General features: G+C 41.1%; 10 protein-coding genes and 3 long non-coding RNA genes across 21 annotated transcripts; 7 read left to right on the plus strand and 6 right to left on the minus strand.

Moving 5' to 3' along the window:
* Positions 1-3,708: 3,708 nt before the first annotated feature.
* On the minus strand, positions 3,709-11,706 carry LOC309693900 (interferon-induced protein with tetratricopeptide repeats 1-like). 2 transcript variants are annotated; one of them, XM_082513530.1, is made up of 10 exons: positions 11,593-11,706; positions 9,838-10,014; positions 9,013-9,202; positions 8,748-8,939; positions 8,345-8,572; positions 6,676-6,817; positions 6,480-6,603; positions 6,254-6,398; positions 4,812-4,859; positions 3,709-4,392 (listed from the first exon to the last, which is right to left on the minus strand). In XM_082513530.1, exons 1-10 carry the CDS (start codon positions 11,595-11,597, stop codon positions 4,180-4,182), a joined length of 1,464 nt encoding a protein of 487 aa, XP_082369656.1. In that variant the 5' UTR covers positions 11,598-11,706; the 3' UTR covers positions 3,709-4,179. The 2 variants fall into 2 exon arrangements, with proteins under 2 accessions (XP_082369656.1, XP_082369655.1); XM_082513529.1 differs by having other exon boundaries at positions 3,713-4,392; positions 6,480-6,606.
* Positions 11,707-12,017: 311 nt separating this feature from the next.
* On the plus strand, positions 12,018-22,279 carry LOC309693912 (interferon-induced protein with tetratricopeptide repeats 1-like). Its single transcript, XM_082513552.1, has 10 exons — positions 12,018-12,132; positions 16,982-17,158; positions 18,155-18,344; positions 18,426-18,617; positions 18,775-19,002; positions 19,690-19,831; positions 19,911-20,037; positions 20,125-20,266; positions 20,930-20,977; positions 21,630-22,279. Exons 1-10 carry the CDS (start codon positions 12,128-12,130, stop codon positions 21,825-21,827), a joined length of 1,449 nt encoding a protein of 482 aa, XP_082369678.1. The 5' UTR covers positions 12,018-12,127; the 3' UTR covers positions 21,828-22,279.
* Positions 22,280-27,779: 5,500 nt separating this feature from the next.
* Positions 27,780-30,946, plus strand: LOC309696601. The gene is made up of 2 exons (XR_014273552.1): positions 27,780-29,014; positions 30,788-30,946. It is a non-coding gene; the product is annotated as an uncharacterized lncRNA (long non-coding RNA).
* Positions 30,947-35,499: 4,553 nt separating this feature from the next.
* LOC309698709 (uncharacterized protein) lies at positions 35,500-39,261 on the minus strand (the record flags this gene model as incomplete). The annotated part of the gene is made up of 2 exons (XM_082521341.1): positions 38,879-39,261; positions 35,500-38,751 (listed from the first exon to the last, which is right to left on the minus strand). Exon 2 carries the CDS (start codon positions 37,711-37,713, stop codon positions 35,500-35,502), a length of 2,214 nt encoding a protein of 737 aa, XP_082377467.1. The 5' UTR covers positions 37,714-38,751; positions 38,879-39,261.
* Positions 39,262-56,559: 17,298 nt separating this feature from the next.
* LOC309695409 (coxsackievirus and adenovirus receptor homolog) lies at positions 56,560-62,788 on the minus strand. Its single transcript, XM_082516039.1, has 3 exons — positions 62,683-62,788; positions 58,487-58,846; positions 56,560-58,083 (listed from the first exon to the last, which is right to left on the minus strand). The coding sequence occupies exons 1-3, from the start codon at positions 62,732-62,734 to the stop codon at positions 57,872-57,874; spliced, it is 624 nt and encodes a 207-aa protein (XP_082372165.1). The 5' UTR covers positions 62,735-62,788; the 3' UTR covers positions 56,560-57,871.
* Positions 62,789-63,224: 436 nt separating this feature from the next.
* Positions 63,225-65,263, plus strand: LOC309695179 (uncharacterized protein). Its single transcript, XM_082515680.1, has 4 exons — positions 63,225-63,769; positions 63,911-64,162; positions 64,731-64,820; positions 64,993-65,263. The coding sequence occupies exons 1-4, from the start codon at positions 63,640-63,642 to the stop codon at positions 65,250-65,252; spliced, it is 732 nt and encodes a 243-aa protein (XP_082371806.1). The 5' UTR covers positions 63,225-63,639; the 3' UTR covers positions 65,253-65,263.
* Positions 65,264-66,075: 812 nt separating this feature from the next.
* Positions 66,076-69,163, minus strand: LOC309694147 (uncharacterized protein; the record flags this gene model as incomplete). The annotated part of the gene is made up of 2 exons (XM_082513954.1): positions 68,634-69,163; positions 66,076-66,973 (listed from the first exon to the last, which is right to left on the minus strand). Exons 1-2 carry the CDS (start codon positions 68,993-68,995, stop codon positions 66,076-66,078), a joined length of 1,260 nt encoding a protein of 419 aa, XP_082370080.1. The 5' UTR covers positions 68,996-69,163.
* A 201-nt stretch (positions 69,164-69,364) lies between these two features.
* Positions 69,365-73,212, plus strand: LOC309696624. The gene is made up of 5 exons (XR_014273563.1): positions 69,365-69,530; positions 70,067-70,235; positions 70,452-70,553; positions 70,713-73,038; positions 73,117-73,212. It is a non-coding gene; the product is annotated as an uncharacterized lncRNA (long non-coding RNA).
* A 12,165-nt stretch (positions 73,213-85,377) lies between these two features.
* Positions 85,378-89,531, plus strand: LOC309694896 (low affinity immunoglobulin gamma Fc region receptor III-like). The gene is made up of 7 exons (XM_082515137.1): positions 85,378-85,499; positions 85,602-85,742; positions 86,781-86,816; positions 87,364-87,627; positions 87,707-87,952; positions 88,028-88,207; positions 88,289-89,531. The coding sequence occupies exons 2-7, from the start codon at positions 85,712-85,714 to the stop codon at positions 88,396-88,398; spliced, it is 867 nt and encodes a 288-aa protein (XP_082371263.1). The 5' UTR covers positions 85,378-85,499; positions 85,602-85,711; the 3' UTR covers positions 88,399-89,531.
* A 2,287-nt stretch (positions 89,532-91,818) lies between these two features.
* Positions 91,819-128,037, plus strand: LOC309695013 (Fc receptor-like protein 1). Of its 4 annotated transcripts, none has more exons than XM_082515375.1 (7): positions 119,561-119,861; positions 120,352-122,683; positions 122,902-122,937; positions 123,249-123,512; positions 123,592-123,837; positions 123,912-124,052; positions 127,618-128,037. In XM_082515375.1, exons 2-7 carry the CDS (start codon positions 122,653-122,655, stop codon positions 127,659-127,661), a joined length of 762 nt encoding a protein of 253 aa, XP_082371501.1. In that variant the 5' UTR covers positions 119,561-119,861; positions 120,352-122,652; the 3' UTR covers positions 127,662-128,037. The 4 variants fall into 4 exon arrangements, with proteins under 4 accessions (XP_082371499.1, XP_082371501.1, XP_082371498.1 ...); XM_082515372.1 differs by lacking the exon at positions 127,618-128,037 and adding an exon at positions 124,137-124,759; XM_082515374.1 differs by lacking the exon at positions 127,618-128,037 and adding an exon at positions 124,164-124,759.
* On the minus strand, positions 102,824-105,837 carry LOC309696825. The gene is made up of 3 exons (XR_014273669.1): positions 105,794-105,837; positions 104,599-104,940; positions 102,824-103,119 (listed from the first exon to the last, which is right to left on the minus strand). It is a non-coding gene; the product is annotated as an uncharacterized lncRNA (long non-coding RNA).
* On the plus strand, positions 112,354-118,616 carry LOC309695038 (low affinity immunoglobulin gamma Fc region receptor III-like). Of its 2 annotated transcripts, none has more exons than XM_082515403.1 (6): positions 112,354-112,433; positions 112,644-112,679; positions 112,992-113,255; positions 113,335-113,580; positions 113,656-113,796; positions 117,312-118,616. In XM_082515403.1, exons 1-6 carry the CDS (start codon positions 112,403-112,405, stop codon positions 117,395-117,397), a joined length of 804 nt encoding a protein of 267 aa, XP_082371529.1. In that variant the 5' UTR covers positions 112,354-112,402; the 3' UTR covers positions 117,398-118,616. The 2 variants fall into 2 exon arrangements, with proteins under 2 accessions (XP_082371529.1, XP_082371528.1); XM_082515402.1 differs by lacking the exon at positions 117,312-118,616 and adding an exon at positions 113,881-115,098.
* Positions 128,038-130,913: 2,876 nt separating the features above from the next.
* Positions 130,914-138,752, minus strand: LOC309694159 (class I histocompatibility antigen, F10 alpha chain-like). 4 transcript variants are annotated; one of them, XM_082513983.1, is made up of 8 exons: positions 138,596-138,752; positions 136,818-137,093; positions 136,154-136,444; positions 134,146-134,430; positions 133,604-133,735; positions 133,052-133,081; positions 132,347-132,454; positions 130,914-131,746 (listed from the first exon to the last, which is right to left on the minus strand). In XM_082513983.1, exons 1-8 carry the CDS (start codon positions 138,648-138,650, stop codon positions 131,703-131,705), a joined length of 1,221 nt encoding a protein of 406 aa, XP_082370109.1. In that variant the 5' UTR covers positions 138,651-138,752; the 3' UTR covers positions 130,914-131,702. The 4 variants fall into 4 exon arrangements, with proteins under 4 accessions (XP_082370109.1, XP_082370110.1, XP_082370111.1 ...); XM_082513984.1 differs by having other exon boundaries at positions 132,307-132,454; XM_082513985.1 differs by lacking the exon at positions 132,347-132,454.
* Positions 138,753-141,612: the final 2,860 nt, after the last annotated feature.

A 141,612-nucleotide genomic window follows, 5' to 3' on the forward strand; every position in this document is an offset into this window, starting at 1 on the left:
TGCTCGAGTTAGTATAGTTCAATGATAACTAGGTAAATAACCACAATGACATCATCTTCTCAAAATGTTAGTTTGTCCTGTTTATAAGAAACGTCTCCTAGTGTTTAAATCTGACCTTGGACTTCCAGCTTTTTCGTTTGTTATGAGCTCACTTGTTTATTTATTTTTTCTTTTGTGAACTGAAAAAAAAAAGTGAATCAATTCTGATAAATTGCTACAGAGTAGGTGGAGCCCAACCCTCCCTCATTTCTTGTAAAACGAAACTAACTTTCTCCATTTTCGTCCTTTCGTTATCAACTTATGTGTGACTTTCTTTCTTTTTGTCTTTGTAAATAATTGTATTTAAGGTAGGAACATTAAATCAGGCTGTTGTTGGTCCTGTTTGTGACGGCTATGCTGATTTATATTGGATGATGAACTGTGACATGGTAAGCAATAAATGCTTGAGCTCATAAGATCAGTATGGCTGGACTTTCCCCATACAACAACTTTCATTCACAACAATAACATCGCGTCAGCCCATCAAACACCTCACTGACTTCAAACCCAGGCTTAGCCTCTACATAACAGCTTTACTTTATTTTTCTCTCTTAGAGCCTTTTTCAGAATGACTTATAATAACTCCTGCATCCCAAATATGAATTAATAATACTACAAATTCAGTGATTCAGCAAGAGATGCCTGAACATTCAAACATTGTAAATAAATAAACCTTCATGACACTGCTGCATCACACCTGCTTATGAAGCATATGAAGTGGATCAGAGTACAGTTGTTCATGGGCTTGTTTGTTTTCTCGTATTACGAGGTTTCCTCCGTGATTTATGACTTATTAAAGCATTTTAACCTTTGATACTGTTTCACCTGATTTCAATGTTGAACCTGAAATAAATAAATAAATACATGAAAATTTGCGCGTAGGAACCATACCTAGTATGGTTTAATTGTTTAATTATGCAGTTAGACATTTTTCTGAGAACAATAATTGTCGGCAGTGCGTCTAAATAAACACAGCATCATGCTGAAACCTCCGCGCTGGTTCAGCTGCTTGTTATCACCAACTTTGTTTAAAATGTTATCAGCCAAATAATGTAGTTTTGTAATGACTGAGAATAAAACACAAACACCAACACAAATGCAGCATTTTTTTCATTCAGAAACAAAGTGACAGCAGTTTGAATGTGAGTCTGTTTGCACGGCAGCTGTGTTATTAGGAAGACTGGATTTCCATATCTTATCCATTAACTAAATGAAACTTTTCCTTTGTAGAGGCAATAGAGAAGTGAATGAACTCAACAAGGGCAGTAATTGTCCTGTATATGTTCTAGTTGTTCCAACATAAACTGAGCAACAGTGTAGAAGGGAAACTCCCAGCAGGATGTGAATGAAAGCAGACACTGCATTAGAGCACATGTGTGTAGCGCAGCGATTATTTGAATTATTTGAATTTCACCTAAACACTCCCACAGTAACAGCTTGCCCGGCTTCAGCTCCTGCTGTATATTAATCTAGAAACATTGCATGGCGGGGGTATGGACTGATTTTACCCATGTGTGGCTGATGCCATCACACCCATCCTCATGCACTCATATGCAGTTACACTTGCCCAACATGGAGACAAACAGAAATAAACACTGTACACACACTAACACTCCCAAAACATACTCTATACCCCCAGGCCAGGAACCATCACCCCCAGAGGGGCAATCTGCCCCAGACCCAGGAGATGGTGCCCTTTGCCCTGCGATGGAGACAAGCAGGTTTCCCCCAGTCCCGCAGTAGCAGAGAGGCCCAGCATCCCAGACCTCGACCAGACGGCCAACTCCTTCTCCCAGCCCCCCACCCCCAATGGCGAGCAGAGAACCTATACCCTATACCTCCCTCCGCCCACTCATATGTGGTGTTGCTGCATGCTGTTCGGAGCGCATTTAGAACCCAGGATGGGGCATGGTGCTTTCTGCCAGAGCGCAGCGGGTTCAGCACCTGAGAACCCTTAATGTCCACTCAGGGACACAATCTTAATGCTGCTTGAGCAGAAACCATTGCTGTGGCCTGGCACTGACACTAACATGTCCACACGTTGCTAACTTTTGTGTTCTTTAGTTTTCACAGTGTCTGAAGAGTGACACAGAGAGAGTGAATACAAGTACGAGTATGATGTGTAGCCATTGTTTTGTTAGTATAGCCTGTATAATGACATCAGCACAGAAAAACAAAAAGAGAAAGAGGAGCATTGTGTAGAGTTACTTTACAGCTGTGAGTGAAAAGTAAAAGTCTCAGTAATTTTGTGTTTATTTGAATGTCGTTCTTGCTTGTGTTGTATATGGATTCCTGTTTGTGTACAATAACACAATAACGATGTGTTGCAGGTTTCTCTGTGTTTTTATGCCTAATATCTTTACTTACTAGTAAAGATCCCTTACTCCATTTATCTTTATGACTGTGTGTCACTGTACACACTCTGTCCTCTACATTATAATCAATCGTCCTTGTAGACTGAGATAAGAGCAGTGGCACATGTAGTAGAGTAGAAAGTGAGGATAAAGGATGTGCTGCCACCTCCTGGCTGCAGTTGAAAGGTGGACATTTTATTCTCTTATTCTCATAAATTAATCATCATTAATTATGTTCTACAGAAAAAAAACATGTTTAGAATAAAAAAAGAAAGTGTTGTCTATAAATTTCTTCACTTAAACTTTAATTTGAGTTCTCCTAACTTTCTTTTTATCATAAAGGTTAGTTTTCTTATGTGCATCCTCTTGAACTTTGACAGTAAATTATCAGCAGCTGTTTTTACCCTCTGATGTCTCCAGTCCTAAACCTGTGATGTCGTTCTTGTTTTTTAAATACAATTCTCTTAAAAACTGTGCAACACTTGACAATGTTTCTCCAAGATATATAACCAAAAATACAAAATTACACATGCATTATCTTTTACTGCATATAGAGATGATGGCAAGCACAAGTGAAGTGAGGCACTGTTCCTGTTGGTCAGTAAACAGTCAGCAGCTGCATTATATGGAGTTCACCTTGATTCTCTTCATAACACGTTAAGTCTTCTTAAAGAGGAAATTCTTTGTTTGCTGTAACAGAACCACAAATGTTTCACTCCATATTTAATTTCTTCCATTTTATTGTCTTTCCTGTCTTATCTGTGTTTCCACATTCCACTGAAAGTGGCTAACCTCTGAAAGTGAGGGAGTCATTCAACACTTTTCCTCCGGATAAAAACCAGGCACGGATAAAAGTTTGGCAGTCAGCACTTTGAATGGAAATCTGTGCCAACTACAAATTTATCCAGATGATACATGGACACAGCAACAGGGTCAAAGTGGTTCAGCTCAAACTGAAGAGCAGAAAAACAACAAAGTCTGAAGTAGAAATGTTGAAGTTCAACCCGCCCCTAACAGCACGCTCAATGAGCACCAGCTGATCATGTTTTAGCTAGCATGAACTTTATTTTAAATTATTTAAATCTAACATCAGTTATAAGGTTCATACAGACAACTCACTGTCTGTTATACTGACATGTTTTCAATTAAATCTGTAGCTCAAAATTACAGTAGAATCCACAACTTTACAGCTCCACACATCATCCAAAACTCCCCAGAAATGTTTTGTTCTGTGATCATATAAACACATCAAAGTTGCCCCATGTGAAAATACAGATTGCTGCCATTTTTAATCAGTAGGAGGAAAACTGTGTGAGAGAGTATGGAAGTACTCATGTTACTGTTTAATATGCATAAACACTGTTACACTAAGTATTTCTACATCATTACTTCCAAAGTCTTGCATTTATTGAAGTGAGAAATCATCAGAAATTATGTCAAGTAAACTTAAAATGTCTCTACTTCTTTCTCACTTTAAGGGAAAATATCTTAAAACAAGAGCAACTGAGCAAGAATTTTATTAAAGGACCAAGACAAAGCATTTACACCACACACGATCACATTCACAAGTGCATCATCTCAGTGCCTTGGTGATATCGATTAACCTAATATGCAATTAAATAACTCATTTTAGGATTTAAAAGCTAAGAGATAAAATACATGTTGTAAAAGATTAATTGCATCCTGCTCTCTCTGAGTGTCTCTCTCTCAAAACAAGATCACAAATACTTTTTGGCTCCTTGTAAGATTGTAAGTTAGTTATAGCCAGTTTTTGCAGTGATCCTGATTAATCAGAGGATGATCCCTGCAGCTCCAGGCGCAGCTCGCACAGAGCAGACAGGTACTCTTCATTGTCCTTGTCACAGTTCAGAGCTTTCTCATAAAAAAAAGCAGCTCTCTTCCTGTCGCCCTCAGCTCTGGCCACCTGACCCAGCAGAGCGAGAGCTTCACCATCACCCCGATTCTTTGCCAGATGCCTGTCAGCGATCTGCTTCAGTTTCTGCGGGAAAAAAATAGAGGAACAATGAAATATTAATTTATGTTCCAAAGAAGTAGATTCTGTTCATCTGGACGTAAAGTTTTCAGTGGGAGAAAACATTACAGTCATTATGCTTTAATTTAAAAAAAAACAATGTTTTACAATTTTACAACATTTTTTAGAAATGACAGGTGCACCATCCAAAGTGGGACTGATGCCACATCTCCTCACATGACCTAGTGACAGACAGAACAGCTGACAGTCACCAGTAGTTTTCAAAAATGAAGTTGAAAACAGTCCTCAGGTGCACAAGTAGGTGGTATTGAACAAATCATTTAAATCAAGCGAGCTTTGATATGAGGTTTTGCTCACACCGCACGAGTTAGTAACAACACCGAGTTTATATAACACGTAACCTTTGTTATGTCTCTAGTGCTCACCTTAGCACACTGTCTCCACTCATATTTTTTCAGTGGTATCAGCAGCCCCTGCAGAGAGAAAACAGCAGAAGACTATGGTGAAGATAAACCCATCCATACTAAGGTCATGTGGTAGATCTGAGCGGTAACATGTTTCACATTACTGCCCCGACACCTCCACCCTCCAAACAAGGCCTGTTAGTTTTTCTTCTTTCATTGTTCTTCTTGGGTTGAAACTAGAGATGATGATGGCACGATACCTCTTGTTTTAAGTCCGATACCGATATAAATTTGAAAATCTGCTGAAACCGATATGAATCCGATATTGTCTATTTTAAAATCAATAAAATTGTTTTGTTTTTTTAATATTTGCTACATTTTGTATAAGTTCATACTCATGTTTAAAAAGCCAAAACACTAAAGCTATTATATTGTATTTGGATGCAAAAAACACTGCACCCAAAATACTTCAGTTCAGCAATACTGATCTTTTTACTTAAACTTTTAGCAGAACTTTAAAGTATTTAAAGTAATATTGAAAAGTAATTTAAATGCAATTTTATGTAGATTTCAACTACTCTTTGGTTCTGAAAAAAAAAGAAGCGCAATATCAGCACAAAATAATTCAACAACTTAAAAAAATAAAACAGGTTGTAGAATGGACCCTTTTGTACTTAAAGCTGAACATACATAGACATCCAGAGTGGAAAGCAGTGCAAATCAATGCAAACACGGCTTCATGACACTGATCTTCTATCAAGATGGATGTCAGTGTGAGCTGTTTCTGTCACATTTACCTGAGATTGAATTTTGTGCAATTTCTATACAAAACTTAACACGTATGAAAAAAGTGTTTTCATTGTTTTGTTGTTGTTGTTTTTCTTTCGAACCACAGAACTGTTTAGCCTGCAACACAGTTCTTTTCAAACTAAAACTCGAGTCTATCCATTGTACAGTCAGACTTAGCAATGACAGATGTCCCAGCTTCATATATCGGTTGTTAAGCTTAACGTGGGAATGCTTTACAAACATTCAGAGATGAACTTAGACTCTTGCTTTATTTTTCTGGGATAGTTTGCTTGGAGATGAAATGCTGGTTTGTCAGCACGTAACGAGGCTCCAAATGCTTTCAGTGTGAAGTGACTCCAGACCGCCGACAGGTCTTGTACACAACAGTCACTCTATCACGTGACGCAAACTGCTCCAACATGATAAGGGGACCACCTGGGTTACACCATGTCACAAGTTTTGTGAGGTGCTTTTGTAATATTTGATGGATCGGGCTACATTTTTAATTTCTACCCAATATCCGGCCCAGTAATTTAGGTCAGCATCAGCATCGCACTGATACCAATACTGTATTTTAGATCCGTCCATCCATAGTTGAACCATGGAACATTAAGAGGCAGCTGCATGTCTAACACTGTACATGCAGCTGACATGTCTGGCACCTAGAAACTTACCTCTTTATAGTGAGCGATGGCTTGAGCCTCATTTTTTGTGTGATAATGATGAAAGTCACCGTAGTACTGATGGATAATCAGACAAACCCTTTTCTCCTTCAACTCTGGTAACTTCTCCAAGCAGTGCTTGAAAGTCTCCTCAGCCCTGAGAAACAACGAGATGTTTAGGAATTTACACCCAGAGGAAATAAAGGAGGAAATCGTGCAGCTTTGTTTAGACAAGCACCTGCTCAAATCCCCTTCCTCTGCGTACAACAGTGCCAGTTCAGCCAACACCCGGACAAAGGATGGTTTCATCTCCACAGCTTCTTCAAGGTGACTAATACAGCAACGCCTCCACTTACCCTCCTCTTCTGTGGAGCATTAAAGGATGATTTGAGTTGTGTTGATTAAAGGATAACATGTTGTATATTTCTGTGTACCTGTGTTGCTGAAGGGCCCGCGGCGCTGTTCAGCAATTTTCTTCTGCTTGTAGCACAGAGCCAGCTGGTAGGTGAAGGAAGGTAATTGATCGCGCCTTCTCAGGCCTCGCTTAAACACAACAATAGCCTCATCCAGTCGATTCTGGAACAGATTTAAAAACACCAGTCAAATACAAATATATAAGGAGAGAGGCTAAGCCTACGCTTGAAGTCACTGAGGTGTTTGTTGGTGGGGTGATGTGATGTCACTGGTATAAATGAACTTGTTAAACTTGCTACAGTCCAATAACTCCATCTTGTCCTTTAGAATCTTTGTTCCAAAGCCATACTTGTCCCAAAATTTCATCTTGAAAATTGATGACTATGTCAAGGTTAAAAACTTGGGCGTGTGGTTCGACATGGTGCTCTCCTTCGAGTCCCATGTAAAAGAGACAACAAAGACTGCCTTTTATCATTTAAGGAACATACCCAAATTCAGACAACATTTATCAAGCAACACTGCAGAGGTCCGTCTCCAAGCATTTGTGTCTTCACGTATCGATTATTGTAACGCTCTCCTTTCTGGGCTACCAAAGAAAGGTTTTAGAGGTTTACAGATGGTGCAAAATGCAGCTCGGGTCCTCTACCAGAGGCCTGGGAGCTTGAGGGTCCTGCGCAGTATCTTAGCTGTTCCCAGGACTGCGCTCTTCTGGACAGAGATCTCCGATGTTGTTCCCAGGATCTGCTGGAGCCACTCGCCTAGCTTGGGAGTCACCGCACCTAGTGCTCCGATTACCACGGGGACCACCGTTACCTTCACCCTCCACATCCTCTCGAGCTCTTCTCTGAGCCCTTGGTATTTCTCCAGCTTCTCGTGTTCCTTCTTCCTGATATTGCTGTCATTCGGAACCGCTACATCGATCACTACGGCCGTCTTCTTCTGTTTGTCTACCACCACTATGTCCGGTTGGTTAGCCACCACCATTTTGTCCGTCTGTATCTGGAAGTCCCACAGGATCTTAGCTCGGTCATTCTCCACCACCCTAAGGGATGTCTCCCATTTGATATCAGGACTTCAAGGGCATATTCAGCACAGATGTTCCTGTACACTATGCCGGCCACTTGGTTATGGCGTTCCATGTATGCCTTGCCTGCTAGCATCTTGCACCCTGCTGTTATGTGCTGGATTGTCTCTGGAGCATCTTTACAAAGCCTGCACCTGGGGTCTTGCCTGGTGTGATAGACCCCAGCTCACTAAAACCCTTTAAATTTGGGGCAAATTTTCTTGTGTGATTAAATGTGATTAATCAAGATTAATTAAGCACAAAACCTCTTATTAGTTAGATTAATTTTTTTAATTGAGTCCCACTCTGCCCGTCAGACTACTCAAAATGGAAAGCAGTGCTCTACCTGCACTGTGTATAGTGTAGTAGAGCACTGCTGGCTTCGACTGAGGATATTGTTGGGTGGTGGAAGTAATACTTTGAGGAGCTCCTTAATCCAACTGACACACCTTCAGTACAGGAAACAGAGTCTGGGGACGAAGGGAACAATTTGTCCATCACCGGGCGTGAGGTTATTGAGGCAGTAAATAATAAGGGCCTCAATAAGGCAGTTATTGAGGCCCTTACTGGGCCCAAGACCCAGTGAGCAGAAGTAAGAATTAATAAGACCAAAGTTGCAGACTTACCTGATTGAGTAAGTAATTTCCTGAGTGGCGAATGACATGAGGGTTATCAGGATCATTTTCTAGTGCTTTCTTCACCAGATCATCAGCCTCTTCGTATTTCTTATAGGCCACCAGCTTCACGGCCAGCATGCACTGCAGAGCAGCGTTATTTGGGTTGATCTCCAATGCAAAGCGAAGCTGTTTGGTGGCTTTGGATTCCTCCCCGTCCTGTTTATTTTCTGCAAACCACTGCAGATGAGAATCTGGTTAGTCTACAGTTTATTTCACTTGAATAAAAAAATTAGTCATTGAAACTTCTAAAAATCATACTGACGCTGAAGCAACCGATGCCACTGAAGGAGCCTTTAGTTTATCATTTGGTGCTGTCTATCCAAATACTCTTCATTCTTATCATAAAACTGACCTGTTCTCTGCAAAAGAGGGCGATGGCGTAGCCGGCGTTCCACTCGGTGTCATGAGGCTGTACCTCAAGTGCTTTATGAAAACAGTCGATGGCTTTTGATATAGAAGACCTCGACACCTTGAAATAGGTCCAGGCTTGTTCTCCGTAGACCTCTGGAAGGAAACTTCCTGATGAACCAGTGGGATACTTCACCTGCAGAGGGAGAAGGAAGCGTCAGAGGTTCAACAGCAGTGATCATCATGTTTGATCTGATTGGTTTACATACCAGTATGTCCTCGACTCTCTGACAGTAGCTTTGTGACTGTGCAAAGTCTCCATCGTGATATTTCAGCCAGGCCATGTCTCCATACGTCACAATCAGCCGCTTCTCACTCTCATCACCGTATCTCTCCCTGATGGTCTCCTCTGATTGGTTTAAAAGTGACAGCGCTTCCTCTCGTTGATCCTTAAGATGCCTGAGGACCAACAGGTCATCAACAGCTGTTCTACAACTGGTGTTTAACTACGAGGCATTTACAACACCTGACAAGAAACTTACTTGAGACTAACACTTGTTGATGATTCATTTAGGTTTTTATCTGAGGTTCATGACTCCAGGGTTAGATAATTACTGCATTTCCACCAGAAAAACAAGAGTCAAAACAAGCTTCAGGAAACAGATTTATATCAAGATTCTTAAAGAATCAGAAACTTCAGTCCAATACTCCAATAATGTTTCTCTTCATATTACATGTTTGTATTAAGGTTGAAATAATGAGGTAAACTTAAAGCAAGCTGACGTTTTTCTTCTAGCTGTAGCTTTGCTATGCTGGTAGGTAACATTAGCAGAAGAAACACAGCTCAGGGTTGGATCTGATCCTGAAAACAAAACTATCTCTCTATCATTCAAATATAGATCCTGCTGTTTCCTTTGACGGTCAAATTTCTCTTTGGTCAGACGGACTTCAGTGAGAAAAACTGTCTTTCTTCTGGCTAATGTTAGTTCTTCTCTTTTTCTAGCAGAGTCCCAGAAATAAAAGCGTTGAGATTTGAATGAGCAGAATAAATCCACTTTAGCTTTTCCTTCATCAGACAGCTACAGAAACTGTACCTGAAATAAGCCAAGAGGCTGTAGGTGCAACTCTCTCCCTCATGCTGACGCTGATGAAAATCTATGTCGATCTGTAGTCGAGTGCTCAGGGTTTCCAGGTCCACGTCCAGGTCCAGATCCCAGGTGAAGTGACACTGCAACTGCTGCAGCCTGCTGGGCAGAGCGCTGCTATCTTCACTGTAAGAGAGTCACAAAGAAAACGCTGTGAGGAGCATCAGAGGGAGAGCATCAAACCAGGACTGGCTGAACCGAGGCTCACTCAGTGCTCTGACACACCTGAGGATCCTGTTTGTACGACCAGCACATGTCAGCTCACCCAGACCTCCCAGCTCCTCTCATTGAGAAAATTCACTTTGTGTGATCAACCAATCAGTGAAATCAGTGATGTGAAGCAGACCTGTGGTTTGAATCTCACACTGAGGAACAAGAAGAAACCTTAGATGTGGAGTGAGACACAAACACAGAGTTTGTGTTAGGGGACAGCTATTGTTGTGATACACAGGTTTGTACTTGTGGAATATTTTTGATATTGTTCTGTAAAATATTTTTGGATATGAGACCACACAATTTGTTCTCGTTTAACTCATTTGAGCACATTCCAGTGTTAAGATGTCTAGTTAGTGATGTTAGATGCATCAGTTGCCCGTGTTTTTCCAGTTACCAGTGTTCATGGTCTGGAATTAATATTGTTGAAGAGGTGAGCACTGAAGAAGGTAAACAGGAACATGGACTTGTGTGTACATGCTAGGTAGTTGTGAGCAAACAGGGCTTAAGTGTGTGGATTTTGGGAAGTTTAGGCTGGTAGTAGAATGAATGAAGTGCATTCCAAGCAGCACTAAGTGTGCAGCACTCTGTGCACTCCTCAGTGCAGTGCCATGCATTGCTCTCCAGGACCTGAGACTGTTTGCTTGACACTGTTCAGCCACTGTACAGAGACTCTATGCATGATCATGAAACAACAAATAAAAGGTCGACTGCACAAGAACTGAAGGGTCAGAGTCCTGAGGTTAAAGTGCAACCTGTGACAAGTAACAAGGGAGTCACCTCAAGATGATCCATCATCAACCTTTTTATTCATGTCTGAGTTTGAGAAGATAACGATGGGCGTCTCTAACTCGTCATTGTACTTTTGAACAACAATAAAATTCTGATTCATGTGTGAATTTACTGGATAGTTAAATATGCTCAATAATGATCAGAACATTATCTTTAAACACATATAATGTGAATGTCTGTGTGTGTGTGTGTGTGTGTGTGTGTGTGTGTGTGTGTGTGTGATAACAGACCATATTATTGTGGCTGTAAAAACAGTGATGTCATATCCAGTATCCGTTAATCAAACATTAACATTTCAAGAATATGAAACCAACGAGCAGCTCATTATAAAAACATATTTTTGTTTTTCTCGTTTAAATATTTATTATTACTCATTAATAAGACAAAAGTATTTCTTATTTGATTTATCAATTAAATAACTGATAGAATATTTGACTAATAAAATAATTGATTACTGCAGCACCAGTTATTATTTTCACATACAAGGTTTATAATTTGTTAATGTCCACTTTCTCCTCTTCCTCTGATATCAGTCCCCTGTTACATGCACAGGTGGACAGACTGTGTTACTTTGTATCTCTCTGCGTGCACCTGAGCGCCAGGTAAGCTAAACTACTGCTGCATTTAACGTCCATCAGGTGATAAATGTGTAATGTGTGATAAATGATCGATTATTGATCAGAGGTTTGGCAAACTGACCTCATGTTGGAGCAAACAGAGACCTCCTCCTCTTTAGACACAGCAAAGTGTTGACTGAACACGAAGAGTTCGTGGACCGATCTGTGAAGCTCTCACCTTTGTCACACAAACCACACACACTTCTCGTGGTGCCTTCAGGGCCTCGCTGAAAACAGGTAAAAGGCTGACGGCTCAGATCGCTCATCCTCTCCTCTCCTGTCCTCTCGAGAACTTAATGGCCATAAATAGAAACTATGTTAGGAGACGGAAGGCGCATATTTTAGAAAGGAGGAAAGCTTTCCGACGAGAAGGCTGGGCTTTCTGTTTTATATGAGAGGTACATGAAGGCACCACGAGGGGACGTTAGGTTTCGTTTCTGCATCTCAGCTGAGAGCGTCTCCAAAGATCACTGATCAGCCATTGATCTGTAAATGATTGATCTGAGGTCAGCGTTTCTCACTGAACGACCACTCAGTGACCGATCAGTCGGCGCATAATCGTTTCTTCATCTTCATCGGTGTGTACTTTGAGGAAGAGGAGGACTGTTTCCTGTAACATGACGTGAGTTCGCATTAGCTTCACAGCTGATTTCCGACTTTCGAAAACTACCCTAAATACTACAAATATTAGTACTACTACTACTAGGCGAGGTGGTAGAAGTACTAGTTGTGTTGTTTTTGTATGTATACCGAGCTTCTTATTAACTGCACGCACACACTGATCTCTGTTCCGCTTCCACTTTATTTCTTATTCTTTTTGCTTGCCCTCAAGCTTCTTGCTCGCCAGTGAATTACACACATTGCAGCGACACAGTGCCATCTAGTGGCTGATACAAACATAGGTCAACATGCTACATCTCCCTTCTTAAAAAAAAAAAACACAACTCAGGCTTGTAAAATTTCTAAGGCAACTGAAATTACAGGAATAACATCCTGAGCACATCCATTGATAACATAGCATTCGACTCAATACTGGCTATATCACAAACATAATAAACAGATGCATTTAGTGACATCATTGGAACAACAAACATATAAACAGCCTTTTTTTTTTTCTAGGGCAGCGATCCGCCTGCACCCTTTACAATATTACAGGTCCAAGACCTGTCTTGGTTTGGTAACACGCCCATAACGAGTCGTGTATCCAGGTGTTGTAATGTCTTTATCAGGGGGCTCCACAGGCGGGGGCTGAGATACCACAGGGCTGTCATCGCTGATGCCTGTTGGTTGAATGAACTCCTCACCTCCTACGCTGTCCCTGCTTCTGCGGAGGTGTCGGCGGTTACGCCGGTAAACTTGTCCTGTATCTGTGGTTATGTTGTAGCTTCTGGATGTGTCGGCACAACTTGTGACCACAGCTGGTTTCCAGGAACCGTCTTTTTGCCGGAACCGGACCGGTGTGCCAGGATATAGTTGAGGCAGAGGTCGGGCGGCTCTGTTGAAATAAGTCTGCTGGCGCTGCTGGCAGACTTCTCTCCTTTCACGCACTGTTTGCTGGCAAACTACTTGGGGTTCCAGCTGTTTTGGTGTTGCAGGGAGGATGGAGCGAAGTCTCCGGCTCATGAGTAGTTGTGCAGGCGACTTTAAGTTGTCCACGGGGGTGTTCCGGTATTCTAATAGGCTCAAGTAGGGATCCTTATGTTCCGCTTTGGCCTTGTCCAGAAGTTTCTTTGCTGTCTGGACTGTTTTCTCGGCTAGACCGTTGCTCTGTGGGTAATGGGGACTAGTAGTGGTGTGGGTGAAACTCCATGACTTTGCAAACTGTTGAAACTTACTGGAAGCATAGCACGGACCGTTATCACTAATCACCGACTCTGGAATACCATGTCTAGCCATGGCTGACTTTAGTTTGTGGATCACTGCTTCTGCAGTGCAGCTGCGCAGTCTTTCCAACTCGAAGAATCTACTGTAGTAATCTACCATGATGATGTAGTCTTCCGAGTTCCAAGTGAACAGATCGGTGGCTATGACCTGCCACGGTCGTTCTGGTATTGCATGTGACAACAGGGGTTCCTTGGGGTTAGCAGCTTGTCTCTCCTGGCATGTGCTGCAGGCTCCGACGGCTTGCTCAATCTGCTTTCCCATGCCTGGCCAAAACAGAAGGTCTCTGGCTCTGTTTTTGCTCTTTTCTATGCCCATATGGCTGGAATGAATCCGATCTATCATGTCCTTTCTGAGCCTTTTTGGGATGATCATTTTCTCTCCTTTAAACATGATCCCGTCTATCAGTGAGATCTCATCCCTGTGGTTCCAAAACTCCTGGATGTCAGGCGGGCATTGAGACCTTTTATCTGGCCATCCACTCAATGTGGTCCTTCTCAGGGTGTTGAGCTGAGGATCCTGGGCTGTTTCGTTTCTTATCTCTGAGAGTCTCTGGTCACTGACAGGCATGTTGCTGAGGACTGAGTGGATCTGCGCATCCATCCCGTCACATAGTGATTTGTCGTGAAACTCTATGGATTTCCGGGAGAGCGTGTCGGCTACCGGGATGTCTTTCCCTGGCTTGTGGATGATGCTGATGTCGTACTTTTGCAGCTGTATTATCATCCTCTGTAGCCGTGGTGGTGCTGATGCTAGTGTTTTTTTGAGTATGGACTCAAGTGGCTTGTGGTCCGACTCAATGGTCACATGTCGACCGTACATGTACTCGTGGAACCGCTTGCAACCAAAGAGAACAGCATACAGCTCTTTTTCTATTTGGGCATAGTTCTGCTCAGTGCTGTTAAGTGACTTGGATGCGTAGGCAACTGGCTTGCCGTCCTGCAGCATCACAGCACCGAGGCCACTTTCGGATGCATCGACCTGGAGTCGTAGCGCTTTCTTGGGGTCGAAGAAGGAGAGAACTGGGCCTGGTTCTTTAGTGATCAGCTCCTTCATTCGTTGAAAGGCTCTGTCATGGTTCTTGTCCCATACAAACTCACTGTCCTGCTTTAACAGCTGGCGGAGCGGAGCATTTATCTCTGACAGGTGTGGGGCAAATCTTGCTAGATAATTAACCATCCCCAGCACTGTTTCCAATTCCGCCCTGTTCTGTGGGGGCGCCATGTCTTGGACTGCTTTTACTTTTTGTGGATCTGGTTTCAGCCCTTCGTGTGACAATGTGTGACCGAAGTAACTGACCTCTTTGACGCAGATGGTGCACTTGTCAGGGTTCAGTTTTACACCTCTCTCTCTGCTGCGCTGCAGCATGGCCCTCAGGTTGTCGTCATGCTCCTGTTTGGTTTCTCCGAAGACCAATACGTCGTCCACAATGGCTGCCACGCCCCTCAGGCCCTCGTAGGTCTCGTCCACGCGTCGCTGGAACTCATCCTGAGCTGAGATTATGCCGAATGGCAACCTGAGGAAGCGGTACCTGCCAAACACAGTATTAAATGTGGTTAACAGAGATGATTCGTGGCTTAGCTTAATGGCCCAGTAGCCTGATCTGGCGTCCAAAACACTGAAATACTTGGCCCCAGCAAGTTTTGTGGTGACATCCTCTAAGGTGGGTAGAGGGTAATGGGGTCTTTGTATAGCCTTGTTGAGGGGTCTGGGGTCCAGACATACTCTGAGTCTGCCCGTCTTGGGTTTTTCCACGACAACAAGTGCATTCACCCAGTCCGTAGGATCTGTGACCTTGCATATGATTTGGTTCCTTTCCATGTTGTCGAGCTCGTCTTTGAGTCGGGCTCGCAGAGCGATGGGAATCCGACGAGGTGGGCTGACTGTGGGTGCAACGTCTGGATTTACATGGAAACTGCATTCACCAGGAAATTCTCCTATCCCTTTGAATACGTCTGCATATTCGTCTAGTATTGCCTGTGAACTGTTGGTTGTCTTGCCTCTTTCCTCCGTCACTGCCATCACAATCCTTACCAGGTTAAGGTCACGGCAAGCTTTCATTGCTAATACAGGTGGGGCGCTTGTGTTAACAACATGGAATTCCAACGTGCAGGTCTTGTCTTTGTGTTTGCATTTTAACTGGCATTTCCCTTCCACGCTGAGTGAGTGTCCCCCATAATCTGTGAGCTTGTGTGTGACAGGCTTCAGTGTCACGTGTGGGAAGAGTGTCTGGAACATGTTAGCTGGAATTGTGTTTGCTTGCGCCCCAGTGTCAACTTTAAACCTCACTGTCTGTGGGGGGGAACCAAGCTGCATGTCTGCATATGCTTGCTCATCATTTCTTCCTTCATTTTCTATGGTGATGCTATCAATGTAGAAACAGTCTTGGTCCTCATCTGTATCCATAGTTGACATTTCTATGTTCTCTCTCACAGTGTGTACTGATTTGAGGTGGGCTTTTGTCTGCGAAGGGAGTCTTGACCTGCATGCTCTCGCAAAATGGTTCATTTTCTTGCATTTTGCACATTGCTTCCCTTTTGCTGGGCAGGTGTCTTTATTACTGTGTTGTCCGGCACAATAGCTGCACGTTTTTAGTGTTGCATTAGCGTGTTCTTTTGGTCTCACGCTTCTTGTTTGATATTCTTGTCTGTGCGATTTCCTGCCGATGGCGTGCACAGTTTCTTGGCCCCTGGAGTGACCCATAGTTTTTAGCTGTTGCTTTGCTAGCTCGTGTGATCGTGCTATATCTATAGCTTTCTCTAGCGTGAGCTCTGCGCCTTGGCTGAGTAGCTTTTCTCGGACGTGTGGCGAGTTAGTGGCAAATACAATGCGATCCCTGACCATTTCATCTGTATTTGGGTACCCACAGTCTTTAGCAAGTAGTTTCAGTTCCGTAATAAACTGTTCAAATGTCTCATTTTCACCCTGCATCTTTTCATGAAACTTATATCGGGCGTAGATTGGGTTAGCTTTCGGTATGATGTAATCAGTGTACTTATCGTAGTACGTCTGAAGCTTTCGGGAGTCGTCTGCGGTGAGCGTCCACGTGTTGTAGACGTCCCGTCCTTTCTCACCGACCCATAGAAGGTAGCTGCATTTGTCTGCCTCCTCCTTCCCCCGAAGAGGACCAGCGAACATTAGCTCGGCGTGCTGCTTGAAACGCCGCCATGCCTCGGGCAGGTTGCTGGAGTCCCAATCCATACGCGGTGTGGGAACGCCGTAAGCCTCCATGTCTGCGCTGTCCGACGGCGAGGGATTGCGTAGAATCCGCTACTCTGACACCATGTGTTGTTTTTGTATGTATACCGAGCTTCTTATTAACTGCACGCACACACTGATCTCTGTTCCGCTTCCACTTTATTTCTTATTCTTTTTGCTTGCCCTCAAGCTTCTTGCTCGCCAGTGAATTACACACATTGCAGCGACACAGTGCCATCTAGTGGCTGATACAAACATAGGTCAACATGCTACACTAGTGTTAAAAATACTCCAGTAAAAGCTGAAGTACAGATTAAAGTAAAAACAAACAAAGTGCAGTCTCTGACATGCAAAGGTAACTTAGTTTGTTTTTCTTTGTGATCCTCTTAAAGTGAAGGTAGCAGCGCTCTGCTCAGGAGGCTGCAGCAGCTGCAGTGTCACTTCACCTGGGATCTGAAGAAGGACGTGGACCTGAAGAACCTCAGCACTCGACTACAGGACCACATAAAACTGCAGCTCGGCCAGCGCGGGGCAGTGGCTCGATCATACAGCTTCTTGGCTTATGTCAGGTACAGTTTCCACAGCAGTGGGAAAAATTACTTTTGGGTAATTTAACTAATTTAACTACTGGCGAGATGCAACTGCCAGCAACATAGCAACAGGCTGATCTTGTCGGTGGGTAGGTAGGTAGGTAGGTAGGTAGGTAGATAGATAGATAGATAGATAGATAGATAGATAGATAGATAGATAGATAGATAGATAGAGTGACCTGTGACCCTCCATGTGTCAAACACCTCCAGATTCTAACCAATGATATTTCCACTCTTACGGATTAGTTTGTTGATCCTGCTCCATCTCTGGCACTGATGATCGTGTGGATGAACCTAGTCACAGTTTTTTTTTCCTCTGGAGGTCAACCACAATCTGTTTTGTCTTGCTGACATTCAAAGAGAGGAGATTTATTTTGGACCGCTTTACAAAGTTCCTCACAAGCTCCCTGTACTCCATAATACACCCAACCCCTGTAGTGTCATCAGGGAACTTCTGCAGGTAGCATGTTTAACTGTTACACTGGACGTCTGAGGAGCACAAGGTAAACAGAAATGGTGATAGGACTGCCCCCTCTGGTGCCCCAGTATCTATATCTAATATATATCTATATCTATACTAATCACCACAACAGACAAACTGAGACCTCTCTGACAGATAGTCAGCACTCCAGGAGACAGTAGAAGTGGTGATCCATGATATGAACTGATCTCAAACAGTATGGATTGTATCAGTCAGTTGTTGTGGCTGAATTTCCTGACAGTACCCACCTATCCTGTATGTGGGTACGATCTTAATATAAATCTGCCTCCTAAAACTTGTTTGCATGATTATTTTGGTGGAAATGCAGGTAGAGTATTTATCTTAACACCCATGGGGTCTAGAACCTTAGCTAAATGTCAACAAATAAAGACCTGCTGCAGGGCTGTTATTGAAGACCAGGCCAGGTGTAGACATCTGAAGTATGATTCCAGAAAAACATGATTTAATTATAAGCATGTGTTGATGGTCCTCAGGTATCTTCAGAATCAACGAGAGGAAGCGCTGTCACTTTTAAACCAATCAGAGGAGACCATCAGGGAGCGTCATGGGGATGAGAGTGAGAGGCGGCTCATTGTGACGTATGGAGACATGGCCTGGCTGAAATATCATGCTGGAGACTTTGCACAGTCACAAAGCTACTGTAAGAAAGTCGAGGACATACTGGTATGTACACCAATCAGATCAAATGTTATAGATCACATGCTTCTGAACCTCTGACTGCAGCTGAACCTTCTCCCTCTGCAGGTGAAGTATCCCACTGGTTCATCAGCAAGTCTCCTTCCAGAGGTCTACGGAGAACAAGCCTGGACCTACCTCAAGTTGTCAAAATCTTACTACTTACAAGCCATTGACAGTTTTCGTAAAGCACTTGAGATACAGACTGATGACATTGAGTGGAATGCTGGCTACGCCATCGCCCTCTTTCGCACAGAAGAGGTCAGTTTTATAAGTTTGATATCAGTTAATAAATTTATTATGTTTATATTGTTCTAAAAAACAGCCAATTTATCAGTTTCTAAAAAAAAACCCCAGCAATTCATTGGGGTGTGGTTCTCAGCAGTTCACAGTAGACTAACCAGTTTCTCATCTGCAGTGGGTTTTAGAAAATTTACAGGAAACTGAGGAGCCTCCATCCATCAAACAGCTTCACTTTGCCCTGGAGCTCAACCCCGATGATGCTGTTCTGCAGTCCATGCTGGCCGTGAAGCTTGGAGCCTATAAGAAATACAAAGAGGCTGAGGGTCTGCTGAAGAAAGCACTGAAAACTGATCCTGATAACCCTCATGTCAGCCGCTACGTAGGAAAATACTTTCGTAATCATGTAAGTCTGAATGTAGGATATTGTAAATGCTTACTACTCATGCAACCACAGATAATGTGATTCTTCCAGGGTCATGTAATATAAGAGTCAGTGCACAGATCCATGAAGATCTTTTATTTAAAGATGGTAAAGCATGCACCCTGACCCTACATCAGCTCCAAAGAAGGCTGTCAAAGATGTGCAGCTCTGTACATTTTAGCTTCCACGGAGATTTTAGATTATCTGTGATCGTTGTTAAAGACTAACTTGGCCTTTTCTTAAATGAGCCATGCTGGTTGGGCTGGGTTTCCCATTCTCTAATTCTGATCTGTTTCTGTCCTTTTATCTCTACTTTCACCTTCCTGAATTCTCCTGATTCAGAAATAGTAAAATCTTTATTATTTTATTCTGACCAGTGACCTGAATCAGGCTTGAGACTGAAAAGACAGATTACTAAAGTTTGTTATGCTTAATTTAGTGGTTCTGAGTTCCTTCCTTCAGTGAAGACAGAGGAAGTTAATGTTTCCACTAAATTGTTAGATTAGATTAGATTAGATTAGATTAGATTAGATGAAACTTTATTAATCCCTCGGCTGGGTTCCTCCGGGAGATTCAGTAATTGTTGAGGTGCTTCTTCCAGGATTGAGGCATTCTTCTTTAGTTTTTTTTACTAATTTTTGTGAAAATGACCATTAAATGTTGTTTCAGCATCAACTGGATGAGTCTATTGATATGTTGGAGCGAGCGTTGAAGAGGACCACCCAGTCATCTTTCATCCACCACCAGCTGGCGCTGTGCTACAAGAGGAAGAAGATTGCTGAGCAGAGCCACAAGCCCTTCAGCAACCAAAGTACGCTCAAACATACTGCATGTCTAAAGGTCCAGTTATCCCCAAACTCAGAGATAAACCATGATTTCTGGCTCCACAGGAGAGGTGCGGTGCTGGAGGCGCTGTTGTATTCGTGAATTTGAAATGGCTGTTAAGATAAAGCCGTCCTTTCATCTTGCGTGGGCTGACCTGGCACTGCTGTATGCAGAGGAAAGGAATTTCAGAAGGTACTCCTCTGTGGAAAGCAGCAGTGACTCCTGTCTTTTTGCTCGGCGCATGTTTGTCATCATCACGATCATCTCTTTGTTTCTCAGGGCAGAGGAGATTTTCCAGCAGTGCTTGGTGAAGTTACCAGAGTGTGATGAAAGCCTTTCTCAAGCTATCCATCAGCGCTTTGGTGACTTTCATTACCATCACAAAAGAAATGAAGCTCAAGCCATCGTTCACTACACCAAGGTTGGTTAAGAGGTGCTTGTACAGTACAGGAACATAAGTGTTTTTGGCCATTTCATTGTGGACGCGCAACCCTGTGAAAACGACTGAAAACGATAGTGTGGACGCAGAGCGTTTTCAGAAGAAAACACCATTTCAAATCTATCCAGGCCAGTGTGGACGTTGCCTAAATGAGTCTCACAGGCCTGAATGTGCGCTTGACGCCATTTATAATTCTTAACTTGTTTGATCTGCCGATCACCACAAACAAGCACAAGCAGAAATTTTGGACTTTTAACTGTGTTTTCAGTGTTACAGTTTTTACTGCTGATAAAAACCTCCCTTATGGCCATTCACACAAAGCAATTAGGTACTAAACAATGAAATGATCCTATTACAGATTTGCCTCTTTGTCACAGGTCCCTTTCTTTCATCATGTAGGAAACAGTTAAATATGTTTCACTGATCCGGCCCACTTACGATTAAAGTGGGCTGCATCTGGCCCACCATGTAAAATGAGTTTGACACCCCTGCTCTAAAATAGGAATTCAGGCTAAATGAGCCCAAATCTAGAGGGCCACATGGCAGTAAACAATCAGAACATACACACTCACACTTGAATGTTATTAATGACCAATCAGTTATATCTGTGTTATTAATCTGCCTCCTGCTGTGTCCTGCCTGCAGGGTCTCCTGATACCACTGAAGAAATATGAGAAGAAAGTCTGTGCTAAGGTGAGCGCTAAAGGTTATGTGATTAAAGTCTAATCAGTGGCTTATGGTCAAAATTTACTGAGACCAAGTCTCCTGTCTGCTGCACCTCTGGACCATTTTCATTAGCAGGATGTGAAGTCAGAGGGAGGCTAATCTGTCAGGTGGAAGCTTTCAGCTTCCAGGTGGTGGAAGATGATTTTAGACTCCTTCCTTTGCAGAAAACTTTGTATGTGATATTTGATTTGTCCATCAAAGGATTACTCCTTTATCTCTGTGTAGGGCCAAAATTCACTAACACAAACAAGGTGTTTGCGAGTATTTTGAGAAACCTCCCACCTGCTGAACAGGGACTGGCTCTCCTGCACCTTCATATAGACCCTGGCTGTAATCTGATAAAGCACACTCAGTGTACCTGTTTCCACACATCGTCTCAACACAGTACTGAGGGAGTGGAGTCTGGATTGTTTCCACAGCTGTCCTTTCTCTCACCTGCCAACCAGCATGAATCAGTCCTGTTCTGTGGTTTAAGGCTGGGAGCTGCTGTACTCATATGTCTTCAGTTAGACATTAAATATTTTTTTAATCCTGGTCTGAGAAAGTCACTGAAAATAAAAGTCAGTTTCTCTAAATCCACAGAAATTCATCTGTCTTTGTTCCTCCATCTTTCCTGCAGAAACTCAAGAAGATCGCTGAGAGACGTCTGTCAAGGAATCCGGGTGATGGCGAAGCTCTCGCTCTGCTGGGTCAGGTGGCCAGAGCTGAGGGCAACAGGAAGGAAGCTGCTGATTTTTATGAGAAAGCTCTAAACTGTGACAAGGACAATGAAGAGTACCTGTCTGCTCTGTGCGAGCTGCGCCTGGAACTGCAGTGATCATCCTCTGATTAATCAGGATCAATGCACCGCTGTTACATCATACTTCAGCCCACTGAATGTGGACTTGATCCATGTGCTTTCAGAACTGCACAACCTTAACAAATGGGCCCTTCATACCTTTCTGTTAGGTATTAAATTATAAACCATGAAGAAGTTTATGTCCAGGTCTCTGCTCAGATACACTTTTACATATTAATTTAAACTGTTACAAAGAAAACCATTTCTGTTGATTTTAATAAAAATGAAGCTAGCAGGGTTCAAATTTGAGTAAGCGGGTCAAAGATTGTAGATTAACACATAAAATCTCAGATCACTTTTCAGGTTCACATATTTTCTGTGTTTTTACATGTCTGTAATGTTTGTTATATACTTGTAACAGCAGGTTAGTGCTAGCATCACAAGCAGCTGTGGGATGTGATGTCATCATAAAAAAAGAGATTTCAGGGTCATGAGAGTCATTTTCTATTTTAAATAATATTTTCATCTTTTACCTTTAACAAAAAATGTGTACAGGCAGAGGTCACTGTGACTCTGGATCTACAGCTGATGCTTGGCATCTTCCAGATGTTCCAGCTGTGCTTCACATTAAGAAATGAAACCTTTTCTAACTTTATTTAAACACGTCCATGTGAACAAGGCTCTGCAGCTTACCTGTGAGCCACCTTCTCACAGGGGTTACACTCACACATCATCACATCATTTAGGACACTTAAAGCTGCAGTTCACCTGAACCTTACCTGGACAACTGAGTATGTGTGAACACAGGATACATGAGTGTTACAGTATTATAACGTTTCAGTCAGAATATTCTGAAAATTATAGAGGAATCTTACCACACACTCACACAGGTTACCTTGTAATATTGATCCAACCGAGAATATCAGGCAACCATCAACATCATAGTGGTGAAAGAAGAAGTTTGTGAAAGAGCAAACAAGCTTGTGGCTTTACAGCGCTTTAAAGTGCTGTTAGCTGTTTTAGTGTTGCTGACAGTGAAGACAGCAAGGTAGGTGAGTGCTGTGTTAGGAGGGGAGGCTGGGTGCCTATATTAGGGTTAGAGTCAGGGTAGAGAGGGACTGGGATTAGTAACTGTGTCCCTGTTGCTGTCCCCTATCATAACCTCCAATGAATTACAGTAGTCCAGCCTAGAAGTAATAAATGCATGAACTAGTTTTTCAGCGTCACTCTGAGACAGGATGTTTCTAATTTTAGAGATGTTGCACAAATGGAAGAAAGCAGTCTTACATATTTGTTTAATGTGTGCATTGAAGGACATGTCCTGGTCAAAAATGACTCCAAGGTTCCTCACAGTGTTACTGGAGGCCAAGGTAATGCCATCCAGAGTAAGAATCTGGTTAGATACCATAGTTCTAAGATTTTCAGGGCTGAGAACTAGGGGTGCAACAATACTCGTATCGATATTGAACTGTTCGATACAGTGCTTTCGGTTCGGTACGCATATGTATGAACAATACAAAATTTTTAATTTATTTTATCAACTTTTCTTCTGACGATGCTGTCTGTGTTGAGCGCTCAGTGAATCTGCGTTCGACTACTCCGCCTAGGCTGCACTGTCGAGTGCAGATCCAGAAGCTAAGCTCTCATTGCAACATGGCAAATTGAACCTCCCCCACCCTCATTCAGATCTGGCGTTTGGAACTATTTTGGTTTTCATGTGAAGCATGACCCTGAAGGTAAGCGCGTCATGGACAAAAGTAAAATAGTATGTCGGATGTGCCACGCAATGCTCAATTGGTGGGAACTACTGCGTTAGCGCAGCTAGCTTATTAACGTGTTGACGCCCCCCAGCCCCACGCACGGGGCGATCCGCGGTAACTCGTTAACGGAGATTTGCCGCGTTGTGGCTTTAACGTCATTTTAACGAGATTAATGCTGGCAGCACTAGTGGGAACACAACAAATATGACGGCACATTTACACTGGCATCATCCTAGTGCAAAGACAAGTGGAAGCAGACAAAAGCAACAAGCATGCATGCTACAAACTTTACCTGAGTCATTTAGACAGCCGTTAGCACACAATTCTCCTTATGGGGACCTGATATGTTTAATATGCTGCTGAGAATATAGCCCAGAAGAAGCGGATAGTATAGCTTTTATTTTGGAAAGAGCCATTTCTCTGTAATAAACTCTCTTTTCCAAAGATGAGTGATTTCTCTATCAGACAGATTTTTTTATTTTTATTTTGTTGTTTCAGCAACATTAAATTTAAAAAATTGTACTTTTGAGTTAAAATATATATTTATAATTTTAATAAATGACAAATTAAAAAGGCATGAACATTTTTTGTATCGAAAAAATATTGAACCGTTACACCAAAGCATCGAACCGAACCGTGAATTTTGTGTATTGTTGCACCCCTACTGAGTACAATTACCTCAGTTTTGTCTGAATTAAGAAGCAGAGAGTTATATTTTTAAAAACCTGAATAATCTTTATTTTCATAATTTCAGACCAGACCAGTTTAACAAAGATGTGGCAGTGGCACACATTCAAAAGACAAATTAAATTAACAACCAAAGAAAACTCAAGTTTTGTCAAAATACACATTTTGTAACACTTTTTGAAAAAATTAGCAAAATGAAATATTGAAAAAAACAAAAAAACAAAACCACTTTGCTAACACAAAGGTAGACAGCCACTCATGGATTTGGACTCTGAGAGCATTGCCCTTTGCTGTCAGCAGTTACATTACTCAAAGTGTTCACTGACAGATCGATTAATATGAGTGTCCCAGCACTGCAGTGAAAATGAAACCTAATTTTTACTACATAAAAGAGAAAGCCATCATGAAATTTGCAGATGACACCACCATCATCGGCTGCATTTCTGATGGAGATGAGGCCGCATACAGTGCAGAGGTGAGAGCCCCGACATCAACTTGCTGCTTAACATCAGCAAAACCAAGGAGCTCATTGTGGATTACAGGAGACTGCAGAGAGGAGGCCACACCTCCATCCACATCGAAGGAGCAGAGGTGGAGAGACTCAGCTGCTTCAGATTCCTGGGCATCAACATCAGCGAGGATCTGAGCTGGTCACACCATGTTGGTGTGATCACAAAAGCAGCGAGACAGCAGCTCTTCTGCCTACAGCGCCTGAGAAGATTCGGCATGAACCCCAGAATACTTACAAACTTCTACAGAGCCACCATTGAAAGTATTCTGACTGGCTGCATCACCACCTGCTACGACAGCTGTAATGCTCTGAATCTCTGCAGAGGGTGGTGAGATAAGCACAGCGCATCACCAGGACTGAACTGCCAGCCATGCAGGATCTTTACAGACAGCGCTGCGTGAGGAAGACGCAGCAGATCCTCTTTGATCCCAGCCACAGACTTTTCACACTCCTGCCGTCTGGAAGGTGATACAGAAGCATTCAGGCCCGCACTACCAGACACAGAGACAGTTTTTACCCACAAGCCATCAGACTTTTGAACTGCTGACATTCTATACACACCATTACACACTCACTGCAACTACTGGACTCTACACACTGTCACTTTAAACCACTTTAAACTCTCACTGCACAAGTTTGTTTTTGCACAACTGTAAATACGAAACTGTGAATACCAAACAATTGTCTCAAATTCTCTTAATATTAATACTTTAGTGTTTTTGTGATGGCCAAACCCATAGTTGCCACACTGTAAAGTCGGTAACTCTTGTATTTTCAATCCTTTGTTAGAACACAATAAGTTATTGTGTTGTCAATAACACACTTTAGTTTCCAATAAGTTTATTGATTGGTTTGGATACATTTGTTCTATTTGTAAGCGTGCACATTTAGTTTACTTAGGTATTCATACCAGTTCATTACTTTGATTTTTGACTAACCTTTGTTTCTTTTACTACTTATCTGCCATGATATAACGAGTTGCCAGACAAAAGGTGGTGGCCAGGGTTTGAAACCATTAAATGCAAAGAGGGATAAGTGGATCGCACCACCATTTCCTGTTGAAATGTAGAATGCGTGTTTTCTTTCATTAAAAACAAAGTATTTGTATTTAATTAAATATTGAGTTTGCCCATATGGAAAAGAAATAGTAAAAACATATATGATTTACTCATGAAAGTGGCCACTTTCTCATTACTTTCATACATTGTTTTAGTAAGTATCCAAAACATACAAGTTTCATTATATAATTTTTCAAGGGATCTTATATCTGTTTTCACTCTTGTATGCTTTTCATACAAGTTTCATACAAGACAGATACAAACTTTATAAGATTTATATATATCTTTTCCATATGGGTGGGGTTTAGTAGTTTTGATTTTCTTCTTTGATGTTTAGTTTATTAATAAACCAGACTGTAGTGTTTGTTTACAATTGTGTTTTGTTTAGTTATCCCTCCTGTGTTATAGTGGTCTGATCAGCCATTATATATATATATACCAGGGATCCCCAATTCCAGGCCTCCAGGGCCGGTGTCCTGCAGGTTCTAGATCGCACCCTGGGTCAACACACCTGAATCAAATGATTAGTTCATTACCAGGCCTCTGGAGAACTTCAAGACATGTTGAGGGGGTAATTTAGCCATTTAAATCAGCTGTGATGGATCAAGGACACATGTAAAGCCTGCAGGACACCGGCCTTCAAGGCCTGGGTTTGAGGACCCCTGATATATACCTTTGTGTGTCAGTTCATGTTTAGATCATTTATGTTTGTTAGGGCAGTCATTTGGTTTTGGAGTTCAGTTTTGTTTCTTTGACCTCTTTTATGAGCTCAAATTTATTACTTTTGCAAATATAATTTTTGGGTTAAATAAATGGCAACCTTATTTTTCCAATAATTCCTGTGACTCTTCCTGCTTTTTCAACTCGGTCCATCACAGTTTTGTTAGTTATTTTTAGTTTTATTATTATTATGGTTATTTTCTTCTTTAATACAACTACACACTCATATATATTTTCATGTAAAGCTGATGAGCACGAGCAAATGAATTTCAATACAGGTAAATGTGGCTGCACTGTTTATCTGTGCATGACAATAACAATGTGATTTGACAGGAAAGTGTAGTCCAAAGAAACACATTAGATTTCCACTATCACTATAGGGTCTGTGTTCTCCACTTGCTGTTGCTGAAGAAAAAACCAAGAGGGTTTGTTGTGTGTTTGTTTGCACTGACGCAACAGGATTTCAATCACTTGAAGTCAACAAGTACTTGTACCTTGTAAATGAGTGGTGTGTAAAGTTACAAGACTGCAAAAAGGCTCAATAATGATGGTATATAAAAACTCAAGCTGAATCATATCTGCTTTTTTCCACGTCGGTTCAGCTGTTTCCCCTAATGGAGTGTTATAGCCAAAAAAAAATTTGTTTAATTGAAAAGTTTGAGGTTAACCTAAAAAAATACTGTTTTGAGAATAAAGTCAAAAACAAGAAAAACTGTCACAATGCTACACCCTCTACCAAATGCTTTGTGTCGATGAGTTACTGGAAATTACTTCAGAATGAGTTTTAATGACAGTAAAAAAAATTTTTTTTTTTCTGGTGATGAGTGTACTTTTTATCATGTTGCCTCATATGATGCCCTAATACTCTTTGTTACACTGACAGAAAAAAAACCAGTTTGAAGTAGTGATGGGATTTCCGGCTCTTTTTAGAGATCCGGCTCTTTCGGCTCCGAACCGGCTCTTCAGGTTGTTTTGTTGCTTTAATTTATTTATTATTAACAATAATATAAAATTATGCACAAAAGGAATTACTAATGTAAAAAAAAAGCGATTTTATATATATATATATATATATGTTTATATATAAATATATGCGGTGGCCCCTAGAGACAAAACACGTACAAACTCCAAAACACATTTCTAGCATAAACTGAACTTCCAAAGCAGAGCTACTAGATCACTTAAATTACACAACTGAAAGCATATGTGTATTGTTTGTGTATTTATACACAAGCATTCATATTGAAGGATATAAAAAAAACAACAGCAATAGAATAATATTAAACACAAAGTGAACCCGTCTTCCTTCATTAAATAGGTTCTTTTAGATGTTAAGGAGGAATTGACTTAACCAGGCTGGCGGAGAATGAAGACAACCGGACACCTGCAGCAGATGGGGGAATCAGTGAACTTTTATTGAGACAGAGACAACCTCTCAAAAACAGCTCACATCAAGAGATTCCTAATATTTTCTGTGAGGATGGGTATATATTCTCTAAAACTTACAGGAGGGGGTTGTGAGGAAAGTGCTGCATTAGCAGAAAAACAACTCCATAAAAGGAAAGCGGCCTTGGGTGTTCTTCGCTTGCAGATATCTTTCGCCTGCAGGATGAGGCGATCGCTTCTTATCGCTCTCAAGGCCAAAGTCGTGAGCACACATTTTTATTACACAGTTGCACAGTAACTTTAAAGCTGAACAATATTTAAAGCTGAATAATGTGTGATCAGATTATATTTTCTTCAAATCCCCCTTTTGACCCATCTTAAATGGGTCAACACACAAAAATAAGTAACATTCAAAGGAACACAGAGACGTGTCGAAGCCTGGCTCGAAAAACTCCTCGGGTCTTATCATTTGTCTTTATCTGTCATTGCAGATGAGGAGAAAAGAGTCCAGGCACCACCCTGCCCAGGGGTCGGCTGCAAGCAGTCTCGGTTCCCGATGAAAGCAGTAACAGCTGTCCTGCACACACGGATACAACGAGTTAGTGCAACCAGGGTAGTGACACAAAATTAACAGTTCCTGTAACTCAGCAACCAAAAAACATAAGTAATGATAAAAATGTGGAGAGTACAGAGTATACTATAATAATGAGAGATATAAACGTGAACATGTGAAATAATAAATCAACCGTAAAATAAACTCAGAACGGTAACTGCTAAGGACATTCAAAAGTGAATATGGTAAAACGTGAGGAAGGGGTGTGGTAAAAAAAAAAAAAAAACAATTTATATCCAGTGGTGGGAGTGCACATTCGCTCAGGCTTAAGTCCGGAGACCCTGAGAACATCGCTTAACCCTCACAACCCGACCAGACACAGTTCAACCAGATATATCCTTCAAGAGGAAGTGGGTGAGGGAAACAATTAATAACAAGTCTAATACAAAACACCACAGAGAAACAACCATTCTAGAAGCATTTAAACAAGAGAAAGACGATAATGTTCGTCACCCTCACGATCAGAGTTTTCATCATCCGTTGGCGAGGAGGTGGGAAGTTGACTAGCCAATAAAGGCATCTGCCGGGCGAGATCCTTATCCTCAGGAGTGAAAGCTGTAACAATCAGTCTCTGGAAGAGGGATCGAATGCATGGAATACAACAGCAACCGCAGGTGACTAGGACAGCAACAAAAACTGAGATGGAAACTAGGATGGAAGCTACAAGGGCCTTATATTTGCCAAACATGTTAAGCCAAGAGTCCCACATGGCAGTATCAACGCCCGAGTGTTCCTTCATTTTAACAGTAAGAGCTGTGAGACCAGTAATAGCTTTAGTGAGGGAACCATCAGGAGCTGTGTTATTGGGGATATAGGTACAGCACTCCTGACCAAAAAGGCTGCAGACTCCGCCTTTTTCTGCGAGGAGAAAATCCGTTGCGACCCTGTTTTGGAAAGCCATTAAGGAAGTGGCAGATAACTGTGCATGCACAGCTTCAAAACCATCTCGAGTGTAATTAGCCAACAGTTGCACATTAAAGTGAATGTAGTTAATTCTGTCTACATTCGCATTTATTTCAACCATCCAAAGTATCGAGGCCCATCCTGCTTTAACCTGGTCTCGCAGTTTATATTCATCGGGGACCCCACGGGGTATACCTACAGCATCAATATAGGTTGGATTATGAGCTGAACCTGGGATTAGAGAACGTTTAGAGCGGCGTTCAGAGGAGGATGGGAGGCCAACTTCGTGTACTTCTATAGAGAGATCTACTGGAGTGACTGAAACAGGTAAAATAAGAGTTATGAGAGCGCAAAGACCTGACGCATCCCGAGGGAAACCATCATATAACTTGTTATTGCCACACCACCACCACAAATCAGCCCTAGCCGTAGGTCGGAAGTTTGGTTTCATAACCGTCATCTCAGTGCACCAAGAAGAGTTCAAGCTACCTAGTTTTACTGCATTGCCAGTCAGGTTAATACAAGTGAAATTGTTCACAGCTACATCTGAAGAAAAGAAAGGTGGTTTATTAGAGACCGAGCGTTGAGTTTTAGGAAAGTGGTTTTCCAGATATGAGCAATGACCTCGTTTTGTGTTGTTCATAAGATGCAGGAGGCATGCACTATTGACTGGCGCCGGTACAACTCTTAAAGTGGGGCGTGCTCCCATACAAACTATGCAGTCGGAAGCCGTCGTGTCAGCAGCTTGTTCAGCTAGTAGTAACCAGTTGTTTGTTGCTCCAGAAATACCGGTTAGAATTTGGAAGAGGTCATCTTTAGACATTTTATTTGTGTCTAGAATGCGTATTCTGCCGTTTCTCCCCCCGTTTGTATATGTCACCGGAGGGCCATTAAAGGTGGGATTATCATCTTTAACTACAGAGCTTGGAACTGCACCAACGCTAGGGCATATTTCCATTTGCCAATACAGGGCGGTGCGATCAGTCCAAGGGGCAAGTATAAATTGTTGACAGGAGGTCAAGGCCAGATCCTTTAGGGTAAAAATTAAGCCTGAAAGATCCGGTTTTTTTGCTATTCTGAGCATATTTTGGTTTCTCCAGTGCAAAGCCTGACCCTTAGAGTGCTTGGACCAATCGAGGTCCGTTTCTGACACTAAACTGGACCACTTCCACTGATGCCAACCTCCCAGGGTTATATACCACACTGAGGAGGAGAGATGTACTGCAAGGTTAAAAAGATCCCCCCCTTGGTCTTTGGTGACGGGAGTGACTGGGAAGCTAGCGAAATCTATTTCGACTACCCAACTTTTATTGTTGGGGACACAGAGAGTAATCATTCTAGTCGTACTTGGGGTGCAGGAGGTAACCGTGTGTCGTTTCTTTCTAAATGGATCGGGCGTGGGCAAAACTGGAGAGGAAGTGGTGGGCAAGACCCTAGGGGCTACATTTGTCAGATTGGGACTGTCAGAAGGGGGCGAAGCTTTTGAACTTGAAGGTGTCAGAAGTGTCGGGGGCCCTTCACAGATCAGGATTATGCCAATGGGAATGAGACCCAGGGCCAGGAAGCAAACAAAGACGCAACATCTTTGCCTGCCTGTCATTTCAGGGGGGAAGGGCCAAGACATGTTTACTTAGCTTGGATGTCGTCTAATAGAGGATGATCGGGCACAGAAAGGTGGTCCAGTTCCCCCCACCTCGCCAAGGGCGTGTTCTAGGAGTTAAAGAGCAACAAAAAGTATCAGTGACACAACTTTAAATGAGCTTTCAGCGGTTAAAACTATTGCAATGTAAAATGTAAATCTTAAAAACTCAAGCCAATATAAAAGCAAAGTCATAAAAGATGTTAAAAATAAAAAATGTTTAGTTAAGTATGAAGAACACCCCCTTTTGTAACCAGCCGGCTTGTAGGTTGAGCTTTGGCTCCCTCAAGTGGTTGGTGATGCTGTTGCAGCTCCTTCTGACAGGTCCTTCTGCACCTCTCTCAAGGTTCTTCCTGGTTCGGTGGCAGCAGCGCACTGTGTGTAATGAAACCAGGTGTCACCTTTACCTTCGAGCCTGACAGCGTGGGAGGTCCGCTCTGTTATGCGGTAAGGGCCTGTCCAGCGAGGCTCAGCCCACTTTCTCTTTGTGACTTTCAGGAGGACGTAGTCCATTCCAGGTGTAGCCGCCTCTCTCAGCTCTTGCTGGTTTCTTTCAGCGACCTGTGAGGAATACTGGGCAACAAAACTGCGGAGCATGTTATAATATGTCCTCGGATCGAGGTCTGAATCAGCTTCATCCGACATTACCAGGCGAGAGGAGGGGCCAGGAAAAGGCCTGCCATGCTCCAACTCAAATGGAGTGTAACCAGAGGTTTGATTTACTGAGCATCTTATGGACATTAATGCAAGAGGCAATGCCTTAACCCAATCTAATTTGGTCTGTGCACAGATTTTAGCCAATTTAGTTTTTAGAGTTTGATTCATCCTTTCCACTTTCCCCTGGGACTGGGGGTGGTAAACTGAGCCAAACTTATGTTTCAAACCTAATGCGGCTTCAACCCTCTGCAGATCGTGGTTCCTGAAATGTGAACCATTGTCCGACCTTATGACCTCGGGAAACCCATGCTGTGGTATATAATGATTAATCAGACACTTCACCACAGTTCTACTGTTTTCACTTGCTGTCGGCCAGGCTTCTGGCCAACCTGAAAATGCATCCACAGCCACCAGCAGGTACCTGTAACTACCTACTCTGTCCACCATGTCTGTGTAATCAATGATTATTTCTTTCCCTGGGCAAAGTGGGATGGGGAAGTACCCTGCTATTGGCTTGAAGGCGGGCTTGATTCCAAATTGGTTGCACTCCTTACAGGTTTTAACCATGTATTTTGTCATGTCTTTTAGATAAGGGTGCCACCAGACGGCTAAATTTCTCATCATTTGTGCAGGTCCCACATGCCCTACTCCATGTGCCTCTTCCATTGCTGTCTGTCTGACCCCTGGCGGTAGAATGGGCCTTCCATCTGGGCCACGCCAGACATCTGTGTTTGTGGCCCCTCTTGTTACCCATAATGATTTTTCCTGGGGGCTGGCTTTGTCCTGTAACTCTCTGATTGTGGCTAGGCCTAGTTGTATGGGTGGTCTTTCTGGAGGGGGTGTGGCTTCTGGGTCCATTACCATAATCAGGGAGGGTAAGTAACCAGCTGTCTGCTTAGCTACTAAGTCGGCCTGTTTGTTACCTAATGCCACTAAATCCAATCCGGCACTGTGTCCTTTGCATTTTACCACTGCCACCTTAACAGGTAACAACAGTGCTTCCGCTAATTCCCTCATTTCTATCTCATGTTTAATAGGCTTTCCGCTGGCTGTCAAAAAACCAGCTCTTAGCCACTGCTTGAGCTCCACATGCACTGCTCCCACAGCATAAGCTGAATCACTGTATATATTCACTTTCTGTCCCTTTCCCATCCTTAAGGCTTCAATCACCGCTCTCAGTTCAGCTCTCTGTGCAGACTGTTGTCCTGTCAACTGCTCTGCCTTCACTGTTTTCCATCTCATGTCTGTCTGTTCCACTATTGCCCATGCAGCCTTCAACATTCCACTTTCAGTTCTGAAACAACATCCATCTGTGAACCAATCTTTTTCTGCATCCATTAGAGGTTCTGCCTGCAAATCTGGCCTGATTTTCTCCTGTACCTGCACAACCTCTTCACACATATGTGGTTCCCCAGATCCCATGTGATCAGCCATGTTTATGCCTTCATGTGAGTAGGTGATGTGTGGTGCTTCCAAAATGGTACTGAGGCGTCTCTGCCTGAGTGAAGTGAGTGTGAAGGCCTGTGAGGAGACGTAGGCCACCACACTGTGTGATGTCAAAATTTTTAGTGGGTGGTTCATCACTATGTGTGCTGTTTTCTGAATGATTTTTGCAAGTCCAGAAACGTGTTGTGTGCACGGTGGGTGGCGTTTTTCAGTGTTGTCAAGCATTACGCTTACATATGTCAACACTTTTCTCTCTCCCCCTTTTTTCTGGAACAGGATACCATTGATATGGGTTCCAGTTCCAGAAACATCAAGATGAAAAGGCAAAGCATAATCTGGCACAGCAAGGTCAGAGGCGACAGAAAGCTGTTGTTTTAACTTTATAAACGCCTGTTCTGTTTCTGTAGTCCATGAGAGGGGAGCGGAGAGGTTTCTCATGCCTTGTTCATTTACCAAAGCGCGCAAAGGGGAAGTAAGGCCAACATAGTCTGGGACATAGGTCCTGCTGTAACCAGTTAGGCCCAAAAATGACAACATGTCTTTTACAGTTAGAGGTTTTGGATGGTGCAAAATGGAGTTCCTGTGTTCTGGGGACAAGGAAATACCGGACTGTGAGACCATGCGGCCTAGAAAAGAAACCTGTTTTCTTGCAATCTGTAGTTTGGTTTTGCTCACTTTAAAACCTGTGTTGGCCAGGTGTTGAAGTACCACTCTGGTGGCCTCCAAACAGATGTCAGCCGTGGGAGCAGACAGTAAAAGGTCATCCACATATTGTATTAACATACAGTCAGATGGTAGTGGGCAGGTTTGTAAAAGTTCTTTCAAACACTGATTAAACAGTCCTGGGGAGAGGGCAAATCCCTGTGGTAAGCGAGTGTAACGCCATTGTCGGCCTCTAAATGTAAATGAGAAAATGTCACGCAGTGACTCACGAAGTGGGAGGCAGAAAAAGGCATTAGCCAAGTCAATGCAGGTGAACCAGGCATGAGATGGTGGGAGGTTGGTCAAGGCAACATAAGGATTAGGCACAGGCAAAGTAGGAGTGCCAAGTAAGGCATTAATCCTTCTCAAATCATGTGCCATTCTGAACTTCCCCGTGCCTTTTTTCTCAACGGGTAGGATGGGCGTGTTCCACTTAGAGCAGGAGGGCTCCAGGACACCGGCAGTGACCAAACCAGAAATTGTTTCTGCAATCCCAGCCTCAGCCTCCGGTTTGTGTGGGTACTGAGGCTGCCACAAAGGGGTAGCAGATGACAGTTGAAAAGAGACTGGCTCCACATCAACTAAACCTACATCTGTGGGTCCAAGGGACCACAAACAATCTGGAAGAGAGTCGAGTAAAGGCGCAGCATCACAGTGGTCTGTGTGTTCTCTGCCATGTGACCCGCTGACTACTCCATGTTGCAGTGTGGCGGAATTAAAGCAATCATTTAAAATTTGGTATGTCTTGGTAGATGGAGAAAACAAAACCTGTGGGAGTTTTGTAGGTGTCCAGTCAGTGGCCGCAAGGGAACGTTTAACCATTCCACCCAGCTCCTTAGCCTGGTGTCCAGGATGTAAGGCCAGTGACACATGGGGAGCTGCCTCATCAGACATCATGTACCACTGTAATTGATCTGTTGTAAAAGTAACCGCTGCTGCCACTCCCTCCGGTGCCGCAAAAATGCACGACATGTTCAGAGACCAAGCCCGCCCCTCACACTGCTCTTGGAACATGTGCTGGTACCAGGTGGTGTCATGCCTGTCATAAAACAGTGTAACATGAGGTGGGTCAGGGGGAGGGACATAAGGATGCAGGAGTGAGAGCCACGGCCGCCATTGCTGAAAAGCAGTCCAAACTCCTGGTTCAGCAGGTGTTTCAACTTCCAATAATGCCCAGTAGATGTCAGCAGAGTCCGCTAAACAGGAGGAGGGTTGCAGCAGAAACTGACCACCTCCCTCTGGCCCATCAGAACAGGGAAGCACAACCCCAGTAGGGAGAGTTACAGTTAGGCCTTGCGAAGAGCAGAGTATTGTGGCTCCTAATTTAATCAACAAGTCTCTTCCCAGTAAATTCACAGGCGCCTGTTTTGAACAAACATAGCTGTGTAACAAAGTCTGATCTCCAACCGTTGTGGGGAGGGGCACGGTGTAAGGCAGAGTTTTAGGTTCCCCAGATATGCCCACCACTGTAATCACTGTGTCAGTAAGTCTTTCACGAGCAACATCCTTAATGGTGGAGTACGTAGCTCCAGTGTCCACTAAAAAGCTGCTTCTTCTTTTATCTACAGTTATGGACAGCATAGGGTCCGCCGTTGTCCCTTCACTGTCCTGGGCAGTCTGTGGGGTGTCCTATAGCTGGGGACCACCCTCGTAGTACTCCCACCCCATCACAGGCATCTGTGGGGCCGGGGGCACTTCAACTAAAGCACCACGAGGTCCACCTCTGTGGCCAGGATGCTGATAGGGCCCACCACGGGCTCCCCTGCCTCTTCCAGCAGCCGGGTTCAAAGGGCACGCTTTAGCCCAGTGTCCAGGTTGTCCACACCGGAAACAAACATACATCTGGCCTCCCCTACCACCTCCCATCTGACCTCTTCCCCTGAAACCACCTCTGTTTCCTCCAAATGGGGAACCTCTCTGCCCATAAGGGGCCGGGGCGTGATAAGCACCATACTGGGGGGGCTGTGGATCAGCTGGCCACGGGTTCGGATACAAATCAGGGGCAACTGGACCAGGAGGGGGAGCCGCGGCGGCCACAAGCTGCTTTTTAGGCTTGTCACCTTTTCCACCCAGGTCGTTTTTCGCTTTCTGCAGCTGAACCTTCAACAGTTGCAACTGTAAATCTTCGACGCTCTCCGCTTTATCCTCAGACTTAATCTGCACTTTGTTAAGATTAAAAATCAAATGTTTCTTCCAGATTGCAAAGTCACAGTCCTGCAAATCAGGATTATCCTCCATTTTCTGGCTTACTGACTCCGGAATGCCCCTCAGCACCGCCCTTCTAAACCACATGCTCTGTGAACAAGTCCTACTGGGGTGATGACCTGTATGGTTCACCCAGTCTTCAACAGCCTGATTTAGATAATGGGTGGGATTTTGCTTTTCCTCCCATTTAAATTTCTGTAAGGTGCCTTGATTTTTGGGTGGGAATTGTTTGCGCAGGGCCGGTCCAATAAACCTCAAGGCCTGCATTAGTGGCACCTCGTTCTCATGCGTGGTAGTACCCGCATTTTGTTCCAGATCCGCTGCCTGAGATCGGGATGTGCACCTAGTTATAATAGCTCTAAAATCTCCCAGTGCGAGGTCCTGTCCAGCTGTGTATTTATCCAAACCAGCTAACCAGGCATTCCCTCCCTCCATTATGTCAGGGAGTTTGTCCACTAGGGCCTGGACATCTCCGAATGAATAAGGTTGATACACTGGTCTACGTTGCGCTTTAGTCTGGACCAGGGGAAACATGCCTGGAGGCTGAGGCACAGGGCCCTTAGATCTAGTCTGATATCCTAAACTGTGAGGGGTAGAGGGGGGTGTATTGTTAAGGTCACTGAGTTCATCATCAGTATCCTCAGTTTCTCCCCCGCCTGGTGGGGTAGCAGTGTCAGCAAAAACGTGGGCTAAACTCATCTGTGTTTCCGGATCCTGACGGCCCACCAAAGACATGGTAACTGTGACATTTGGTGAAGTGCCAGGCTCAGTTTTTGCAGTAGCGGTCAGATCTCCTTTAACAGCGACAGGAGTGCTGGCAAAGGGGTTGGACCGGGAAAGAGGGGCTGACGCAACACGATTATTCACCTGGACCACTGACCTATGTTCATTTAAGCAGCTGCGTAATGCTGCTTCTAGATCAGTTAATTGTTGTTCAGTGGGTTCCTGTCTGTTCATTCGAACCGCAAATGGTGCGCTCGCAAATGGGTCAGTTAGGCCCTCAGATCCGGTTCCAGAACAATGGGACATGGAAGAGGGGGCTCTACTACTAGCTGAGGGTGTCGCCGACAGAGAGGAGCTTCCTGGGCAAAAATGCTTGGTATCTATGGGAGTTGGAGCTACGGGCGGTTCTTCTCCAATAGTCATTATTCCACCAGAGATATTAAGTACCGGATATATGCCTGCTGAGGGAGGAGTCTGGACTGAGGCAGAATAGGGAGGTGGCTGAGACCTATTTTTCTTCATGTGTGGTTTTGCAGTTTCCCATAAACACACCCAGTGATTAAATTTAGCTTTGCGGCCTGCGTGCTTATCTGCTTCCTTTCTGTGTCTCACCCCGCTTATCACACCTGCACCTGCTGCTGCTGAGTTGGCTTCTTCCTCTTTCTCTTTTGCCTGCATAGCCTTATTCTGCCAAATTATTCCCCAATTACCACTACTCCCCTCATTCTTTCCCTTTTCTTTCATTAACCTTTCAGCTGTTTTCCTCAATGACTCTTTCTGCTTTTTTGCTTCTTTAGGCTGGTGTGTGGAGTTGATGACTGTCTCAACACATGTTAATTGTTCTCCCAATGTGCTAAGAATAACACCGGGACCCCAACCATCATCATTAGTTTGTCGATCTAATTCTCCATCCATTTTACTGTCAATGGAGGAGTGTTCTTTTATTGATTTTAAAGGAGAATTTGGACCAGCTGGGTTTCTGCCTCTGTTAGGCACTAATCAGCTGGGGCGCTGCTTTAAAGGTGAGTCAGCACTGAAATATCCCTTCAGGTGTTACCAAGCTTCTACCAAACCGGAGTCTGGCGGGTAACCTTGCCTAGAGCTTCCTGATAGGGGTGCTAGTTGGTTGTCACCTTGTTCACACGTCTCATTCACACTTCATACATTACCTGCAGTCACTCATTACCCTCCTTATGTATGTAATAAATGTGTAAAAAAAATTCTATGTGTGGTGTATTATTTTAACCAAAAGAGGAACCTAGTTCCTTTAATTGTGTAATCTGTGAACACGGAGAACCAAACTGTCCTGCCCAGTGTTCCACAGCAAGCATTCAGCGTGTATTTATGTGTGTCCAATATCAAACAGAACATCAAAACATTTAAAACACTAAAATCATCGGGGTTTTAAGAAGAGATCCGTTTTCTCCTATTGATCAAAGGGACCCCTCCTTTGGACTCCAACCAGTACTTCTCCTTTTTAAGTTTTAGAGGATCTTTTCTAATAAAGTCCTCTGGGCCTTCCTAACCCTTCTGTAGTTTAGAGAATATTACTAAAAAATATTCTCAAGGCCTTTAACCTTTTAATTTGTTTAGAAAGGCGTTACTAATAAACCCTTTCAAGGTCCCAGACCTGCTGAGGTATTTATCCGACACCGGAGAGCGACCCGTCGGCCGCAACCGTGGTCAGACCTCAGTTCACTCTTATCTTTATTCACTTATTCACTTATTTCTTATTCACTTGTCTGATTCTCAGCAAGCCTTAAGTAAGCCAGACAATTTTGGTTATGAATTACTAGGAGTTTGGACACTAAGTATTTTTATAATGTTCAATATAGCAGAAATAAAAGGTCTGCTTACCTTGTTTTTGTGTGCACACAGCTTTTGTCCAAACTCCGTTCACTCAGACCACGGCTGATGTCCTCCCCCCCGTTCCAGTTTGGCCTGGAGCGGATCCTGTTCCGTGACGCCAATTGAAGGATATAAAAAAAACAACAGCAATAGAATAATATTAAACACAAAGTGAACCCGTCTTCCTTCATTAAATAGGTTCTTTTAGATGTTAAGGAGGAATTGACTTAACCAGGCTGGCGGAGAATGAAGACAACCGGACACCTGCAGCAGATGGGGGAATCAGTGAACTTTTATTGAGACAGAGACAACCTCTCAAAAACAGCTCACATCAAGAGATTCCTAATATTTTCTGTGAGGATGGGTATATATTCTCTAAAACTTACAGGAGGGGGTTGTGAGGAAAGTGCTGCATTAGCAGAAAAACAACTCCATAAAAGGAAAGCGGCCTTGGGTGTTCTTCGCTTGCAGATATCTTTCGCCTGCAGGATGAGGCGATCGCTTCTTATCGCTCTCAAGGCCAAAGTCGTGAGCACACATTTTTATTACACAGTTGCACAGTAACTTTAAAGCTGAACAATATTTAAAGCTGAATAATGTGTGATCAGATTATATTTTCTTCAATATATAGTCAAATAATTAAAAAAATGTTCATTTACCTGTTATTACCACACACCAAATCCGGTCATTGGTACTTGCTGGCTTGTGTAGCCACTAGGTAACAAAAGTTCAACACTGCCCCTAGCATCCTGGAGCACTTCTGTTGTATTTTGTACGTGTTTTGAGTTTTTATGTGCTTCTGAGTTTTTACGTGTTTTGGAGTTTGTACATGCTTCAGAGTTTGTACGTGATTTGAAGTTTGTATGTGCTTTGTCTCTAGGGGCCACCGTAAATATACTTTTATTTATTCACTCCACATAAAATGTAATAAATAAATCATATTCGGATCTCAGCTGACCCTTCTCACCCTGGACACAGTCTGTTTGACCTGCTCCCCTCAGGCAGGAGGCTCCGGTCCATTCGCACCAGAACCTCTCGCCATAAGAACAGTTTCTTCCCCTCTGCGGTCGGACACATGAACAATAACCATATGACTATTCCCACCACTAACACATGACCCTACGCTGTGTTCACTGCATCATTCCATGTTTGGCACTGATCACCACCTGCACTCATGTATATATCTTTCTACGTAGCACTTTTAATTCTTATTCTTATTTTTATATTTTTATGACAGTATGTTTGCACTGAAGCACCGCAGCAATTTCCTAATGTTGTAAACCTGCTCAACATTTGGCAATAAAACCCTTTCTGATTCTGATATAATACTAAAATCAACTATTCACATTTCAACTTTTAACTATTTAAATTTTCAGCTTTTTCCTTTTACAAATTTAAAGTGAAACAACACAAAACACTGCAAACCACAACACAATTAAATATAAATTAAAATATGAAAACAAAAAGAAGATGCATATTCTCTGTCATATGGACCTGCATGAATAAACTTTCTGAATCCTTTATCATCTGCAACCGAAAATAGTTGTGGATGATTACTATACCTTTCTAATGTGATGTTGTTGTCCCTGGCTCTCTCTGTCTCTCTCTCCCTCTGGCTCTGTTCCTGTGCTACTCAGTGTAACTACCGCCCCTCCCCCCTCTGCCCAGCGTAAAGCACAAGGCCCGCGTGCAGAGTGAAGCGGAAAAAAGTGCGAGAGAGAGGGTGAGAGAAAGAAAGAAAGAAAAAACCACGGGTTAGAACCACATAAATAAATGTCTGTCCTGCTTATAAGAGGAGTCTATCTGACCCCTGATCTATGAAACTTGTTGATTTACCTTCTCCTTCTCCTTTTTTTTTCATGCTATTACAGCTTCATTTACATCTTTTTGACATTTTTCTCTGATCTATGTTGAATCCTAAACTAATAAGCAAATATGAAGAGTGCCGAGGAGTGAGCACAGTACGTATCCACTTTCAATTCAAATCAGAGGTTTTACTCAGAGAGATCTGCCACTGATTTGATTAACTTTGCCTTTAGGAATTATTTCTTTCTTGAACCTGCTTAAAGCATCATAAGGAGTAATTTCATCGCATTAAACAAATCAAGAAAATCTAGTTCACAAATTTTCCTCCTCTGAGGTCACTGGGTCATTTTCCCCGACTTTACAAAGAAACATCATGGAGGGAAGTAAAGATAAGAGGCTTTTTTACTGCTCTGACTGAGCTGCTTAATAATGTGATGCTGGATGTTGTAAATGTCAAACTACAAAATCCTCAAGATGGACTACAAAAAGATCATCTTAGATACTTAAAAACCTGCTAATGTTTTGTTTTATGCACAGAAAAAAATCACTACTTTACCCACTTGGATTTTATTATAAAGGCTTGTTTATTTCTGATGAATCATATTTAGGCTACGTCCACACGTACCCGGGTATTTTTGAAAACGCAGATTTTTCTATGCGTTTGCACCTTTCGTCCACACGTAAATGGCGTTTTCGGTCAATGAAAACAGAGATTTCTAAAAACGCCTCCCAGGGTGGAGATTTTTGAAAACTCAGTCTTTGCGTTTACGTGTGGACGAGAAAAACGGAGAAAATACAGCGTCAAAGGTGTGCGCCTTTTTTGACGTCACACTGTGCGCCACGTTATTATTTCGGTGAAATGAATTTTTACAATACTGTTACTGTTAATTCTACTCTCTGCAGTCTTTAAATGCTTACATATACACACAGTTACTGTCCCTCCACACATACGACTCGGTTCTGCTTCTATGCCCCAGCTTTGTTTACTATTTCCCAACAAAGCTTCTAGACTTCTGATTGGCCAACATTTCTACACAGTTAGGAATATATCACCACCTGTTGCTTTGGCATGTTCCTATCGGCGTTTCCCTTCATTTCTGCGTTTACATGTGGACGGGATTATTTTTTAAAACGAAAAATCTCCGTTTTCAAAAATACCCGTGTACGTGTGGACTTAGCCTTGCTTCATAGTTTACACATGTACGTTTTTTTTTAACTTACACTGCTGTGTAATATGTCATATTGACTGCCACGCACATATTTCCACTTCATATCAGAAACTACTTTAAGTAAAAAAAAGCAGGACCATTGAGTGTAGAAAACAATTAAACAGTCATTGGACTGCACCATCTTACTCTAACTCCTCCCAGTCCAGTCAAACTAGAATTTTTTTTTATCAGTAGGGGCTTCCCTGGTAATTTTGCAGGATCTGCACAATTCAAGCACTCCTTTATATTTTTAGATGTGGTTATATTTGGAGTATACTGAAGACCTGTAAAATGGAACAAGTGCACCACCTGTGTCCCACCACGGATGATGGAGGAGGGTTAATTTTGCGATATGTCGAGTTTAAACTTATTGGCAACTGTCAAGCCTTTGAGTCGCCGAGCAGCTGAATAGGGGAATAATGTTGACGCACCTGCTGTTCAAAACGTAAGTCAAAGTTCCAGGTTAAAAACTCCTTTATTTGTTATCAAATCCTTAAAATCCATTCTAAGCTTGAGCGGTCAGCAAAAGTCGACTTCCCCCATCACCCACTCATTCACAAAAATTCCCTCGGGACGTGAACAGGTGATAGAGCAATCATTATTACTATTACAGACACCACGTGACCCAAAGCTATGCCTATCCACAACAAAACTATTTTCAGTGTCACTTTTTATATTTTATGTTTTCCTGCTCTAGATCACAGGGCTACCTTTAAGACACGCGAAGCAAAACCTGATTAAAAAGTAAACAAGGAAGCTTTGATCGTATTTTGCCGCACATGGCTCGAGACATTACTCATTTCTAAAGTCAGACCCACCCCTTCTCGCATCCTTTACTCTCACCACTCACAGTTGCCCTTTTATACGATGCTCGTGTGTCGTTTATAATAATCTGGCAGTGCGTACTCGAGCTGTCCACAGCAAGGAATAATCTGTGGTTTAACAGCCATGCTCAGAAAGGGATTTGATGTTTTGTTGAGGCAGAGAAAGAATGGACATGAATAATGTGTTTATCATTAAACTGCTCTGGACTCTATTGTTTTCCCATCTGCTGCTGGTTTATGGCCATGAAGGTAAGAAGTGACAATATTCACATGTTTTCATATGTGATACATTCAGTGTTCCACCTTAACAGTTATAATGTTACCTGGGGATAACTGTATGGATATCAACACACATACAGCAATTATTTACATCTGTATGTTTTATAGACAACATTTTGTATGTAAATAGTATATATATACATATATGTGTGTGTGTGTGTGTGTATATATATATTGTTTGTTCAAGTAGGGTTGCTTTTGCACATGCTGTCCACAGCAAGGAATAATCTCTGGTAGTGACAGGCAGCTGAACCAGTCAACTCAAAATAGAAGGTGATAAACGCACATCGGCCCTCTCGATGGGAAATTTGAGCATTACAAAAATAACAAGACGGAGCAGTCGACCGAGATAAAGTATTGTGCAAGAAGGAATTTTCTTGTACAATGTGGATTGCGACAAACTGTAGACCTATTAATATGGTTGACAACACACACTTTACATAGCTTTCGTTCCTCTTTTCAAGGACTTGAATTGCCTCCCCAAGGGTGACAGAGAGAGAGATAAATGTTTACAGAGTTTTTTGTAAACATGAATGTTCAAGATGTTCAATAAACATGTTAAGTGTGTATATGCCTTGCCTTTTTTCTTGAGTCTATTTATCATCATCTATATCATGCAAAATGAAATGCAATTAATATAGAATAAATGAATATTGACTCGTTGTTAATCGAAATTAATCCACAGCAACCTTGTGATGAATCTGATAAAAAACTGTAATTGTTTGACAGCACTAATATATCTTATATATTAGTGTATACTTACCTGTTAGTGTATAGGTTGTTTGAGTTTATATATATATATATATATATAGATATATAGATATATATATATATATATATATAGATATATATATATATGACTAAATTCTTTAAACAACTTATACACTATATAGATAGATAGATCAATAGATAAAATTCAGCAACCAGTGTGGGAAGCACTTCCTCTGATTCAGCAGAGTCTTGTGGTCTCTATCTGTAGTACAATCTTGCTGATCAGTTGATCAGTGCTGTTGAAATTAATAATTGCATGGTGACATTTTTAACCCCTCTTCTCCTGTTTTTTTTTCTTTTTTTTGACTCTTTCAGACCATAAAATCATCACATCTTCACCTGGACAGAAAAACGTCTCTCTGACATGTCGCGCTCCTGACAACAAAAACATAGTTGTGAAGTGGACCAGAGCTGACATGAAATCAGAATATGTGCTTTTGTACCGAGATGAAGTGTTTGTGCCAGATGATCAGCATCCATCTTTTAAGGACCGGGTGGATCTGCAGGACAGACAGATGAAGGATGGAGACGTGTCTTTGATTCTGAACAATGTGACGACTGCTGATAGTGGAACATACGAGTGTTATGTCGTCCACATTCGGAGAGGCAGTTTGAAGCTCATGAACATCGTCAGCCTGAGTGTTGATCCTCCAGGTGAGTGAGTAGAGTTGAGTGTGTGTGTGAGATCGTGTGTGCTGTCCATGAAGCCAGATAACACTCACCAATTAGATAAACTGCAGGAATGTCTTAAAGACATAAAGACCTGGATGGCCGTTAACTTTCTGCTTCTTAATTCAGAGAAAACTGAGGTTATTGTACTCGGCCCTAAAAATCTTAGAAATATGGTTTCTAACCAGATTCTTACTCTGGATGGCATTACCTTGGCCTCCAGTAACGCTGTGAGGAACCTTGGAGTCATTTTTGACCAGGATATGTCCTTCAACGCACATATTAAACAAATATGTAAGACTGCTTTCTTCCATTTGCGCAACATCTCTAAAGTTAGAAATATCCTGTCTCAGAGTGATGCTGAAAAACTAGTTCATGCATTTATTACTTCTAGGCTGTACTGTATTGGGCTACAGTGTGTCATTGTGAAACAAGTTTGGTTGGTGGTGTGCCACAGGATATTTTTAATCTATAAAATGTGTCGCGACTCGAAAAAGGTAGAAAAACACTCTTCTGTGGAACCAGCTTCCAGTTTGGATTTGGGAGACAGACATTATCTCTACTTTTAAGATTAGGCTTAAAACCTTCCTTTTTGCTAAAGCATATAATTAGGGCTGGACCAGGTGACCCTGAATCCTCCCTTAGTTATGCTGCAACAGACAAAGGCTGCCGGGGGGGGGTCCCATGATGCATTGAGGTTTTACTTGCCAGTCAATTTATCACTCACTATGTATTAATAGACCTCTCTGCTGAATCATACTTGTTATTAACAGTGTTGGGAAGGTTACTTTTAAAATGTATTCCACTACAGATTACAGAATAAATGCCCCAAAATGTATTTTGTAACGTATTCCTTTACGTTACTCAATGACAGTAACTTATTCTGAATACTTTGGATTAGTTAATATATTATCATGCTTTTTACAACTACATGAATGTACTATTGCTGTGTGATTTATTACTTTAACTGAAGGTTACTCGCCATGCCAATACTGACTAGATTTTTAAATCTTAATATAAAATGAGTACCAGTAGGGTGAACATTAGGTAAGGCTGCACTTTTTGCAGCGATCTTGCATTGAAAACGAATCCGTGCGTAAATAAAACAGGTCCGTGGCTCCGAACCGTAGTAAAGGGACCTGTGGCTAATACGTCGGGTTCGTGTCGGGCTCGTAGCTGAAAACTAGCTTTACTTTGTTGTCTGGGTCAATCTTGCTAGCGAGAGACAGAGAGAGACGTTGAAAGGCCGCTCCAACGGAGCTTATTGTTTCGGAGGAAAACACGAACATAGCGTACAGTCGAGTCTTAATAGCTTACTTACAACTGAGCTCGTCAGGCACTCTTCTTGGCTGCAGTGGTTATTATTATATTTACATGCTTCCAGCTCCCGTTTTTCCTCGATGACAACTCGTACTTTTCCACTTTTTTTGTCCCTACTTCACACTCACAGGCACATAATAGGTATGGCAGTCCATTCTCTCTGCAGCACGGACTACACTGCCCATCAGGCTACATTCTTTAGGACGATGCCTGTAGCACTCTGCCTATTACCTTCATATTAAATAATTTTTTGAATATTTTTAAAAAAAATATTTCTTCACGTCATTATGCAGGCCGCAATTGGAGGTGACATGGGCCGAGACAGAGAACCTCTTAATGCGTATGGAAACAATAAATAGAGAAGGCATAGCCTAACAAATAAAACAGGAAAATACCGCCGTGTAATCCCTTTATTTCAACAAAGTAACTGTATTCTGAATACCACCTTTTTAAACTCCGACAAGAAAAACTCAGAGAAGAAAGGCTAATTTCTGCTGGTTAATGCTTCACGATTTAAGATTCTTTATTTGTTTATTTGTTTGATCAAGTCTCACAAGTGTCAGTACTAATAAATGATCAGAATTATAATATTTCTGACTGTCTTTCCCGATTCAAATCAAATCGTGGATCAAATGAAATTGGGGGTCTTGTGAAATGCAATTGAATCACAATACCCAGCCTAGTCTGAGTGATGTGATCAGCTGACATCCACACCTGTTTCTTACCCGCAGATCAAGCTGGAGGACACACAGAGGTTGGAGAGAAGAAGGATGGAGTCAGTAGAGGACGTCCTGGACTGATAGCTGGTGTGATAGTTTTTGGTGTGATGGTTGCTTTGGTGATCTTTATAACACTAAAAACCAGTCTGAAACAAAACTCTTTGCTGTGTTTTTACTGACTACAGACAAATCAGAGTTTCCTGTAGCATCATTCTGTACAGACATGTCTCAGTGTTCCTCTAAACTCTGCTGTAAACATGAATAAATTGGACAGAAACACACAGGTTTTACTCCTTTGTTGCCAAGTGTTTGGTATAAACAAAATTGCAATGTCTGCCTTTGTGAGTGTGTGGATGTGAACCTAGACCAAGAAATTATGTTCAACCGTTATCACCACAGTACAAAAAGAGTAAGAAAAACTATCAAAATATCAACCTGACCAGACACAGAGAATGAGCATTTTTCCTTATTGTTTCCCTACATACACAGGATTAAAATCTTACTACTTTTAAAAACCACTTAAGCCCCACGAGTCCTGACATGTGTGGTATCCACAGAAACCTCTGAATCTCAGCTAAATCTCATATAAACCATTTTTACAACCACCAAACACATCGAAAACAAGCCATGATTAAATGAGCAGTTACGTAATAAGCGCAGAAGTCCGCTGAACAAACAAAACCGAACAAGAAATTCTTCAAACTTCATGTAACCGGCTAAAGATATGCTGGTTATCTTCCAGAGCTATTACTGACTCCACAGTAGTGATGGGATTTCCGGCTCCTTTTAGAGATCCGGCTCTTTCGGCTCGGCTCACTAAAAAGAGCCGGCTCTTTTGGCTCCGAACCGGCTCTTCAGGTTGTTTTGTTGCTTTAATTAATTTATTATTCACAATAATATAAAATTATGCACAAAAGGAATTACTAACGTAAAAAAGTGGTTTTATTTATATATGTTTATATATAAATATATGCGGTGGCCCCTAGAGACAAAACACGTACAAACTCCAAAACACATTTCTAGCATGAACTGAACTTCCAAAGCAGAGCTACTAGATCACTTAAATTACACAATTGAAAGCATGTGTGTATTGTTTGTGTATTTATACACAGGCACTCAAATATATTCAAATAATTTAAAAAAAAGTTCATCTACCTGTTACTATCACACACCAAATCCGGTCGTTGGTACTTGCTGGATTGTGTAGCCACAAGATAACAAAAGCTCAACACTGGGCACAGCATCCTGGAGCACTTCTGTTGTCTTTTGTACGTGTTTTGAGTTTTTATGTGCTTCTGAGTTTTTACGTGCTTCGGAGTTTGTACGTGTTTTGGAGTTTTTACGTGCTTCGGAGTTTGTACGTGTTTTTACGCATTTTGGAGTTTTTACGTGTTTTGGAGTTTGTACATGCTTCAGAGTTCGTACGTGATTTGAAGTTTGTATGTGCTTTGTCTCTAGGGACCACTGTAAATATACTTTTATTTATTCAAGCCACATAAAATGTAATAAATAAATCATATAATACAAAAATCAACTATTCACATTTCAACTTTTAACTATTTAAATTTTCAGCTGTTTCCTTTTACAAATTTAAAGTGAAAACAACACAAAACACTGCAAAACACAATTAAATATAAATTATAATATGAAAACAAAAAGAACATGCACATTCTCTGTCATATGGGCCCGCATGAATCCGCACTTTCTGAATCCTTTATCATCTGCAACCGAAAATAGTTGTGGATGATTACTATACCTTTCTAATGTGAAGTTGTTGTCCCTGGCTCTCTTTCTCTCTCTCCCCCTCTGGCTCTGTTCCTGTGCTACTGAGTGAAAGTAAAGCACAAGGCTCGCGTGCAGAGTGAAGCGGAAAAAAAGTGCGAGACAGAGGGTGAGAGAAAAAAAAAAACCCCGAGCCGTCACGGCTCGCGATAAGGAGCCGGCTCTCGTCGTTCACGTCAAAGAGCCGGCTCTAAGAGCCATTTCGTTCGCGAACGACCCATCACTACTCCACACACCAAGTTTCACCACACTCTGACCAAAATTCACTGAATGAGCTGCAAAAGAAGACCACAAAGACACACAGCGGCGCTAATGCGCTAAGACAGAAATTGGCTTACCGTCCTGATTTCCTCCGTTATTTTCGCCGGTAGCTACGTGATTATCAGCAGTTACCACGCCTAACTAGCCGCATCGGCCGTTTTCCGTCAACAACCTCCATTTTAGACCCGCCTACAGACACGTGACTAGATAGACGCCACATGCAGTAAATTTGGGCCTGTCACTACCCGATACGTACCGGAAACCCGATCGGTACCCCGCATGCGCTAAAGGTGTCTACTTCCGGTCGAAGCATTTTACGATAGTTACAGGTCAGAGTATCTGTTAAGATGTTAAGAATAACAAGTATCTCTTAACATGTTTCCGATAATGAAGCATTTCAGTACAATGTAGACAAAAACGAAAAATAAAAAGATAGTTACGGATCAGGACTCCCCGATCCTTACTGCGCATGTGTAAAGTCTGACCGTACAAATCGAGTCTACCCGATCCGTACCGCGCATGTGCAGATGTTTTCTTCTTCTTCAGTTCGTTTAATGGCAGTGTACTCCCCAGTGTACGAGGATACCGCCACCTGCTGACCGAGCGAATAAACCCTATTATAAACTGAATTAGCGTCATTACAAACGTGTGTTAAATTTGATTTAGCGATAGTCGAGTGTGTTTATGCTTGTCTGTGAGGAGAGGATTGTTGGAATAGTGATGATGATGTGCGCTATCACTGTCAATTGTCAGTAAACACTTCATCTGGCTGATGAATCTACACGTGAGATATTACAAAGTCTGCATTATTAACTCTGTAATTAGGCGCCATTCTCCTTATTTTACGGCGCTGTTGCTCAATCGGGGGACACTCTCTGTTGAGGAGAAAAGCATGAATTTCTTTGTATACCGATTATCCATTGTTTAAATGTCCCGGGCAGTCGAAAAGGAGGCAGAGCTGTTGAGAAATGCTAGGAGCTAACTGTATCATTCAAATATATTGAATGTCGCAATGTTGGCAAAGAGAGGAAGTGACGTAAGATTCGCGCATGCGGGGTACCGATCGGGTTTCCGGTACGGATCGGGTAGTGACAGGGCCCATGTGGGTTTTGGCATTGCAACGTCTGATTGGTTGAAGTGACGTGAACGTGGCATCGTTACTGTGATTCTATTGGCTCAAACGATGCCACGACGAGGTGTCAATCATGCAAATTGACCAAAAGAAACCAAAGTTACAGCTCCTCAGAGTTTAAAGGGCCAGAGGACAATTAAACGCTCCATGCGCACGGCAGAAAAGGGCCATTGCCATGTAAATGTGTGGTTAATTCTTCAAAAATATATTTTAAAAAAAGCATTTTTAGGCCTTTTAATAAAATTTTATTAATTTCGGCTCTTTAATACCTAAAAAAATCAACTGGATAAACTCAATGAACTCAATTGTGTGCCAAAATTGGACATTTTTGTACAACGTCTGGATATTCATGTATTGACAGGGCTGTAATTTTTCACTGATTCACTTTAGAAACATAAATCTTTGCACAGGTGATGCTGATATGTTGGTTACTGAATTCCTGGAATGAAATGTGAACTGAGGCATATTTTTAAAAGGGTTATATGCTAAAAATTAAAAAAATATATATATATACTTACTTTTTCTGTGTTCCAGTCTCAGTAACTTTGACACAGTAATATCTGCTTCAAAATTTACACCTCTGATGAAATCTCACAAGTGTGAGCTTTATTTTGATACCAAGATTGTAAGTACAGAGTTTGTAATTGCAGAGAAATAATCAATTAAATTTGGGCATTACATTTGCGAGCAGGAAGCTCAGAAACCCCCTTGGGCTTAAGGTTTAAGTTTTGTTTTAGTTAAGAGGAAGCTCACGAATGTGGTTTCAACAGAGTGAGTGAAGTGTGGCAGAGTTTCGAGCTTTAAACCACACACTGTGACTTGGTAACACCAGCAAGATTACGGGAAGAGACCAGGCTGAGATGTTTCATCTTTCTTTAAAGTAACAAACTATCAAGATAAAAAATTCACCTTATCCGCCAGCCGGGACAAACACACTTTTTTAACCTTTAAAATAATAACGAAAATTTGTGCCCACACTAAAAATACAAATCAGTCAGAGGTACAGGGCCTGTTGTAATCAGTGCTCTGTGGTGGTCCTTTATACTGATTTGACTTGCACTCATATTTTTAGCCATAGTAGCTGTAAACATGGTACTCACATGACTTATGCGCCTTTGACAGCTGCAGGTGGTCCTCCCCCCTTTGGACAGAAACAAAATAAACAGTTTAAACTTACAACATGATTAGAAGTAATTTCATGATATTGAACAGACCATGATGTCAATGAGACAATCTGCATGCTGAAAGTAGTTTATAAATTCTCTCCTCTGACTTCAGCTAAACACTTTTCAGCGTATCAATCTGCTTGATAGTAGTCTCTTTATGTGATGTGAAGTGGTGTTGTATGCTGTTATCTGCCGCAATATAACAACACGTCTGGACTTCTTGAAGTTTCTTGAAGACGTTTCACCTCGCTTCTTTTCAAGCTCCGTAGACTATAATGACCTGGATGACTGAGAACTTTCAGACAAATATAACAACGCCAGAGAGTTCTTCCTTCTTTCGTTCTTTCTTTCCTTGCACAGTTCTTCCTTTTTTCTTGCTTTCTTTCCTTGCACAGTTCTTCCTTCCTTCATTCCTTCATTCGTTGCACAGTTCTTTCTTCCTTTCTTTCTTTCTTTCTTTCATTCGTCGCACAGTTCTTTCTTTCTTTCTTTCCTCCTTTCTTTCTTTTTTTCGTTGCACAGTTCTTTCTTTCTTTCTTTCGTTGCACAGTTCTTTCTTCCTTTCTTTCTTTCCTTCTTTCGTTGCACAGTTCTTTCTTTTTTTCTTTCTTTCGTTGTACAGTTCTTTCTTTCTTTCGTTGTACAGTTCTTTCTTTCTTTCATTCGTTGCACAGTTCTTTCTTTCTTTCTTTCTTTCCTTCTTTCGTTGCACAGTTCTTTCTTTTTTCTTTCTTTCGTTGTACAGTTCTTTCTTTCTTTCGTTGTACAGTTCTTTCTTTCTTTCGTTGTACAGTTCTTTCTTTCTTTCATTCGTTGCACAGTTCTTTCTTTCTTTCTTTCATTCGTTGCACAGTTCTTTCTTTCTTTCTTTCTTTCCTTCTTTCGTTGCACAGTTCTTTCTTTTTTTCTTTCTTTCGTTGTACAGTTCTTTCTTTCTTTCGTTGTACAGTTCTTTCTTTCTTTCATTCGTTGCACAGTTCTTTCTTTCTTTCTTTCATTCGTTGCACAGTTCTTTCTTTCTTTCTTTCTTTCCTTCTTTCGTTGCACAGTTCTTTCTTTTTTTCTTTCTTTCGTTGTACAGTTCTTTCTTTCTTTCTTTCTTTCGTTGTACAGTTCTTTCTTTCTTTCTTTCTTTCGTTGTACAGTTCTTTCTTTCTTTCTTTCTTTCATTCGTTGCACAGTTCTTTCTTTCTTTCTTTCGTTGCACAGTTCTTTCTTTCTTTCATTCTTTGCACAGTTCTTTCTTTTTTTCTTTCATTCGTTGCACAGTTCTTTCTTCCTTCCTTTCTTTCTTTCTTTCTTTCTTTCGTTGCACAGTTCTTTCTTCCTTTCTTTCTTCCTTTCTTCCTTTCTTTCATTCGTTGCACAGTTCTTTCTTCCTTTCTTTCTTTCTTTCTTTCTTTCGTTGCACAGTTCTTTCTTTCATTCGTTGCACAGTTCTTTCTTCCTTTTTTTCTTTCGTTGCACAGTTCTTTCTTTCTTTCATTCGTTGCACAGTTCTTTCTTCCTTTCTTTCTTCCTTTCTTTCATTCGTTGCACAGTTCTTTCTTCCTTTCTTTCTTTCTTTCTTTCTTTCGTTGCACAGTTCTTTCTTCCTTTCTTTCTTCCTTTCATTCGTTGCACAGTTCTTTCTTTCTTTCATTCGTTGCACAGTTCTTTCTTTCTTTCATTCGTTGCACAGTTCTTTCTTTCTTTCATTCGTTGCACAGTTCTTTCTTCCTTCCTTTCTTTCTTTCTTTCGTTGCACAGTTCTTTCTTTCTTTCATTCGTTGCACAGTTCTTTCTTTCTTTCGTTGCACAGTTCTTTCTTCTTTTCTTTCTTTCCTTCTTTCTTTTTTACAGTTCTTTCTTTCTTTCTTTCATTCGTTGCACAGTTCTTTCTTTCATTCGTTGCACAGTTCTTTCTTCTTTTCTTTCTTTCATTCGTCGCACAGTTCTTTCTTTCTTTCCTCCTTTCTTTCTTTTTTTCGTTGCACAGTTCTTTCTTTCTTTCTTTCGTTGCACAGTTCTTTCTTCATTTCTTTCTTTCTTTCTTTCATTCGTTGCACAGTTCTTTCTTTCTTTCTTTCGTTGCACAGTTCTTTCTTCCTTTCTTTCTTTTTTTCTTTCTTTCGTTGCACAGTTCTTTCTTTCTTTCATTCTTTGCACAGTTCTTCCTTCCTCCCTTTCTTTCTTTCTTTCTTTCGTTGCACAGTTCTTTCTTTCTTTCTTTCGTTGCACAGTTCTTTCTTCCTTTCTTTCTTTCTTTCTTTCATTCGTTGCACAGTTCTTTCTTTCTTTCCTTCTTTCGTTGCACAGTTCTTTCTTTTTTTCTTTCTTTCGTTGCACAGTTCTTTCTTTCTTTCATTCTTTGCACAGTTCTTCCTTCCTCCCTTTCTTTCTTTCTTTCTTTCGTTGCACAGTTCTTTCTTTTTTTCTTTCATTCGTTGCACAGTTCTTTCTTCCTTCCTTTCTTTCGTTGCACAGTTCTTTCTTTCTTTCTTTCTTTCGTTGCACAGTTCTTTCTTCCTTTCTTTCTTTCTTTCATTCGTTGCACAGTTCTTTCTTTCTTTCTTTCATTCGTTGCACAGTTCTTTCTTTCTTTCCTTCTTTCGTTGCACAGTTCTTTCTTTTTTTCTTTCTTTCGTTGCACAGTTCTTTCTTTCTTTCATTCTTTGCACAGTTCTTCCTTCCTCCCTTTCTTCCTTTCTTTCGTTGCACAGTTCTTTCTTTCTTTCTTTCTTTCGTTGCACAGTTCTTTCTTTCGTTGCAGTTCTTTCTTTCTTTCTTTCATTCGTTGCACAGTTCTTTCTTTCATTCGTTGCACAGTTCTTTCTTTCTTTCGTTGCACAGTTCTTTCTTTCATTCTTTGCACAGTTCTTCCTTCCTCCCTTTCTTTCTTTCTTTCTTTCGTTGCACAGTTCTTTCTTTTATTCTTTCATTCGTTGCACAGTTCTTTCTTCCTTCCTTTCTTTCTTTCTTTCGTTGCACAGTTCTTTCTTCCTTTCTTTCTTCCTTTCTTTCTTCCTTTCTTTCTTTCTTTCGTTGCACAGTTCTTTCTTCCTTTCTTTCTTCCTTTCTTTCTTTCTTTCTTTCATTCGTTGCACAGTTCTTTCTTCCTTTCTTTCTTCCTTTCTTTCTTTCTTTCGTTGCACAGTTCTTTCTTTCTTTCATTCGTTGCACAGTTCTTTCTTCCTTTCTTTCTTCCTTTCTTTCTTTCTTTCGTTGCACAGTTCTTTCTTCCTTTCTTTCTTTCTTTCTTTCTTTCTTTCTTTCATTCGTTGCACAGTTCTTTCTTCCTTTCTTTCTTCCTTTCTTTCTTTCTTTCTTTCTTTCTTTCATTCGTTGCACAGTTCTTTCTTCCTTTCTTTCTTCCTTTCTTTCTTTCTTTCATTCGTTGCACAGTTCTTTCTTCCTTTCTTTCTTCCTTTCATTCGTTGCACAGTTCTTTCTTCCTTTCTTTCTTTCTTTCGTTGCACAGTTCTTTCTTCCTTTCTTTCTTCCTTTCTTTCGTTGCACAGTTCTTTCTTTCTTTCATTCGTTGCACAGTTCTTTCTTCCTTTCTTTCTTCCTTTCATTCGTTGCACAGTTCTTTCTTCCTTTCTTTCTTCCTTTCTTTCTTCCTTCCTTTCTTTCTTTCTTTCGTTTCACAGTTCTTTCTTCCTTCCTTTCTTTCTTTCTTTCGTTGCACAGTTCTTTCTTCCTTTCTTTCTTTCGTTGCACAGTTCTTTCTTTCTTTCATTCGTTGCACAGTTCTTTCTTTCATTCGTTGCACAGTTCTTTCTTTCTTTCGTTGCAGTTCTTTCTTCCTTTCTTTCTTTCTTTCATTCGTTGCACAGTTCTTTCTTCCTTCCTTTCTTTCTTTCTTTCGTTGCACAGTTCTTTCTTACTTTCATTCATTGCACAGTTCTTTCTTTCATTCGTTGCACAGTTCTTTCTTTCTTTCATTCGTTGCACAGTTCTTTCTTTCTTCCTTTCTTTCTTTCTTTCATTCGTTGCACAGTTCTTTCTTTCTTTCATTCGTTGCACAGTTCTTTCTTTCTTTCTTTCGTTGCACAGTTCTTTCTTACTTTCATTCGTTGCACAGTTCTTTCTTTCTTTCATTCGTTGCACAGTTCTTTCTTCCTTCCTTCCTTTCTTTCTTTCGTTGCACAGTTCTTTCTTACTTTCATTCATTGCACAGTTCTTTCTTTCATTCGTTGCACAGTTCTTTCTTTCTTTCATTCGTTGCACCGTTCTTTCTTTCTTCCTTTCTTTCTTTCTTTCATTCGTTGCACAGTTCTTTCTTACTTTCATTCATTGCACAGTTCTTTCTTCCTTTCTTTCTTTCGTTGCACAGTTCTTTCTTTCTTTCATTCATTGCACAGTTCTTTCTTTCATTCGTTGCACAGTTCTTTCTTTCTTTCATTCGTTGCACAGTTCTTTCTTCCTTTCTTTCTTTCTTTCATTCGTTGCACAGTTCTTTCTTCCTTTCTTTCTTTCATTCGTTGCACAGTTCTTTCTTCCTTTCTTTCTTTCATTCGTTGCACAGTTCTTTCTTCCTTTCTTTCTTTCTTTCTTTCGTTGCACAGTTCTTTTTTTCTTTCTTTCATTCGTTGCACAGTTCTTTCTTTCTTTCTTTCTTTCTTTCTTTCGTTGCAGTTCTTTCTTTCATTCGTTGCACAGTTCTTTTTTCCTTCCTTTCTTTCTTTCTTTCGTTGCACAGTTCTTTCTTTCTTTCATTCGTTGCACAGTTCTTTTTTCCTTCCTTTCTTTCTTTCTTTCTTTCTTTCTTTCTTTCTTTCTTTCTTTCGTTGCACAGTTCTTTTTTCCTTCCTTTCTTTCTTTCATTCGTTGCACAGTTCTTCCTTTTTTCATTCTTTCGTTGCACAGTTCTTCCTTCCTTCCTTCATTGCACAGTTCTTCCTTCTTTCGTTCTTTCTTTCCTTGCACAGTTCTTCCTTTTTTCATGCTTTCTTTCCTTGCACAGTTCTTCCTTCCTTCATTCCTTCTTTCCTTGCACAGTTCTTTCTTTCGTTGCACATTTCTTTTTTCCTTCTTTCTTTCTTTGCACAGTTCTTATTTCCTTCTTTCTTTCTTTGCACAGTTCTTCTTTTTTAAATTCTTTTTTTTTCACAGCAGTGGATTAGTGTATGATATTTGTTTTGTTGGACCAAACTAGGAAAAAGAATCAAACAAACGAAAAACAACCAGGCATGACTAACTTTAAGATAACAATCCAAAACGAAATCTAACAGATGTGAGAAGCTGAGCTATGCTCCATTTCAACTCTGTGAGTTCAGGCGTGGATGATGAGCGGCGATAAACTTGCGAAAAGCAAGTTATGCTCAACTCCACCGGTGGATTCTGACAGCGTGGAAAAGTGTGAAAACATCCACGATCACCAACGGATTGGGTGTTCGACTCTGACACTGACAACGAGGATTTCTTTGGTTTTGAAAGTGACAACGAAGGAAAGAAGCTGAGAGTGGATGACGAAGCCACTCTGAGCCTGTTCGTATCCGACACTGGAGAAGAGGACTTTGGTGGTTTTAGTGGGCAGGAAGATGGTGGTGAATGACTGACTTTTCTTCTTGTTAAAGCCGTGTCACTGCACCTGAGCCTTAAAGGTAGTCCGAATCTATTTTTCTGGTGTGCTGTAGGTTATTGTTATGTACTACATTTGTTACTCATTTATGAAGCACAGTACATGTTTCGTACTTGTAATTACCGCTACTTGTACATATACCTACAAAGTTATGCAAATACCCATAACTTGTTTTTCAAAATATTAATAAAAGTGATGTGTCTCCAAACAGCCATCTCTTTCCTGACAATTCGCTTTATGCGGCTAATATTCAGGTGCGCTTTGTAGTCCGGGAAATACGGTAATCATGAATTAAATACAAAACACACTTACAGCAGCAATTCAGTTTTATTTATATAGCATCAAATCACAACAGCTGTTGCCTCAAGGTGCTTTATAATATTTTTAACGTAAATATCTTACAAAATTTACAGAGAAAACACCAATAATCAAACAACCCCTTATCAGCAAGTAAGTTAACAGAGAAAATAATATTTAAGAGGACCTGCTCTGTAAATGAAATAAACACATAATTTAAAAAAATAAAATAATAATCAGACAAACTTCTACTTCCTACTACACTTGGCACCTTCCTCCATGAAACTGAACTGGACTGTTTCAGCAGTTCCTTGAATGAGGTCCAGTGCAGTTTGGAGGAGAGGTGGCAAACAAATTACTCAAATATAAATTTTAAAATTGGCGTTTTCATCAGACCCTTTGGACTCGGAGTTGGCAGCACAACACTGACACAAAATAAATAGTGAAATAAATAAATAGTTAACTTAAGTCAGAAAGAGTCATTTGATGCCAGTGTTACATTAAATTCAGTTATTATGTACAAAATAAATCATCAGCTTAGAAAATGTAAAGCTTTGTTCACTGTATAAAAACACTTCACAGATAATAGTCAGGGCACAGATTTAAAGCAGAAAATGAATCCTTCCTTTAGCACTAAACAATGCTGTGGTGTAAACACAGTCAGCCCAGTCTCACAGGAAATATGAAACAGTCACAAAACAGTGTTTGTGTTCAGTGACACAAATGTTCACTTCATCACAGCCAGCATGACTTCATAATCATGTATTTCGTGAGTGTAGCACATCTGTTTGTCAAACTCTTTAGTGAGAATAAAGACTCTTTTTTTAAAAACTCTGACTTTGAAAGAATGCCAACTGGCATCTCCATCCAACCCCAACCCAGCAGTTTCAGCCCCTCCAACATCAGGATGTGGACTTTAAAAGGGGAAAATATTAATTTAGTGTTCAGGGACATGAAGCACAATTAGAAGTTGTGACTGCTTCATAAAGTGCTGTGAGACTGTTTGGACTGTTTGAGGTAACATGTTCATGCATAAGAGTTCACATCCTTTGATCAATGAACACACCAATCGTGTCAAAAAGCTTGTAACGCTCTGAGTTTAGGAAAGAGAAATCCCACATTCAGCACCACCAAATCTGTGGATCAGATTTAAATGTTTTACCCATCATGGGAACAAACAGGAAACAATTACCAGGAACCTGTTTATCAGCAACTCAAAGCTCCCACATTTTTAGAGCCCATAGCAGTGGATGATGCTGTAATTATACTCTGGTTTTGTGCTTGTTTCAGCCACCTGTTGGTCAGATTTTCAAATTCTAGAAATGTTTTATGGTAACGATATGAAGTAACCTTTATTTCTGTACGTCGTGAGATAATGTCTTGAGCCATGCTGAGTGAAAATATCAAGCTTGGAATAACAGAATTTCAAACTTGCTGCTGTTCAACAGGAGGCTGGTATGAATCCTGAATATGAGGAGTATTACGTTTTTTGTAGATCATAAAACCACCAGCAGCAATAAGAACCAAAGCAGAAAGTGACAGACCAGCGATGAGCCCAACAGATCCATCCTCCTTCCTTACACCCTCCCTCCCTCCATCCTCCTTCCCTCCATCCTCTGTGTCTCCTCCTGTCTGACCTGCAGGTGAGAAACAGGTGTGAGGTGTCAGCTGTCAGGTAGGTGATGAGTGAAGAACAGAACAGAATCCATTTCCTCTTCAAACTGCTGTCAGACATTATCTACTGCACTCTGATCACATCACTCAGACCAGCTGCTTTCTGCAAAGTCTGGAATATTATTGGATGTATTTTAGCTTCCATCCTTTTGAAAGTTTAAGTTGAGTCTGGTGTCTGGTACATAGAAAGATTCCCAGCTTCCTGCTCACAGTGAGGCTTATCATCAGTACTCTGTATTATCAGATATACATGAATTAAAAATATCTGAAAGTGGAAAAAGATGGATGGTTGGACCCTTAGGTCTGACTTAACCCACCAATTCTGCTTCATCCAGAGACAAACAGGTAAAGAGGTTTCAGACTCACCTGCATGAACAACCTTCAGGCTAATTTCACTGATGATCTCAGGGGTCACTCTCTTGTCGCGTCCTGAGCCACTCTGATATGAGATGTGGCATTCATATGTCCCGGTGTCGTTAACGGTGGTGTTGTGCAGAATGATGGACATATTTCCACCTTTCATTTGTGGATCTCCCAGCTCCACTCGACCTTGGAACGAGGGATGCTGGTAGGCTTTGTAAGGACGATCTTCCCTGTAGAAGAAGACATAACCATCTGTTTGCATGCCCCTCTTGTTCCACGCTATCACTGTGATAGTCCCTTCAGTGGGACCCTGGCAGTCAAGAGTTGCATCAGCTCCAGCCTCCACTTGAACTTCATCTTGGCCTGAAGGAAGGAGGACACAATCCAGAGGAAGCATGAAGAATGTTAGTATTGCGTGAAGCCCTTCTTTAAAAAAATACTTGTATGCTACTAAAAATCCAGTTTCTTTGGACATTATCGATTTGGTGTGATCAAATATCAAAACCTGTGGACATGCAAACACAACCGGAGCTGTGTCTTATAATACAAATATCTTTATTGAACACAAGAAATACATTTATTTATCTATGTTTATTGCAATAAAGGAAATAAATGCATGTATCTGTGATTTTTGGATCAACTAATTTGGCCATTAAATGGCTGTAAACAGACAGCTGCACAACATTGTTTACATGAATTTAGCATTAGAATCACCAGAACACACACACACACACACACACACACACACTGAAATTCATGTGTGTGTTCATTTTGTAGCAGTTGTTTGACTTGGAGTGAATACTCTATTAACTTATTATTGAACTTTATTCTCAAAAAAGTATTTTGAGTTTAATCTCATAATGAAGAGTAATATATATTTTTCTTAATGTGGTCCTGGTACTCCACAGTACAGTTTGCAGTGATTTCATTTGTTGCCTTCAGGCTCTCTCGCTGCCTGCCTACATCACGTTCAGCAAAATTGCACTGTTGGTCAATGACGAAAAAGAGGTATTCAATGGCCAGTTCAATGGCAGACAGAAATGTGAATGGGGCACATGGTAACAGTGGAGGAGGGAAAGGGGTGAGGTTGGGTGCTGTGGATAACTGTTTTTGTTATGTAATTGGATTGCACTTTGTCAGGTCTCTACCTTAACACCTGACCAACTTGGGTGTCCCACCTGAAGGCTAAACTTCTGCTGGTCTAGCTTTTAGGGTCACTGAGACATGCAAACCCCCTGACCACGTTAAAAACAAAACAGCAAAAAAGTAAATAAAATATTGCTCATCAGATTCCAACAACTAAAAACATGACATTTGCAATCATTGGAAGGCCTATATCAAATATATTCAAGCCCAACAATAACACTTCTCATATTAACAAAACTAAAAAGGGTAGGCCAAGGTATTAAAAAACCCCTGAAAAATAGAAATAAAGAATTAAATAAAATATCAATCCAGATCTTTACAACCAACAACATAATATTTATCTTAATTAAATAGCCTATTCTTCAATAAATTTGCAAAATAAATTAAAAATAAAATAAGACATTCATTTAATGGACCCTCAAATTAACAGAGACACATTAAACGCACCTCATTGCCTGACATAGCGTTCTTTGCAGCTGCACTTCATCTCAAAGGTAGGTTAATAAATTAAATGTAACTTGGCCACAACACTTTGACATGGGTTCTTTATAATTTTCCAGCTTGAAGGCGGTGGCAAGATGCGGCAAAACCTGCATTGCATCCACTATAGACACAACAGTCCGTGCTGAGCATTACTTCTCCACAAAGTTTCAAAACAAAGTCCCGCAATTAAAGGAAAACTTTAAAAAATGTTTCTAACAATTACAATGAAGAACATTAAAATAATTCACTGTCAGGTACAGTCGCTATGATTTTGACGACAGAGATTAGCTGCATAATTTTTCTCTGACTGCTTATTTAGAAACCTGACACTGGCTCATTTGCATAACAGTGAATGGCTGTATAGGGCTTTGGAGTTGACGCATTGTGGGAGCGCAGCTCCATTTTCGGGGTCTACGAATCAAAACAAACACACTGTGTTGGAACAACGACGACATGAAACATGCTTAAAAGCAGCTCAAAAAAAACCGGACGGTATAGAAACCGATTGCGTCCAGAGGCGAAGCAGCGGTACTTGAAAAAAATAGAGTGCATCGCAAATCTGGGCCCATATGAAATATGGCAGTGGAGTAAAGACCCAGACGACTTACCGCCACTGTCCTATGGAGGCGCATATCCAATTTACAAATGGCTGGGTGCAAGATTTGGCTATTTTCAAGCCGCCAAACTCTGAGTACGTTGTCAAATTAAGTCAGCTGGAGTGCATCGAGTGAAATAGCCATTTTCCACCCCCCACCATAATTAATGTTATACATTTATCATTGAACTGCTAAAATATCGTTATCATATTATATGCCCGTAATTGTAAAGTACATGCAAATTAACACATTGATAATCGGGCAAATTATTAACGCCAATTTGTGTCCTTCCTGTCTCATTTCATTTATTGTCTTTACATCAACCAATCAAGTCACTCCATTCTATGTTTGATCGCAATTTCTATAACTTCCGAGACCACCAACGATGATATTATTCAGCTATAAAGTGTGATGTGAACATATTTAGAACTTACCGGAATGAAAATGTCTTGAGCACACCAACTGATATCTGGAGACGTAACAGAACTTGATATCAGCTCGTCTCACGGCTGCTATCCAGGCTAGACGCCTTCGTTTGGTAATATCCGATACATGAGCTCCTTCATGTTGCTTCCAGGTTGGGAAAGCATAAAAAGACAATCCAAACTTATTCCCGTGCCGGTCATAAGATCGAACATTGCAGCCGACCACACAGCAAGTACGAACCATGGCTATGCTTTCGCTCCTTACTTAGACCCCCAAAATGGCGGATCGGGCCAAAATCCTTTCCACGCCCACCCCCGTGACATCACGCTCCAAAGCCCTATAGCTGGGGTTCTCTGCCTAGTGGTGTGTAAGGAACGAGACGTGAAACCTGTCATCTCATTTGGGCCTTTCCAGCGGATTTTTCACCTACTGTAGTAAATCCTGTTTGGTGGGTAATCTGTTATTTGTTACTTTTAAAGTTTGACTTAAGGAGGCAGGACGTCTGTTTAAGGGCCCCAGCATATAGCCGGGCCCAATGGGCTCAAATTGTGGTCATAAATATTTTGTACTTGTAAATCAAATACGTATTTGTGAAACTGAACTGTTTATGATGGTTGGTGTTGATACTTTGTGGGGCTGTGGCATTCAGTTCCCCAGTTGGCGCTTTGAATATTACGCGTAAACCAAGCTCAGGTTCACTCCTACTTCATATGTATGCATGTATGTACGTGTGTGTGTGCACACACACACACACACACACACACACACACACACACACATATACATTAATTCCATAATATGTCGTTTTTGGGGGGTTGGGATATGTTCAAAAGCTACACACACAGCTACACAAATAGTTCCAAGTGCATTCAGGTGTTGAATAAAAAAAGATTACATGTTAAGATTTTGTCAGTACCCTTATTTTATTGTGTTACACTTCACCCCAGGATATGTTACAACTAACCCAGACAATGGGGTTAATTGTAACATTTCGCTCTTTGTGTTACCATGCAATGAGTAATTGTGTTGCAGAGAAAATAGCTGCACTATTTAATAGCAGAGACATGTAAATACTTTGCATTACATTTTGAATCCACTACCTTAAAAGAGCTCCAAGCTACAGACAGAAATATCAAAAATGTTACGACTATCCCCGGTCTCCCCTACTTGTGTTTATTAAACACTGGTTGCTAGGGCAACATGACATTTGATTACGTAAGTTGTGTTTCCGCTCTGTTACGATCAATAAGGAGAAAACGATCGTTTTAAACTAATAGATTATTTGACGAACATTGAGTTTTAATCAAAACTTTCTAATCTGTATTCACTGAATATGTGTATGTATATCATCTAACTCTTTCTCACAACACGGAGACGTTTAACGACAACTTAAAACGGTCACCGTCCTCAGCGTGTGTGTGTGTTTCAGAAAACATGTAAGCCTCGGTTAAACGTCGAGAAACTCCGACACGTGACCGTTTTTAACATGTTTACTGATGACTTTTATTTATTGTTTAGTTCGTGTAAAGTTTGCTCTTTCTCACTCACCTGTCTGTCCAGGAATTACGGTTAAAAGTAGCACAACTCCCAGAGACTCCATCTGCGACCACAGAGTAGAGAGTAATACCAGGTTCACGTGATGGCGGCGTTTTTAAAAAAAAAAGCACCTAGCATTTCTCAACAGCTCTGCCTGCAATAGGCTGTGGCGTGTCCAGCGGGGTGGCCTGGGGGGGCACAGGCCACCCCCCAAACCAGACTGGCCACCCCAGGTGCCACCCCGAAGCTAAAACAATAAAATTCAATTAAATATCAAATGTACGATTACGTTTTCGTAGTGAAGCTCAGATATCCGAGTGTAAGTGAATGCAGCATCGGCAAAGGAAGGAGAAAGACGGCACCACAGAAAGCTATTTTCCGGCAAAAGAAAATGATGAGAGAATAAATGTCCTGGTAAGTAATATTAAGTTTGTTGAGTTTAGTAAACTTCGGTGAAATTAGAATACCAAGGAAAAAATAACACTTAAAGAATTATTGCAACCGCCGAATATTTCAGTAGGCTACTGGGCGGCCGCGGAGCTAGCATAACGGTGTGTTCACACCGAACGCGATGGACGCGAATAGAGCGTCAGGTTTACATGTAAAGTCAATGGAAAGGCGCGATGACGCGCGATTGCGGGTCCCGCGAAAATTCGGAAGCAGATTTGCGTCGCGAAAACGCCAAAACGCGTGAAACGCGCGTCAGTGTAGCGCGTCAGGCGCGTTTGACGCGCGAAACGCGCGTCAGTGTAGCGCGTCAGGCGCGTTTGACGCGCGAATAAAACCACGCGCGTGAGTTTTTGTGTTGCACTTTGTGCATACGCGCGTTTCGCGTCTACCGCTCGAGTTGGAAAAATCTGAACTCCAGCGTCAAATCGCGCCGCGACAACCAATCAGGAGCCTGGTGACGTGGCTGTTACCTAGGTCAAAGGGGCAGATCCAGCCAAAGCCCTTCATTCTTCATTCAGTATGGAGGAAAAGCTGATCAGCGCCGTGGCTAACCACCCCGAGCTATATGATGCCAGCTCCTATTTCTACCGAGACAGGAATAAAAAGGACCTAGCTTGGAGACACATAAGTGAGGAGATCGGGCAACCTGGTAAGTTCATTCCTTCTTCTTTTTAATTTTCAGACTGACCCGATGAAGCCGTGCAAAAGCTAGCAAGCGCGCCTACTGTCCCGCGATTTTCCCACTGTTGTACAAATACCTTTCCGCTAACCAGATAATGCGTTTATTCAGAGGACATCTGCAGGAGAAAGTGGAAGAGCCTCAGGGACACATATAATAAGGAGAAGAGGTCAGAGAAGGAGAAGAGGAGTGGGTCTGCAGCAGGATCGGGGAGGAGATGGAAGTTCTTCGCGGTCATGGGGTTTCTGGACCCCTTCCTCACCCCGCGGGAGACCAGCGGTAATATGGTGCGGACCGTGGAGAACTTCTCCCCCGAGGACCAGGGACAGCCCGAAGAGGCAGCAGGGGAGTGTCAGTCAGAAGGTATGTTTACAATTAATTAATGTAGGCAGTTAATTTATGCGTGTTGTCATACAGGAATATATTTTGTTTATTAATAAACAGTATAAAGTAGTCCCGCTGTTCATCCGTCACTGCCTCGCCTTTTCGCTGATTTTTTTTATTGCACCGTACAGCTTTCAACGATGCGCATTGCATTCTGCAGCCCAAATGACAAATCTCCTCCGTGTCGTGTCTCCTGCGCTTGCCAAACTTATCATGTTTGGTTTTGATAACCATCACTTCAAATAGAAAAAAACAGCACAAAAACACTCATAACTATGACCCTCATTCGGAAATAGACACCTGCACCGGGAGCGAAAAAGGCGCACGAAAGTGGCGCCGCAGACGGAGAAAAAGCGCTGCATAATACTTTTACGTTTTAAAATCGACAAAGGTTTGCACTTTGAGAATCAACTTGTGAGAACTGTGACTACTGTTCATGTGCTGCAATAAATGGGAGACCACTGTATATAATAATAAGTATATAATAATATAATATTCTCTATGACTATTGTCTTCAACCTGTTAACATTTAATATTGTCTTGATAGAGTCAAGTTATCATGCAGCAGAGTCCTCCCCTGTTGCTTCTCCTGACTCCCCAGTCCCTGGTCCCTCCACTCCTGCTGCTGCACCCACAGGTATGAACATCAAGCACTGATAGCTTTTTACTTGCTTGGATTCCCTTGTGATCACCTTTACTAAATATCTACAACCAATCTGTTCATATCCTGTTTTTTTTTCAATTTTGAAAATGACAATCTAGTAGCAGCCTTCTCATTTCTTTGTGGTGTTTTGTTCTGTTTTTTACAGGCCCACAGAGGAGGAGAGCTCGAAGGCGGTCGAGGGAAGGGTCCCAGGATGGTCCATCGGCGGTGGAGCTGGCTATCCTGGAGTCCCTAAAGAGGCCACGCCCGTCTGCAACAGAGTATTTCCTCCTCGGCCTTGTTCCTGCTCTGGAGAGCATGCCGCCTCAGACACGAGAATTCGTGAAATTCCAAATTCATAAATTAGTTTTTGACAACAGCACAGCTGTGCTAAATTTGGAAACATTGGACCCTAATGATCAGTAGTTTTCTGATGAGGCAGCAGCTCTCCAGGGCAGAAACAATGTTCTTATTCTTCTCCTCCTTCTCCCCTGAGGCTCTTCCACTCCAAGCTGGGTCCTTTTTATTCCTGTCTCTCTGTAAATAGTTAAATTTCATATATTTATGTTGAATCTTTTTATTACTGAATTTATATATTTTATCAAATAAACATTTATAATGACAAATGTCTCTGTTCTACTACACAGCAAATATTGGCACCCGACTTGACACAAGTAGAATTTATTTCATATTATACTAATGACAAAATATACTGATACAGTGGGATGCAAAAGTTTGGGCAACCTTGTTAATAGCCATCATTGTCCTGTACAAATCGTTATTTGTCACAATTTAAATTGTCAGTTAAATACATCATATAGGAGACACACACAGTGATATTTGAGAAGTGAAATGCAGTTCACTGGATTTACAGAAAGTGTGCAATAACTTTACACTAAATAAAGCAGGTGCATATATTGGCAACACATAAAAAGAGAAATAACATAAATATTTAGTGTATATCAATGTGTGTGTCTCCTATATGATATATGTAATTGACATTTTTTACTGTAACCGATTCATACAGGAAAATAATGACTATTAATAAGGTTGCTCAAACTTTTGCATCACACTGGTTATAGGAACATAGTGAAGACAAGTTACTTAAGAGAATAAAGAGAGGTTAGGTTATTTTGGAGTAGAGATCCATTTATTAAGAAAATTTTAAAAAGACAGGAACACTCTTTAGAGGTTTGTGGGTGGCTCTTAAAAGAGCCGTTGTGGGGAAGTCACTCAGACTTCAAACAGGCTACTCCTTTGGTTGCCAAGACACAGCTCCCTCTGCCGAGAAGTGGGCCATGAACTTCTCCCTCACCAGGACAGCCTCTCTGGAGGAGTTGTTTGCTGCTACACGACCCAGGCCTTGCAACGGCTCCACCACAGCAGGTGCCACACCCCTCACAGCAGGTGCCCCTCTCTCGTCCACACAGCGCAGAAAATTGTGGAGAACACACGTTGCCTTCACACACTTCTCCGCAATTTCAGGACGGAGCTCCATGGCACGCCGATACAACCTCCACTGTGAGGAGAGGATACCGAAGGCACTCTCCACTATCATCCTGGCCCTGGAAAGGCGATAGTTAAAGATCCTCTTCTCTAAAGGGAGGAGGCGTCCAGGGAAAGGTCTCATGAGCTCACGCCGCAGCGGGAACGCTTCATCAGCCACAAAGACATGGGGCTGGGCTCCACGGTGTTCTCCACCAGGTAGAGGCTGGTCAGGAGGCAGATGGAGAGTCCCAGCCCGAAGAGCCTGACCAAAGGTGGAGTTGGCCAGAATACCACCGTCGCTGGTCCTCCCGTACCCCCCAACATCAATGACACGGAAGCGATGCTCTGCATCCACAACCGCAAGGAGAACAATGGAGAAAGTTCCCTTGTAGTTGTGGAACATGGATCCTGAGTTGGGGGGTGCCTTCGTCTGGACGTGCTTCCCATCCAGAGCTCCACAACAGAGGGGGAAGTTCCAGCGCTCCTGGAATCCCTCTGCGATGGACCGCCAGTCTTCAGTTGAAGGCACAGCCATGAAATCGTCCACTAGACAGTCCCAGATGGCCGTCGCTACCTGGGGGATGATCTGGCTCACCGTGGACACACCGACTCGAAAACTGAACGCGATGGTCCTGAAGGAGTCCCCGGTGGCAAGGAACCTGGACAAAATTGTTTAAAATGTGTATTATGTGTACTGCAGTTACAAAATACATTATTGAAATTCCAAAATTACAAATTCCAAAACATAAATCTTACATAAAACATTTTGTAATTATAAGGATAATTACATGATATATATTTGATATAATCTAAAACAGTCTGCAGTGATTATATACAAATATTCAACTATCCCAGAAATTAAACCAGGTATAAATAAACAAAAGGAGTGTGTATCACTACAAAGATTAACCCACAGTGGTCCTAATACCAGTTTGATATCAGCAAACACCGAGAGCATACCTATGACACCACAGCCATGCTATCATTCAACCACTGATAACAGCATAAATCGAATTAAATCGGGACTTGATGAGACCATCTGAGTATCACTAGAAATATTATAAACAGTACCAGTTTGCTATCGGTAAACACCGAGAGCATTCACTGTTAGCATAGCACATCCATGTTAGCAGTGTATACACGATACACTGCTAACATGGATGTGCTATGCCATCAGTAAACGCCGACAGCATTCACTGTTAGCATAGCACATCCATGTTAGCAGTGTATAAACGATAGTTTATACACGCCGACAGCATTCACTGTTATAGCACATCCATGTTAGCAGTGTATACACGATACACTGCTAACATGGATGTGCTATGCCATCAGTAAACGCCGACAGCATTCACTGTTAGCATAGCACATCCATGTTAGCAGTGTATAAACGATAGTTTATACACGCCGACAGCATTCACTGTTATAGCACATCCATGTTAGCAGTGTATACACGATACACTGCTAACATGGATGTGCTATGCCATCAGTAAACGCCGACAGCATTCACTGTTAGCATAGCACATCCATGTTAGCAGTGTATAAACGATAGTTTATACACGCCGACAGCATTCACTGTTATAGCACATCCATGTTAGCAGTGTAGATGTGCTATGCCATCAGTAAACGCCGACAGCATTCACTGTTAGCATAGCACATCCATGTTAGCAGTGTATAAACGATAGTTTATACACGCCGACAGCATTCACTGTTATAGCACATCCATGTTAGCAGTGTACTGCTAACATGGATGTGCTATGCCATCAGTAAACGCCGACAGCATTCACTGTTAGCATAGCACATCCATGTTAGCAGTGTATAAACGATAGTTTATACACGCCGACAGCATTCACTGTTATAGCACATCCATGTTAGCAGTGTATACACGATACACTGCTAACATGGATGTGCTATGCCATCAGTAAACGCCGACAGCATTCACTGTTAGCATAGCACATCCATGTTAGCAGTGTATAAACGATAGTTTATACACGCCGACAGCATTCACTGTTATAGCACATCCATGTTAGCAGTGTAGATGTGCTATGCCATCAGTAAACGCCGACAGCATTCACTGTTAGCATAGCACATCCATGTTAGCAGTGTATAAACGATAGTTTATACACGCCGACAGCATTCACTGTTATAGCACATCCATGTTAGCAGTGTACTGCTAACATGGATGTGCTATGCCATCAGTAAACGCCGACAGCATTCACTGTTAGCATAGCACATCCATGTTAGCAGTGTATAAATGGATGGTTTAGCATATATTAGCACAGGTATCAATAAAGGACTACCGTATTGACCACTTTTACTAACCTCAGGCAGACGGACAGGCGCTCTGCAGGTGGGATTGAGCGCCTGTAATTGGTGTCTAGGCGGGCGATTCTGGGACCGACGCGGGAAAGCAGGTCCTCAAACTGGCCGGGTGACAGACGATGATATCGCTGGAATCTGCCGTCATCCAGGCGCAGCTCCTGGAGCAAATGGTGAAACTCACCAAACTGCTCACGCGCCTGGAGGACTTGATGGACCCAGGTACGGCGAGGACGTCTTTTACGCTGCTGCTCTGCTCTCCACAGTACATAGAGAAGGGAGACTCTCTCTTGAAGCGCTAGCTCGATAGCTGCCATCTTGCAAAACCAGGTCTGGCACAACTCCCTCCCACATTCCTCCCACATTTCCGGTTCACGCGCGTCACGCGCGTCAAAATATGATATTTTGACGCGCGATGGATTTTTCTTGGACACGCGTTGAGACGCGAATGTACACGCGTCAAATTAGGGGCGTTTGGGGCGTTTTATTCGCGTCCATCGCGTTCGGTGTGAACACACCGTAAGAGTTATTAGTTATAAGATATAATCCAAGTTGCAGGTTAATACTGGCAGTGTCGCCATGCCAGCTGACTGTACTTCATCATCAGCCAGTGTTGTTCTTTATACATCAATATTACCAAAGTTTGTGCCCTGTGGCGTGTCCAGCGGGGTGGCCTGGGGGGGCACAGGCCACCCCCCAAACCAGACTGGCCACCCCAGGTGCCACCCCGAAGCTAAAACAATAAAATTCAATTAAATATCAAATGTACGATTACGTTTTCGTAGTGAAGCTCAGATATCCGAGTGTAAGTGAATGCAGCATCGGCAAAGGAAGGAGAAAGACGGCACCACAGAAAGCTATTTTCCGGCAAAAGAAAATGATGAGAGAATAAATGTCCTGGTAAGTAATATTAAGTTTGTTGAGTTTAGTAAACTTCGGTGAAATTAGAATACCAAGGAAAAAATAACACTTAAAGAATTATTGCAACCGCCGAATATTTCAGTAGGCTACTGGGCGGCCGCGGAGCTAGCATAAGAGTTATTAGTTATAAGATATAATCCAAGTTGCAGGTTAATACTGGCAGTGTCGCCATGCCAGCTGACTGTACTTCATCATCAGCCAGTGTTGTTCTTTATACATCAATATTACCAAAGTTTGTGCCATGTTCAATGCAGGGATGTGCAGTTCTGGTCCTCCTGGTTTCAGATGTTTCCATACTTCAACACAGCTGATTTAAAGAATCATTTACAGACTTGTGCACAACTAGGTGTTTGGGGATTATTTGATTTGAATTGGCTATGTTGGTATAGGTAACATCTAAAACATGCATGATAGGGGTCCATAAGGGCAAGAATTTGACATCCCTGACTTTCAGTCAAGGTCATACATCAAGAAAGTTGTTGTTTGTGACATAAGTTTTTGCTTTATTACTTCAGGGCCAACCAGTATAGATAGAAGAATAGGAGTGGAGAATGAAAAGATCTCAAAATATTGAGAATTTCTTCCTTAAGAAGGCTAAAATAACGCCAGAAGCAGAGAGCAATGTCAGGGAAAGGTGGACTGAGCAGCAGTCATCATTGTCACCTGTGATTTCTACAAATGAAGGTATGTGAGAATGAATAAGGAAAATGCAAGGAAGGGATGTTTATATTGTCAAGTGTTCAACCGATCCATAGGGGACAAATCCTAATATTTGGGAATAAATAATTAAATAAGTGAATATATGTATTGTGGTACATAATTGGAAATTAAAACAAAATCCTGCTTTAAATAACATGTTTTTTTTATTTAATGAAATGTAATATTTTTATATTATCCCAGGCACTTTTTCACCTGTTCATGATCCACCAGATAACCAGGATGTGGTGCCTTTTGAAACATCTTCTCCTTCAACATCATGTACGACACTGGGCCATCCACATGGTATTTAACCTCCAATCTTACTTCATAGATTAATATTGAAAGCCTTTAATTGTGCATTAAATATTTTATAATATTGATACTGTCACTTTTGCAAGAGATGTTGTTCTAGATCAAAAACAATTCTTCATTGATTTTTAAATTGAATCCTCCCACACTTAGATATATCTCAAAATCCAGCGGAGGGACCTAGACAGCCACACTTGAAGATATTTCCTCGAACAGTACATGGTGAAAAGAGGAGGGCCTTCAGCAAGACATGGTATTCACAACACAAATGGCTGGAATATTCTCAAAGTCGGGACTCTGTCTATTGTTTTGCATGTAGATACTTTTCCATTCCAAATACTTCTGAAACTCCTTTTACATCACATGAAGGGTACTCAAACTGGAAGAAGGCAATGTATAAAGATGGAGGTTTTAAGGGGCATGAGAAATCTGAAGGTCATACGAATGCCATGTATGCTTGGAGTGAACATCAGAAAAACATTTTGACAGATTCATCTGTGCGTGATGCTTTGGACAAGGCATATAAAAAAAAAGTAGAGGAAAATCGCATATATATCAAAACTGTTGCTGAAGTAGTTCTCCTTACAGCTATGCAAAACCTCTCCCAAAGGGGGCATCTTGAGACAGATACATCACAAAACAAGGGGAACTTTTTAGAGTTAATGGAACTTCTTTCTAAGCATAATCCACTGATTGCAAAAAAATGAAAGCTGCAGGAAATGCAAAATATACCAGTAACACCATTCAGAATGAAGTAATCGAATGTCTGTCAGAGATGGTACGTGAAGCCATTATCAGAGAAGTAAAGGAGAGTGAGTACTTCTCTGTGATTGCAGATGAAACAAAAGACCTAAAGAAAACAGAGCAACTGTCATTAGTACTAAGGTATTACTACAATGGGGCTGTTCAAGAGAGTTTTTTAGAGTTCCAGAGAGCAAGTCAGCTAGATGCAGCAGGGCTCACTCAAAATATCATACAGTGTCTGGAAAGGTATGGCCTTGAATATAGATCCAATCTTGTAGGCCAAGGATATGATGGGGCGTCAGTAATGGCAGGGAAATGCAGGGGTGTTGCAGCCAGGATCAAAACAGAGGCAAAACATGCATTTTATGTACATTGCAATGCACATTGCCTTAACCTTGTTATCGTTGATGCAGTGAAATCAGTCCCTGAAGCACACTGCTTTTTTTCATTGTTGCAGAAATTGTATGTCTACATGTCAGGTTCATATGTTCACCAAAAATGGATCACAGTTCAAAAAGACATGTATCCAGAGGCTCCTAGAGAGCTTCAGAGACTCAGTGATACCAGGTGGGCATGTCGTTACAGTGCATGCAAAACTGTAATGGACAGATTACCAGCTATATTAAGAGTGCTACATGAGATAGATTTAGAGAACAGCGGTGACAGATCAGTGGAGGCACGGGGTCTGTTGGCACAAATTGACCTCACATTTATTGGCAATTTATCCACATTTAGAAAAATTCTAGGGGAAATTAAGTTGCTTTCTGATGTACTTCAGTCTCCATCTCTTGATCTAGCAAAGGCTGTAGACCTAATTCATGCACTTCAAGACACCTTGGACCAATATAGAAGTGAATCCTGTTTTGATGAGCTGTGGCAAGACGCAATGGATATTGCAGAACAGTGTACTGTTGCCTCTGAGACAGTTAAGAGAAGGGTGCAGAGAGAGAGCCTCAGGCTAAAGGGTTATTTTGTAGATTCTCCAATCGGGCAACACAGGTGTAAGGAGGATGACAAGGACAAGTTTAAGAGGGAAGTATTTTACCCCATTCTTGACCATGTACATGCAGAGATGGAGAAGCGCTTCAACAAGACCAATTGTGATATTATGAGGGGTATACAGGCACTAAACCCCAAGAGTAAGAGCTTTTTGTCAGAGGAAATAGTTGTAAGCTTGGCTGGTCTGTATGACTGTGATATTGAAGACCTCAAACATGAGCTGTATCAAGCTAGAAAGGTTGTTCAAAGGAGAGCAGGGTGTGGGAATGAACTCTCCAGTATTTTGGGGTTTACTACCTTCCTAGAGTCTTACAAAGAGGTGTTTCATCAGCTTTTTCGTTTATGTCGAATAGCTTTAGCTTTACCTGTCAGCAGTGCTACTTGTGAACGTAGCTTTTCAGTGCTAAAGCTTATAAAAAATCATCTACGAACAACTATGACTGATGAGAGGCTTAGCAATATTGGAGTTTTGAGTATTGAGAGGAAAAGGGCAAGATCATTAAGCCTGGATGACTTTGTAACACGTTTCGCCACCCGTCACTGTAACAGGCGGATCTACCTATTCTAAGTCATTGATAATATTTAATGAAGCATAGAGTAGGTACTTGAGTAAATGTTCTCTATCAAAAAATAAATATTTTGCAACTACAAGTGCTGCTGTTCACAAATGTTTTTGTACTTCTTGTCTTCTTAACATGTAACAGAGTCTTATTAAAAGTTCAGTATATTTTAATAAGTTTAACCCTTGGAGGGTCCTTAAAAAGACATCCACCTTTAGGCCTAAGGACAATAAATGTCCTTAAGACCCTCCAAGGGTTAAATAAGTTTTGCATTGCATTGGCTAATTTGCCAATTGTATGTTAAAAATGTTTGTAGTTTAATGTTCAAAAATGTTTTAGCCCAAAACATATGTGCACTATTTGTCAGTAAAAATACTTGTCCTTGAATGCTGAATAAACTGACAAAGCACTGATTGTATCTCTTGTACTTTATCAACACAGTATCTAAACACTTTTCACTATAGTGGTGAAAATCTCATTCTAATAAAAGTTAAAAGCGCATCCGGTTATTAGGTTTATAGGATTATTGAATTATGGTTAACGGTTGGTAGAATTTTTTTTTAACATTATCTGCCAATTACATGTGCCACCCTTCTACAAATCTGTGCCCCTACCTGGCCCCCCCCAAAAAAATTTTCTAGACACGCCACTGGCAATAGGGTTCACTCGGTGACGGTGTTGTGCCAAAAAGTGATTGTCTGCCAGAAACTGATTGCCGTCCGCGGGAGCGCGCGCAGCTGCTTAAAGCTGCAGCGCCCGGATTACTTGCGTTGCCAGCTACTTCCGTGCAACTGAGATAACGTGGGGGGAAAAAACCCAAACACATTTATGCCTTTGTTATTAGGCAAAGGTATGCATTTATGGAGCTTTAACGTTTCTTGTAACCGAATTATGACGCTTATCAGAAGGTTGCTTTCAGTGTGTAGCGCAGTCACGAATGACTACACGCATCACGATGGAATAATTAATGCCTACAGGTTTAGTATGTCTACTCGCGTTGTTCATATTTGTTATAAGACTGTCGAATAGTAGTTAAAACAATAAAGACCTATTGTGCCAGTATCACCATGACTCTTTCTTGTTTGTTCAGAATAACGACTGAGAACATGGCATTTTAGCGCTACCAAATAGTGATTGTGGCCTATAACTTGTCACTGAAACAATATTTCGGCTTCAAACTTGGCGGATGTCATTTAGAAGGGTCATATGTCAAATATTACATCTCAAACAGTCCCTTAGAACTGCTGGATAACCTGTAAAGGAACATTAACATTGATAATATGCCATTTTCGGCCTGCCAAAAAGTGATTGTGGCCTATATCTTGTCACTGAAACAATGTTTCTGCTTCAAACTTGGTGGATGTCATTCAGAAGGGTCCTATGTGACATATACAGCGGGGAAAATAAGTATTTGACACATCAGCATTTTTATCAGTAAGGGGATTTCCAAGTGGACTATTGACACAACATTTCCACCAGATGTTGCCATCAAGCCAAATATTGACGTCATACAATCAAATCAGAACATATAAGTATACAAGTTAAACCATAATAAATAAAGTGAAATGACACAGGGAATAAGTATTGAACACACTTTATTCAATACTTTGTAGAAAAGCCTTTGTTGGTGATTACAGCTTCTAGACGCCTCTTGTATGGATAGACCAGTCGTCTGCATTGCTCAGGAGTGATTCTGGCCCATTCTTCCACACAAACGGTCTTTAAATCTTGAAGGTTCCTTGGGCCTCTTTTATGAACTTTAATCTTCAGTTCTCTCCATAGATTTTCTATGGGATTTAGGTCAGGTGATTGACTGGGCCATTCAAGCAACTTGATTTTCTTTCTTTGAAACCACTTCATTGTTTCCTTGGCCTTGTGTTTGGGATCATTGTCTTGCTGAAATGTCCACCCTCTTTTCATTTTTAGCTTCCTGGTAGATGGCAGCAGATTTTTATCCAGAATGTCCCGGTACATCTCTCCATTCATCCTGCCTTCAATAATATGAAGTCTGCCAGTACCCCTTGCTGAAAAGCAGCCCCAAACCATGATGCTTCCACCCCCAAACTTGACTGTTGGTATGGTGTTCTTGGGGTGGTGAGCAGTGCCATTTCTTCTCCAAACATGGTGTGTAGAATGACTGCCAAAAAGTTCAATTTTGCTTTCATCTGACCATACTATAGTCGTCCAATAATCCACAGGCTTCTCCAAATGCTGTTGCGCAAAGTTTAACCGAGCCTTGACATGCTTTTTGTTCAGCAATGGAGTCTTGCGTGGTGAGCGTGCATGGATGCCATGGCGGTTCAGTGCATTGCTTATAGTTTTCTTTGAAACAACAGTACCTGCTGATGCAAGGTCTTCCTGAAGTTCTGTCCGAGTGGTTCTTGGCTCTTGGAGAACCCTCCTGATTATTCTTTGGACTCCTCGGACAGGGATCTTGCGTGGAGCACCTGATCGTGGCAGGTTTATGGTGAACTGATGCACTTTCCATTTCCGGATAATGGCCCCCACAGTGCTCACAGGAACATTCAGCATTCTGGAAATGCACCTATAACCATTCCCATCAAAATGCTTTTCAACGATAAGATTACGAAGATCTTGAGAGAGTTCTTTGCTTTTACCCATCATGAAGTCTTTCCTGTGTGCCTTCTGGGTAATGAGGAGCCTTTATAGGCCATCAATTAGGACTAAAGCAGCTGATATCAATTAGTACTGATAGGGGACAGGATTTCTCTATCAATACTGACAGATTTCAGGTGATCTCCTGGCTTTCTATGTCATTTTGCCCCTTGTTATCTCCATGTATTCAATACTTATTCCCTGTGTCATTTCACTTTATTTATTGTGGTTTAACTTGTATACTTATATGTTCTGATTTGTTTGTATGATGTCAATATTTGGCTTGATGGCAACATCTGGTGGAAATGTTGTGTCAATAGTCCACTTGGAAATCCCCTTACTGATAAAAATGCTGATGTGTCAAATACTTATTTTCCCCGCTGTATCTCAAACACTCTCCAAGAACTGCTGAAAAACTTTTAAAATAACATTAATACCGATAATATGTCATTTTCAACCTGCCAAAAAGTGATTGTGGCCTATATCTTGTCAATAATTGCTGTATTGGAATGACATTTTTATTACCGTTTGTTTTGTCTTTCCTATTACTTGGTGTTCCTAATGTGTTTAAGCAGATCTCCTCCCACCTGTTTCCATTTGGCCATTATCCTTTTTTTGTATTATTTTTGAATTACAACACTTTTGAAATTTGACTTTTTATGCACAGGTTGAAAATGACATATTATCGGTATTAATGTTCTTTTAAAAGTTATTCAGCAGCTCTTGGAGAATGTTTGGGATATAATATGTCACATGTAACCCTTCTGGATGATATCCAACAAGTTTGAAGCAGAAATATTGTTTCAGTGACAAGTTATAAGCCACAATCACTTTTTGGCAGCTTGAAAATGGCATATTATCAGTGTTATTGTTCTTGTACAAGTTATTCAGCAGTTCTAAGGCACTGTTTGAGATGTAATATTTGACATATCACCCATCTGAATGACATCCACCAAGTTTGAAGCAGAAATAGTATTTCAGTGACAAGATATAGGCGGCAATCACTTTTTGGCAGGCTGAAAATGGCATATTATCAATATTAATGTTCCTTTAAAAGTTATTCAGCATTTCTTAGAGACTGTTTGGGATATGATGTGCCACATATCATCCTTTTGGATGATACCCAACAAGTTTGAAGCAGAAATATTGTTTCAGTGACAAGATATAGGCCACAATCACTTTTCGGCAGGTTGAAAATTGCATATTATCAGTTTTATCATTCCCTTAATGGTTATTCAGCAGTTCTAAGGGACTGTTTGAGATATAATGTGTCACATAGGACCCTTCAGAATGACATGCAGCAAGTTTGAAGCAGAAATAGTATTTCATTAACAAGATATAGGCCACAATCACTTTTTGGCAGGTTGAAAATGACATATTATCGGTATTAATGTTATTTTAAAAGTTTTTCAGCAGTTCTTGGAGAGTGTTTGAGATATAATATGTCACATAGGACCCTTCTGAATGACATCCACCAAGTTTGAAGCAGAAACATTGGTTCAGTGACAAGATATAGGCCACAATCACTTTTTGGCAGGTTGAAAATTGCATATTATCAGTTTTATCGTTCCCTTAATGGTTATTCAGCAGTTCTAAGGGACTGTTTGAGATGTAATATTTGACATATGACCCTTCTAAATGACATCCGCCAAGTTTGGAGCCGAAATATTGTTTCCGTGACAAGTTATAGGCCACAATCACTTTTTGGTAGCGCTAAAATGCCATGTTCTCAGTCGTTATTCTGAACAAACAAGAAAGAGTCATGGTGATACTGGCACAATAGGTCTTTATTGTTTTAACTACTATTCGACAGTCTTATAACAAATATGAACAACGAGAGTAGACATACTAAACCTGTGGGCATTAATTATTCCATCGTGATGCGTGTAGTCATTCGTGACTGCGCTACACACTGAAAGCAACCTTCTGATAAGCGTCATAATTCGGTTACAAGAAACGTTAAAGCTCCATAAATGCATACCTTTGCCTAATAGCAAAGGCATAAATGTGTTTGAGTTTTTTCCCCCCACGTTATATCAGTTGCACGGAAGTAGCTGGCAACGCAAGTAATCCGGGCGCTGCAGCTTTAAGCAGCTGCGCGCGCTCCCGCGGACGGCAATCAGTTTCTGGCAGACAATCACTTTTTGGCACAACACCGGTCAGCATGTGGATCCCGAGGGGGGGGGCCGAGCAAGATGGCGGCGTGATGAGGAGTGTCTTTTCGAGCTCTCAGCACTAGAAAGATATAAAGCATTTTTACAACGCTTATTTGACGTCTTTGTAACTTTCAAGACTTTTTTGAAGATCAACACACTAAACCTGCTAAACCTGAAACCAAATTCTGCAACAACAACATGTCGAAATCTGCTCAGAAAAGGCTGAGTAACTCGGGCAAACCACATGCAACTAGCATGCTAGCTAGCGACCATAGCTACATAAGAGAAATGGAGTGTCAGCAGATGGTTGAAGAAGAATTTCCACCCCTACCAGTTACGCCTTCCAAGCCTCCAGTGGCTAAAAAACCAACACTGTCTACCAGTCACTCTGATGACGATTCCCTGAAAGCTGATGCGGTCAACACTTTGATTAATCTGATCAACACCAGAAGTGACGCAATTGAAGAAATGGTAGGAACAGTTCGTACGGACTTAAAGGACATAAGTGATAAGATTATGGTCATTGAGAAAAGGGTTGAGAAAAACGAAACGCTTACACAGAAATGTGACGAACGCATCTCTGAAGTTGAACGCTACAACCGCCGTTGGAATCTGAGACTGTATGGGGTACCGGAGTTGGAGAAGGAAGATGTGCGCGCAAAGGCGATTGGGATATGCCAAACGGTTCTACCTGCGGAGAAGGAAAAGTTTTCAGAGGTCTTAGACATCGCTCATCGAGTGGGGAAACCAAAACAAAATGACCCGAGACCCAGAGGGATCATCATCCGGTTCATCTCAAGAAGAATTCGTGATGCGGTGTGGAAAGCTGCCAAGAATAATACTTTCCTTCAAAATAATCATCTGAGGTTTACTGAAGACCTGACGAGAGAGGACAAAGAAAACAGACTGAAGCTGTGGCCCATTATAAAGAAAGCACGTGAAGAAGGGAAGTCTGCTTACTTTATTGGAGGTCGAGGCTTTGTAAATGGTGCTGAAGTTCACACATAAACTCTTCAATATTCCCTGACCCTTAGTTCTTCTCAGGTTTGTTTACAAGGTGTTCTTTATATTGATGTGCCTGATATTTGTAGATATTAATAGTTGGCTGTCTAAATTGCTCTTTGGTGTTAGCAAAAAGCCAAATTACTGTTAAATAGGTAAAACCTTTTTTGTTATGCTTTTATTAGGCGTCTAAAGTTTTTTTTTTATATATATTTACTCTATACTGTGAACATTCTCATATTCTAGTGCTGATCTCAGTGTTAGGTTAAAAAGTTTATCTTCGATTTACTTTTTAATACATATCTTTTCTTTGTCAACTTGTGTTCTTTGTTTTTTGTTTCTATTAATGCTAGGGGTCTTCGTAACAACTTAAAACGTAAAGCCACTTTTCTTTATGCAAAGCAACTTAAATCTGACTTTGTGTTTTTGCAAGAATCTCACTCTACTATCGACGATGTTAGTTTTTGGCGATCTCAATGGGGAAATTCTATTTGGTTATCTCATGGAACTGAACGATCAGCTGGGGTATCAATCCTAAAAAACAGATATAATGGGGATGTTTTACATACAGAATGTGATTCTGCAGGCCATTACATATGTCAAGTCATAAGATATAATGATTTAGTCTTAATTGTTACTAACATATATGGGTTTAACACGAAGCTAGAAAATGATCATTTATTTTTGACGATTGAAAAAAAAATATCTAGCTGGTTAAATAAATTTCCAAATGCAAAATTATTACTAGGTGGAGACTTTAACTGTATTATGGATGCTGAATTAGATAAATTTCCTCCAGGACATTCGAAAAGAATTAATACCACATTGAAGGCTGTTATGGTACGCCTGAAACTTACAGACATTTGGAGATTCAAATTTCCTCAGTCCAAAATGTTTACTTGGTGCAACAATTCTAACTCGAGACATTCAAGGATAGACTTTTGGTTAGTCTCAGAGAGCTTTGACAGCAATAGCATAGATGTAGGTGCTTGGCCTTCTCCAGCAACAGATCATAAAGCCATATATATTAAAATAAATCTAACTTCTCTACCTAATTCTTCTGTTGTTAAATTTACATACTGGAAACTCAACAGCTCATTATTACAAAAAGACTATGTGAAAAAGGATCTTAAAGAACTGATCTCAAACTTTTGGTCTATAGCTCAAGAAGATTTAAAATATGGTAATAACTGGGAATTATTAAAATTTGAAATTGGCAAATATTTAAGAAAGATTGGCAGCCTTAATGCAAAATCCAAAAGATTGGAGGAAGAAAATATAATTTCTCAAATCACACAGTTATCTAATAAACGAATTGACACTTTAACTGAAGAGGATAAAATGAACCTTGCTAAATTACAAGATAAATTAGATCGTTTATACACAGACAAAGCAAAAGGCGCTTTTATCAGATCAAGATCTAAATGGCTTGAAGAAGGTGAGCGTAACTCCCATTACTTCTTCAGTTTAGAAAAGAAACACTCACGTATAAATAATATTAGCAAATTAATGATAAATGGAGTTATAACAGAGGATTACAGATTAATCTCTAAATATTGTAGTCATTTCTATAAGGAACTTTATAGTTCTACATTTTCTCAGGAAGATGCAAATCATCTCTTAGGATCGCTGAATGTTAAATCTATCAGCCAAGAAGAATCTATATTATGTGATCAACCCATCTCATTAGAAGAAGTCAAAGTTGCAATTGGGCTATTGAAAAATAATAAATCTCCAGGTACGGATGGTCTTACTGCTGAATTATATAAAACTTTCTCTGAAGAGTTGTCTCCCTTTCTTCTTGAGGTATTTGCAGAAAGCATAGGAAACCAACAGCTTCCCACTACGATGAATCAAGGTTTGACTACATTGATCCCGAAGCCTAATAAGGACCTATTAATGATTGATAATTGGAGACCGATTAGCTTGCTAAATAATGACTATAAAGTATTTGCTCTAATTATAGCTAACAGACTTAAGATGGTTCTTGACTCTGTTATTGATGAAACACAATCTGGCTTTATGCCCAAAAGACACATAACTAACAATATCAGATTGGTTTTAGATGTTCTGGATTATTCTGACCTCATAGATTGCAATGGTTTCATATTATTTTTAGACTTCTACAAGGCCTTCGATACGGTGGAGCATGAATTTATATTTCAAGCTCTGGATAAGTATGGTTTTGGCTCTTACTTCTCTACAGCGATTAAAACATTATACCATAACAGTAACAGCAGTATTAAATTAACAAACGGTACTTCACCCAGATTTAACATACAAAGAGGGATAAGACAAGGCTGTCCCATTTCTCCATACCTGTTTTTGTTAATTGCCCAACTATTGTCTAACCATATGAAATCAAGCAATGTAAAAGGTATATCGCTAATTGGCAAAGATTTACTCATAACACAGTTAGCGGATGACACTACATTATTCCTAAAAGATGAACATCAAATCTCTATTGCTATTGACTCAATCTCTATATTTTCCAAAGCTTCTGGATTATACTTGAATATTCCTAAATGTGAACTTATGGCGATAAAAGACTGCTCGAAAACAGCTTTGTGTAACATTCCACTTAAACAAGAAGTTCGTTATTTAGGTGTCATAATAACCAAGAACCAGGAAAGTAGAATAACTCAAAATTTTTATCCTATTCTAGAGAAACTCAAACACAGATTTAATCAGTGGCTCTTAAGAGATTTGTCGTTAAAAGGCAGAGTATTAATAACTAAAGCAGAAGGCATCTCTCGTCTTACATACGCTGCATTGGCATTGCACCTTGATAAAAAGCTTATAAAAGAGGTTGATAAGTTAATTTTCAACTTTATCTGGAAAAATAGGACACACTACATTAAAAAAACAGTTCTTATGAACTCCTATGTCAACGGAGGACTTAATGTGTTAGATTTTAACACTTTAAATAACACATTCAAAATAAATTGGTTGAAGAATCTAATTACTAATCCTACTTCCATTTGGAATGCTATACCTGTGTTCATGTTTTCTAAGTTAGGTGGCACTGAATTTTTCCTTACTTGTAATTTTGATATTGATAAAATCCCGTTAAAGATCTCTGCTTTTCATCGTCAAGCTTTTTTAGCTTGGACCCTTATTTACAAGCATAACTTTAGTCCACACAGTTATTATATCTGGAATAATAAGGATGTTTTATTTAAAAGAAAATCTCTCTTCTTAGATAGTTGGTTTAGGAATGACATTGTTTTAGTCAACCAATTATTTGACTCAAATGGTATGCTTTTCTCCTATGAAGAATTTTGTTTACACTTCAATTTAGCTATAAATCGTCATGATTATACCAAAGTATTTGGCTCAATACCATCAGGGGTTTGTATGCTGTTTAAGAATCAACCTAATATCACTTCATTCCACAGGCCGTTGACATCTCCCATACAAACTTTTGTTGGCAAGATTTGCTTTTCTAAGCAATCTAAAAACAACAATAAATCGATTAGAGCTTTATTTCAGAGTACCATAACCACGCTACCATATGTTATTTTTTTCTGGAACCGGCTGTCAGATGGTATTATGTGGAACGAAGTTTGGAAACTCCCTAATCAGTTTTTAATTACCAACAAAATTAAAGATATTTCTTATAAATTAATACACAGAATTTATCCTTCTAAAGATTATCTTCAAAGCAAATTCAAATTAGACATTGATACAAGCTGTAGCTTTTGTAAAACTTCCAAGGAATCTACTATACATCTTTTTTGGTTTTGTAACCTTGTACAAGATTTTTGGCAGAGCTTATGTGTTTTTATTTCAGAAAATATATTTAAAGGATTTGTACTGTTTTGGAAATATGTTTTGTTTGGTCTGCACAAAAATCAAAAACAATTCAATTTTGATAACAGATATATGATTAACTTGTTACTTTTAATGGCTAAATTTCATATTCACAAGTCCAAATATTTAGGAAGACATCCCTCTTTCTATGTATTCTCCTTTGAACTTGTACAGTATCTTAACTCTATTAAGAACTCCACTAACCCAAAAGCTATAAAAACTATTGGTGTTTGTGAAAAAATCAAGATCTTTCAATCACTTTGTTCTTTGGCTTGATTAGTTACTTTCCCCCTAGCATGTTTCTATTGTTGTTTTTGAATGCTGTTCTTGTATTTGTTTATCTATGCATACAATTCTTCTGTAAGTACATCACCATTATTGTAATACTGCTTAATTCCATTTTGTATTGTACTGATGTTTAAATAAAGATTTTGGAGAAAAAAAAAAAAAAAAAAAGTGGATCCCGAGGGTTCTGTCACTACCCGATCCGTACCGGAAACCCGATCGGTACCCCGCATGCGCGAAAGGTGTCTACTTCCGCTCGAAGCATTTTACGATAGTTACAGGTCAGAGTATCTGTTAAGATGTTAAGAATAACAAGTATCTCTTAACATGTTTCTGCTAATGAAACATTTAATATAATGTAGACAAAAATAAAAAAATTAAAAGATAGTGATGGATCGGGACTCCCGATCCTTACTGCGCATGTGCAAAGTCAGACCGTACAAATCGGTTCTACCCGTCCAAATTTACATAAAATTAAACTAGATGGTCTTGACTTGGTTAATGGAAAATGCAATAATCAGTTTTTGAGGAGGTATTTGGTTAACACCTTATATCCAGGTAGGACAAAACATTCACTCGTCTTTAAAGATTATAACAACCCGATTTGTATGGTCCGACTTTGCACATGCGCAGTAAGGATCGGGAGTCCTGATTCGTAACTGTCTTTTTATTTTTCGTTTTTGTCTACATTATATTGAAACATTTTAAGAGATACTTGTTATTCTTAACATCTTAACAGATACTCTGACCCGTAACTACCATAAAACGCTTCGACCGGAAGTACACACCTTTCGCGCATGCGGGGTACCGATCGGGTTTCCGGTACGGATCGGGTAGTGACAGGCCGCTCTGACTCACATGAGACCCGCACCCTTTTAACGACGCAATTTATAGAGTCAATTATGAGCTCGTGTTTTTGGAAAGTCCCTTGTCTCAAACAAAGAAACAAAGACAATTTTTACTTTTTAGTCCAAAGGTTGAGAAGTTGCTTAGCAGAAAGAAGAAGAAACTGAACTTTATTTGGAGCCCGAGCAGCTGGATGCCATATTCTGATGCTTGACTTTGTAACATTAAGCTTCTGTTGTCCTGCTTATAAGAGAGCCTTTTTACAAGTGCAGTGTCAGTGACAAAAGAAAGGGGGAGGGGTACACGTTTGTTTTTTCTATTTTCCTATCAAAATTGCTTAATAAACATTTATTTTGTTTATTTGTATTTTATTAGTATTTTCATTAAGTGTGTCAAATATATATTTTCTCATCTAAATGTCCACTGCGCTGTGAGCTAGGGGGCGGTAATGCGCCTTAACATTGGTTGACAACCAAGAAGAAGCTGTGAGCCAGGAGGGAGGGGGTGAGTAAGTGATTCGTTCGCTCGCTCTTTGATTCAGCACAGGAGGGAGGGGGTTAGTGAGTGAGTGAGTGAGTGATTCGTTCGCTCTATGATTCAGCACAGGAGGGAGGGGGTTAGTGAGTGAGTGAGTGAGTGAGTGATTCGTTCGCTCTATGATTCAGCACAGGAGGGAGGGGGTGAGCGAGTCCTGAGTGATTCGCTTATGCTTACAATTCAGCACAGGAAGGGAGGGGGTGAGTAGCTCAAATGTGTTGTTAGCATGTTAGCAGCGCGATGCTACTCCGAACCGAGGAGCTATTTTCTTGATGTGAGCTTCTACTCAGGGGTTTTTCTTCCAGTTCAGGGCAGAAATGCTTTTGTTACGAAACTGGCTGTTGTTTTCCCCCCCACAATTTTAATTATAAGCTAGATATATTTCTACTAATGGAATTAGTTTGCTAACAGCAAAAGGGATGAGTCAGTGAGTCAGTTGGGCTTGGGAATCATGATTCACGAGTCAGTAAAGTGATTCTCGAGTATTGAACGAATCGAACATTGAACGAATCGAACATCACTAGTGTGTAGTGGTTAGAGGGAGGATAAAAACAATTAATGGGACCTGTTTATAAGCAGCTGTAAAACCTCCATGTTTACCAAAGCATCCAGTCATGAATGGAAATGCACCATCAATTAAATGGTGGAAATGCACCACCATTTAATTATATTATTTTTAATTTTAAGATATTTTTTATATGTAATTTAAACTGTTTCCTCTCTTATATTTGTAGCACTTTGGTCAACATTGTTGGATGTAAAGTGCGTTATAAATAAAGATGCTATGCGATGCTATGCTATCTAATGCAAAAATATATGGAATGAGCCCCTTTGTAAGGGCCATGAAGATGTATATTGCATATTTAATGTTGTGAGGACGCCATCAACTAACTGCTGTCGAAACTGAAACTCAATTTTATTATTATTATTATTATTAATCATTACGTTATCCGACTTTTTAATGTTAAACAAAACAGAAAAGAAAACATTTCTCTGAAAATGATCAGGCAAAGGCCTGGATTGAAAATGAGAAAAAAACAGACAAAACTGAAAGAAAAAAGAATTATATAACTTTCGAAAACCTGGAGATCTGGATACTTTCACTTTCTGATGACAAGACTCTCGCTAAAGCAGAGAGAAGGTGTCGGGCGAGCAGTAATAATGCCACCTGTATCTCACTTCCTTTCAGTTGCTCAGCAAAACCACAGTCATCTACAGGAAGAAGCTGCTTTTTCCTCCCAGTGTTTAAGATAACTCGGCCATTTGGTTTCTTTTGTTTTTCACTTTTAAGATATTCTCTAATCAAAATAGTTGCTCCGAGTTTTGCCTCAGATCTCAGAGTCTTCAGAGTTAGTCTGATGAGGAGGGACCTTTTCTTCCATGTAGGATCAACTGATTTTGTTCCAATTTAGTTTCCAGTTTAATTTATCATTTAGTTTGACCATTTTACAACTTTGTTTATCTGCTTTGTTGCCATCGAACAGAAAGCCCTTCTTTTTCAAAATGCAACATGTCATCCTGTGACAGAAGAAGAGGAGGAGGGTTTGACTTTGAGTGACTGTAAACTGCTGGTCTGATTTCACCAAGAGGCTCGATGGAGAAAACACCTCTGCTAACGCTGCTCTGTAAGTACATCGCAATGATTATAGCTGTAAAAAAGCTCTCTGATGTGTCTCCATCACAAACATACATTTTTGTGTAGAAACAAAGGAGTTTTATATAGATGAGGCGACACAGAGGAGGCCAAGTAGAAGGAAGAAGGTTAAAGAGGAAATCTGAAAAATTCATAATAAGTAAAGTCAGTGTAGATACTTGATTTATAGGTTAATGTGCAGTCTTCATACAGATGTGTGGCATGAAACTTTGTTGCATGAGAGTGGTGAAAACAAGACTCTTTAGGAACAGTTATAGAGTGAAAGCATACTTACAATAGTTAAAATGCAATATTCAGAACCACATCCATTACGTTAATGAGTCACACTTAATGATGTGTTAATGTGTCACTTTAATGTTATGTGAAAAACTAAGTACACCCCATCATTCACTAGCTACTGAAGCCCTCTTTAGTTTTTCTGTATGACGTCATCAGTCTCTAACATCATTATGGGGGAATATCGGCCAAATCTTCTTCACAGTGTCTTTTCACTTCATTGAGGTTTGTGAGCATTATAGCCAATCATCTCTCATCTCTTTGGTCCTTGCACTGTCATGATCTTTATTATCTAACATGCTAACTGAGGCCTGTGGAGTCTGACATGTAGCTCTTACAGTTTCTCTGAGCGCTGCAGAGTCTGACCTTGATGTAAATTTGCTGGGACATTCACTCCTGGAAAGATTGTGGCACTGTGTTAAAACACACCTGAATGCTCCGGACCAACAAACTTCCAAAATATCAGTTTGTCTGTCAAGTGCATTTGATCACCTGGCTGCTACCTTTGCTGTGTCCACACAGAAAATGATTCACAGTAACGTGGTAATCATAGCCTGCAGAAAGTTTAAAATCAATGGTGCAGAATATTAAGGGATTATTTGCATCCAAAAATAACGGAGTAGAAGTAGAAAGCATTATTTAAACCAAACTGATCATATCTGTGGACGGCAGAGTTTTATTTATTGTTTTAAATAAATTTAAACTAACCTGAAGATTTCTCATTTCTCTTTAGTTCTGATCTCACTGCTGTTGCACACAACAAACCCAGGTCAGTAACCTCACTAAGAGCTTCACTTAAATAAAACTGACTGAGTTTTATGCCGTATTAGTGAATTATGTCCTGTGTATTTCTCAGAGATGTTTATATTTTTATTCATTTTAAATGTTGCTGTTAGGCTAATATGACACGTCAGTAATTACTTATCACCAAATTCTTGCGTCTCTTGATTTTAATCATAAACAAAGCTGAAGATGATCAGGCTCCTGCAGAGACATTATTCTAGCAGTCTATCTGATCTCATCAAAGCCTTCTAACTGCATCACAACCTTAGTTTAAATCGCGACCAGACTGAACATTTATCTTTTAAAGAACTGCTGGAAATGTTTTAGTTTGGTTTGGATTTTCTTGAAGATTCACCCCTAATGTTTGGCTGTGATTCACAAAATTGCTTGTGAAAGAATTAATGAATTAAAGAACTTATGTTTGAATATACTGTGTGCTGGGTTTTGTATGTCTCTTTAAGATTTTTTTATGAAACTTTGACACAAATAAAGTTATTACTAAAATAATAATTACATTTACTCTTCCTCACAAGCTCGTCTGACTGTGAGTCCCAGCAGCTCTCAGTTCTTTAAAGGAGACTTTGTGTCTCTGAGCTGTGAGGAGGACGACAGCTCTGCTGGATGGACTCTGAGGAGAAACACAAGCAGAGACACCAGGAGTCAGTGTGGAGCTGACTGGGGGAGCTCATCTGGTTCTTCCTGCACTATCAGTCACATCATCCCACTCGACAGTGGAGTTTACTGGTGTGAGTCCAGAGAGGGTCCCATCAGTAACATGGTTAAGCTGACAGTCACTGGTAAGCTGAGTGTGTGGAGTTAGTGTTGATGAAGCTGTGTGTAAATGGATGAAATGCTGTAGTTTGTCTCTGTGTTGAGGTGGATCAGTGATCCTGCAGAGTCCTGTCCTCCCTGTGATGGAGGGAGATGACGTCACTCTGCTCTGTAAAACAAAGACCACTCCCTCCAACCTCCCAGCTGCTTTCTATAAAGATGGCTCCCTCATCAGGAAGCAGCCTACAGGTCACATGACCATCCAGCATGTTTCCAGGTCTGATGAAGGCCTCTACAAGTGTGACATCAGCGGTCATGGAGAGTCTCCATCCAGCTGGATCACTGTCACAGGTGAGGAGCTTCACTCTGATTTCACCTCTTATTTCATCCACATATTCACCTGAACATGTGAGATTCTCTATGCAGATAAACCTACAAACACAACCTCACCCACCACCTCTGTAACTCCATCCCCTACCTCTGCGCTGCCCCCTGACTCCACCTCCTTCCATCCTGTGATCAGACTGGTCTGTCACCTGATGGTGTTCATTCCATACTTCATCTCCACTTTCCTCATGGTGTCTTTATATCGACGCAGAGCCAAAGGTAACGCCACCAAAATGGATTGTTTATCAATTTTGATTGCTTTTGTGTTGTTAAAACCTGTCTGATCACCACATGTGACAGGAAATGACCTTCTCATCTCCAAGGTAATAACACCATCAGCCAGTGCTGAGCAGAGATTGGCTGAGGACTCTGATGACATTGTGGTGGTGACCGCTGAGCACCAGTTCTGAGCTGCACAGAGTTTCTGCTTCCTTAGTGGTTCTCATTGCATTGTGTGAAGTCATAAACCCTGCTTTGTTACTGTGAACCTCTGAAGTTTGCTTTGTTCTGTCGGCTCACAGCGTGAGGGTGTCACCAGTTACCGTAGCATGCGTGTTTTTCGACCATGAGAGGAAACCCACAAAGGCACAACTCTGCTGCTCTCTGTGCACATTTTTCTACAGACATCAAACTCATCACAGCCTGCCGACTTTCAGGTGCAGTGGAAACTTCTAGTGTGGCTTTACGTCAGCCATCTGTGGTGTGGTTGCTCTCAGCTTTGCCTGCAGCACCACCCTGGACTGTGAACTTCAAAAATTGCACTTCAGATTAACTGGACTTCCCATCTTTCCATCCCCTCTTAAAGAAGACAGCCCAGACAGAAATACTTTTGTATCTTTTTGCCTCTCTAACCTGTTATTCTGAGTCTCTTTTTCGTGGTTGCACAGGCTTGTTGTTTATCTTTTTGCCCTCATGCATCCAAATCTGAGAAAAAGCAGTTTTATTAGGCCTAATTGAGGTTTTGGATCATCTAAGTTCTCACTCTCTTGGATAAGTTATTTATTTCATAAGAGCATTTATTTGATGATTGAGCAGCTGTACATGTTCTGGCTTCTTCTCAGGTCATATACCGCAGACACTGTGTTGTTTTATGTCACTGACTTTACAAGGACAAATATTTTTCTAAGTGAATGCAGTTTTGATATTCAGATGTGTTTTTATACCATGAAGAGAATTATAGATACTTATGTCTGTGTCTTGTTAAATAATAAAATGAATGTGACTGAAACTTTGAAACTTTGACATTAACTGAATCTGATCATTGATGAGACAAAAGTTCTGAAAGTTGACTCGCTGACCTTTGAACTCAGGGCTTTGTGGAGTGCAAACAGTTTCATATGAGCTGTATTCATGTTCAAAAAGGTCCTGAGATCATCGTGTTCATGTTACTGTCAGAACCTGATCACAGTAAAAGACTGATTGGTGTGTGATGTGACTGAGTGACTCTGCAAAGCACTTTGCATGACAGCACAACACCAGCAGGTGGCAGCACAGGAGGTTCAGCCTAGGCAGCCTAGTTTGACCTCTGACCTTTAATTAGAGAAAACTGTAAATATGTAAATACAATATATGTGTATATGCATATATGAATATATACTATAATATATATCCATATATATATATATATTAAATGATTATACAGTTAGATTTGTTATGGCGAGTAGAGCCATGACATACTTATGACCCCGAGCTTCTAATCAAAGGACAAGCAAGTTGTCTTATGTGCCAAAAATTTGGCTCCTATGCTTGTGATCGAGTTTTACATTTATTAAGCCACTGAAAAATTTGTTTGCTTGTGTTTAAGATTTCATCCTAAAGAGAATATTTTGATTTTATCTTGTCATCCATTTGTGCCATTAAAAATGAACTTAACTCAACTGAACTGGTTTCATGTCTTATGAAATTTTAAAGAATTTTACATATTCGTCATTTTTATATTGCTAGTTATATTTTCAAATAGCTCTCATAGGCCCTGAATTCATGATATTCTTGACTGAGAGTAGTACAACGCTCCTGTTGCAATTAAATGTGCTATATAAATAATTAAACTATTAGTACAACATACAGGACGTCTACCAGTCCGTGCCCGGCCACTCTCAGTGTTCCTTCACTCTGCCTCTAGACAACCCCCTCTAAACACCATCCCAATCACAAGCACTATAAACTACAGCATCTCTAATATGAAATTTAACTCATGCTACTAAATAGGAACAGGATCAACTAAATCCAGAGGATTATTGACACGTCCTACCTGCAGAGGTAAACTCCAGGAGGAAGACAAACATTCCTACATTCCAGAGTAATACAGCTGTTACAGGAGGCATTCTCACATGAGCAATCTGACAATCCAGCTGTTTTTATGTCTCTATGTTCCAAATAACTCTGTGTTTATTAATTCTATATTCAGGTTTATAGTCAAAGGAGCTTGCAAAGAAAACGATGACCTGGATGACTGAGAACCTTCACAGACATATTCAGGTTTATAAAGAAACATGTTTTCTGAGCTAATGAATGACTGAATGGGGGGAAACCAGTGGCTGTTGTTTTATCACAGAAGGAGGTGTTTGAGCAAAGAATAACAAGACAAAGGGGCAGTACACAAATAATGTTTTAACGACTCCAAACTTTATGGCAGACTCTTAACAGCCCTCTAGTGGAGACAGACCAAAGAGGCCGTCAGCACATGAAGAAACAGAAGTACATATTTCCTGTGTTATGATCCTCACAGACTCCCCCCCTCCTTTCTTTTCTTTCCTTTCTTTAATGAAACTAATAAAACTGACTGGCCACTTTACTGGGTACAGGTTGCTGATATATGATAGCATCACACTGTTGCTGCAGATTTGTAGCCTGCACATCCATGACATAAATCTCCCGTTCTAAAAACACCCAGAGCTTCTCTTTTGGACTGAGATGTAGTGTTTGCAGAGGCCAGGTGAGTATAGTGAACATCCATCAGATGCTTTCCTATTCTTATCACATCCATTTATTCATGCGTGTGCACGGAAACATGTGCATGCATGGAAATGGATGTGGGAAATATGAGAGCCAGAGATAAAGGAACATGTCTGGACAAATCCATGACAAAGATATAAAAAGGATGTGTCAGAAGAGTACACCGTCCTTCCACTAGTTTCCTGCAGATGAGTCGAGGAGAAAGATTGTGGCAGGTCACCTTTAATCCTAAAGCAAAGACTTTGGAAATGTGTGTCTCCCACACTGATGACAAGAACCAATCACAGTGTTGGTCTTTGTCTCAGCAGGAGAAGTTTTATCTGTTTCTGACAGTCAGTGGTTAAAGCAGCCTGATTACTGCAGTCACTCGTCAATAATCAAACCACCTGCAGATCACTTCCTCTCAGCTGAACCACAGTCATGTACAGAATAATGCAAGCTGTTTCCAAAAACCTGAAACATCATCGCTGTTTAAGATAAAAATATAAAATAAAATACAACATCATTGATGGTTACTGTTGAGATTATTTCAGATTACATTAGAGAAGTTTGTCCTCAAATCTCAAAAAAGGGACTGTCAGTGAAGGCATCTCAGGTACTGATGTTTTCATGTATTTACTTCTGTCTGTGGTTTCCTGACTGACTTCAGCCGCTCACCCACAGTGTGTGTTTAATGGTACCAGTGTTCCCCTTTAGGTTGGATGTAGATTTCATTTCTCTCCATCCTGCTATTTAGGTTTAGCATTTTAAAACTTTATTCTTTGCTTTATTCCAGTAAAACAGAGAAACCTGTGCGTTAGCTGAAAACCACAACTCTGGCATCCTGTCACAGAGGAGGGTTTGACTTTAAGTGGCTGTGAAGTGTCAAAGTGTTGATATCACCGAGAGTAGGATGAAGAACACATCTGTGCTGTGGCTGCTCTGTAAGTACACTGCAATGACTGTGTATGAAAATTTGTTGATTCTCCACCACAAACATCCAGGTTGGTGTAGAATCAGAGAGGTATTAGATCAGTTTTCATCGGGGGGAACGAGAAGAGGAAAGAGGGTCAAGAGGAACTCAACAGTCTTCAAAACAACAACTAGCTAAAGTAAAAGATATGGAGTAAAAATGCTTAATATACATCAAATTTCCTCATGAGTGTGCTTGTTCTGCATCAGTGTGTAACTCACCACAGTCTGGTGGTTACCTGTTTTCTGTAATCTGGTTAAATGTCAAACTCAAATCAACCTGAGTGTCATTTCTCTTTAGTTCTGATCTCACTGCTGAGCTGCTCAACAAACCAAGGTCAGTAACCTTCTTCTGTCACAGTTTAAACCTGACATAAACGACACCTAAAGTCCTTTTTTATGCTTTGCGTTATGTGATAATCATTACAGTGATTTATCTCTGGGTATGGTAATGTTTGACCTTATTATAGCTTCAGTTTCACTAAATCATCCAGTATTTGATGTTAACCAGAGACGCAGATTATCTGACACTTATTGTGTGATTGTTATTGACAACAAGAGGATAATTTAGTTTGTGTACTTGATGTATATCCTCCTCACAGCTCGTCTGACTGTGAGTCCCAGCAGCTCTCAGGTCTTTGAAGGAGACTTTTTGTCTCTGAGCTGTGAGGAGGACGACAGCTCTGCTGGATGGACTCTGAGGAGAAACACAAGCAAACAACAGAGGACTCAGTGTGGAGATGGGTGGGGAAAACCAGCTGGTTCTTCCTGTAACATCAGCTACATTGACCCACTGGACAGTGGAGTTTACTGGTGTGAGTCCAGAGAGGGTCCCATCAGTAACATGGTTAACCTGACAGTCACTGGTAAGCTGAGTGTGTGGAGTTAGTGTTGATGAAGCTGTGTGTAAATGGATGAAATGCTGTAGTTTGTCTCTGTGTTGAGGTGGATCAGTGATCCTGCAGAGTCCTGTCCTCCCTGTGATGGAGGGAGATGACGTCACTCTGCTCTGTAAAACAAAGACCACTCCCTCCAACCTCCCAGCTGCTTTCTATAAAGATGGCTCCCTCATCAGGAAGCAGCCTACAGGTCACATGACCATCCAGCATGTTTCCAGGTCTGATGAAGGCCTCTACAAGTGTGACATCAGCGGTCATGGAGAGTCTCCATCCAGCTGGATCACTGTCACAGGTGAGGAGCTTCACTCTGATTTCACCTCTTTTTTTATCCACATATTCACCTGAACATGTGAGATTCTCTCTGCAGGTAGACCTACAACCACAAGCTCACTCTTCACCTCTACAACCCCATCCCCATCTCCAGCCCTTCTAGCTGACCTTGTGTTGAGAGTTTTCTTCTACCTGGTCGTTTTCACTCCATACTTCATCTCCACTCTCCTCGTGGTGTCTTTGTATCAACACAGAGCCAAAGGTAACAGTCTAAATCACCTTGATTACATACTGTGGTCAATTCAATGTAAAAAAGTTTAATTGCGTGCTTTTTCTTTTTGTGCCCCATTCTTGTGGAACAGCCTCCCTCAAAATATTAGGCAGGCATGCTCTGTGGAGGTTTTTAAAACTGAGTTGAAGACACATCTGTTCACCCTATCTTACATGTCTTAAATCTATGTCTTTTAGTTTTTAAATTCTTACTGTTTTTAACTACTATTGTGTTTTTACTTGTACTGCTAGTTATCCCTTTTATTTATTCATCTTTTTAGTTTCAAATAGCTGTTCAGCACTTTGTTTAAAAGCACTTTAAAAATAAAGTTATTATTATTATTATTATTATTATTAATTACCTCATCTAACAGGAAATGATGAGCTCATCTCTAAGGTAACAGCCACGCCCAATCAGGCTGGGCAGAGATCAGCTAAGGACTTGGATGACATCGTGGCGGTCACCACTGAGCATCACTTCTGAGCTTAAGAGACACGATATCAGATCACTGTGATTGAATTATATGTGAAATCATTGCTTTAAGATGGAACTAAAATGTAAGATATACACACTCTTCATTTTAGTGCAATTTAAGAGTTGTTGTGTGTTGCAGAAGTCAATGAAACTGCTATCTTTGTGAACTGTTGGGTTATGTTTATATTTCTGGTATCCTCTTGAAACTTGGTATCACGACAAAATGTGTAACGTTTAACCAGATTTATTGAAAACCTGATGAATTGGCCTCATTATTTGGCAAAGTTAACATTTAAACAAGTGTGACAGCCAAAGAAAGACTAAAACTCCTGCCCTCCCACTTTCAGGCCACCTTATCAGACTTCACACAAGAAGAATCAAGGAGGCTTACTGAAAAAGTAAAAATGTGATTTAAATGTGTAATATAATATTACTATATTATATTATTATTATTATTTAAATCTATTGAAAGAGTTGTTAACCAGAGACTTGATTAACAATGTCTAAATTCAGAAACAGGTAAACAGCACACCTTAAAAACAAAACAAAACAAAAAAACATTTATTTTATGTATTTACAGCAAGCGTATTTAAAAAAAAAGTATTAACCGGACAGAATTTTGAGTCCCGCGTGGTAGACTTGGTGTTTGTTCTTCCTGCCAAATGATGCATTTGTTCCCACCCATCGGGGACACTTGTTAGCACTCATCCTCCAGCTTCATTGTGCTAACGTGTTTATAATAACCTTCCCATAGCACTGAAGCTAGCTACCAGGCAGGACACAATTATTTCCCGACTTCTACAACGCTTCAAATACTGGCTGCTGTTTAGTTTTGTTCAATGGAACATTTCTAACTCTCAGTGATGGCACATTGTTCGCGTTTGTAAAACCAAAGAAGAATTTGTATCCATGACTAATGATGTACTTAAGTGGGGGGATACTTTGCTTTGTTCCTTTGTCCTTATGTACATTAGAAAAACAACAATAACAATGACAATAAAAAGTAACACAGCACACACAGACACATCATCTATATCTGAAGGAGACCTGTCCTCATCCCCTCTGTCCTCGTCTCTCCACATCTGTTTATCCTCTTCATCCATGACACCTGCAGAGCAGACACAGTGTGAGGACAAATGTAACAATTGTGTACTTATTACATTAGTATTGTCACCCTTTGAAACATGTCAGCAGCTCATTCAGAGGCTTTGGGGCACATGAGAAGAAAATAAAAACCAACCAAGCTGATTTTTTTTGTATTTGTTGATATCTTTTTCCTGTCTCATCACACTGAACTGAATGTGCCTCAGCTCCACAGGAAAGGAGTTTGAAAGCACAAGAATCAGAGATGAGATCATCTGATGATGCTCTACTCGTTTATGACCTAATAACCTTTTGTGTTATTAAAGGTTATGTAGGACAGCAGGTGCAGGTTTCACTGGGGACTTTGTAGCACTGTGGTACAATTAGGCTGAGTGGCTGTTAGATAAATTCCACCTCTATCCTAACTTTATATTATTTAATGAACTGAGAGCAGACTCACCTGAAGCTGTGATGTTGAGCATGATGAAGCACTTAAGCTCATCAGTTCTTTTGGTGAATAAAATCCGACACTGGTATGTTCTTGCGTCACCGAATTTTTTAAATAATTTTTTTCAACTTTTAAAATGTAAAAAGCAACACTACCTTTATTTCTTATTGAACACCACTGACACATCTACCTGGCTCTTAGTAGGTGTGGCCAAAGTTTCAGATTATGAGCAATGTTTTTGCTTTCACACTTTCATTCTAGCAGTTTCTGGTTTCATCTGCTTCAGACTGTCACATTAAAATGAGGTCACATGACTCAAAATGAGCCCTGCTGCCTGCACCAATCACAGACGTTATTGGATGATGACGATGATAAACTTGTGATTAAAAAAACAACACAAAAAAGCAAAAATGTGAGAATAAAATGCAAATCTGCTGCAAACTTTACGGTGGACACTAAAGTGTAGTAATCGTCACCTCTGCCTACAGCCCACCTGACTGTAACACTGACAAAGTCAAGACTTTCAAACTCTTGATTTTGTTGTACGTGTTTACAGTGAGAGTAAAGTTGAATCAGTCCAAGACCACAGTCACAGGGACACGAGGCCGCTGCTTTGATAGAAGAGTAAAATCTCACCTGTACACACGAACAACAGAAGGCAGGCAAGCAGCAGAATCCAGAAGAGCATCGCAGATGTTCCTGAGCGCATCTCTCATTGCCAGTGTTGGGGAGTAACGGAATACATGTACCGCCGTTACGTATTTAAAATACAAAATATGAGTAACTGTATTCCGTTACAGTTACCATTTAAAAAGGTGGTATTCAGAATACAGTTACTTTGTTGAAATAAATGGATTACACTGCGGTACTTTCCTGTTTCATATTGTCGCGGGTCAGGACTGTTTGGGTTGTTTGACAGCTACGTTCTGTTGTTCCAGGCGGCAGCGTTACGGTTGCCATGGTTACAGGGCGACGAGCTCTCTCTCTGACTGTGTGTTTCCGGGGTGAGAGAGCGCCTTTTCGTTGTTGTTGTGCTAAGCTAACAGGCAGAATGCTACAAGCATAGCTCTAAAGAATGTAGCATCATGGGCAGTGTAGTCCGTGTTGCAGGGAGAATGGACTGCCATACACATTATGGGTCTGTGAGCGCGAGGAGGGAGAAAAAGGGGAGTGGAAAGGTACGAGTTGTCATCGAGGAAAAACGGGAGCTGGAAACATGTAAATATAATAATAACCACTGCAGCCAAGAAGAGTGCCTGACGAGCCCAGTTGTAAGTAAGCTATTAAGACTCGACTGTAGACCTTGCAAGAAAAGTTGACCCACACAACAAAGTAAAGCTATTTTTCGGCTACGAGCCGACAGGGACCCCGCCGTATTAGTCAGAGGTCCCTTTACTACAGTTCGGAGTCGCGGACCTTCAGTAATAGTAATAAATCACACAGCAATAGTACATTCACGTTGTTGTAAAAAGCATGATAATATATTAAGTAATCCAAAGTATTCAGAATACGTTACTGTCATTGAGTAACGTAACGGAATACGTTACAGAATACATTTTGGGGCATGTATTCTGTATTCTGTAATGGAATACATTTTAAAAGTAACCTTCCCAACACTGCTCATTGCTCTACAGATCCCAGATCAGGCTGTTAACAGAGAAGCTGAACAGGCTATAACACCCACAACACCCACTTCAAGTGGGTGTTGTGGGTGTTTCCTTCAAGGAGATTTATGAGTGACGGACAGTCACATGACTTACAGGGATATTTCTTTTTTAAATACGATTTTCAAGCTCACATCAAGCCCTCGTGCCACAACTAAGTTTGAACTAATTTGCCAATTAAAGTCTTTTGTTGAATGGATTCCTGAACTGACCGTTCATCACTGTTCATCGTTCATCACAGAAACATTAAAAAGAAGAAATCTGTAAAACTGAAACCACTAAAGGAGACCGCGTCACATGACTGTATCATGTGACGTGGTCTCGTTCACCACAGAGTAAAGCAAGGAGAGATATAGAAATAATCAAAGTACTTTAGGTATTTCAAATTTTGCTATCATTACTATTTAAATATTTAGCAACTTTAAATATTTAAATAGTGTAGATATAGAAATATTTTAATGAATGAGCACATTGTAGTTATTATGCTTTGTGGGATTTTTTGTGTTATTTTTAGTGCTTTTCCCCCACATGTAATTGTCAATAACAGCTCTGAGGTTTCCAGTTTCCTGTTTCTGATGAAAGTTTCCCTGCAGGGTTAATAAGACAAGTAAAGAAAGACTTAAGTTTTACATAAGTGTCTGTACAGACAGTAGATGTAATTCTTATTGTTCTGTTCACCTGTGTACTCTATTTGTAGTTTGATTAGGTTAATAATTTAGTAGTTTTGTAGCTGTAAACATCCTGACATGTTGGCTTTATGTTTTCCATGACTGACGGCTCTGTGGTTAATCATGTGCATCTTCCTCTTCTGTCCTCAAGTCACTCGACAGCTCTGACAAACAGAAGCTGTCAAACTGTCACTGTGAGCCATATTTTAGACCTAGCTTTAGTCCAGACATCACTTTTCTTTTTCCGTTATAGAAAGTAAACAGGGTTCAGCACACAAATTAAGGAAAGGTTTGTTCAAAATCAATGAATTAAAAATAATTTAATAATATTTTATGATTGACCTGCAAAAGATATTTTAAACAACAATCTGTCTTTATCAATTATTTCAGTTTTTGTGGATTTACTTTTGTATGTTTGCTGCTGTGATTGAGTTTCCATCTTGTTCTCTTTCACTGTTTGACAAACACAAAACAATTATAAATATTATTTGACTACAGTATGGATGGAACGCAATGTTTTAATGATGCCAGTAAGTATAATGTTATGTATAGTTTATTGTGTGGCACTATGCTGTTAACGCTACAACTGTGAGCTGGCACTTTTACGGGGTCAGTAACCTTTGGTCTCACTTTTTGTTCTTCTTTGTGCTCATAGTTTGTGGTCAGAGAGAGAGAGAGAGAGAGAGAGACAGGGGAATCCACAAAGAGCAAAAATAGCTTGACCTCAGCCACAGACTGGAAGCGGCAGGAACGTCTTTCAGCGGTTTCAGAACAGACTGTGTAAGTGTGCCGTTTCAGGAAAGTTAAGGACCTGCGCCTCCTACGTACATGTGCTTTATCACACCTGGTGGATATATTTAACCTCTTTCACAGAACAACCATGATAATTTCCTGTAATATTAGTGCCACAGAAGAGTAGTGCAGTTATATAAAAATAGAAATAGAGTGATTCCTGTGTGTGTTGCACCAACCTTGCTACCTTGCTACCTTGCGGTGACTCACACACACACACATCCCTCCATTGCTGAAGCAGTTACAAGACTCTTTGGCCACAAATGATTGGTGAGTGTCATGGTGGGAACCCCGAACCAGATGGTGGACACCGGAGGTGAAGGCAGCCGTCACGCTAAAGAAGAAGAAGAGTCTTACTGGGTTTGGTCAGCCTGTGGGTCTTTGGAGGCAACTGATGGGTACCAGCAGGCAAAAACTCACCATGCTGTAGTCACGGTGTATAGTGGGCGTGGGTTGGGTTCATTTAATGATTACAGTGGACATAAAAATGAGCATGACTCAATATCCAAATATGAACACATTTCATGAGAAGCAGCAATAGAAGTAAGTATGTAAACACTGTAAAGAGGAATAATATTTACTGGTGTTACATGGATTAGTATTATATCCATTATACTTTAAGTTATGATCTTTTTCAATAGATGTTCAGATCCTGTAAAGTGAGGAAAACCTATTACTCCACTAATAATCCTCCTTTATACACAATGTGTTGGATTTTCTTATAGGAATAAATGGAAATGATCTCTAGGAGTAAATCAGTGATACATCTGTTTATAATCATGTGGTCATTTGAAAAAAGTCTGTTAGTCTGACAGAACTCCGGGTCATGTATGTAGGTAAAGTCACCAGCTTGCAACCTTCTGTCTGCTGTGCCCAGATTAAACCATGGTCTCGTGCTGCCATCTACTGATAGTAAAGTGCAACAACAGGCTGTCCAACTCTAATCTTCCACCACTGAAACTTTAATATCACTCGCGTTTTATGAATGCGGAGCACCGTTTTTGTATCTGATATGGAAGGAAATTCACACTCACACATATAAACATCACAAAATGTCTTTTCTAATTAGTTTTTTGCAGGCGTGTTCACACCTGGTGATCTCTGGTGGTCTTACATCCAAGTCCTAACTGGGTCCAACCTGCTCAGTGACATCACACAGGATCAGGAGAGCTCAGCTCTTTAAAAAACGCCCTGTCACACCTGTTTTAACTGACACAGAACACCACAAAAATCTAACGTCAAATATGTGTTCACATTTTTGATTTAATTAAAGTAATATACACTCACTGGCCACTTTATTAGGTACACCTTCCTAATATTGCGTTGGACCCTTTTTTGCCTTCATACTGTTTTAATTCTTCGTGGCAGATTCAACAAGGTGCTGGAAACATTTCTCTGCAATTTTTGGTCCATCACTCACTTCCACAATGGCCCAAAGCTGCTGTATTAGATTACGATTTGGTGACTCTGGAGTGTGGGATATTTGAGTGTAGTGAACTCATTATCATGTTAAAGAAACCATATCACACTCAGGTCGGCTGTGATGTATAACATTCAGTTTGTGTGTCAAGAAAATCCTCCACACGTCACACCACACCTGACGGACAGGAAGCAGCATGTGAGGCTGGGAAAGAATGTCTCGGACTCCCGGACCATCAGCACCGGCTCCCCTCAGGGCTGTGTTCTTTCTCCTCTGCTCTTCTCCCTGTACACCAACTGCTGCACCTCCACCCACCAGTCTGTCAAGCTAATCAAGTTTGCAGATGACACCACCGTTATTGGGCTCATCTCGGACGGGGATGAGTCTGCCTACAGGAGGGAGGTTGAACGTCTGGTGTCCTGGTGCAGCCACAACAACCTGGTGCTGAATGCCCAGAAGACAGTGGAGATTATTGTGGACTTCAGGAAGCACACAGCCCCACTCCCCCCCATCATCCTGACTGACACCCCCATCACCTCTGTGGACTCATTCCGCTTCCTGGGTACCACCTTCACCCAGGACCTGAAGTGGGAGCCCACCATCACCTCCGTCATCAAGAAAGCCCAGCAGAGGATGTACTTCCTGAGGCAGCTGAAGAAATTCAACCTGCCAACACGGACGATGATGCAGTTCTACACTGCAATCATTGAGTCCATCCTCACCTCCTCCATCACCGTGTGGTACGCTGGAGCCACTATCAGGGACAAACAGAGACTGCAGCGTGTTGTGCGCTCTGCTGAGAAGGTGATTGGCTGCAGACTCCCATCTCTGCAGGACCTGTACACCTCCAGGACACTGCGGCGTGCAGCTCGGATCTCAGCTGACCCTTCTCACCCTGGACACAGTCTGTTTGACCTGCTCCCCTCAGGCAGGAGGCTCCGGTCCATTCGCACCAGAACCTCTCGCCATAAGAACAGTTTCTTCCCCTCTGCTGTTGGACACATGAACAATAACCATATGACTGTTCCCACCACTAACACATGACCCTACACTGTGTCACTGCATCATTCCATGATTGGCACTGATCACCACCTGCACTCATGTATATATCTTTCTACGCAGCACTTTTTATTCTTATTCTCATGTATATATCTCATGTATATCTCATGCACATATCTTTCTACGTAGCACTTTTAATTCTTATTCTCATGTATATATCTCATGTATATCTCATGCACATATCTTTCTACGCAGCACTTTTAATTCTTATTCTCATGTATATATCTCATGTATATCTCATGCACATATCTTTCTACGTAGCACTTTTAATTCTTATTCCTACTTTTATTTTTTCATGTCTATTTAAGTGCTATTTATGACACTATGTTTGCACTGAAGCACCGCAGCAATTTCCTAATGTTGTAAACCTGCTCAACATTTGGCAATAAACCCCTTTCTGATTCTGATTCTGATTCTGACCACAGGCTGAACTGGTGCAAAGCAGGATGGATTCATGCTTTCATCCTACATTTAGATCCTACTATCTAAACGTTGCAGCAGAAATTAAGATAAAATAGCGTGTGTGGATGATTCAGCACCTACAACTCAGAAGAAGATGACAGTGGAAAAGACTGGAGACAGTTGAGTGTAACAAGTGTTTGTTTGAGGTCAAATGCAGTCTGGAGGAGAGGGGCGAAACAAAAGCAAATATGTGCCAAACATTAATGTAAATCTTGAAACCAGCACATTTAATCAAACTCTCGTTAGCTTTTAATAACTGACTTGGCAGCAACACACACACACACACACACACACACACACACACACACACACAACCCCGTTCAGCTATCTTAGTAAGGACCTTCATTGACATAATGGTTTCCCTAGCCCCTTACCCTAACCCTAACCATAACCTAAATGTAACCCTGACACTAAAACCACATTTTGAGCCTCAAAAAGGCCTTCAAACTTGTGAGGACCGGTGAGTCCTCACAAGTGACTGTTGGTTCTCACAAGTATAGTAGAATGCAGATTTCGGTCCTCACAAAGATAGCTAGACAGGAACACACACACACGCACACACACAATGACATCTATTTTGAGGAAACCTGCTGTATTCACATGCAGGACATTTAATCAGTTCGAATCCATTAGTTACATTATTACAGTGCATGACATCATCAAAGCAGACAGTCAGAAAAAAAAGACGGAAAGAAAAAAGAAAAGACAATAAACAGACAGAGCTGAAGTAGAAAAGCTTCTAGATCGTCTTCTGCCTCCTCTGGGATGCCTCAGAACACTAAGTAATCCCTCATGTTATGGTAAATGGCCTGTATTTGTATAGTGCTTTACTAGTCCCTAAGGACCCCACAGCGCTTCACACATTCAGTCATCCACCGACATTCACACACACATTCACACACTGGTGATGGCAGCTACATTGTAGCCACAGCCACCCTGAGGCACACTGACAGAGGCGAGGCTGCCGGACACTGGCGCCCTCTGACCACCACCAGTAGGCAACGGGTGAAGTGTCTTGCCCAAGGACACAACGACCAAGACTGTCCAAGCTGAGGCTCGAACCGGCAACTTTCCGGTTACAAAGCGAACTCCCAACTCTTGAGCCACGATCGCTCCAGGTCATGTGTCTGGAGCTCAATATAAGCTTATTTAATTTTCTTCCAAGAGCCGGGTCATCCCCTCTGTGAATGTTTCCACCTGCTGCCGGCTGATTGAAATGTTTGTCATGAATGTCGCGCCACCATGTGTGATACTGCCAAGCTTCTCGTCGATGTCTCACATGAATACAGCAGCATTTTTTCACCCTTTAGAAGTGCAAAATATTCCAGTTGCCTTCAAGGACATGGCTCAAATTACAAGTTGTGACTATTTTATGAAGTGGTAATATATTCATGTGCAAGAGTTTTTGTCTTGTTAGTCTGATCCTCAAACACACCAGATACTATCACCATTATCATTTAGTCAGTGGATTTTCTTTTTTTGCTCTGTCCCAGTGCAAAGACTTTCAGGGAAAGTTCTGGACATGTTTCACACTCATTGAATTTCTGTCCATCAGTTCACCTGTCGTTCAGCCCGATCACAGCCCAAGTTCCGACTCTTTTGCTGTTTTCTTTACACCAAATATCCAACAGCAGCAACAATGAGAAGCAGGCTGGAAACTGATAGACTGGATACAAGTCCAACAGATCCGTCCTTCTTCGCTCCTTGTCTTTGAACTGCAGGAAAGAAACAGGTGTCAGGTGTGTTAGGTAGGTGATGAGTGAAGAACAGAACAGGAACCAGCTTCACTGTGAATCATGACCTGTTTCCTGATTCTCGCTGAAAACCTTTTCAACCATCAGCTAAATCTATCTACTGTGGCCTGAACTGGTTTAATGTTGCCAGGCGGATTGTCAGAGTGGCCACAAAGTGACTGGAAAGCTCTGACGATGCTTACTGTCAGCTTCTCTCTTTCACTCTCGCTGTCATTACTGTCAGTGTAACACTTGTTTAAAACCACTCAGGGTAACACAGTGGTGGCCAGCCGGCTGGGGCCGTAGGTTCTTGACAGCTTCCTCCCACAGTTGAAGAACATCCACACGTTAGGTTAACTGGTGAGTCTAAACTGGTATTGATGGTTTTCTGTCCGACTGGCAACCTGTCCAACCTGTCCAGGGTGTACCTGTCTGTAGCCTTCTGGCACCTGGGATAAACTCAACCCTAACCTTGACCTCGAATTTGATGAGTGGAAGTGGGCTGGGTTAAATCTCACCAGCAGGTGGCGCTATTGCTTTGTCTGTTCATGGGTTGCATTGCGATAGCTAGTAGCGGCTATGCAGAGTCAGAAGCAGGAAATATTTCTCACATGTGCGCTTGTGATGGTTAAAGAGTCATTAATGAACCCAACTCCATCGTTATTTATGACTTTGTGGAAAATGCTGCCTCTGAGTATTTTGAGCTTTTGACATGTTTTCAATTATTACTTTCTGGTACTTTGAGTACAATTGTGATTTTTACAGAGGTTAATTTTAAGAAACAGGCTACTATGTAACTTCAGGTCTCATTGCACCTTGTTTAATTTTTATCACTCAGCTGTAAAATGTTCATGAGGGATTGTTGTGGACTCCCAGGTTTGTGAATGTGATAACTTGAGAAGGAAGTGGAATTAAAAATCAATACCATAGCTGTAGCTAGTAAAAAAATCTCAGACAAGTATAACTCTCAGGGATATCAACCTCAAGGTCAGAGGTCAAATGAAAAAAAAAATCCTGTCAGGTGACGTAGGATATTGAAATTGATACCATAAGTGCGTCGACCCTGAGACTGAAGTATATGTTTCCTGATGTCTGTTAGTTTTACTTTACATTTTGAAGGGCCGTCTTAATAAAGTAGCCAGCACACCTGTCACTGGTCAAAGAGCTGTCTGTCTGCTTAGCTGTGCTTCACACAGTAGTAGCAGAACAGGAGGAAAGTGGATAGATGCACATACCTTGGCATTTATGGAAGTTGATATTTTACTAATAAACCATGCCACCGTGCTGCCTTAAACCAGTTCAATAAATGTATAATCATAAGAGTATATACCTGAAGCCAGGACATGACTCATAAAATGGATGAAAGCAGGAAGAGTGAATTCTTACTCTTGATTTAACCAGCTTGTCTTGCTCATCGACGGACAAACAGTTACAGAGGACACACTCGAGGCTTCAACTCACCTGCAGGTGTAACTTTCAGCTTGGTTTCCTGCTTCATCTCAGATCTCTGGCTGTGATCTGTTTCATATGAGATGTGGCACTCATATGTTCCAGTGTCATTAACGGTGACGTTGTGAAGAATGATGGACATTTTTCCACTTTTCATGTTTGGGTCTTCCAGCTCCACTCGACCTTTGAAAGACTCATGCTGGTATGTTTTGTAAAGACGATCTTCCCGTAAGAAACAGACGTAATCGTCTGCTTTCAGGTCACTCTTGGTCCATGCTACCCGTAAGATGTTCCCTTCATGGGGACCCTGACAATCGAGAGTTGCATCCTCTCCAACCTCCACTTCTTTCTCGTCTAAAAGAAAAGAATCCAGAAATACTGCACACCCCAAATTATAGCTGGATTAGTGTTGTTGGTTAGTGCATTACAATCATTCTGGACAGGCTCATATTTGCTACTTACAACCAGCACACTGTCATAGTCCAGTTTTTCAACTGAAAGCTGAAAAATGAAAACACACACACACCTTGTGTGTGCCTTTGCTTAGAAATCTTAAAAATCTGCCCACAAATGCAAAAAAAAAGTGCGAGCGCAATCCAAATGCAAATCAGATAACAGTAGCTGTGACCACAGAGTGAATCTATATTAACAGTAGGCCGACTAGAAAGGGAAGAAATCCCCCACAGCTGTTATTTTTCGGGGAAGTTAAGCAAAGCATTGACGAGAAAAATACTTTAAATAGTTTGAGGTCACGGGCCTCACTGTAACAGAGGAAATCACTTTAATGAATCCATTGTGACTATGCTGTAAAACATTGAAAACAAAAGCCTTTTGTAACAATATTAACTTCAAGCTGTTGCTTTAAGTACACTGTAAAAACTAAACTTCAAATAAAAATGTAGATCACAGGTTAAAATAACAACATTTTCTAGTGAAGGAAAGTTAAAGTAGAAATAAATAAATAATTAAAAACCTTGGCAACATCAAAGAGTCAGTGTGCCTAAAATTAAAAAATCCCCACATTCCTCTGAGTCACTGTCTCATATTATCATGTTAACAGCATCATTTCTCTGCAGCTCAGAAACATGTGGATCCACTGGTAACCAACTGAAATGTACAAATGTAACATTACCATTTAAAAAACATGAACCCTTTTCCACAGAAATACCATTAAATAATAACAATGTAAACATGCTCTTTCACTCACCTGCAGATCCAAGAATTAGAGCCAAAAACAGGAGGACTTGGAGAGTGTTCATCTGTGACAGGTGGCTGTAGACGGTGGCGTGATGATAGGAAGCATTAGGCTTTCACACGAATCAGAGGGGGGGACAAAGTGTGGGAGGTTCAAAGGAAAGTAGCGTTTAAGAGAATGTGAGATCACACTTATTTAATGCTCATGATATGAACATGATATGATATAAAAACTGTAAAACATTAGGAATCTGACATACAGTTTAGATGATGTCTCTCATCTCTCAGGCTTTTTACAGGAATTCGAGCTGCATTTGAGAAAAGGCTTCAGGGTCATGTTGGCTTCTATAGATCTGGTGCTCAGGGCCTCTGTGCTGCGCTTTAACATGGCCATTTTCTAGACACTAGTAAGATTTCTTCATGTTTTGTCATCTGCCTGTGTGTCAGTGGTAGACTGCATGATTTTGTATGTTCCTGTTCGGTCTCATCTTCAGAGTCACTCCGTCAGCTCATCTTGGAGTATCGTCTTCCTGATTTATTCATGGATGCTGTCCTGATGGCTCAGGTCTTATTCCTAGTGTTGTTGCTGTATTTTTAAAAGTGGCACAAATATGAAAAATAGAAATTCCTCAGGAGGAGGTTGATGGATCTTGTGGTGTGTGGTTTTTGTGTGTGTAGCTTTATCTTAAAATGACTAAGAACAGTGCCGATGTTTTTGCAACTGATGGTGGCTTCTCTGTTTGTCTGTGGCATCACTGAGATGGTCGTGTCCCTAACAGGGCCGAGGCAGGAAAGAGAGCAGGGGCGTTCACACGGTTTCACTTCTCTGTTGTTAACGATTGTGATGAGCTCATGTTGGTAAAATGAATCATTCCTGTCACGCCAAAGAAATGTGGGTACTAACCATTAAGAACTCTTTGGAATTTGTGTTCACAGGTTTTTCAAAGTTACAGGCCCTCAGAGTGCATTGGAGAGGGGGTTAAACGCTCAAATTTTGACAGCATTTTTGATTCCTCATAAATTGATAAGTTATTCACAGAAACATTCACAACTGTAGTCAAAGCTGGCACATTTGTATTTGAGGTTCATTCATGTGCCTCATGAAGACTCTGAAACTGTCTGACAGACGTTTGGGGATTTTTTTTTCTTCACTGTGGTGAAGAATCGTTTTCATCACTTTCCTTTCTTCGTGTTCCTCCTTTGTTCTCTGTCTTCGGCTCTTCCACCTTTAGCTCTCCACGGTTCTGCATCAGCATCAAGCACACCCGTGGTTCATCACCCCAACGTTCCTCCTCACGAACACAAAGTGAGACCAGAACTGTTTGTTTATTCTTCATCGATCTGCAGCCCGACCGATCCAACAGTGTCTGTGGAAGTTTTTTGCCTCTGATGTTTTTTACGACTCAAACCTGAGTGTCATTTCTCTTTAGTTCTGATGTCACCTCTGAGCAACACAAACCTTCTGCCGTCACAGTTACTTTCAGCTGCTCACTATTTCACCACAGTGGGAACTTTTTTTAACGTTGGCTGATTTTCATGCTAGGTGCCCTTTGTGACACGACGCTCGCAGGATTTCTGTCTCTTGAGTGTTGTGGTTCACATTTGCCTAATAAGTGAAGGCTGTTGAAGTGAACTACAACTTTCTAAGTGCCCAGTTCTTTTTTCATTCTTCACTGTAGTGTGACACAATAATAACAATACAATAATTGATCCATGGAGCCTGCTGAAGGTCTTCCTGAACCTTTTCACCCCTTTACTCTTTTTAAAGCTGCAGTTAAACAAAATTGTGCCCCAGTTTTGAGGGATGTTCATGTTTGACTCATTTCACCACAATTCTGTGTGGTATTTCTACAGAAATGTATTTTCATGTTTCATCCCACTAGCTGTTTAATACTCAGACGTATTTGAATTTCTGTTTACCAAAGAAAATAGGCAAATCAGCAGGGTTGGCACAATAGAGGAGGATGTTAGAGACTGAGTGAAGGAGGCAGATGAGCTACTGTGATGACCCCTAATATGAGAGCAGAAGGTTAACCAACTCGAATTCACCTTTATACATCACAGCTTTATTTAACTGTCCACTTTCACAGGCCTGGTTAGCTGGTATCAAGTCAAGTCAAAGTCAAGGAAACCTTAATTTCTCACATGCAAGTTGCCCTACTGTGAAATGGGACCAGTTGTGTATAATATGAGTTTATGTCAATAAACAACTGGGACACTCTGCTGGGACAGACTGGGAAAAGAGACATGTGGACACAGTTCATTTAGGCGAGGGAGTCGGCATGTTAAATAACTGAAATCCTGTTCCACTCTATGTTCACATCAGGAAATGTGGGTTTCATGTCAACGTCAATGCAATGTCAATGGTAACTTTATTGTCCCTAACGGGAAATTGATTTGCAGTATGTCCATACAGAAATATAAAAAACAAACAAACAAACAGGCAAACAAATAACAAATACATCACATACACACACAAAAATAATATAAGCAGAGCAGAAGGTTAACCAACTCGAATTCACCTTTATACATCACAGCTTTATTTAACTGTCCACTTTCACAGGCCTGGTTAGCTGGTATCAAGTCAAGTCAAAGAAGACAAGGAAACCTTAATTTCTCACATGCAAGTTGCCCTACTGTGAAATGGGACCAGTTGTGTATAATATTGATAGGTTTAGTATTGTTGATTGTCATTTATGCTTAGAAACATTTACTCATATATGCTTAGAAGTATATAATCATTTGTAGATTGAAAGAATGTCTCATCCTAAGAGGTGTATAATTAATTGTGTAGTGATAAGTTGTGTGATCTTTAACAGGCTACAGAGGCTTGGTGTGCATTCCTGGAATGCACACCTGCATCTTGGGGGCATGGGAAAAGTTCGCATCTTGTATTATTGTTTTATGGTAGGATTACCGTACCGTTTGTTCTAGTCTAAGTGCTTTTCTGTTTAGATGAACTGCTGGACTTCCTCACCGGGGGGAGGGGGGGGGGGGGGGGTCTAGTCTACCCTCTTCCTGACCAAGGATGTTATATGACCCTTTGATCAGCAGTACCCCCCCCCACACACACACACACACACACACACACACAGGCAAGGTACTCTTTGTGTGTATGTAGACGTCATATGTTAATGAACCTATGCAAATTCATGTAACCTCAATAAAAGGACAGTGGTATGGGAGAACGGACGAGAGCAACTGGGGTCAAGCGAAGGGACGGCGCTCTGTCCAGTCTCTCCCGTGCACGAGTAACATGAAGAACTTGCCTACTTCGTGTCTTGCTTTGCTGTGTAATTATATTGTCTTCAACGTTCCAGCGAATAGGTTTATGCTATAAACCTAACAAATATGAGTTCATGTCAATAAACAACTGGGACACTCTCCTGGGACAGACTGGGAAAAGAGACATGTGGAGACAGTTCATTTAGGCGAGGGAGTCGGCATGTTAAATAACCGAAATCCTGTTCCACTCTTTGTTCACATCAGGAAATGTGGGTTTCATGTCAACGGCAATGTCAATGGTAACTTTATTGTCCCTAACAGGAAATTGATTTGCAGTATGTCCATACAGAAATATAAAAAACAAACAAACAAACAAACAAACAGGCAAACAAATATGTCTGTGAAGGTTCTCAGTCACCCAGGTCATCGTAGTCAAAGGAGCTTGCAAAGAAAAGCATCAAGACTTCTTTAAGTTGCTTGAAGACGTTTCACCTCTCATCCGAGAAGCTTCTTCAGTTCTAAGGTCAAATGGTGGAGAGTCCCTGGTGGAGAGTACATCACAGCTTTATTTAACTGTCCACTTTCACAGGCCTGGTTAGCTGGTATCAAGTCAAGTCAAAGAAGTCAAGGAAACCTTAATTTCTCTCTGCCATCTATAATCCAGTTTTGAGATCCCTTCCCAGACGCCTTAACGCCCACTCACATCCTGGGCCATCTGATCTCAGGAATTCGCATGATAAGGTGGGGCCAGGTTTCACAATGAACTCACCCGAAACTCTGGCTGATTGGGACCCACGCCCAGTTTCACACCTTAGCTCAGGCGATTAGAGGATCATCAGGGGGTCCTTTTGACCCTCTGTGGGGGGTCCCTCCCACTAGGTTTATATCTGGGACTCTCCACCATTTGACCTTAGAACTGAAGAAGCTTCTCGGATGAGAGGTGAAACGTCTTCAAGTAACTTAAAGAAGTCCAGACGCTTTTCTTTGCAAGCTCCTTTGACGAAGGCAAACAAATACATCACATACACACACAAAAATAATATAAGCCTGAGAAAACAACCTAAATTTTATCATCAAAAAAAAAGTGCAACGTGCAGTGGCAACAGCACTTATGGTTAGTGTTATTAACCATGATAATAGAAGTAGGTACAAAAGACAATCTATGTCTCTTTATCTTCACTGCAGGCACTTTGTAACGACGACCTGATGGAAGCAGTTGAAAATCATTAGAGAGAGGATGATCTGAACACAACAGGACAGAGGTGGCCTTCCTCAGCACCTGCCTGTTATAAAAGTCCACAAGCTGGACCTGAGACCTCCCTGAAATCTGACCAGCCACTTTAACCAGGTTGCTGAGTCTGGTCTTATTATTCAAGGACATATTATCATATCAGGCAATGATACAGAAGGTTAAAACAGATTCAATAAAACTTTTATAAAAAAAGAGTCATTTCAGATGAAACATTAAAACCTCTCAACCTCCTCAAATAACCTGAGCCTTTTTAACTGTAGCAGCAAGATGTGGCTCAAAGGACAGAAACTTATCAAGAACAACCCCCAAATACTTATAACTTATAACACAGTTAGAGCAGGATGGGGGGATGTCTTCACATGACGAAACAAACTCATCCACAACAGGTCCATGGGAATCCTCTTCACCGTGAAGGAGGTTTTCAATCACTGTGTCATCTGCATACTTAATGAAATGCCTGTTGGCCTGTGTACTGCGACAGTCATTAGTGTACAAAATATACAGAAGAGGAGAGAGACAACAAGTTGTAGAGTTTTCTCTGTTTGGTCATCAGACTGGTGAGGGTGGTTTTTGGTGTTTACACGTGTTATGACACATTCAGAGTTCAGGTCATGCCATGTGGTACTACAATGGCCTGTGGCTTTCATAGGAAAGAGGGAGGTGAAATGACAGTTTCCTTATTATAGACTGGCCTGTTGTTGTTAACTGTTTTTATGACATAAAAGTGGGGTTAAAACTAGAATTTCAAACTCTATACAAATACTCAGAAAAATACTCAATAGATGATTCTTCAAATCCAACAAAGGTGTGTATGTGTGACCTTTTGACCTTTAGAATAGAATCCAACTTTATTGTCATTGCACATGTCACAAATACAAGGCAACTGAATGCAGTTATTACATTTTCAACTTCACCATGAAGGTAAATCACTGACAGAATAAGAATTTTTGTTCAACTTTATTCCAACTCGATTCAAAATCAGGGTCGATCTTTATCTCTGTCAGATCCACAGTCAAATCCATAGAAACTGAGTTGTTACATTTAAAGTCACGTTCAAATTTGAAGCATTTGGAATAAAAGAAAACATGATTTACAGACATGACATAAACATTTTTTAATGGCTCAACCAGTGCAGGTCACAGAAAGTCCCTGTCACACTGTGGAAACTCTGTTACTCAGCAGCCTTCATTCAATCACTGCATCCTAGCTGACTGACAAGATTCATATCCTGGGCTCACTCAGAAGCAGAGCTGTTAAACTTGTATGTGTCACATGAGCGTAACTTTAAACAGTATTGTGTCCTCCTGTTCTTTGTTCAGAGTTTAGTTGTTTCTCCTGTGTTTAACATGGCTTTGCCCACTGTAGTGTGTGGTTGTGTGATGGAGTACACAGGTTTTTTGAAGGTCAGACTGCAGGCCGACATCCTGAACAGCAGTGATCTAATTCGTCGTGTTTGAGCGCCATCTGGTGGTGAGTTTGGTAATTGTAAAAGGATGACGTGACTTCTCATGAGCATTGTAGTGTGGCTGATGGATGTTAAGCTGACCTTTTCTCCTCATCTGTCTTTAGACCTTTTTTTCCCCCCGATTGAGGAGCAGAGCAGAGCTGCAGGTGACAGGCCTGACATGTCCAAAGGTAAAAGGGACGAGAATATATTTCAAAGGACCTAATCTGTGAGATCTTCAGTTCTTATCTCCTTTAGTGAGAGAGGCGTGGTCCTCTAGTTGGTCGGAGGGTACCTGCACGTGGCGATAATCCCTGACCCAGATGGTGTAGACTGGAGGTGAAGGGCATCTTCAAACTGAATGAGGACTTCTGTCAGGCTTGGTTAGTCTGTGGAGCTGCAGAGGCACAGAGAAGTATGGATCTGGCTGAGGCTGAAGGAAAAACTGAGGTTTGGGAGGAGTTTAATAAAGCTGTGGAACAAGATTTTCAGTGTCTGTTGGTTTCTAGATTTTATTCATTCATTTTGCTCATGACCTAATCTAAAAAATATGTTTACTGACATGTTTCAGCCAAAGAAAACTTTTTCTCTTAATGATGAGAGGTGGAAACTACAGAACTACCACCCTGTAAGAGAGGAAGGAGGAGGAGGGTCTCGCTTGATGCTAGTGTGGACCGATCAAAGTTCAGTAGCACCTACAGATGGAGAAAGTTTCTTCACTTTGGCTGCTCTGTAAGTATGCTGTGATGTGTTTTGGTTTCTGAAAAGGATTAGAAAGGACTCTCACTGTGTTGCTTCACAAACATCCAGTTTGTGAAGACAAAAAGAGAGAAAACCACTTCCTGTTTTCTGCTTCTTCAGTCTGTAGATCGACCAGACTGATGGCGTTGCTGCTTTTTTCCTGAATGTGAAGCTTTAAACTAACCTGTTATTTCTCTTTAGTTTCAACCTCACTGCTGATCTGCACAACAAACCAAGGTCAGTAACCTTCTCCTGTCACAGTTTAAACCTGATATCAGCTACACCGTAATAGAAGCTCTGAGCATTTTTTATATTGTGGCATGATATCATAGTTATTGCGCTAAGCTATCCAGGAGCCTGCTGAAAGTTCATTGATGCTACCAAAAGCATAAAGGAAGTATGTTCACCTGAAGAAACGTTTCTAACTTTCTTGGAGGTTCACATTAAAAAAAAAACTGATCAGCTTTGACTGAGCTCACAAAGTTCACCACAGCAGGTCTGCTTTGGACCTCAGTGCTGGCTTGTACTTAATATGCATCTTCCTCACAGCTCGTCTGACTGTGAGTCCCAGCAGCTCTCAGGTCTTTAAAGGAGCCTTTGTGTCTCTGAGCTGTGAGGAGGACGACAGCTCTGCTGGATGGACTCTGAGGAGAAACACAAGCAGAGACACCGGAGCTGAGTGTGGAGATGAGTGGGGAAGATCAGCTGGTTCTTCCTGTGACATCAGTTACATCGACCCACTGGACAGTGGAGTTTACTGGTGTGAGTCCAGAGAGGGTCCCATCAGTAACATGGTTAACCTGACAGTCACTGGTAAGCTGAGTGTGTGGAGTTAGTGTTGATGAAGCTGTGTGTAAATGGATGAAATGCTGTAGTTTGTCTCTGTGTTGAGGTGGATCAGTGATCCTGCAGAGTCCTGTCCTCCCTGTGATGGAGGGAGATGACGTCACTCTGCTCTGTAAAACAAAGACCCCTCCCTCCAACCTCCCAGCTGCTTTCTATAAAGATGGCTCCCTCATCAGGAAGCAGCCTACAGGTCACATGACCATCCAGCATGTTTCCAGGTCTGATGAAGGCCTCTACAAGTGTGACATCAGCGGTCATGGAGAGTCTCCATCCAGCTGGATCACTGTCACAGGTGAGGAGCTTCACTCTGATTTCACCTCTTTTTTCATCCACATATTCACCTGAACATGTGAGATTCTCTCTGCAGGCAAACCTACAAACACAACCCTTGCCCATGAACCCTCCTCCCACCACCTTGTGTCCAGAGTTTCCCTCCACCTGGTGGTGTTCTGTCCATACTTCATCTCCACTCTGCTCATGGTATCTTTATATCGATGGAGAGCCACAGGTAACACTCTTAGTCTCTTCAGTTATTTATCAAGCTCAGTTCCTTTTGACTCTTTATACAAATCTCTGATTACACATGTGACAGGAAGTGACCTTATCCCTGTGGTAACAGCACCACCCACCCAAGCTAGGGAGAGACTGGCTGAAGACTGTGATGACATTGTTGGCGTGATCACTGAGCATCACTTCTGAGTTCCTGTTTAATCTGTCAGATTGTGGTCGTCACATCTCTGTGATTGAACAATGTGCAACACCGCATATTTAAACTGGAATATTATGCTTTAATGAATAAATAAATACATGAAGAAAACATGGACCAGTCAAAGACTGAACGGTAGTAATGGAAGTTTAATGGATTTAAAGCACTTACATGTAATCATTCTCCTGTCAAAAGATTCAAACGTTGTGTAATAAAACATGTGACGGTGTGTGAAACACCTGCACCTCTGCAGTCTGCTCACATGTTCCTGTTAAACAGGAAACTGAACGACTACAGTGCTGTGAACATCTGTTAACCACAGGCTAAAAGACTGGTGGTCCTGCAAGAACACCGCCCACTGCTACCTTTCATCTGCAAACACACACTGACTGCAGGATGGGCATTTAGAAACTCTGGCTCAGTTTATATCAGTGAGACAGGCAGTTAAAACTGAACCTGGTGTTGTGTGCTACAAACTTAAATTAAATTACAATCCACGATTCTGTTCAGACCTTTTCTTAGTTGGTTTCTTTATGATTATAATCTCAGGTTTTTGTTACCTTTTCTGAAGTGAAATGAAGTTTCTGTTGGTAGTTTATCTTTAATTCTTTGAGTTCCAGTTTATTCTGTCTCCTCTATATTCTCCTGTATTTTAATGCTAATCTTGGTCTTTTTGTTCCCTTCTTACATTGCTTCCTGTTTTACTTTGATACCCTTTTGTTTCTTGTATTTGATTTCACATCTTTTATTTCATTCTGATGTGATTACCCTTATTAGCCTTTGTGTACTTATAGCTTCAGTCTTCCTTTTTCGCTTGTTGTGTCTTACTGTTTCTTCAGTGCCTTTTGGGGTTTGTGTCCTCGACATCAAATTTGTTTACTTACCTTTTAAATGTTCATTCTGATGGTTTTTCACACTGTAGATTGTAGATCTTCAAAATGAAGTGTACTGTTTGAGATTTGATGTTCTGTTTGTAACCCTCACAAGGTTATCCACTGCTGCTCATTACATGTTTTTCATGGATGTGTGGTTAAGTAATGAGCTCCCAAACAATGTGGCAGAGAGGTGGTTTGTGCTTCTACATTAAATCCTGGTGCACATGTCTGACAGTGTGCGCACTTACTGCTCTGATGTAGATAGATAATTGTGTTGTTGATTATCCAGTGCAGACCTTCTGTAGTTTATGTAGCACCAGATGAAAATGCTGAAACAGCCATGAAAGACTTCACTGACGCCATCAGCAAACTGCAAAGACTCTATCCAGAGGCCTTTGCTCTTGTCGGGTTTTAATTACTGCAGTGTTTGATCTATGCATCTATCAGAATGTTTGTAGTTTGCACTAAAAACTGACCATCAGGTCGCAGCAAACATTAAAAACACATGCATAGATTTCAGTTTCTAATGATTTATGGTGTAGGCACCTGTTAGTCACAACTACTCATGCTGTCCTCGGTGCACGCCTTCGTTTCTTCCTCTGTGAAAGGTTTGGGTGTCATCCTCGACAGTACTCTGTCTTTCAATTCACACATTAATAATGCCACTCGGTCTGCATATTTTCAATTGTGCACCATTAATCAGCTCCGTCCTTTTCTCACTCCACATGCCACTGCCATTCTTGTTCATAGCCGTGTTACTTCCCGGATCGATTACTGTCATTCACTTATTTTTTGGTCTTACTCAAAAATCCATCCACAAGCTCTAACGCGTCCAGAACACTGCTGCTCGTATCATCACCAGGACTCCTTCTATCCACCACATCAATACTGTCCTGCAGCAGCTTCATTGGCTCCTGGTCAAATATTGTATCAATTTCAAAATACTCGTGTACACATTTAAGGCTATTCATCATCTGTCTCCTCCATATGTCTCTGACCTGGTTCAGATCACCAGCCCATCTTGGTGTCTTAGATCCTCTTCTTCTCTTTCTCTCTCTGTCCCCTCTACCCGTCTTGCCACCAAGGGGATCGTAGCTCAATAGTTGGCAGTTTGTCTTATAATCAGAAGGTTGCCGGTTCGAGCCCTGGCTTGAACAGTCTCGGTCGTTGTGTCCTTGGGCAAGACACTTCACCCATTGCCTACTGGTGGTGGTCAGAGGGCCCGGTGGCGCCAGTGTCCGACGGAAAAATTAGGAGGACTTGGAGAGTGTTCATCTGTGACAGGAGGCTGTAGACAGTGGAGTGATTATAGGAAGCATTAAGCTTTCACACGAATCAGAGGGGGGGCAGGAAGTAGGTGGTTAAACAGAAAGTAAAACATTAGGCTTGTGACATACAGTTTAGATGATGTCACTTCTCTTGGGGATTTTACAGGAATTCGAGCTGCTTCTGAGAAAATGTCAGAGCAATGTAACTGCACTGAGTGAAGATCAGGATGGCTGTGTTTGTTATTCATTGTGAATGTTTTCACAGTGAAATGTAATTGTTTCACAAAGCAGTGATTGTGTATTCAGGTTGATTCCACATGTAAGATTCACCAAAGAAGCAAAGATTTCACATCATCCGTCCCAGATGGATTTTTGGGGATCCATCTCCCAGCCACTTGGTTGTACGCTGTCCTAGCTTGCATCTCATGTGCTGGATAGTCTTTGTGACACCTTTACACAGCCTGCAGGGTCGTGTTGGCTTCTATAGATCTGGTGCTCAGGGCCTCTGTGCTGTCTTTTAGGAATGGCCTTTTTCTAGACACTAGTAAGATTTCTTCATGTTTTATCCTCTGTCTGTGTGTCAGTGATAGATTACATGATTTTGGATCCTCCTTCTGACACTCTGTCAGCTCATCTTGGAGTATCATCTTAATGATTTATTCATTGATGCTGTGCTGATGGCTCCGATCTTATTCTTAGTGTTTGGTTCGCTGTATTTGCAAAAATGGCACAAAATATGAAAAATAGAAATTCGTCAGGAGGTTGATGGCTATTGTTGTGTTTAGTTTTTTTATTCCGTCCGTAGCTTTATCTAAAAATGAGGAAGAACAGTGCCAATGCTTTCTGTAACTGATGGGGCCTTCTCCATTTAGCTGTGACATCACTGAGAGGGTCGTGTCCCTAACAGGCCTGAGGTGTTCACACAGTTTCACTTGCCTGTTGTTAACGGTTGTGATGGGCTCATGTGGGTTAAATGAGTCATTCCTGTCACACCAAAGACGTGGGTACTAACCATCAAGGACTCTTTGAAATCAGCTGGGTGTCCCATCAGTAGTCCAAGCTGGCACATTTATATTTCAGCTTCATTCATCGTTTGTTTGCAGACCTTTCAAAGCCTTGTAGTGAAACTAAGATGTACCCACTGTGTTTTTCTCCTGTGTGTTTGCTGCTTCAGGGCAGAGTCTACATGTGCCTCCTGAAGACTCTCTGAAACTGGGGAATTGTACAGGCTCCAGCCACAACTCTATCACCCTCCGCTAACTTGAACTGGACAACTGGATGAAAATGAATGTCTAATCAACTACAGACTGTTAACTGTTCATTTGTTCATGTATGACTGTGCCTTATATCAGTGTTGATAATTCCTTGTGGTATTTCTACTGAAATTCATTTTCATTTTTCATCCCATTAGACATTTAAAACTGAAATGTATTTGGATTTCTGTTCACCAAAGAAAATCAGCAGTGTTGGCACGTTAGAGGGGGATGGTAGAGATGGGGTCAGATGGAGGCAGATGATCTGCTGTGGCGATCCCTAATGAGAGAAGAAGGAAGAAGTAGACGGGTTGTACTGATGCGTGCTCAGTCTTATTTATATACAAAGTTAGATCTCTTCTCCACTCTCTTGTTAACCAGCTGAAAAGCAGCTTTATACATCACAGCTTTATTTAACCTCCACTTCATGGGCCTGGTTAGCTGGTATGATGCTGTTTAGCAAAAAGGAGACAAATACAAATATTTCAAAACAACAGAACAACAGAAACACAACTGATCAAGTCGTTGGTTTTATAGCAACAAAAGACCTCAGCTGACACAGAAATCACAAAAGTAAAGAATAGACCTGCACATCTTGTTTTTATTTGTATCCAGTGCTGTGGGTGGTTAAGATTCCTGATTGTCTTAAACACTGACATGAAGACAAACGGCTGCTTAAGTAGATGTTTGCTGTGCTTGCATTACTTTCACTTCTGCAAGTGGTGAACATGAGTTCATGTTAATGAACAACTGGGTCACTCTCCAGGGACAGAATGGAAACAAAGACATGTGGACACAGTTCATTTTCAGGAGTCGGCTTGTTTCCGCAGCATTCATGAAAGATAACCACAGTCCTGTTCCGCTCTTTGTTTCACATCAGGAAATGGTTGTTGCATCTCTGAAACATTAATACACAAGCAGAAGAAAGCAAAGTACAACCAAGTCTGGAAGTAGCGATGTTGGCACTGTTGGAGCTATTTGTTCTTTAATTTTATTATTTTGAAATTAGTTAAAGTTTGTTGTTAGTTTACTTATATTTTGGGTTTATTTACAAGTTTTATTTGCAGGTTAATATTTGTTTCAATGGTTTTTTGGTTTTTTTTTTTGGTGTTTACCTTGTTAAGTCAGTCAGTAATAACTGTAGGGCCATTTTTCTATAAATAAAGAGACTGGTATAGAACCAGCACGTACTGGGGTGGGCCTATGGTTTTTTTTACCAGAGCAGGAGAAGCAGCAGGAAGTAAGAAAAAATGGATCTTGATATTGCCAAACTGGATTAATAAACTATAAAAAGTGCAACTTTCAAGTTTGGACAGTGGACTTCTTTTGCCTGCGTACAAAATATTATCTCAGTGCAGCAGTGGTTTGTAGATTTTTAATTGTGGGATGTTTAGTTTATCAAACAAAAGGAATTGCCACTACACTGCAGATAACAGTGCCTCTACTATGTTGTAAATTTTGAGAAGATTACGTGTGGCAAATTGGTGTCAGTATCACCTTCAGACAACAACACCAGACACATTGTATGAAAATTAATTTAAATATAAAGCAACCAGTACCGACTGCCAGATCTCTGCTCTGTGTGCTGGATTCCTGGATTCCCAGAATCTTGGCAGGGAGTTGGTGTTTTTCCGGGTTCCTTATCAAGGCACAGGTCAGACTTGAGTCATCATGTGACACGTCTTTGAAGTTTCGTTTTGTAACCGACTGCTTTGTGTTCTTCACTAATAACTGAAACAACTTTGGCATCTGGGAGTGCATCTTGTGAGGACATACTGACTTTATGAAGTAGTTCAGCTATTTGTTTGTAATTTTGTGACACTTCCTTTCCTCAAACTGCTGCAGACGATGCATATGTCGGATTCTTAGCAGTTTAGATAGATGGAGGGAGAGGATATCTTTACAAAGTTTTTTTCCAACCAATCTAATTCCTGTACAGTGACAATAACGGGCTTTCTTGATGTTTTGTCCTCGTCTGTGTGACAATGGTACATTAGCTACATGATTTCGGATCCTCCTCTCTTTCTGTCCCCAGGTGTCAGAGGCACTCGGCTCATCTTGGAGTGTAGTTTCACATCGTCACGTGTTTTCAGGCCAACACGTTCTCACTCCCAAAGTGTAATATTTGACGCTACTTGTTTGCCCGACACTGCATGAGTCACGTGACAGTACAACAATCCAAACAAAAGAAAGGAGGCGGAGGAACAAACTGCAGCGGCTCTGTGACTTGTGAAAGCAGCGGTTCTTGCACACACAGTCGGGTCTCCTCTTCGATGACATCGCATCTAAAGTGTCGATCTCATTGATCCGTATATGTACAAGAGTTGGTATCGACATTGCGATATATGGATCCTGCACGCACCAATACGTACTTTCTTTAAGCGATTGCGCTGGAATCACTTAAACTACAGGAATGTGGCTCATATCTGTTTTCTTTTTCTTTTTGATGATTTGGACTTCACTATCAAAAGGTAAACAAATAGGAACTGGTTGATATATGCGTGTGTTTTTTTTTATTATTATTTATTTTTGCGCCATCCTTGCATTTGGAGGATGCGGTCCACTTTCGGCTTCTGTTCTGCTCGCTTCATGTGTGGACGCAGATATTAGCTGTCGGTAACAGACCTGCCAGGTCATCATCATCATCGGTGAGGAACGACTGTTTTCGTAAACTTTGCTGAAATATTTACGAAATGCTTCAGCAAAGTTTACGAAATTCAGCAGATCTGCGTGTTTTCGTGAACTTTCTTAAACTTTCTCAAAGTTTACGAAAACATTCGTCAAACACGATAAATGAACATGAATGAAAAATGAATTTAAACATGCAGGTAACGAGTGCAACCTGCGGTAGGTGTCTGTGTGTCCACTCATCACATATGAAACACTTTGACCTTTTTGGGTTTTTCCCTGTAGTTTTCTTTGAGCTGAAGCACTAATGACTGTTCTTCTGTTGTGGTTTAGATCCGGATGAGGTGATCACAGTGAAGCAGGGAGAGGACGCCACTCTCCAGTGTTGGGGTTTTACAGATGCTCCCATCGAGCTGCTGGAGTGGAGCAGACCTGAGCTGACAGACTACGTGTGGTACTACAGAGAGCAGCGCTCCTATGAAAAATATCAGCATCTGTCTTACAAAGGCCGGGTGAAGCTGAGAGACCCGGAGATGAAGAATGGAGACGTTTCAGTGATTCTGAAGGAAGTCACCTTCAATGATGCGGGCAGATATGACTGTTTTGTCGGAACGAGGAGAACAAGAAACAAGCGGAGCTCCATCAGTGTCAGGGTGGAACAGACTACTAAAGATACCTCGGGTGGAGGAAACACTGAGAGAGAAAACAGGGATGTTGGAGGGAACATGGAGAGAGAAAAGTGGCGTGTTGGACAGATAGCAGCCATAGTGATTACAGTGATTGTAGCAACTGCATTGATTTTAATGATTGGGGTGGTTGTAGCTGTGGGGGTAGAGCAGGTTCCCTAGTAATGGGAGGGTTGGTGTGGTTTGATCCCTGTCTGCTCCAGTCTGCATCCTAAATATTTTCAGGGAAGATACTTAGCCCAAGTTGCTCTCAGATGCAGTCATTGGAGTCTAAATGTTAGACAGAAAGCTCTTACACAGAAAAAGTGCTGGTGTGAATGTTTGAATGAGGCAAGTTGTGTAGAAAAGCGTTACATAAGAACCAGTTTACTGTTTAATGTTTAATGTCGTCTGTTGTTTCTAACACAAAGACCAGCAGACAAACAAACCCATGAGGATCTCCTGCAGAGCGATGAAGCTAGAAACGAGCTGCACTGAAATGTCACCTGATTCTTGAGTCTGTTGTTACTGTTACAGTTTGAGTTGATGGTACAGTCCCCGAAGAGTAAATGAATACAGTGAAAAACATAATATAACTGCAACACAGCTAAAATGCATTTTTTTTATTAAAATAAATAAATATTTCTTTTAAAAACGAATGTTTTGTAGACACATTTGAGCTGCTGCAAAAACAGCTAATGTGGCTCATGTGTTTTTTTTCCTCTTTGTTAATAATGGTACAAACACTATGTGCTGTATTTGTCACTTAACACTTTACAACTTGATGAGATAAAATATTTTCTAAGAAGTTAATCCAACAAAGGTGTGTATGTGTGACCTTTTGACCTTTAGAATAGAATTCAACTTTATTGTCATTGCACATGTCACAAATACAAGGCAACTAAATGCAGTTATTACATTTTCAACTTCACCATGAAGGTAAATCACTGACAGAATAAGAATTTTTCAAGTGGGAACCAACTTGTTCAACTTTATTCCAACTCGATTCAAAATCAGGGTCGATCTTTATCTCTGTCAGATCCACAGTCAAATCCATAGAAACTGAGTTGTTACATTTAAAGTCATGTTCAAATTTGAAGCATTTGGAATAAAAGAAAACGTGATTTACAGACATAACATAAACATTTTTTAATGGCTCAACCAGTGCAGGTCACAGAAAGTCTCTGTCATACTGTGGAAACTCTGTTACTCAGCCTTCATTCAATCACTGCGTCCAGCTGACTGACCAGATTCATATCCTGGGCTGACTCAGAACCAGAGCTGTTAAACTTGTATGTGTCACATGAGCGTAACTTTAAACAGTATTGTGTCCTCCTGTTCTTTGTTCAGAGTTTAGTTGTTTCTCCTGTGTTTAACATGGCTTTGCCCATTAGTGTGTGGTTGTGTGATGGAGTACACAGGTTAATTTGAAGGTCAGACTGCAGACCGACGTCCTGAACAGCAGTGATCTAATTCGTCGTGTTTGAGCGCCATCTGGTGGTGAGTCTGGTAATTGTAAAAGGATGACGTGACTTCTCATGAGCATTGTAGTGTGGCTGATGGATGTTAAGCTGAACTTCTCTCCCCATTGGTTGTTAGACATTTTTTCCAATTCCATTTTGTATGCTGGCAGGCTTGGTTAGTCTGTGGAGCTGCAGAGGCACAGAGAAGTATGGATCTGGCTGTAGCTGAAGGAAAAACTGAGGTTTAGGAGGAGTAAAGCTGTGGAACAAGATTTTCGGTGTCTGTTGGTTCCTAGATTTTATTTTTTACGTCCTTCTTTGTTGTTTTTTGCTCATGACCTAATTTTAAAAAATGTGTTTACTGACATGTTTCAGCCATATAAACTTTTTTTCTCATAATGATGAGAGGTGGAAACTACAGAACTACCTCCCTGTAAGAGAGGAAGGAGGAGGAGGGTCTCGCTTGATGCTAGTGTGGACCGATCAAAGTTCAGTAGCACCTGCAGATGGAGAAAGTTTCTTCACTTTGGCTGCTCTGTAAGTATGCTGTGATGTTTTTTGGTTTCTGAAAAGGATTAAAAAGAAAAGACTCTCACTGTGTTGCTTCACAAACATCCAGTTTGTGAAGACAAAAAGAGAAAAAAAAAACCACTTCCTGTTTTCTGCTTCTTCAGTCTGTAGATCGACCAGACTGATGGCGTTGCTGCTTTTTTCCTGAATGTGAAGCTTTAAACTAACCTGTTATTTCTCTTTAGTTTCAACCTCACTGCTGATCTGCACAACAAACCAAGGTCAGTAACCTTTTCCTGTCACAGTTTAAACCTGATATCAGCTACACCGTAATAGAAGCTCTGAGCATTTTTTATATTGTGGCATGATATTATAGTTATTGCACTAAGCTATCCAGGAGCCTGCTGAAAGTTCATCGATGCTACCAAAAGCATAAAGGAAGTATGTTCACCTGAAGAAACTGTTCTAACTTTCTTGGAGGTTCACATTAAAAAAAAACTGATCAGCTTTGACTGAGCTCACAAAGTTCCCCACAGCAGGTCTGCTTTGGACCTCAGTGCTGGCTTGTACTTAATATGCATCTTCCTCACAGCTCGTCTGACTGTGAGTCCCAGCAGCTCTCAGGTCTTTAAAGGAGACTTTGTGTCTCTGAGCTGTGAGGAGGACGACAGCTCTGCTGGATGGACTCTGAGGAGAAACACAAGCAGAGACACCGGAGCTGAGTGTGGAGATGAGTGGGGAAGATCAGCTGGTTCTTCCTGTAACATCAGCTACATCGACCCACTGGACAGTGGAGTTTACTGGTGTGAGTCCAGAGAGGGTCCCATCAGTAACATGGTTAAGCTGACAGTCACTGGTAAGCTGAGTGTGTGGAGTTAGTGTTGATGAAGCTGTGTGTAAATGGATGAAATGCTGTAGTTTGTGTCTGTGTTGAGGTGGATCAGTGATCCTGCAGAGTCCTGTCCTCCCTGTGATGGAGGGAGATGACGTCACTCTGCTCTGTAAAACAAAGACCACTCCCTCCAACCTCCCAGCTGCTTTCTATAAAGATGGCTCCCTCATCAGGAAGCAGCCTACAGGTCACATGACCATCCAGCATGTTTCCAGGTCTGATGAAGGCCTCTACAAGTGTGACATCAGCGGTCATGGAGAGTCTCCATCCAGCTGGATCACTGTCACAGGTGAGGAGCTTCACTCTAATTTCACCTCTTACTTCATCCACATATTCACTGAACAGGTGGGATTCTCTCTGCAGGCAAACCTACAAACACAACCCTTGCCCATGAACCCTCCTCCCCCCACCTTGTGTCCAGGGTTTCCCTCCACCTGGTGGTGTTCTGTCCATACTTCATCTCCACTCTGCTCATGGTGTCTTTATATCGATGGAGAGCCACAGGTAACACTCTTAGCCTCTTCAGTTATTTATCAAGCTCAGTTCTTTTTGACTCTTTATACAAATCTCTGATTACACATGTGACAGGAAGTGACCTTATCCCTGTGGTAACAGCACCAGCCACCCAAGCTAGGGAGAGACTGGCTGAAGACTGTGATGACATTGTTGGCGTGATCACTGAGCATCACTTCTGAGTTCCTGTTTAATCTGTCAGATTGTGGTCATCACATCTCTGTGATTGAACAACGTGCGACGCCGCAGATTTAAACTGGAATATTATGCTTTGATGAATAAATAAATACATGAAGAAAACATGGACCAGTCAAAGACTGAACGGTAGTAATGGAAGTTTAATGGATTTAAAGCACTTACATGTAATCATTCTCCTGTCAAAAGATTCAAACATTGTGTAATAAAACATGTGACGGTGTGTGAAACACCTGCACCTCTGCAGTCTGCTCACATGTTCATGTTAAACAGGAAACTGAACGACTACAGTGCTGTGAACATCTGTTAACCACAGGCTAAAAGACTGGTGGTCCTGCAAGAACACCGCCCACTGCTACCTTTCATCTGCAAACACACACTGACTGCAGGATGGGCATTTAGAAACTCTGGCTCAGTTTATATCAGTGAGACAGGCAGTTAAAACTGAACCTGGTGTTGTGTGCTACAAACTTAAATTAAATTACAATCCACGATTCTGTTCAGACCTTTTCTTAGTTGGTTTCTTTATGATTATAATCTCAGGTTTTTGTTACCTTTTCCAATGAAGTTTCTGTTTGTAGTTTATCTTTAATTCTTTGAGTTCCAGTTTATTCTGTCTCCTCTATATTCTCCTGTATTTTAATGCTAATCTTGGTCTTTTTGTTCCCTTCTTACATTGCTTCCTGTTTTACTTTGATACCCTTTTGTTTCTTGTATTTGATTTCACATCTTTGATTACCCTTATTAGCCTTTGTGTACTTATAGCTTCAGTCTTCCTTTTTCGCTTGTTGTGTCTTACTGTTTCTTCAGTGCCTTTTGGGGTTTGTGTCCTCGACATCAAATTTGTTTACTTACCTTTTAAATGTTCATTCTGATGGTTTTTCACACTGTAGATTGTAGATCTTCAAAATGAAGTGTACTGTTTGAGATTTGATGTTCTGTTTGTAACCCTCACAAGGTTATCCACTGCTGCTCATTACATGTTTTTCATGGATGTGTGGTTAAGTAATGAGCTCCCAAACAATGTGGCAGAGAGGTGGTTTGGGCTTCTACATTAAATCCTGGTGCACATGTCTGACAGTGTGCACACTTACTGCTCTGATGTAGATAGATAATTGTGTTGTTGATTATCCAGTGCAGACCTTCTGTAGTTTATGTAGCATCAGATGAAAATGCTGAAACAGCCATGAAAAACTTAACTGACGCCATCAGCAAACTGCAAAGACTCTATCCAGAGGCCTTTGCTCTTGTCGGGTTTTAATTACTGCAGTGTTTGATCTATGCATCTATCAGAATGTTTGTTGTACAAACAGAGGACATAAAATTTTATTCTATCACACTGCACTTGTACTCTGTAGTTTGCACTAAAAACTGACCATCAGGTCGCAGCAAACATTAAAAACACATGTATAGATTTCAGTTTCTAATGATTTATGGTGTTCTTTGCATGCTTTATGGTGTAGGCACCTGTCAGTCACAACTACTCATGCTGTCCTCGGTGCACGCCTTCGTTTCTTCCTCTGTGAAAGGTTTGGGTGTCATCCTCGACAGTACTCTGTCTTTCAATTCACACATTAATAATGCCACTCGTTCTGCATATTTTCAATTGTGCAACATTAATCAGCTCCGTCCTTTTCTCACTCCACATGCCACTGCCATTCTTGTTCATAGCCTTGTTACTTCCCGGATCGATTACTGTCATTCAATTATTTTTTGGTCTTACTCAAAAATCCATCCACTAGCTCCAAGGCGTCCAGAAATCTGCTGCTCGTATCATCACCAGGACTCCTTCTATCCACCACATCAATACTGTCCTGCAGCAGCTTCATTGGCTCCTGGTCAAATATTGTATCATTCTCAAAATACCCGTGTATACGGCTATTCATCATCTCTCTCCTCCATATGTCTCTGACCTGGTTCAGATCACCAGCCCATCTTGGTGTCTTAGATCCTCTTCTTCTCTTTCTCTCTCTGTCCCCTCTACCCATCTTGCCACCAAGGGGATCGTAGCTCAATAGTTGGCAGTTCATCTTATAATCAGAAGGTTGCCGGTTCGAGCCCCGGCTTGGACAGTCTCGGTCGTTGTGTCCTTGGGCAAGACACTTCACCTGTTGCCTACTGGTGGTGGTCAGAGGGCCTGGTGGCGCCAGTGTCCGACGGAAAAATTAGGAGGACTTGGAGAGTGTTCATCTGTGACAGGAGGCTGTAGACAGTGGAGTGATTATAGGAAGCATTAAGCTTTCACACGAATCAGAGGGGGGGCAGGAAGTAGGTGGTTAAACAGAAAGTAAAACATTAGGCTTGTGACATACAGTTTAGATTATGTCACTTCTCTTGGGGATTTTACAGGAATTCGAGCTGCTTCTGAGAAAAGGTCAGAGCAATATAACTGCACTGAGTGAAGATCAGGATGGTTGTGTTTGTTATTCATTGTGAAGTTTTCACAGTGAAATGTAATTGTTTCACAAAGCAGTGATTGTGTATTCAGGTTGATTCCACATGTAAGATTCACCAAAGAAGCAAAGATTTCACATCATCAGTCCCAGATGGATTTTTGGGGATCCATCTCCCAGCCACTTGGTTGTACGCTGTCCTAGCTTGCATCTCATGTGCTGGATAGTCTCTGTGACACCTTTACACAGCCTGCAGGGTCGTGTTGGCTTCTATAGATCTGGTGCTCAGGGCCTCTGTGCTGTCTTTTAGGAATGGCCTTTTTCTAGACACTAGTAAGATTTCTTCATGTTTTATCCTCTGTCTGTGTGTCAGTGATAGATTACATGATTTTGGATCCTCCTTCTGACACTCTGTCAGCTCATCTTGGAGTAACATCTTAATGATTTATTCATTGACGCTGTGATGATGGCTCCTTGTCTTATTCCTAGTGTTGGGCTCGCTGTATTTACAAAAATGGCAAAAAAAGTGTGTGTGTGTGTGTGTGTGTGTGTGTGTGTGTGTGTGTGTGTGTGTGTGTGTGCGAGTGTTTTAATCATCTGTAGCTTTATCTAAAAATGAGAAGGAATAGTGACAATGCTTTTGTAACTGATGGTGGCTTCTCTGTTTGTCTGTGGCATAACAGAGGGTTGTGTCCCTAACAGGCCTGAGGTGTTCACACAGTTTCACTTGTCTGTTGTTAACGGTTGTGATGAGCTCATGTTGGTAAAATGAGTCATTCCTGTCACACCAAAGAAGTGGGTACTAACCATTAAGGACCCTTTGGAATCAGCTGGGTGTCCCACAACAGTGTCCAAGCTGGCACATTTATATTTGAGCTTCATTCATTGTTTGTTTGCTGACCTTTCAAAGTGAAAGTGAAACCAAGATGTGCCCACTGTGTTTTTCTCCTGTGTGTTTGCTGCTTCAGGGCCGAGTCTACATGTGCCTCCTGAAGACTCCCTGAAACTGTGAGTTGTCTTCACTGTGGTGAAAAATCTTTTTCATCACTTTCCTTTCCTCCTGTTCTTGCTTTGTTCTTTTGGCCCTTTCACCTTTACCCCTCCACGGTTCCGCATCAGCATCAAGCACACCTGTGGTTCATTGCCCCGAAAAGAGTACCCCTCTATTTTCCTCCTCACGCACACAAAGTGAAATCAGAACTGTTTGTTTATTCTACATCGATCCAACAGTGTCTATGGAAGTTTGTTTTTTTCTCGAATCTTACCGCCGAGAGACACAAACCAAGGCCAGTAACCTTCTCTTGTCACAGTTACTTTCAGCTGCTCCCCTTTTACTTCTGCCCGTTTTTGAGGCTTCGTGATTGTATAGTTCCCAGACCAGCACCTAACTTGGATTTCTTTTCAGCAACAAAAATAGACAAATCAGCAGAGTTGGCACGGTAGAGGAGGATGCTAGAGACGGGGTGAGATGGAGGCAGATGATCTGCTGTGGCGTACTGTGTATTTTTGTTTCTGTATTTTCATTGTAAAAATAATAATTTTTGTTACAAAGCAGTAAACATGAGTTCATGTTAATGAACAACTGGGTCACTCTCCAGGGATAGACTGGAAACAGAAACATGTGGACATAGTCCATTTTTAGGAGTCGGCTTGTTTCTGCAGCATTCATGAAAGATAACCACAGGCCTGTTCCACTTTTTGTCCGCATCAGGAAATTGTTGTTTTATCTCCAAAGCATTAATACACAGGCAGAAGATCCACTGAAACAAAACCAGGTTTTAATATACAGATGTTTAATTCTCGGTCAGTATTTCTTTAGTTGTGAATTTTATTTGCTGAAATGCATCAATTGCATGTGTCTAACTCAAGTAATACCCTGTCCTGATTAGGGCTGTGCGATATGACCAAAATCTCATATCCCGATATAAGAATTCTATCGTCCGATAACGATACAAATCACAAAAATGTAACATTTTTGTAAATTCTGTGAATCTCGGGCGGCTCGACTTGCAGGAAGTGTTTCCAGCTGCGCGTCATGTAGCTGGAGTCGAGTGTTTTAACCGATGCATGAAACTATACATTTTTATACATAAGTGGTAACGACCGCCGTTTTCTTTGTGAGTATTTATTACACAGCGTGCTGCGTTTGAGTCTAAGGTTTATTTTTTAGCACCTGGCGGCTCTTTTTTGCTTCTCATCCGTAAATACTCTGCATCTTTCACGTGATTCGGTTTATTTTGAAAAGTCTCAACAGGATCTTGAGCTTTATTGTGAAAGGTTTATGTGGAACATAAACAAGTGGACACGCAATGGTTTTACCGTCGTTGTTGCTAACCACAGTGCATAAAAACAGGCGCTTGTCTGTCTGTAGTGTGGTTATATAAAATAAAAGAGAAAGAGAGAACTTTAAGAAATTAATATAGCCACTACAGTGACCATCAAAACGATGAAAAAATATTTCCGTAAAGTTTATTTTGCGACACCACGAAACAAATGATAGCGTAAAATGAAACGATAGATGTTTTTATATCCTCATCCGATATATATCGTTATATCGAACAGCCCTAGTCCTGATGTCCTAGATCCTCCCAGCAGAGATGTGAGCAGAGGAGGAGACATGCGGCTCTTCTGATTCCTTCTTTTTCAATCCCTCCATTTAAAAGCAGAAGTTCACACTGCAGTAGTTGTACACTGTTAAAATCTGGACATCCTCTACTGAGAAAACAACGGTGAGTAACAGGGACAGCTCCATTTAAAGTGTATTTATACTACAGTTTTGCGTGACATATGTTGGGACATTTATATATAAGAGCTAATTTGTGATATTTTGTATTATTGAATATGACACTTTACCTTGTTTGTTACTGTTCTTATTTATTGGAGGAACTGTCATCGCACACTTTGCTCTGGGATTAATAAACTTTTCTGATTTCTCTAGACCAGGGGTGCTCAATACGTCGATCGCGATCGACCAGTCGATCGCAAAGGTAGTATTGGTAGATCGCATGGCATTAAAAAAATAGATGCCAGCCTATCATCCATCCCGTCACTTGATTGATACAGGGAAGCCAGTCAGATGACAGCAGATTTTTTCTGACGCTTAGGTCGCTGCGCATGCGCAAACAGCGGCGCGAAGTGTAGTAAAACTGACAAGCTAGTCAGCGAGTTAACTCCAATTTTTAGCTCTCGGTTTTTTCTCTTAAACCTGGCCGTCAGCAGCTACTGTCCGGACTATGCATCCCTGGCTGATTCAATTCAGTGCAAGTCATCAGAGTAAACTCAGGTAATGACAAAAAATTTACATAGTTAATTGTGTTGTGAAATATTGGATATTGCGGTTATGCATGTATATACATTGTAGATATAAAGAATCCTCAATATATTTATAAATAAGTATATGTTTTGGATTTTTGTAGTGGGTAGATCATTTTGACTTGGTCATTTTATAAGTAGCTCACATGCGGAAAAAGTGTGAGCACCCCTGCTCTAGACTGTTTCTGTGAATCTCATTTATGCTCCAGATCAGTTTGCAGACGGTGAAAAGAAAGTAAGGTGGTTTAAACGATTACTTAAGTCTTTAAAATGTTAACATTTTACACTCAAGCTCGCATAAAATGTGCCAGGCATGAAACACCAGCTTGGCTGCACTTCACTGTCTGGTGCGATCCATGTTCATAACCAGCAGCAAAGAGTGACACTGACTGTTGCGTCCAGCCTGCTAAACCCTGGGTTGGTTCCTTCTTGTCTGCCAACATGGGCCCCAACAGCTCTAAAACAGCCCCTCTTAATGATGCTGTACCATAAAGCTCTATTTTGGGTCTAGTCTTGTTTGCACTGTATATGTTGCCACTAGGAGTAAACGGTACTTTTGTACAGAACTTTTCATTTCACTGTTTTGCAGATGACTTGGATATTTCTTTGTCTTTAAAAGCAGAGACAGATTCATTTCAGTTGTTATTACGTTGCCTTGAAGACATTTAACAGTAGATGTTCTTAAATTTTTATACATTAAATGAAAACAAAAAAAGAAATTGTCATTTTTGGCAAGTCCAGCCAGTGCTTAATCAATGTATTTACACATTAGTATTAGACACGGTTTGGTTTTTGTAATCATCCTGCAGTTCACTGAAACTCTCCAAGGCCTTATAAATAAAAAAGATTAATTACTATGTTTGACCAAGACACCATTACAATGATCACACCAGTGTATCTAAATTCATTAAACTCCTGATATGCTGTACTAAAGTTTCCTGTCACATCATTAAAGAAGCATGAACACTTTTAAAACACATTTCATGGAACAACTTTCAATTTATTTCTAAAGCACCAACATGCTGTACAAAAAGAAAATAAAAAATAAGAGATCAAGAATAAATAAGTATGTACAAAGAGTAAAAGTTTATGACATTTAAAAACAGCAGGAGATGGAGCCTGTCTCCAGCAGCAGCTCATTCCACATTTTAGGAAAAATTTCAAAGGTTCCTCTGGATTTATAAAATGTCTTTGGGAGAGTCAAAAGCACCTGGTTAGCTGATCTACAAGCACGTGACAGCATGTAAGGGTGAAATATCTCAGAAAAATAAGGCGGGGCAAGACCATTAGGAGACTTGAAAACAAATAAAAGAATTTTAAAATGGATTTAGAAACTGAACATGACACTAAAACCGGGGCTATGTGCTCTGGTTTGCTTGTACCAGTTAAAAATCGTGCAGCAGTGTTTTGTACCAGCTGCTGACGTGAGGGCCCTGCTAATTCCAATCAAAAGAGAATTACAATAAGCCAGACGAGAGGTGATAAATGCATGGATCTGTGTCTCTGGGTGGCCTCTAGACAGGATGGACTTAATTTTTGACAGCTGCCTCAACCGAAAGATGGAGGACTTAACCACAGCTTTGACATGTGAGTCGAGTTTTAGGCTGGGGTCCATTTTCACACCTAAATTAGTGATGCTGGATTTTTCATGGGGGCCAAAGAGGAAAGGTCAAAGGCAGCGATACAGCTGGAGGCACTGGATTTAGCATGACCTCAGTCCATATTCTCTGTGGCAGAAGATTTAGTGTGAATCCTGAGCCTTGTTTTTTTTGTCAGAGCCATCAGCTGCAGGGATGAACAACAGTATTATTTTACATGTAAAGTAACACACAGGCTGATCTGCTCTGACTTCTTCTCTGTTCTTTGGCAAAGCTGCTTTCTCCCCTCGCTCTAACTCAGAATATGAAAACATACAGCAGGTTCTCAGTGAGCGATGCACCAACCTGATCATATCATGAAAATTAATACATGCTTATGTGTAAGGGACCGTCACACAATTAAATATTTACTTTCTATCTTTAATTTAAATCAATTAAATGTAAGAAGGACTTCCAAAAATAGAAACCTACTGATCTGATCTTTATTAGGAAAATAAGAAATTATTATTAATAAATTATTATTAAATAATAAATTATTTATTAATGCTTTACAGCTAGCAAAGATCGACTTGATGTGGATCCAGTGTGAGACTGCTCTCAGACTGGTGCAGTAGTATCCTACATTATACTTACGGGGCAGAGTAAAAGCCACCGGAGAAAGAAGAAAAAAGTATTCAGCTACAACATGAGTTTAAAATGTCTCCGTCACTACCACAGTACAGAATAATGTGACTTATAATTACACACCACGGAGCTCAATGCTACACATTAGCTGAGGAAAACTTACCCGTGCTGCTTCTGAGACTGGTTTCCTCAGCCTCGTCTTCATTACCCTCGTCTTCCTCAACCTTCTCACTGTCAGCCTCAACATTTGTTACAACCACTGCTACACTTCCTGTAAAGACAACATACATTTTGAGCTATATGAAGCAAAACGGCAAACTTTACTACCCTGACATAAAAGAGGCACTGTTACTACATAAACACATACAGAACATTAAGACCCATCTTCTACAATCTGTTCAGTCTTAAACCAATCTGTTATGTTTATCTGAGGAAGGAGAAGGAACCATGTACCATTGCCATTAAGGAGGGGTACGGTCACATGACCACAGGGACAACCCACCCACACATACACACAGGTTAGTTAAGGACAGCGTGCTCCACATGTGAGGAAACATTTAATGCTTCTTTTATTTATGAACTGCAGGGTAACGTTTAAACGTTTTCAGCACTGCTGCTGTATAAATATTATTACATAATAATAGTATACTATTATTATTATACTGAACACAGGTAACCATGAGTCTGGCTGCTCTAACCTTTCTCCTCATGCTTCAAGTTTCTGTCTCCTCCACTCTGTTTGCCTGTTCACCTCCTCTGCGCTACACTGAGCGTCTTTGAGCAAACACTAATCTGTTAAAGGATCGGCTCAGACTGACACGAGTCTCTGAACATCAAACTTTATAAGACAGGAAAATAAAGATGTTACCTTGGTTGTCGTTGGCTACACGTCTGCCTCCTGTAAACAGACGTAACACAGACTGTCAGTGATCATGGATGAACTCAGTGGTTTGTTCTACATGTGTGAAACAGCTCAGTGTGCTGAGCCTCGGACCAACTCTAATATCATCAGACCTCAGTCAGCAACATGTTCAAGTCATTGACATGAATGAATGAATAACATGCTGAAGTATAATCCTACAGTTTGCTGTAATTCAGACTAAATGTTGTTGAAATGTTTCAAAGTTCTACATGCAGATGTGTCTGAGTGGAGACGGTGGAGGAAACGAGCTGCACACTATCAGCAAACAGCAATCATTTCTGTTCTGGAAAGAAAAACTACATTTATGTCCCAGAGGGGTCAAAGTTATTGGATTAGAAGCTGCAGACAGGAAAAGTCTGACATCATGTCACATGACTGACATGTGACCTTTGACCCCCTCATGGAGTCCTAATAAAATAATAACTGAAGTGTTTGAAGACTGAAAGACTGGAGCAGCTGCTGTGATGTAAATTATACACAACAGCTCACTGTACTTACTAAGACAGCCTTTTTTATGCAAGCATATCAGACCCAGACCTCCACAAACACAAAGCGCAATCGCAGCCAAGGCTCCACCCTGTGCACCGATCAGAGCTCCAGATCCAGGTTCCTCTGGATGGTCACCGTTCTCTGAAACACAGACGTGAGTTTTAGGCTGAGGTCACTGTCAGCATGTTATTTGCTGCTGTTTGTTACTGAGATGTAGATTTGAAGCCACAGTCATGATGAAGTCAGTGATTGGACAGCAGTGATGTGCAGGAGGTCACTGAGAGGGGACGGCATTGAAACAGAAACTGTTCATATCTGGAACTTTTCAGTGATTCTCTGAAGGAGATCGCTCCTCTGCTTCTTCGGGGCTGCAGAGCTGGGCTAAATGTAAGATGCTAGCTTTGTTCTCAGATGGACTGACATGGCTCTGACCACAGGACTGTGATCAGGACAGTCATGATGCAGATCTGCTGGACACAGAGAAGCTCACTGCTCTGACTGAAGAAACAAAGTTATGATCAACAACAGAGACAATAAAAAAAGTTTCTTACTCCAAGTCTTCACGACATCCACACGGGTCGCCTCATGAACGACTTCACAGCTGAACTTTGACAGGTCAGACTTCAAAATCTCCACATGGTCTCGTCTCTGGAAGGTCTCGTCGTTATTTGGAAGAACTCCTGAGCTACTCAGGCCGTCGTCTTCAGTCAGAACACGCCCGTTTCTTCTGATCCTTACAATGATGTTTTTGCTGTAGAAGCCTGTGGCGAGGCAGGTCAGGGTGAGGTTTGTCTCCACTCTGGACTTCTTTGCAAACACGTACACGTCAGGTGGAGCTGGAAGGAGGAAATGAAAACTGTGTCACTAAATATTAAAACATAATTATGTGAATATGGTTTACCTCTGAAAGATCACAGCAGTGTATGAAACTGAATGTCTTATATGAGCTGTGTTTTCTGCGGCCTTGACTGTTAAGTGAGGTATGAAAAATTGAGGGGAATAGAGTTGCAGCGTTTGGGGTTTTTGTTTCTGGGACCAATTGCAAGTAATTGCAGTGACCCCTTGGTCACCCAGAGGTCGAGCATGCAGCACCTTCAACCTCCAAGTGACCAATTTTACATTAAAAGACAATTGCACAGGTCACATGACACGGACCAACTGAAATCAATCTGATCTTTTGGTAAAGGTCTGCAATCAATCACCATGTAATCCATTAACAGCAGACAGACCATGAACACAGTCAGTCTGTGCTGCGTCTGCTCTATCATTGATTTCTGCAGTGAGGTCTGAGACTGGTGACTTTACAGCAAAGTGCATGAAAGAGCTGGATTCTCCGTCCTCTAATGAATGTGGTGATAATGTAACTGTCACAGTTTAAACATGGCTGCTCTAAGACGTCCTCTGGGCCTGAGGAGCTGACATCAGCTTGGAGCTCCATCTTTCAGCAGTTGATAGATACCCACATCATTCCTGATCTTTGGAAAACCTCTGATATCATTCCTGTTCCAAGGAAACCTGATCAAGCTGAAAGTAACCACAGACCTGTAGCACGTACACCAGTGAATGACAGGATTTGAGAAATGTGTAGGTATGTTTAAGGAAATGTGTCAGACAAGAAAGGGCTACAGTTGATCACGGTTTCATTTTAAGTTAGCTTCAGACGAAAGACGATTTATCATCCTGAAGTACAGCAGTCTGTGTGATGATGTGATCACAAACCTTTAAATGTAAAGAAACTGGTTTTGATCCAAAGATGGTGACCATCACAGTGCTGTGAGCATACAAGGTCAAAGTTCAGTCTGACAAGTACCCCAGTGTTAATATTGATAACAGTTTTAGATGTTGGTCTGTTTTTCTGTTCTAGAAAGTTCAGTCAGACGGACTAACAGCATGATGTGGAAATCTTTCAGTGGCAGGAAAATGATGGTTACTAGATGGTTACTTTGAGATCCCTTCCCAGACGCCTTAACGCCCACTCACATCCTGGGCCATCTGATCTCAGAAATTCGCATGATAAGGTGGGGCCAGGTTTCACAATGAACCCACCCGAAACTCTGGCTGATTGGGGCCCACACCCAATTTCACACCTTGGCTCAGGCGATTAGAGGATCATCAGGGGGTCCTTTTGTCCCTCTGTGGGGGGTCACTCCCACTAGGTTTATATCTGGGACTCTCCACCATTTGACCTTAGAACTGAAGAAGCTTCTCGGATGAGAGGTGAAACGTCTTCAAGTAACTTAAAGAAGTCCAGACGCTTTTCTTTGCAAGCTCCTTTGACGACGATGGTTACTAGAAGTGTTGCAGACATCCATGAAAACCACAGTCAGAAACCCCATCGTCGTTCTCCATGTCTGTATGAACAGTGTGTGTTACAACAAGTCAGGAGGATCCAACTGATCTCCTCTCAACATGAACGGTGACCTTCTGACAGCAGACACAGATTTAATTAAAAAAAACAAAGAAAACACTGAGCTATTACACTGAATCTATTGCTGATGTTAGTTCTATAGACTTCAGTAATAATGAATAGAAAAACACAGATCATTATGTCATACATACGGGCTTTTTTCAGCTGCTTTTGTTCAGAAGTCACAGACTTGCACAGCCAATCGATGCACTCGTTCTCCAGGTATCCCTTGGTGTACTCTTTCAGCACCTGGTCATTGTCCCACTTTGTCTTTGAAGGAAGTGCCTCTTTAACTGGAGCGACCCAGACTCTGCTTTTATCATCAAAGGACAGGAAGTCGTTTCCATCATAGTTATACTTGCTCACGCCGTGGACAAACCTGAGCGCACCGTTAGGCTGCGTCTCACCCTCACAGCCCACCATCCACTGAAGAACATGAGGGGCTGAAAGCAGGAGGGCAAATATTAATAAATGAATGTTTAAATAAACATCAGAGGAGAAAATATGGACATGCTGATGATTCCATGATTAATAATTACACATCCTCTACAGAGAAATACTTATATGTATATATAATTGGTGTAATATACTGGGACATTTATAATTGGAGTGTTTGTATGTTTGTATATATTTTGTAACTCTGCAATATGTTGTATTGTTTAACTTAGTCAGTTACTGTGTTGGAGCAACTGTGATCACATCATTTCCTTTGGGATTAATAAAGTTTGATTCTAGTCTTGTTGTTGATTATTGGTCCTTCAGATTTCATGGATCTTACCTGAGTGAACAAATCATTGAAGCACAGCAAAGACTTACAGGCAGAGTCATTCTGTCTCATTCGCTCCATCAGGATGCCGATGTTGACCTTGAACCACTGCTGCTTGATCCTGCGGGACTGTGTGCCTTTTTCCCAGTAATCAGCAGGGAAATGCTCTCTCATCCACTCCTGTTTGGGAACTTTTGTCTGATTCTCGCTATCATAGTAATCGATCATCCTGCCGTCCAGCAAACCCATGGCTGTGAACTCGTGGATGCCCGGCAGTCCAACGGGTTTGGAGAGTCCAGTGTAGATGTAAGTGAGGGAATGAGTCTCTGAAAGTCACACAGGTAGGAAAACACAGGAGGAGGATGGATGAGCTCTGATCTTTTTACTGGGCAGGTATGTTTGAAGATCCATGGATCAGAAGCTCTGGCCCTTTGGTATTTCAGTCATGAACAATCAGTGAGCAGCAGTAAATAATCATCTGTGTTATTTCTGTCACAGTTTGAAAATGAATGTTTTTTCTGTTCTTGCTTCTTTCAAACTGTTTCAGAAATAAATCAAATATTTGGACCCAAACCGTCTCCAACATCATAAACACGTCTTTCTTTAAAGTTTCAATATGTAATGCAGTGATTTTAGTCTCAGCTGTAAATGTAAACATCCAAATACACAGTAATAACTGATATTAACTGAGAGTTCAAACTAAAGCTGAGGTTTGTGTGAAGACGTTACTGAGCTGTTTGAGACCTACAAACTTTACAGAAGTTTGAAATCAGACAGAGAACTTCCTGTTCTCATTTGGTTTTCCTGCAAGAAAATAAAGTTTTGTTAACGAGTGTTTTTACACTCCGACTCAAAAACAACCACAACTTTAACAACTTTAACAACTTTTAACAACACAACTTTAGCCTCAGTCAGAGGCTGGATTAAAGGTTGCATTTTCTTAAATGTTTAATTTTTTTAATAGTTCCAGTTTTACATGTTGAGGTGAGTTTGCGTCCCTGTATGAATGAAGCCTAGGCTGGGAGCAAGGACAGAGTATTAAAACCTTTCTGTTTCTGTTGTCTTCACTGAAACTTGACTTTGTTTATTAAAACAGAAAAATGTATAATATTCCTGAACCATGAGGGAGGAACAGAGAAACTAAGAGACCACCTTTAAAAAGCAGTCAGAGCTCTTCAGCAGCACAGATGTGATCTGTGTTTGTCATTTAGTGGGAAATCTTGAGGACAGAGCACGGTGCTGTCCTATAAACAGATCTCCTTAACCCTGCAGAGAGCTGTGATCAGGGATCCTGCATCATTTTAAAACATCCGCTATAAACTTCTTAAATCCTCTGTCTGACACATAACAGCCACATTAAACCGGTAGTAACACTGAAACTAATGAATAACCTGCAAAAGTTGATTCTGTTCATCTGGATAATTAAGATTAAGGAACTGACCTCCCAATTGCCAACAGCCCATTGTTCCATCGGTGGGCTGGTTTCAGTCATTATGCAAATGTGCTGTTTATAAGATCGGGGAAACCTGCCGTCAGCTGAGACTGAAGAAGTTACTTGGATGAGTGACGAAACGTTTCTCCCACAAAACGCTACGTCCAAATGAACAGAATCAACTTTTGGAGATTTACTTACCTGGATGACTGAACATGCATCAGAATGAATAACCTCAACATTTAAACAAAACATAACTAAAAGTAAGCTTAGCTGAAAATAAATACAATAAAACTTTATAAAAGTTAAACTCGTCTGACATGTTCTTAACGAGGCCACATGTTTCTTTCGGTTTGAACCCGTCTCATCAACGTGTGCAAAAACACTAAAACTCACCGCTGTTTACCGTCACTCCTGTCCCCACAAGGACCAAAACTGAGATCACGAACATTTTAATCCAAATATTGGATTAAAAGTTCTTATCCGGAATAAACTCCGATTTATTCCCCTCTGTTGGACCAGCTTCACCTCTCCATCTCTGCTCCTCGCTGCTTCCTTCCTCTGTGATCTGAGTGATGCATTCAGGAGCCGCGGGTAAACTACTGATGCATTCAGGCCCACCCGTCTCCGTTTTTTTGTTTTTTTAAAAATAGACTTTACTTTTACTATATATATATATATATATATATATATATATATATATATATATATATATATATATATATATATATATATATATGCAGCCTCCTCCCTCACACCTCTCACGTGGACTCTTTTTTCTCCTTCCATCTGGCAGACGCTATATATATATCTATATATATATCTATATATCTATATATATATATATATATATATATATATATATATATATATATATATATATATATATATATATATATACATATGCAGCCTCCTCCCTCACACCTCTCACGTGGACTCTTTTTTCTCCTTCCATCTGGCAGACGCTATCGCAGCATCTGGGCCGATCCTCCAGACTGCAAAATGCCCCCCCAAAAAGACACATCAGAGCACTTGGGGAAATATTGTATGGGAGAAGAAATGCATCAGTGATCGTGTTTATAATCACGTGAATAAAGTCTGTTGTTAGTCTGAAAGAGCTCCAGGTCAGCATTGTATGTAGGTAAAGTCACCAGCTTGCAACGTTCTGTCTGCTGTGTCGACCATAGTCTCGTGCTGCCATCTACTGACACTTAAGTGCAACAACAGGCTCTCCAACTCCAATCTTCCACCACTGAATGTGGAGCAGCTGTTTTGTATCTGATATGGAGGGAAATTCACACAAACATACTTTAAAAAATGCCTGGCTCCTTGTCTTTGAACTGCAGGAGAGAAACAGGTGTCAGGTCTGTTGGGTAGGTGATGAGTGAAGAACAGAACAGGAACCAGCTTCACTGTGAATCATGACTCCTGATTCTCTATGAAAACCTTTTCAACCCTCAGCTAAATCTATCTACTGTGGCCTGAACTGGTTTAATGTTGCCACAGGGATTTTCAGAGTGGCCACAAAATGACTTTCACTCTCGCTTTCATTACTTTCAGTGTAACACTTGTTTTAAAGCACTCAGGGTAACACAGTGGTGGCCAGTCGGCTGGGGCCGTAGGTTCTTGACAGCTTCCTCCCACAGTTGAAAAACATCCACACGTTAGGTAAACTGGTGAGTCTAAACTGGTGTTGATGGTTTTCTGTCCGAAAGGCAACCTGTCCAACTAGTCCAGGGTGTACCTGTCTGTAGCCTTCTGGCACCTGGGATAAACTCAACCCCAACCTTGACCTCGATTTTGATAAGTGGAAGTGGGCTGGGTTAAATCTCACCAGCAGGTGGCGCTATTGCTTTGTCTGTTCATAGGTTGCATTGCGATAATCAGTCAGGGCTAGGCAGAGTCAGAAGCAGGAAATACTTCTCAATGTCCGCTCTTGGAGCTCCTCACATGTCTCTAGCCCAAATCCTTCAAAGAGTAGCAGTCCTTGTAGCCTTTTTATTGACATGACAGTTCAAAATCAAATCAAATCACTTTTATTGTCACATCACATGTGCAGGTACATTGGTACAGTACATGTGAGTGAAATTCTTGTGTGCGAGCTTCACAGCAACAGAGATGTGCAAAATACAATAACGTAAACAAGCAAAATACAAGAATGGCTAATCTGAAACTAATAAATATATGTACAATATATAATAGTATATGCATTTCTGGATGTGTATACTAAATGTTTTTCTACGTGTGTGTGTATGTGTGTGTGTGTGTGTGTGTGTATACACATTTTTACAAATTAAATAGTAAAAATAATAAAATAAAATATATAAAAATATACAGAGTTGAGACATGTGCAAAACAGCGGCATTACTGTACAGTATGTAGTGCATAATGTTGAAGTTCCAGTACTGAAGCTGAGGTGTCTATGACGTGTTCAGCAGTCTGATGGCCTGATGGAAGAAGCTGTCTCTCAGTCTGCTGGTACGGGACCGTTACAGTTACAGTACACATCACAGCACAAGCACCTCCCCTCATAAAACCCCCTTGGTTACAAAGGCAAGGCACTGTGTGTGTGTGTGTGTGTGTGTGTGTCATGGGGGTGCGTTTGTGTGACCTCCTGATCACAACTGTTTCTAACAACATCCTGGTCATAAAGGGGGTAATCTCCTGATCACACCCAATATATGGTTCAATTCCTGTATTTGTTCGCCATACACAACACAGTGAAACCATAAAAAGGTCAGGAAGTTTACCAAACATCAAACAAACCTTCACATGGGATGTGCTTGTGATAAAACACTACAGCCTCCCCCCAGAACCTCGAGAGGCTGGGGAGAGGGACAAAGGAATGCCTTTGAACACAGAGTTTGAAACAATGTAGAGGTGGTAAGCATAAAAATGACAACATTTGACAATTCACTTTAACATGGATGAAAACAGGACGGGTGAATTCCTACTCTTGATTTAACCTGCTTGTCTTGCTCATCGACGGACAAACGGTTACAGAGGACACACTCGAGGCTTCAACTCACCTGCAGGTGTAACTTTCAGCTTGGTTTCCTGCTTCATCTCAGATCTCTGGCTGTGATCTGTTTCATATGAGATGTGGCACTCATATGTTCCAGTGTCATTAACGGTGACGTTGTGCAGAATGATGGACATTTTTCCACTTTTCATGTTTGGGTCTTCCAGCTCCACTCGACCTTTGAAAGACTCATGCTGGTATGTTTTGTAAAGACGATCTTCCCGGAAGAAACAGACGTAATCGTCTGCTTTCAGGTCACTCTTGGTCCATGCTACCCGTAAGATGTTGCCTTCATGGGGACCCTGACAATCGAGAGTTGCATCCTCTCCAACCTCCACTTCTTTCTCATCTTGGACTAAAAGAAAAGAATCCAGAAATACTGCACACCTCA

The sequence above is a fragment of the Aulonocara stuartgranti genome (assembly GCF_965226115.1).
Source record: "Aulonocara stuartgranti genome assembly, chromosome: 3".
Taxonomy (NCBI): Eukaryota; Metazoa; Chordata; class Actinopteri; order Cichliformes; family Cichlidae; genus Aulonocara; species Aulonocara stuartgranti.

What these genes read in the sequence shown, in the direction of transcription:
- LOC309695409 (XM_082516039.1), bottom strand. Translation starts at nt 62,734, where the DNA reads ATGGAGTCTCTGGGAGTTGTGCTACTTTTAACCGTAATTCCTGGACAG. An exon ending in CGTAATTCCTGGACAGACAG is followed by an intron (nt 58,847 to 62,682) that starts GTGAGTGAGAAA and finishes TCCTTCCTTCAG; the next exon opens with GCCAAGATGAAGTTCAAGTG. An exon ending in CCTGAAGGTTGTTCATGCAG is followed by an intron (nt 58,084 to 58,486) that starts GTGAGTCTGAAA and finishes TCTCACCTGCAG; the next exon opens with GTCAGACAGGAGGAGACACA.
- LOC309695179 (XM_082515680.1), top strand. Translation starts at nt 63,640, where the DNA reads ATGGAGGAAAAGCTGATCAGCGCCGTGGCTAACCACCCCGAGCTATAT. An exon ending in TGAGGAGATCGGGCAACCTG is followed by an intron (nt 63,770 to 63,910) that starts GTAAGTTCATTC and finishes GCGTTTATTCAG; the next exon opens with AGGACATCTGCAGGAGAAAG. An exon ending in TCCTGCTGCTGCACCCACAG is followed by an intron (nt 64,821 to 64,992) that starts GTATGAACATCA and finishes TGTTTTTTACAG; the next exon opens with GCCCACAGAGGAGGAGAGCT.
- LOC309695013 (XM_082515373.1), top strand. Translation starts at nt 91,836, where the DNA reads ATGAAGAACACATCTGTGCTGTGGCTGCTCT. An exon ending in CAGCTGGATCACTGTCACAG is followed by an intron (nt 123,838 to 123,911) that starts GTGAGGAGCTTC and finishes TTCTCTCTGCAG; the next exon opens with GCAAACCTACAAACACAACC. An exon ending in ATATCGATGGAGAGCCACAG is followed by an intron (nt 124,053 to 124,136) that starts GTAACACTCTTA and finishes CACATGTGACAG; the next exon opens with GAAGTGACCTTATCCCTGTG.
- LOC309694896 (XM_082515137.1), top strand. Translation starts at nt 85,712, where the DNA reads ATGGAGAAAACACCTCTGCTAACGCTGCTCT. An exon ending in CAGCTGGATCACTGTCACAG is followed by an intron (nt 87,953 to 88,027) that starts GTGAGGAGCTTC and finishes TTCTCTATGCAG; the next exon opens with ATAAACCTACAAACACAACC. An exon ending in ATATCGACGCAGAGCCAAAG is followed by an intron (nt 88,208 to 88,288) that starts GTAACGCCACCA and finishes CACATGTGACAG; the next exon opens with GAAATGACCTTCTCATCTCC.
- LOC309693912 (XM_082513552.1), top strand. An exon ending in AGAAAGTCGAGGACATACTG is followed by an intron (nt 18,345 to 18,425) that starts GTATGTACACCA and finishes CTCCCTCTGCAG; the next exon opens with GTGAAGTATCCCACTGGTTC. An exon ending in CCATCGTTCACTACACCAAG is followed by an intron (nt 20,267 to 20,929) that starts GTTGGTTAAGAG and finishes TCCTGCCTGCAG; the next exon opens with GGTCTCCTGATACCACTGAA.
- LOC309693900 (XM_082513529.1), bottom strand. An exon ending in GAAATTACTTACTCAATCAG is followed by an intron (nt 6,818 to 8,344) that starts GTAAGTCTGCAA and finishes AATCTGTTCCAG; the next exon opens with AATCGACTGGATGAGGCTAT. An exon ending in AGTGGAGACAGTGTGCTAAG is followed by an intron (nt 4,393 to 4,811) that starts GTGAGCACTAGA and finishes TTTTTCCCGCAG; the next exon opens with AAACTGAAGCAGATCGCTGA.
- LOC309695038 (XM_082515402.1), top strand. Translation starts at nt 112,403, where the DNA reads ATGGAGAAAGTTTCTTCACTTTGGCTGCTCT. An exon ending in GGTTAACCTGACAGTCACTG is followed by an intron (nt 113,256 to 113,334) that starts GTAAGCTGAGTG and finishes CTCTGTGTTGAG; the next exon opens with GTGGATCAGTGATCCTGCAG. An exon ending in ATATCGATGGAGAGCCACAG is followed by an intron (nt 113,797 to 113,880) that starts GTAACACTCTTA and finishes CACATGTGACAG; the next exon opens with GAAGTGACCTTATCCCTGTG.
- LOC309694159 (XM_082513983.1), bottom strand. Translation starts at nt 138,650, where the DNA reads ATGTTCGTGATCTCAGTTTTGGTCCTTGTGGGGACAGGAGTGACGGTA. An exon ending in GAGACAGAATGACTCTGCCT is followed by an intron (nt 136,445 to 136,817) that starts GTAAGTCTTTGC and finishes TCCTGCTTTCAG; the next exon opens with CCCCTCATGTTCTTCAGTGG. An exon ending in TGTAGCCAACGACAACCAAG is followed by an intron (nt 132,455 to 133,051) that starts GTAACATCTTTA and finishes TTGTCTTTACAG; the next exon opens with GAAGTGTAGCAGTGGTTGTA.